At 47.5% G+C, this 139,995-nt stretch overlaps 4 protein-coding genes across 6 annotated transcripts; 3 read left to right on the top strand and 1 right to left on the bottom strand.

The window, feature by feature from the left end:
- The first annotated feature begins 19,419 nt into the window (after positions 1-19,419).
- COX17 (cytochrome c oxidase copper chaperone COX17) lies at positions 19,420-21,855 on the top strand. Its single transcript, XM_086618100.1, has 3 exons — positions 19,420-19,553; positions 21,137-21,247; positions 21,646-21,855. Exons 1-2 carry the CDS (start codon positions 19,432-19,434, stop codon positions 21,219-21,221), a joined length of 207 nt encoding a protein of 68 aa, XP_086474226.1. The 5' UTR covers positions 19,420-19,431; the 3' UTR covers positions 21,222-21,247; positions 21,646-21,855.
- Positions 21,856-27,331: 5,476 nt separating this feature from the next.
- Positions 27,332-39,095, top strand: POPDC2 (popeye domain cAMP effector 2). Of its 3 annotated transcripts, none has more exons than XM_009984293.2 (4): positions 27,386-27,876; positions 30,254-30,362; positions 34,236-34,599; positions 38,767-39,095. In XM_009984293.2, exons 1-4 carry the CDS (start codon positions 27,386-27,388, stop codon positions 38,850-38,852), a joined length of 1,050 nt encoding a protein of 349 aa, XP_009982595.2. In that variant the 3' UTR covers positions 38,853-39,095. The 3 variants fall into 3 exon arrangements, with proteins under 3 accessions (XP_009982588.1, XP_009982595.2, XP_009982602.1); XM_009984300.2 differs by lacking the exon at positions 38,767-39,095 and adding an exon at positions 34,616-34,639 and having other exon boundaries at positions 34,236-34,442; XM_009984286.2 differs by lacking the exon at positions 38,767-39,095 and having other exon boundaries at positions 27,332-27,876; positions 34,236-34,731.
- Positions 39,096-42,519: 3,424 nt separating this feature from the next.
- Positions 42,520-61,102, bottom strand: PLA1A (phospholipase A1 member A). Its single transcript, XM_086617715.1, has 11 exons — positions 61,030-61,102; positions 55,923-56,124; positions 54,453-54,630; positions 52,851-52,959; positions 51,887-51,988; positions 50,920-51,009; positions 49,866-50,033; positions 48,763-48,852; positions 48,199-48,307; positions 44,547-44,711; positions 42,520-42,604 (listed from the first exon to the last, which is right to left on the bottom strand). The coding sequence occupies exons 1-11, from the start codon at positions 61,100-61,102 to the stop codon at positions 42,520-42,522; spliced, it is 1,371 nt and encodes a 456-aa protein (XP_086473841.1).
- A 32,089-nt stretch (positions 61,103-93,191) lies between these two features.
- Positions 93,192-124,848, top strand: LOC104371602 (uncharacterized). Its single transcript, XM_086616940.1, has 8 exons — positions 93,192-93,227; positions 95,308-95,593; positions 99,004-99,109; positions 101,595-101,647; positions 101,861-101,917; positions 119,221-119,289; positions 119,863-119,931; positions 124,682-124,848. Exons 2-8 carry the CDS (start codon positions 95,326-95,328, stop codon positions 124,711-124,713), a joined length of 654 nt encoding a protein of 217 aa, XP_086473066.1. The 5' UTR covers positions 93,192-93,227; positions 95,308-95,325; the 3' UTR covers positions 124,714-124,848.
- The last annotated feature ends 15,147 nt before the right edge of the window (positions 124,849-139,995 follow it).

Below are 139,995 nucleotides of genomic sequence, written 5' to 3'. Positions count from 1 at the left end.
ATTACCCCATCTAACTCCCTCCTATTTTGTGTGCTCTAGAAATGAAGTAACATATTCCACTTACAGAGCAAAGTTACATTATTTTATACTGTAACAGTTTTAGCATGTGCTAAAAATATCTCGATGGGAGTTAGCACACAAAAATGATCACATTAAAAGTCCACACCCTTCCTTCTAAGCACTGATTTCCCTGGGCAGATATGCCTTAAATCTCTAAATCTATGGTTGCCAATACAATTTTGCAATTGTGACTCAAATATAAGTGATGTAGCTGTATTGGCTTGAGCTTCTGTAAAGCCTGAAATCAGATTTGAATTCTGACTCCCCCCTTTCATTTCAGTGGCCGCTAACTCAGATGCACGTAGTGTAGTGGTGACATTTCAAGTACACTAACTTACCAGGGTGTAAGAGTGCCAGGCAATGGAGATTTAGGCAACCTACTATGAAAAGCTGCTTGCTGTGCAGTAAACTGTGTTTTTGTTTCATTTTTCTTCAAAGGGAATTTAACTTACAAGAGTTTGGAAAACGCTATCAACTAATATTATCGCAACCCCTGTCCACCCCATTTTGTGGTGCTACAGACTAAGAATTCAAAGTCATCTTGTTTTGCATTGCACGTTATGCACTTGCTGATTCATACGCTTAAAACATGTTTTATTCAAGTCAGAGTCTGTCACCATACCCATCTGGGACATCACCCCTGTGACGTGACAGTAGTGACAGCGTGCCTGCTTACTTCCTCTGGCCTGAACCGTTAACACAGTTTTTTTGTTGTAAGGATCTCTGTGAAGACAGGCAATGTTTCCAGCTCCATGTGTATGTCTCTCTACAGAAAGGCAGACAAACACATGTGTTTTTTTGTTCATGTGGATATAAGAAAGAGACTGAGATAATGGCGTGAGAGACATGCAGAAACATTCTTCAGAAAAACGTTTCTGGATTCCGTTGCTGGAAAGCTGCTCAGGGATCTTCTCCTCGCTGTACAGCAATTGAGTTTCAGAGTTCAGAACAGCTGCCTTGCAGGCTCAGTCAAGTGCACAGCTTCAGCAGGACACTTTGTTTAAAATCCGATTCACTGTGCAGTTGTACCATGCCTGTCTTCCTTTGGCACTCTACCTGTATGCAGCCTGTCCAGCCATCAATCACTGCTGTCCAAAAGTGTGACTGCAACTCCCACAGACATGCCCTAGCTGGTTTTAAACCAGGTGAATACTGATAGCAGGGGAGCAAATGCAGTAGGGAGCTAAGCATGAGCTAACTGTCTAAGGGCTTACCTAGAAAGTTAAATTGTGCTAACCTGGCATGAAGAATGAGGATGGGCTGCAATCTTTACAGGCTGCTTAGCTGTTGCTACCTAGTTCATTTTAAACTGTCTAAATACACTACCTTGAGCTGTAGTGTAAGGATATCCCAAGGTAAGCGAGGAAACACTGTGTGAAATAACACATTTTAACAGCTCTGCTTGAACAATAACCCAACAACTGCTCAGTTCTTTTATTAGATCTTAATAACATATACAGTGCTTGTATATGTATATGTATACAAGCAGTTGTTGGGTTGATGTTCAAGCAGAGCTGTCAACAGCATTTGGAGACATTCTATTAAAAATACTGACACACAATTGAGGAAATTACTTAGGACACGGGCATTTCTAGGCTGCTACTACAGAGTCACCCTAGGCCAGCAATCACGGTTACTCCCAGTGTTAGGTCTTGTTTTAGATAAAACTGCTTCCTTTGCTTTGTATTTTGCGGATTTAAGGAAGCAGCTTAAAACCAAGACAGTTTCTACTCACCTGTATGCATACGCACAGAAATAAAAGGTGCACGTATCTTTAGCCAACACCTACCACTTTATCACCAACAAGCTGAACATGGACATTTGATTTCGAATGGTCCTTCTCACTTGATAGTGTGTACTGAGGGTCTGAAAGATAAGTGAACAAATGGAACTAGTTACATATTTGAGGAATCAGCATGAATCATCCGTCAGGGTCTACTTCCTCTTTAAAAGTGTGCCCATAAGAGAGTACAAAACAAACTAGGAGAGAAAAAAACCTGAAACCATATTAAAGAAACTCCATCGCCACACAAAGGAGCCTCAGAGCCGAGATACTACTGTTCTGTGGAAAATGCACTATGACTGAAGGAAAACCTACTTTCTTTGGAAGCACTGCCAACTTAAATAGAAGATGAAGAAAGGAAACAGAAAAAAGAAAGCACAGTGCAATGGTAATCAGTGGAAATATCGTACTGTACGTGATGCTTCCCTCTGGGACACGGAGCTAGTGCCAGCCTTCCTCCAGCTTGCAAATGCCTCGTATTCCCAAGCCTCTCCTCCCTGCGAATGGCTCCGTTACAACTGCCAACCTTAGCGCTTTACTACGTGGCTCGGCCCTGCTCCTGGGCACCCATCTTCCCAGCTCCAAACCTGTCTTCCCGGCCTAGCTAGCTGTCGGTCGCCCGGTGACAGCCCCTCGGCCCGCTATGGCCGCGCACCTCTCTTCCGCGGCGGCACGGGAGCCCCGCCTGTGCCTTCCGGCCGGCGGGGGGCCCGGGGTCGGCCCGCTCGGGCAGCCCAACCGCTTCCCGACCCGCACACAGACCGCCCTCAGCGCCTAATTCTCGGCCCCGGGCGGCCCCGCCGCACGCAGCCTCCCGCCCCGCACAGCGCCAGGCCTGGCTGCACCGGTCCCCCGCCCCGGTGGCTGCAGGGGCCGCGGGCCGGGCCCGGTACCGTAAAGGCAGTAGAAGGTCCGGCCGGGAGTCATTTGGCCGCGACCGCCGCCCCCGACAAGCGGGGCGCGCACCGCGCCGCTCATGGCGGGCCCGCGCGCCGCCGGCTGCCGTTCCCATGGCGACCGCCGGGGGCGGGGCCGGAAGAAAGCCACGCCCCCTGCGGCGGGCCGTTCGCGCGGCGGGGCGGGGCCCTTCGCGCTGAGATGGCGGAGGTTTCGCGAGCGCGACGCCGAGCGCGCCCCCGAGCCGCGGGTCTTCCCCCGCTGGCTCCTCCCTGTCTGCGGTTGGGAGGACCGGGAGTGATCGACTGGGAGCAGGGCGAAGGTGTTTTGACTTTCCAACAGAATCACGGAATGTCAGAATGTCAGGGATTGGAAGGGACCTCAAAGGATCATCTAGTCCAATCCCCCTGCCGGAGCAGGACCACCCAGATCAGATCACACAAGAACGCGTCCAGGCGGGTTTGGAACATCTCCAGAGAAGGAGACTCCACAACCTCTCTGGGCAGCCCATTCCAGAGTTCTGTTAGCCTTACTGGGAAGAAGTTCTTCCTCATGTTTAAGTGGAACCTCCTATGTTCCAGCTTATATCCATCTCCCCTTGTCCTAACATTGGATGGCACTGAGAAGAGCCTGGCTCCATCCTCATGACAGTCACCCTTTCCATATTTATAAACATTAATGAGGTCACCCCTCAGTCTCCTCTTCTCCAAGCTAAAGAGACCCAGCTCCCTCAGCCTTTCCTCACAAGGGAGATGCTCCACTCCCTTAATCATCTTTGTGGCCCTGCACTGGACTATCTCAAGCAACAACTCTTGTGCAAGTTGTTTTATGGGATGCTCTCCAGCTGCCCTGGACCCTTGCTTAGCGGTGAAGAGAACTGGTGTAGCAATGACAGCTGGGGACTGGATTCAAGCCTGGATGTTCTTATTCCTGGCTCTGCTTGTTGCTGCTTCAGACTTCTGCTGCCATAAAGCTATGAAAGTAGGCTTGGTGTGGACCTCCCAGAGAGGCTGCAGGTGTTTTCACATTTGTAAAGCACCTGGGGAGACCTGTGCAAAGCAGCGCAAATAAACATTATACCATTAGTAAGATGCATTAATGGTTTTGCAAGGAGGAGGCCATCTGTGATAGTTCGATGTTGGGGAGGGAGTTCTGGTGGTAGGAGAGGGGATTTGCTCCCTGTGCCACCAGATCAGACTCCCATCCCCCTCAGGGTTGAGCCAATCATTGGCGCCTCTGCGAATTGCCCTATTTAAGTTGGGACAAAGGAACAGAAAAGGGGTTTTGCCCAGGAGCAAGGAGAAGGGAGGAGGGCGCTGCCCTTGCTCCTTGGTCCAGGCCAGGCGGCTGCCCACACTGGGCCAGTGCCACGTGCTCAAGATGGCGGCGGCGGAGCTGCTTGGGGAACTCGGGAAGCGCCCCGTTCCCAGGGTGCCCACTGGGCCGAGTTCACCCAGAGAGGACTGAGATCTGAGAGAAACGGCCACACAGACACCGGGTCAGTGAAGATGGTGTGGGAGGAGGTGTGCTGGAACTGTTTCCTTTGCAACTGGTGGCGAGACGACAGGTGGCCCCCCTGCAGCCAAGATGGGCTTGGCGGAGCAGAGACCTACTCGCGGCCCGTGGAGAAACCCACGTCGGGGAAGAGATGCCTGAGCCTTAGAGAGGTCGTGGAGCATGGGATGCATGACGAGATTGTGAGGCATCTAGAGTCCGTGGGACAATCCATGCCGAAGCAAGTGGCCACAACTCCCTAAGAATCCGAGACTGTGGTAAAGCCTGTACTGGAGTGATCTGATGGGGAAGGATTGCGTCCTGCGGGCAGGACTCACGCTGGAGAAGTCTGTGGCGTTTTCCTCGTGAGTAGGGGATCCATTGGAGCAAGGGAAAATGTTGTAAGGACTCCTCCTCCCTTAAGAAGGGAGCGGCAGTAACAACATGGATGAACTGACCTGCACTCCCCCATTCCCTGTCCCCCTGCGCCGCTGGGGGGAGGTAGAGCCGGGAAGAAAAGGAAAGGGGGGTGGGGAGATGTTGTTTTTAAGATCTGGTCTTGTTTTCTCTCTATCCTCTCAAGTAACCAGTTTTGTTTCCCTTTGTCCTCTTTAAGCAACTGTTAATAAATTTTTTTGTTTTGAGAAAATTGAGTCTGTTTTGCCCGGGACCATGGTTGGTGGGTGCTCCCTCTGTTCTTGTCTCGACCCTCAGTCCTTTTATTATAAAACCACGACACCATCGTCTTCTGTGAGGACCAAAGTTGGAAACTTCTCCGTGCTGTTAAACAGGAAGGGCCAATGCTTTTGTCAGCCAAAGGGGATTTGGAAGCAATGCTGTAGAGACCTTTGGAATAGGATATAAAAAGCAGTGGAATTGCAAATGGGCCCTCTCCTCTGCTTATAATCTTGAAGCAAATCCCTCATGTTAGTTGTTTTGTGTATAAAACCATGTAATGAAAGAATCATTCACAGCTTGCTGTGTCTGACATAAAATTTTGGCCCCACAGTGCTTCTTCACAGGACAGTAATGTTAGGACCGTGGTTCCAAATTTCTTGGCTCTTACAATTTACACAGACATTTAATTCAACTTTGAATGATGGTTTACTTTCTTAAAGGCCTGTCACTTGTTTGAAGCAACAGCTTCTTAGGGTAGTTGATCAAGATGGGTCAGTTGAAGACTTGGATATGGGTCTGGACTAAGAAATGCTGTCACAGCTTTGTTGCTGACTGACATCTCTAGGATACTACTTTCCACAAAGGATTGATCCATGCCCTAAAGATACCCATCAGGGTGTAAAGGCCCTCATTTACTAAAGAGCTTTTCAAAGTGATACCTTGTAATTATTGACAAGGGCAGCCAAGGTCACTTGTTAATAGAGTTGCGAACATTTCTCATGATAGAGTTCAGTTTTCCTTTTTTGTATCTCACTTCATTAGAACTTCATCATTTCCATGGTGAAATTTTCCATGCTGGACACCTGCCTTGAGGTAACGAGGTGTGTAAACTGTACGTTGGCCAAAGAAATTTTTCTTTTTCAGCTCCACCCTCTCGCATTTTTCCACTTTAAGGTTTTCAGAGATGACTGAAAAGTCCAGGTGTCCTGGACTTCTATTTTTCTGATGAGGCAAGGAACCAGATGGAAACCAGGTAAAGAAGGAGCAATGGAACAGTTATATGACTTCTTGACAGAGTACAACAAAATGCCAGGGCATAGCCTAATAGATGAGTACTCTCTGGAGTTGTGGAAGATCAAAAAGGTATAGTCCTACTGTTAACTTTAACTGCATTAGATTGGACTAAAGGTAAGATGTTGCCACCACCTTCTTTGTTCACCATGAGCTGCCTGGCTCCACTGCCTGTGATCTGTTGGTGCTGGCAGCTGAAAGACTATGGGAGGAACCATCTAAAGAGACTGATGTGGCTGAAAACTAAACTGTCAGAAAATAAAAGAGAAAAGCTTTCATGTTACTGCATAGCTGCCTGAAGACTAGTACTTGCTCATGGGAGGTGACAGGTATAACTAGCTAGGCTAAAAACCTCAAAGTTCAGGTTCATGGAGCTTACTTAGATTAGATTTGGAGGGGGTGTGTGTGAAAAACTTTTTTTTTTAAACTAACATTTCTGAGAAATCTCTGTGAGTTACAGACGTGGACAGTGAACAGCCTTACAAGTGTTGAAAGATGTGTTGATTGTTATATCTTGAATGTTCTTTGCCTGAAGTCTTCATATTCCTGTGGATCTGCAGCTGGAGTGAAACCTGGCCAGGGCCCTTGGCGCACTGGTGTGTGCTGTGGAATACACTGAAATGGCAAAGTGGTGAGGTTTGGTCTGAATCAGTCTTGTTTGGTTGGTTTTTTTTTAATGCAGAGCAGCCATTTCCAAAGAAAAAGATCCCCAAACACGAAAGGCTCTGAGAAAATGTTTGATTTCAGGCAGTAAACTCTGGCAATCTTGTCTCTGACCAGCACTTTGGGAAAGGGACTCAACGCTTCTCTGGCAAGTCTCTCTGTCTCAACGATGCATCCTGTCTCTGGTGAAAGTGAGCTGAAGGCAACTAAACTGTAAGCAATCAAAAAAGATTCCTGTTTCTTAGCTACAGTTTTCAAAGATCTTGACTGATCGGCTTTCTCTTCAGAGCTGTGAGCCATAGCATGATTTTTTTGGGTTGGGTGGTTCTTTTTATTTTTTCAGTAATAGCTTTTCCAGAACAAGAGTGTGTAGCTGAGCTGAGGTGCTGTTTATCTGATGAGGGTTGGTTTTTTTTTATAGCCACTTGGCTCTGATGGGACACCAGGTGCTCAAATGTATGAGTAAACTGTCCACACCTTTGTGAGTTACTGTGCAGTCATCGAGAGGTCTAACTCTGTGCTGGTGCTTAGCGTGTTGCAAAATTGTGGTAAAGTGCACTAGTTTAGCTGTCTGAAAGAGCCTGAGTCAAATGTATTTTACCTCACATTAACCTTGAGATAATATGGTGTAATTTGCGGCAAGACGAATTACTGCTATTCTCTTGATGGACTTATTACACTGTGATGACTTGCTGGTGTGTTTGAACTGTAAAACCAGACAAAGAGAAGTGGAAAATTTAGACAAGGAGGGTAGGATTAGGCATTAGTTGAGAGCAGAATAGTAGCTGGGCAAAGAGAAGATGGATTGGACATGGAAGTATGGTTTTAAAGGAGAAACTTGCCCGGCTGAGCAAAGAAAAAATAGCAGGAGAGTGGGGTGGTAGGGAACCAGTGTGCAGAGGGAGGAGGGAGAGACAGGGTGAGCAGCCAGGAGAGAGAACTGAAGTGATCTGGACAAGAAAATGGGAGACCTAGATGAGGAGCTGAAACAGTGGGGAAGAGTGTGGAAAGGCAGGACTAAGGCAAAGAAGTTGAGCTAAACGGATGATGAATCTCTCTACTGTCTTCCTTCTGTCCTCCGAAGGCGGGGAGGGAACTGAGTTTCTTGAATGTGACTTTCCCCTGAAATCCACAAGGATCTATGAAACTCCTGGCAAGATGTCATCCATCTGGCTTTAAGCTTAATCATGTAGATGTTCCTCTTCTGCTCTCTGTTAGCAGTCGTCAAATGACAGCACTGTTGTGGTGCTGGATGCATGCGATGCTTCGTGGGGCCTTTTTTCTAGTTATTAGGAAAAAAAATCTAAGTTATGGGCAACAAAGTTACAGCATTAAAAGCACTGTAGAGGCTTTGATGGCAGGAAATGCCAAAATTAGTGTCATCTATCCAAAATTAGTAACAGCTAGCATGCCATTTCCCATTCCTGCCACGTGATGTCACAATTTCTCCATGTATGGTCCATCAGTCGCTAACTTGGGTGATGCCAGTCCAGCACTTCTATTAGATGTGAAATGATATAAAATGACTTCGGCCCTTGAACCCATCCAAAGTAAGCCCTAATTTCCATTCCTTGTCCGATCTCTAACTGTGTATAATGAACACCTCTTTCCAGATATGTGATTCAGAAGGAGAAGGAAAGCAGTGGCACAAGGCTGCAGTCAATGTGGCTGCTAAATTTTTAATCCAGAAGAAGGGAGCCTTTCTCCCAGCCCATAAGAAGAGGTGGTGAAGGAGAGTGAGGAGAAGAGGAGGAGGAGGAAGGTCACCATTGCTGGCAGGAAGCAGAGGTAAGTCTCAAAGAGATGTGAGAAGATGGATGCTGTGAAATCTAATGTTTTGTGAATCGAGGCCTCGTCTCTGTGCTGGCTTTTGGCTACAGTAAGGCATTACATCCATTGTGGAATATCTCACTTGTAACTTGTGACACCTTTTGTAAAAATGGTGTTGGAGGATTGTGGTAAATGCTGCTCTGCCAAGGTGAAGTTTTTGGTATCTTTGTGCTATTTTTACTAAGACCTCTGCTAAGAGAGGCAGCTTGAGATACTGCTACTGAAACGGAAAAGCAGATTAAAGTCTTTATAGAAGACCTGTTCTCTCTTGCTTTTCTTTTCTCATTATGACTGTTGGTCTATTTCCTGTACTAAAAGCAATCTAGAGATGAGAACAGCCAAAAAAGCCAAAGTTCAAAGAAAATTAAGTAGTAGTACTTCGTGATCACAGTTAAAGATTCACTTCAAAGCCTGCTGAAAGACTTCTGTAATAGTTTTGATAAGCACTTAAAAAAATCAAAAGGAAGGTGGAATTAAGGACGTTTTCAGCCCATGGTTCAGAGAAGTCCAATTTGTGACAAACCTCCAAGTTTACCAATACTTCAGGCATCCTCCGAAGGACGTTCATATACTTAATTTCACTTGGATTGGATGACCTTTGGGTGAGATTCTTAGTGAATGGAGATGACATTGGATGATTTCCCGGGCTGAAGTCAAGAATGTTGTTGTCTCACCTCAGTAGGAAAAGGATCTTGGATTGAACTCCTTAGGGAACTAGTGAATTCCTAGTGTTCTCGCTCCTCCCATGCAACACTCAGAGGAATAAATGGCAATGCCAACATGTTAGCTTGCAGCTTTCAAGTTCCAATGTGTTAAGACATTTCTTTCAAAATTAAACTTTAGATTCCCTCTGTTCCTTGCTGCACCAATCAGTGCTTGAATCAGCAGAGGAGCTACCACATCCTAGTCAGAGCACAAGAGGCAAGAGAACAACTAGAGGAACAATTTGACGGAAGGGGAACATTACATTGCCTTAACAGATAGGATTTCATCCCACATTTCTGGCTTAGAAGTTGGGATGAGCTTGTATCAAAGCAATCCAACTACTTCTTGCTTCTGGAGACCTTGATGAGAAATGTGCTTATAGCTGGGTTGTGACCGGATTCCATACCTACTTGTCATTAGGGTTTGGCTACAGCCTTATAATCTGTTTGTCTATTTAAAAAGTAAATAAATTAACGGCTGTATTTTCTGGTAGCTGCCTGTTGAGCTGGGGGGACGATAGAAAACCCACTGACTGGGAGAAGATAGCCCAAGTGCAGGGAGGGAGGGAAGGAAGGCAAGAGACAGATCAGGCTTCCCGGCTCTGCTCTCCCCCAGACTGGGCAGGAGGCTGCCTTGACTGAGAGGGGTTGTGACTCCGTAAGAATGTCAAGGGCTGTAGAGAGAAAGTTGTCTCCTTGAGCCAAGGAGATCTCTTTACCCAGAATGTCAGGAGTTCAGTAGCTAGGTTTTTACTGGCTGCTTGATGGATGGTTTGTACTCAAGCTCACAGGAGTGCACGGTGGCTGAACAGTTCAGCAGACAGGGAGACATGTAGTATGTATTTATCTGGTGTGTCAGAAACTCTGAATTGGAGTACCTTGCTGACTGCTGCAGCATTTCTGCTCTCCCCGCCCTTCCTCCTATTGTTTGCCAAGGTGCATGGTCAAGTCTGGCTTCCAACTAGTTGGAAGATTTTTCCTGAGAGTGAACGTTTGTGCTTGTCTGATCTAAAGGGAGCATCAGGGACTCTTGATTTTATGTGACCATTTTAGCCACTCTCTTCATGGAAATTAAATAGCTGGACAGAAGTGCTATTGAGACTCATTTCAGCTTGTTATTATAATACAGTGTAACTCTTCCATACACTATATTCTTATTTCCTCTTAGTCAATTAGTGCAACATGATCTTAGTCCTATCTATTAAATCTTTGCAAAAAATATTTATTTATCGTCCTTTAATTGCAATCCACTGGACAGAGGTCAGCTGAGGGCTAGCACATATCCAAGGGCCCGGGGGACGCCTACCAGAAATAAAAGGGTGTGACACCAATGATAGGACACTCAGGTCCTGGGAAGGAAAATGGAATCGGATGGGGGCTGGACAGAGCCCTTTCAAGGACCAGTGAAGGATGCGTAAGTATCGCTTCCCTTGTGCAAGAAAACAAAGCCTGTGCTGTCTTCAGTCTTCAAAGTTCCCCTGTCTTTCCCCTCTGTCTTTGCCTGCGCCCACATAGCCCTTCCCACATTGCTTCCCAGGCTCAAATGGTGGAGGCTGCACAGAACACAGTGCAGGATCTAGAGCACATCACTGGTGTCTTGACATAGCAACTGTGAGAGCACGATAGGAAATCAGCATGTAGCATGTTGATCTGGAAACATCCCCTCTTTGATTCTGAGTAAGTCTTTGGATGGACACTTGGGAGAATCAGACCTGGAAGAATCTGTTCTGGGTTTTAAATAAGGGACTGGAGCAGCTGAAGATAATGATGTGCCATCCCAGACAGGATGCATTGTGTAAAATTTAGTGTTTGTTACACAAAGTACTAACCTAAGACACTCAGTACTTGGAGAAAATACTGCACCTCCTACTGTACAGCACATTGAAAACCAGGGCAAAATAGTCAGGATATGGGCTTCAGCTGAAGGTTTAGATGAAATATTCTGCCATGTAGATGGCTGTGTTCCCATATCACTTTTTCAAAAATAATTGTCCTCAGCTACATTATGTGTTTAGGAAGATGTCAGTGTAAATAGGCTCTCTTGAGAATCCCTCCACCTGCACACGGAGATGCCCTAATGATTCTTAAAATCTAACCCTTAAGCACTTGATAGTCGAGTCCAATTGATTTTTGGTGGGAATAAGGATTCTAAAGATCTCCTTGAAGAAGTGCCAGTAATGCTCATTAGACTTAGTTAAAAATTCTTCTCCTGGATCAATGAGAAGAAAAGCAGAAGAAAACAAGTGAAAATAAATTAGGTGTTCAAGGTTGAAATGCAGCTTGATGTGAAAGAAATGGCTTAAGAGTGACTGAATTTTCTACGTTATTTTGTAACTTTGCGAGTAACAGCTGTGGGGATTCTAAATGGATTCAGAAGATACCTAATGTTGCAGGCTTTTTGCAAGCAGCTTGCAGCACCGTACAGCATATGTGTTGATGCAATATTTAAAAGGATTGGGATGCTGGATGTGAGTACGTGGAGTATGCCGCTGCAGTCAGTGACATCTCAAAAATGGAATGACTCATGCATTTGTAAACACTAACGATTCCTTCCAGGCTTCCAGTTAGTTCCCACAGTTTGTTGTGAATGTTAAACTATTTTCTAAAGTGGAGCTTCACATTTCATAAAACATGACCAAGAGAGACATGAATAGATTCAAACAAGCCAGACTTACTACCAACCAGACATCAGAGTGGAAGGCCACTAAGCAGAAGAAAATTGTTAATAGCAGCAACACTTCAGGGGAAAAAAAGGATGACTGGAATGTGTGCATTGGAAAAGAAATGGACCTACTGTAACGCTGCCTCTCAGCTGATTGACAGCTTAATGCCATTCATCGGAGTTGCAGATACACTGCCTGGTTTGCAGCAGAACTGATCAAGGTTAGAAATTTGTATTATGGAGGATTTTATGGAATACAGTGGGGCACTTTTCTTCAATACACAGGCAAGTGGTCTTGGGTTCTGAACGAAATTTCCTGTAATGCATTAAGAACAGACCTTGGGCAGCGTTTGATTTTCATGGGGTGACTAATTGGAGATCACCCATGCCTGCATGTGGTGCTGCGTATTAGCAGTGGCCCAGCTGCCTGATTGCTTGGGGTCACATTCTGACCAGTTCTGACAATTCATATAGGGGCTATGCAAAAATTTGAAAGTCTTACTCTTTCAAGTGATAAGAAGTGAGAATGAAAGGGGTTTCCTGTTTGGAAAGAACTATATATACCTTAGTTAACTCTGCAGTGGAGTAAAAAGAAGTATCTGAGGACGGCAAAACTTCCCCCAGGGTGACTAGTGTGTATCCTCTTCATGCCTGAATGCTTTTAAACCTGGGCTATTTTTTCCGATTTTCAACTTAAAACGGAGAGTCTGACTGCAGTGGAGGGACAGATCTTTGCAGATTCCTGTCTTTTGGAGGATTAGTGATGTTATTTTCCAAATACAGGTTAGGATTTTCTGAGTTACTAAGCATAGAGGCTGTCAGACGATACACACTTGTCTTCTTCAGCCACGCTCTTTTGTTGTGTCGGTAGCACATGCAGCCATTTGAGTGCAAACACCTGGCCTTTCCTTCCCACCAGTCTTTGCAAAGGGATCTATTCCAGAACACTTGGATTTTCATGGGTATTGCCTCCACAAAAGGAAGCAGCTGATCAGTCATCTCAGCAAGCAGTGAAGTAAGCCTGACCGGGCTTTAAATACACATCCAACATCAGCGGCTGCATATCTGCGTTGTGGAAAAGCGGCCACGTGTCCAAAGGCTCTGTTGTTCTTGCCTCCTGTGCATGTGGAAGAGGCAGGTTGCTTTGTGGCCCGGTACAAAATGCCAGCTTCCTCCTTTTGCCACGTTACCAGGGAGATGGCATACTAAATTTGCTGATCTGGCTTTTACAGTGTTGCAAATGCATCATCTTTACTAGTATGTTTGGAGATGCTTTCAGCAGACAGTGGAAAGAAGAGGCATAACATGAAAGTGATGATAGTTGTAATCTTAGCACAAACTGGGGAGAGATGCGCAGAAAAAAAATGTGAGACAGGCATTAAGATCCTTTAAGTTTATACCAAAACCAAGCACCAATGTCTGTCTGGTTTTTTTTTTTTTTTTTCCCATGCACAAACATCCAGATTTCACTGGAAAAGTCATTCATCACTGGAAACAATGTCTCAACTGTCCTATGAAAACGTTTGTTTCTTAGCAAAAGCAAGCAGTGGTGGCAATTCTTGAAATTAGTTTTGCTGCAAATTTTGATTGGGACAAGAGTTTCTTCTCTGCCTGTTGTTGTAGGAGGATCGCTATCTTCCTTACTGTGGCAGGTTAGGCTTCGGAGTCCTGGTCCCAGCATGAGACCCTAGAATTTCTGGGATGCTGTGGGCCAAGTCCTGCAATGTCAAAGACAGCAGTTCTGGTTCTAAAGTGGAAAGTGACTGCAAACTTGCAAACGACCTTCCACCTCCAGCCTCTGATGCTCTCACCAAATTTCTGGCAAGAGGCGATCTGTTGCAGTGCCAGCTTGTAGGGCATTCAAAGAGACAGAAATGCCTTAAAAGTAATCTTGATTCTGCTCGTTTCTTTAAGGGCTCGCCTGCCAGTATGGAAGGAGACTCTCTCCATCCAGCCTTCCGTGGGGATCTCCCATGAGGGGATGGTTCAGTCCTGTGGTAAAGCATCCCTGCACACAGAATTCCTGCCGTAGTCCTGAAACATGGGGATTTGCCTCTTCAGCCTGGGAAGGGACTGGCGCATCACTTCTTGAGGTGATTTCAGCCCTGTGAATCACTTGCCTTCATCTAAAGATGGGGTCTGAAGCTTAGAGGGGATGTAATTAATCACCTTACAGTCTCTTCCATTGTACTAGACCAGAGCAAAGGTCCTTTCATGCTAGCATTCATCCTCCTCACGACACGCTGCCGAGTTGATAGTGTTTGTACGAGTTGATAGGTCTGCAACTGATCAAAAAGAGAAACTCTATCCTGTACTTGAACAGTTGATATAACAGGCAACAGGGGCCTTACAAGCCATCTTGCTCAAAGGTTTAAAGTCCTGTTTTTCCCGTGTGTATCTAAGTGTTGACCAAGACCACAGACAACTTCTTTGACAATCAAACACAGCGTATGGTTGACGGGGCTGCTGGAGTAATGGCTGTCTCCTGTTTACACTAAGTCAAAGACAAAAATGTTTCTCTAGACCAGTATTAAACAGGTTTATTTTTTCAAGATGGTAAAAGGTTAGTGGTTCCCAGAATACGCACCACATGAAAAATATCAAAATACTTCAGCTCTGTTTTACCACACAGATTTTCCACAGCTAAATTTATCTTCTATAATGTATATCAGAAGTGTGAGAAATCTGGAAAACCCCAGCAGTCTGCCCCAGACTGCTACTTTCAACTGACGTTGACAGGGGCTTACCCTACCTAACAGTAACAATGAACGTAAATATATTTTTGAGGTTCCTTGAAAAGTCTGTCCGTTCGAGTCTCTCTAACAGACAAGTACTTCTTTTTTTGGACAGCTATTCTTTTAGTGGGCTGAAACTGAAGGTACAAGGAGCCAACGGCAATGACTGCAGTGCTGCCATGATGATTACACATCACGAGTCACCACTGTATGTTCTTTAATTCTGGTAAAGGGCTGGATAGGGAAAATAATTTGGAACCTCATGGCAACTGGGCAGTCTGCCCGTTTCACCCATTACTCCTCTAAACTCAGAGCTATACATGTCCAGTGCTATCTGTAATCCTTGTACTCTCACATGTGGCCCCAGGCTGCCAAGTGACATGGTAGATTGAGGGAGGGTCCTTTTTCATTACCTCTTCCAGACACTCTGAGGCTTTCACTGAATCTCCTTTCCCGAGTACTGGATCCAACTGTTTTCCAGCAGTCCCAGCTCAGTAGCCTGCCCTTAGCTATTCCTCTTTGACTGGTGGATAAATCCGTTCATCCTGACAGATACTCTTTAATGTGTATGTCCCGTTGGCAGGCAGGGACAAATGGAAAACAGAAAGCACCAAGTTAACGATTGGTCTTTACACACAATGTAATGTCAGAAGAGAAAAGGCTATGATCTCTCTGCACTGTACTCCAAACTGGTGCAATCGGTATGAAAACATGTTAACTGTGCTTTAACGGCAATTCCCTTCCTTCTCCTCCCTCCCAGCCCCTGCCCTTCATCCCACCAAGAAGCAATTCTTTCTTCCAGAGCGATCCTGTTACAAACTATTCCCGTGCAGGCAGCATGGCTGAAATAGCAGTGCTCCTCCTTAATTTGTTTGGAAAGCTGCTAGAGTTAAAATGGAGTGCTGCTTGCAGAGATGTTTAGTCTCCACAGGCCATACCTTTGTGCAGATCCCTTTGAAGTCTTCTCCCAAGATGACTAAATTTTAACCTCCCTCTGCCCTTGGTATTCTGTAACTCCGGCAAGAGAAAAAATGTGTTTTGTTTGGTCTTTTCTTGGTTTCTACAGGCCAAATCAATGTAATTCAAAGTCTTTTTCTTTTTTTTTTAATAGAAGATGCTGTTAAATAAAAGATACTGTTCACTTGCAGACTTGGGAAACCCCATTTGAGTTTTTTTTACCACAGGCTTTCCCTCAGAGTTTGTGTTGCTATCCCCAGCTCTATCTAGGCCTTTGGATAGTGGCCGGCTGTGATAGTTTGATGTGGGGGGGGGTGTTCTGGTGGCAGGGGAGGGGATTTGCTCCCTGTGCCACCAGATCTGAGTCCCATCCCCCCCGGGGGAGGTTGAGCCAAATTGGTGCCTCTGCGAATTGCCCTATTTAAGTTGAGACAAAGGGGTGGGAAAGGGGCTCTTTGCTCAGGAGCCAGGAGAGAGCAGGAGGGCGCGGCCCTCGCTCCCGGCTCCCGGCCGAGCGGCCGCTCGGGCCGGGCCGGCGCCATGTGCTCAAGATGGCGCCGGGGGAGCCGCATGGGGGACTCGGGAAGCGCCCCGCTCCCGGGGTGCCCGCCGGGCCGAGCTCCCCCAGAGAGGATTAATATCTAAGAGAAGACAACCACAACGACCGGGTCAGCCAAGATGGAGCAGGAGGAGGTGTACTGGAGCTGAGGCTTCCCTTGCAAATCGGTGTGAGATGGCAGGCGGCCCCCCTGCAGCCAGGGTGCACTCGGCGGAGCAGAGACCCACTCGTGGCCCGTGGAGAAACCCACGTCGGGAAGGAGATGTCTGAGCCCAGGAGAGGTCGTGGAGCAGGGGATGCGCGACCAGGTACTGTTGATAATGGGGCATGGAATGCACGACGAGGTCGTGGAGGCATCTGGAGTCCATGGGATGACCCACGCCGACGCGAGTGGCAGCAGCTCCCTAAGAGGCCGAGACTGGTAAAGCCCGAACTGGTGCGATCCATGGGGAAGGATTGCAATCATGCGGGCAGGACTTACTTTGGAAAAGTTTGGGGACTTTTTCTTTGTGAGTAGGGGATCCACCGAAGCAAGGGAAAAATGGTGTAAAGACTCCTCCTCCTTTAAGAAAGGAGCGGCAGTGAACAACATGGATGAACTGACCTGTGCTCCCCCATTCCCTGTCTCCCTGCGCTGCCGGGTGGAAGGCAGAGCCAGGAACGAAAGGAAAATAGGGGGTGGGGAGGTGTTGTTTTAAGATCGGGCCTTGTTTTCTCTTTTCTCCTCTCAAGTAACCGGTTTCGTTCCCTTGTCTCCTGTTAAGTAACTGTTAATAAATTGTTTTGTTTTTATGGAGAAAGCCTGAGTCATGTTTTGCCCGAGACCATGGTTGGTGGGTGCTCCCGCTCGGTTCTTGTCTCGACTCTCAGTCCAAAAACCACGACACCGGCAGATAGAGTTTCAGGAACAAAAGGCAAAGCTAGTTAATTTGAAAGGAAAAACATGCTTAATATGTTAAAAAAAAAGCTAATGACAAGGCACCGCTTTGGAGAGCTGATGCATGCTTTTGATAGGCGTTTCAATCTCAGCTTCATCTTGCAGCATGGATTTGGGAAAAGCATATTCTGGTCAACACAAGCAACCTGTCCAGTTCATCACACCTGGCTGCATGGCCTCACAACATGTGTGCTGAACCAGAAGGCTGCATGGGTGCAGGTCAGCCTGAACAACCTTCCAGCCAAATAGGATAGCTGGGGACAGGCTACAGAGCTGAGATTCATGGATGATTAAGTAGGTGGCTGATTAGGTGAGCAAGGGTTACGTGACACCATTTCAGAGGTAGGATGGCGATGCATAGGCAATCTCCTAAGGAGCCTGCATTTCAAGGAGTAGCATTGTCAGGGTGCCACAGAGGTGCCTCGATGGTGAATATAGGAGAGCCTCATCTACCCATGCAATGAAAATGTGGAGCTTTGAACTTCTGGAAAAGAGCTAGGTTCTACTTCTCATCTCTGGTCGTGAGAATGACGGGATCAAAAAAGAATCCTCTCCTATCATTACTCATCCAGGTAGGACAAGTCAGTGGTGTTGGTATTCAGCTTGGTGATCCAGAGAAACAGAAGAGCAAAATCTCTCCGTGGAGAATGATCTCACTTCTGGCCTGGCTTACTGAAAGGGTAAAGACTGAAAATAATGAAATAATTCTCTCTGTCTTGCCCAGGGCTCTTGAAAACAATGAGGTTCCTTGATATGCCTTGTATAAAGCAAGACCCTTTTCAGCCTTTTACCTGACTGGAGTGTTCAGATCCCTAGTAGATATTTTGAGCTCTTCTAAGTTTTGCTGAGGCTGAGAGCATGTAACCTGCTTTATAGAAGCTACTGCTATTTACTCTTCATCACAGACCAAAATAAATACCTCCGTGATTGACAAGTATGGGATAATCTGCCCTAAGTGTAAAAAACTCAACCTAAAACTCAGAAATTAATTAAATACCTAAAATACAGGCTTTCTGTCCCTCCAAACGTTGTCAGTGTCCCTACAGTTTTGTATCCCCTTAGTACCTGACATAAGCTGCCAGTTCTTCCTTGACTCTTGCTACACCTCATTAAAAGGCACAGCAGCTGCATCCCAGTGAGTGTAATCTTATTTTCCCCTTCCAAGCTCTCAGCAGTGTCACATCCACTGATGTACAGCCCTTCCCATGTCACCTGCATAGGGTGACCCTTTGCTCTGCAAGGTGCCTGCCAGTCTATACCAGTGCAAGTATATCCCTGTCCTCGTCAGGGCTGGTTGCAAGCACGCGGTTGCCTTACAGAGCTGACAAACTGTGGCAAAATAGCCAAGCTGTTCCATACACATCAGAGACCTGGGAGGCAAGAGTGGCCGCTGATGCCTGGTTTGGGGCAGATCACAGAGGAAAAGCAGCTTTGTTCCTTTCCCTTATTGCCCATGGTGAGGACCAGCCAGGCTGGCCCCTCGCCATGCAAGAGCAACATTTCATGTTGCCAGTGATGGTGGCTACGCTCGTGTGCACAGTACCTGCACAGCCACGTGTTCTTTACTCCCACAGATCTCCAGTTTTCTAGGCACAGCTGTCATGAAGAACCAAGCCTCCATTTCCCCACTGCTTGAGGAGAAGAAAAGGTAGCTGGCTATGCTTTCTGATCACGGAGCCTGGCTCTGGCTGAACTGAAATCGGCTCTCAGTTACCATAGAACGGTTTGGGTTAGAAGGGACCTCAAAGATCATCCAGTTCCAACCCCCCTGCCATGGGCAGGGACACCCTCCACTACATCAGGTTGCTCAAAGCCTCATCCAACCTGGCCTTGAGCACTTCCAGAGATGGGGCAGCCACAGCTCCTCTGGGCAACCTGTGCCAGTGCCTCACCACCCTCAGAGTGCAAAATTTCTTCCTTATCTCTACCCTAACCTCTTTCAGTTTAAAGCCACTGCCCCTTGTCCTGTCCCCACACGCCGGTGTAAAACACGCCCAGCTGCCGCTCCTGCTCGGGCCGCGGCGGTGGGCAGGTCCCCTCAGCCGCTGACGCCATTTTCCACCCTCCTGCCTGCTCCCTCCCTCCCTTTTGTTCCCGCCTCGGTAAGTGTCGCGCGCTCCCGGAAACGTCTCTTCTCCACGCTGATGGGTTGTCACAGAGTAGGGATCCGTCCCGCGTTATCCCCGCCCGCCCGAGCGCTGGGATAACGCCCAACGCCCTCCGGTGGCGGACCGAGGGAGCGCGGCCGGCGGCAGCACACCCGCACGGGCGGCGGGGAGGAGCCCGCGGCGCGGGAAGAGGCGCGGCCGCCGGCGGCAGGGGGTTCCGCACTACACCTCCCGGCACGCCGCGGGGCTGAGGCGGGGAAGGTTACCGGGCAGCGGCGGAGCAGCGCAGTGGTGTCTTTCCGCTCCCGCCTCGTTCTCCCCCGCAGGCCGTGGCTGCCGCGGAGCCGCCCGCCATGTCGGCCGTCGCTGCCGCCAGCTGCGACACCAAGGGCGCGGGGGAGGCGCGGGAGGAGACGAAGAAGCCGCTGAAGCCCTGCTGCGCCTGCCCCGAGACCAAGAAAGCGCGGGACGCCTGGTGAGGGCCGCGGCCGCCGGCGGCGGCTCCCGCCTCGGGGCCGGGGTGGGCTCCGGTGGCCCCGAGCGCCCTGCGGCGGTGGCAGCTCCTGCGCGGGTGTCCCCCCCTCCCCACCCCACCCCGCCCCGGGCGGAGGGTGCTGGAGCATCCGAGGGGGGTGGGAGAGGGAGGAGGGAGCGCACGGAGGAGGAGAAAATGTCCTAAAAGGATAAATTAGAAATAAAGAGGTTAATATCTCGTAGCCCGAGTTTAAAACAGGTTTCAGAGATTAGCTTTAATGCTGCTTACAAATCTGCGCTGTTGTTGACTGATTGGAGCAACGAGCACGAGCGGGTGATAACGTTTTTACTGTTTAATCGACTATAAAAGCTGTCCTCTACTAAATGGAACAAAATTCTTTGTTTTTCAAGTCCCGGAGGATAACGTTTCTCTCAGAGGTGCAAAATGATGTTTATCCATAACTATAGGCTTAGTGACAATCATAGGACCTATCAAATAGCATGAAGTGCACCCCCAAAACAGAGTTCCTTTGTCTGTGACAGTAACTTTAATCTGGTGACCAAACTGCCTCTTTTTTTTTTTTACCTGCCAGGTGGTACGGATGTTGTTCAGTAGATGATGTAATACTGGACGCTGTGTTTTTGCTAATTAGGGGTGTGCGTCTAGTAATGTGGTAGAGTGATGGTGAGTCCAGGGCCGCAGAAGAAAACGGTGGTAGGATGCAAGTCCTGGGTCAGATAGAGTGGCCCTGGGTGGCCAGCAGACCTCTCCATACTTACTGTAATGAAATTTAAATGATTAAGAAAGTAAGATATTTTATTCGTTCACAATTTTGTAGTTTCTTCCTTTGGCAGCAAGAATAGCATAACGTGGCAGATGAAGGCTTACCAGAGCTGACCTGCGCTCTGCAGAGCAGTGAAATCCGCACCTCTGGGAACAGGAGGTGCTCTACCAGGCAATCAAAGAGCGAGTCTGAACTGCTTTTGTGGTGTACGTGACATACCAATGCTGGGAGGCTCTTACTACTATTTGAATATATATTAGATGCTTGGATGGATGAGTAACATCAAAAGTCACCATATGTGGTAAATCATTTTTTTAAGAGTAGCTGGACAAGTTTTTTTTTTGCTTGAGATTCCCTAACCACCAACTGAAGCTGGACTAAAACGTCATTTACTGGTCAGCCTATTCTGTGTTGGTCTCTTACTGGAGAAATTTTGTTGCTTCTGTACTGAATGATTTGAAACTGGTTGCTGACAAGATCAGCGTACTTGATGAGCTGATGTGACAGCCTTGTGTTGGATAAGACGACCCCATCTAGACTTGCCCAGAATAGACGCTGGCCTGTTAATAGGAAATTCTGTTACACATTTCGTCAGAGTGTTTAAGTGTGCAGCTCCAGACTTGGGCACCTTTTTGAGACAATGTTATACTTTCCAAAGCATTGCTACCATGGACAACACAGGCAAAAAGAGCTTAATGGGGATTTTTGATTGTCCCCAACAGCTTCTCAGTTCTTTGGCTTTGACTAATAGCAAGCAACTGTTTTGTTGTTGAACCTTGGAAATCTTTTTATTTTGCAGCATCATTGAGAAGGGGGAAGAAAATTGTGGTCACCTAATTGAAGCTCACAAGGAGTGTATGAGAGCTCTGGGCTTCAAGATATGAGTGAGATGAGCAGGACTGAGAACGTGGTGAGTATAGCCTCCAGGACCTCTGCCTCTAAAGTGCCCAGGCACCTCAGCTGGTGCCACTGGAAGGCCCAGAGTACTGTTGTGATGGCAAAGGTTGTCTTCCTTATGAGAGGGAAGACAAAATAATCCTCACTGACATTAGAGTAAGTACTGCTGACGTTGTGAGGGTAGTGAAGCCTTCTGACAATGTACAGCCTTTGTGAGTAGCTCTTCAGCAGTGGAGTATGGTTCTGCCTCTGTTGTCTTCTAATAGATCTGAACTTCAACTTAGATTTCTAATGCTAGGGCAGTGTGGGAGTTGGTTTTGGTGGGCTTGTTGCTGGGGTTTTTTTTGAACCGTTCCTCAGTATCCAGTGGAAATCCATGTTTTGTGAAGCTGTCTTTCCTCTCTCTTCTAGATGATGTCTGTGGGGTGACTGTGTTCTGGAAAGCTGCAAAAGAAATTATTTCTGCAAGTTACTTCAAAGAACAAATATATAACAAAGAATCTATTTATAAAGAGCCTTTAGTGATAGACTGTGTATCATGTCTGTGTCTTTTCCACTGTTAGCTCTTGACCACTGCTATAGAAAATATATTTTTTCCTCTTAATAAAAGTCTGAAAATGACCAGTGTTCCTGACTTCTGTTTATTTTCAAGTAAAGACATGATGGTGCCCTCCTTTTTGAAAACTGCTGTAGGAATGGAGAGAATGAGAAGAGCCTGCTTACTTGTTGACATGAGAACACTGATTACTCTGGCTTTGTGGTTGAACAGATGGGCCTTCGATGGGTTTTCCTGCTGATGCAAATTGAGAAATTGTGCGAGTAGCACTGCCCTGTTGCTGCTTTCAGCAAAGTCCTGCTGAAGCTTGTGGCACCATTTGTGATGGTAGGGGTAACTACATTTGTACAAAGACAACCACAACCTTATGAATTGAACTTTATCCTTAGAGTCAAAACTGGATTTGCTTTCCCCTGATAGAATTCTTCCAAAGTTTTTTTTAATAGCTTTGCCCTAGGATTCAAGCTTAGTTCTTTATAATGAAGAATTAAGTACTTTCTATATCAAACTCAAATTTGTGAGCTAGTAGTTCTTCAAGGGAAAGGGAGCAGAGGACTGCAGATGTATGTACATGTCATTTGCCTGAAAGAAAAGCTTTTTTTTTATGCCCAGTTTTTGTTGTGTTGGTCTTGTGCTACACGTGCATGTGCTTTTCTGGCTTTTTTTCTCACGTGTGACATGACAGCGGGAAGGTGGTTGTGGCCTTTGATTCCTTTTTAAAATCTAGAGGAGAAAAAAAAGTGCAGTTGGTAGTTTGTTACACATGTTGGGCTTTTTTGTTTCATACTACGTCGCTGTGCAGCCCTAACATTATTCTTCCTTTGAGTTGACTTTGTGTAAGGTGAAGTCACTGATTGCTTCCTCTCCTCCTCCAGAGTTTTCTTTTCAGAAATTGAAGATAGGAAATATGTGTTTTGTTTTGATTCTTCTCTTGGCTTTGATCCTGTTGGAGGGATGGGTGCAGTCATGATGATTTCTCTGCTTGCTGGGCCCTGCGTATTCTGAGCTAACAACGAACAGGCTGTGAAGGTTTAGTATGTGACACTTGGTACTCTCTGCCGAGACTTACAAATTGTGTGAGGAGAGTTCAGAGTCTACTTCTGGAAATGTTTCATGAAGTTCATGAAACTGGAGTTCCTGGAGTCTGAGGAAATGTACTCTAAAATGTTTGTGGAGGACAAGTTGGACTGTTGGACTTAGCTCTGTGCTGCTCGTCTGCTCTCTAGTCCTGCAGTAAGAGTTGTTCCCATGTTGGCTTCCAGCCTAAGAGAAGAAACACAGGTGTAGCTCTGAAAAAAAGCTTTCAAAGCCACATGTGGTGCTGTAGCTGACTGGGGAGCAGGACTTGGTGCTCCTCTTGGCATTTTCTGTTGTCTTGAGATAAGAAACTTGAATAAGGTCATTTATTGTTGAACCAATGCGTGTCAGAGCTTGGACTGAAGAGAACGTTAAAAGGTGGATGAGCACGAGGTTTGTGGTAGCATGTCCAGTCTGAGTAAACTGTGGAAAATGGTGCCAGTGAGCATAGGGCAGGGCAGGGGTTGGCAGTGGTCAAGTGAGAATGGAGTGCTATTTAAATCGAGTCAAGAAAAGGAAAAATGGGTCCCTGTGCAACTTTACACAAATTCTATAAATTTAAGAAATGGGACATCTAGACCTGCATGAAGATAAAAGCATGGTAGATATTTCAGAAAGTTTTTGGAAGGAAGATGATGCGTAGGATGCTGTGATACCTGTGTGCAACAGGTACAGAAAGGATACTGGACAACTCAAAAGCAACAGCGGAAAAACCTTGTAGTCAAATCACGTTTCCTGCTGAGAAGCTTCATTTGTTACTTCAGGATTCCTATGGAGCGGATTCAAGGCTTGATTTGGAGTGCAGGGGTTATTGGCACTGTGTTACTGCTTAGTGGTGGAGCTGGTGTGAACACAGGGTGTTGGGTGCAGCTGTGAGGGCGTGAAACATAGCAGTAGCTGGCAACCTGACTGAGCTATATAGCAGCAGTTCAGCTAAATACAGCATGTGTGGTCTTCGTCCCTTTGTGATTCACCATGAGCTCCTCTGGAGCAGGCTTTAAACCTCTCCTAACAGTTGTAAATTGAATGTAACTTCAAACACCAGGTGGATATTCTGAGGCTGTGGGGTTTATTAGTACGTAAGTTAACCATTTTGTGGACTAATGTCAGTGATGCACTAGATAAATCAAAAAGGAGATGTCTGATTATGTCCTCTCTGACTTTAAGCCATCAAGGTCTTAGTGTTGTCTACACAGGTGATTGGACTAGGCTTCAGCTTATGGGATCAGCAGTGAACCTGTGGACTTGCTGGTGCAGCTGCTGTGAGATCCGTGACTAATAATCTCGCGGTGTGGTGTGGCTCTCGAGGACAGAAGATTTATTTGCCAAACATAGCGCAGGCTGCACCTGTGTTGCATCATCACATGGGACTGAATGTTGCTGAGTTCATTGTAAGTGGGGAAATCAGTGGAGTACCTGTTTACATGCTGCTGGTTTCAGTGCTGAAAAGCTTGACGTCTATTTTTCTTCATCGCAGACACGTTTTATTATAATGCCTGTGTACCTTCTTCCAGGGAAGCGTTTTAAAGCTGCTCAGGTGTTTTCTATGCACTTGCTCTCTTGATTCCGAATTGATTTGGGCCTTGGTATCTCCCTTTTAATATTTGTGTGGCTTTCCCCTTGAATCAGTATTGGCTTTTGAACACTCATCTCGGAGGAACCCTGGCATCCCTGGATGGAAGGCATGCATTCTAATTCAAGGCAAGGCAGGAAAAGAAAATTTCTCTTTGGAAAATTGAGAGCTTTTTGAACTCTTGCTGAGTGGAAAACTGAAAGTGCTGTGAAGACGGTCTGTATGGCCACGGCACTCTCAAGGGAGAAGGGAAGATTTGAGCCTTGGCGGTTCAACCATTTTACAAATCTTCTTTTTAAAAAAACGACCCTGAAAACACCTAAATTAATCTCTAGCCTGTACTGAGAGATCCACCTTTTAAAAAGCCATATAATTCTCTCTACAGTGTCACTTTCAGCCCCAGCAGAAAAGTTGTAGAGTTTCTAATGAGAGCTTTGCTTTTAGTGCTGCGGATTTAAAGCTTCCTGTCTGCCTTCCGCAGGGAAGTCACAACGGGCTGTCCTCGCCCGTGACACTGGCCTTGGCAGCGCTGTGGCCCCAGCACACGCCTCTGGGCTTACCGTGTTCTGGAAGGTGCCAGAGGAAGCACATTCCTTGTCTAATGAGTCACTAACATTGTGTTCCAGAGTATCTTCTAGGTCAGGAGTTAGTACCTAACTGAGGAGGGAAATTAATAACTTTTTTTGTCACTTTCTTTGATGCTGCTGCAGAAGTGTTTTTGGGAGTATGGAAAGGCAGGAGAAACTGCAATGTTGCTTCTCAGAACGCTTCCTCTAATGTAGTTCAACATTGCTATTCCTAGCAGTTCAGTTTTGTCTCACAGGTCTCATGTAAAGTATCTTTCTCGTAAGTGTTCCCAATCTTGATATCCCAACTCCCCATTATATCAAGTGTCAGCCTGTCTTGGAAAGAGATCCCCTGATAATTTTTTTTTTTTTTTTGCGAAGATCTAAAGGTAGACAATTTGTTGTTGGGATCATCTAGCAAGTACATAGCAATGGTATGAAAAACAGAACTTGGCTCCCAAGATTTTTATTGTAGTGCTTTGGCTATAAGATCATCCTTCCCTCTTTGCAGAGAAGGTCAAGAGAAACACGGTTCTCCGTTTCCCCATACCCCCTGCAGCTGAGCCTTGTTCTGCAGTCTGTAGGATTTATTTCTTCGCTTAAGTAAGGACCACCAGAGAAAAGGTTCCCTGTTTCACTTCTCCCTTAACAGAAAGCATCTTTCTGAGTGGATCGCACTCACCCCCTGTGCAAAGCTTAATTCCTCTTGTTTCCTTCCCACATGGCAACCTGCTCTTAGGAGTCGTACTGCTCCACGTTGCACGTGGGCTAATAGTAGAGCTAGATTGTACTGTCCGAGACCATGACGAATTCTTTAAGGTCGCCGTAAAGTGTTGCTTCAGCCTCGCCCAGCAGACTGCGTTATTCCAGAGTGCTATTAGTAGAAGAAGTGAATAGCACGTCTTTAACTGGCCGGTGCCGATGAGAATGGCATGTTAGGCAGGGCAGCTGCAAGCACGGCCTGAAACACGACCACCCTTGAAACCCTATCTCTACTCCACTGACCCATGCGGGCTGACTTCATACTGTTGAGTGACCGTGCGGTTGTGCCAATGCCTGAAATGTAACTGCCTCCTGGCAGCGGGGCAGATCCTGCCTGTGTGGCTGATGACGTGTTACCTGAAGCAGGGGAGAAGCTGCGTTTATGCGTCGTTTCTGTAGTTGACCATGGAGGACTGAACTTGGCGGGTCCCTCTTGTGCCTGTGGCCCAGGTTACCCAAGTGGAAAGTGTCTGCTTTCCTCTTCGTGCTAAAGGAAGGTCTACGGGGTTCCAAATAGCTATAAAAAATGAAAATGTGAGATGACGTTTCTCAAGGCTGCTTCCAAAGAGAGCCTGTTCTCTGTGGGGTGCGAGAGTCCTCCCTCAACTAGGATTTTCCTGCAAAACACGCTTCTGCAGGTTACACTCCCAAACTTTTATGCAGGATAGTCTCCATGATAGATGAAGCTGAGTCCCAACAGCTCGTTTACTTCAGCTTGATCCCTCGCAACCACAAGTGCCTGCCCGTGCAGAGCTTTCCCTCGTGCCCCTCAGTCTGGAAGGCCCCATGAGATGGAGAGGCTGCGCTGCAGCACCTGGAAAGCATTTCCCAGGAACCAACCTCTTCTCTTAGCAATTGCTAAGTCCCTGCCACTGCTACGAGCCTCAGTGGGAGAAGGAGGTGACCTTTCTTCTTTTTTGTGCTGGTGAAAGTCACTCTCCTGCAGACCCCACATGTGGCTGGAGCTCGGTGCGATAAGCTGGTTGTTTTCCCCTCTTCTTTCCCCTCCCGGTGCTGCGTCCGGCTTATCTGGGCGCCTGAGTTATGTTAAGTAGCGGGTGCGTGCCTGCTGTCTATTCTCCTCGCTGCTTTTGCTCCTTGGATTTCAATTCCAAACATGGTTATCCATTTGGGGTCTCTCTCCTTTCCACTGCCAAGTGATACACATTCCACATTCAACACCAGCTCCGACCGCTGCTCTCTCGCAGTCGCTATTTCCAGAGCCGGAGGGCTGGCGAGCGGCAGTGCAACGAGATCTGTGTCCTGTCCGCAAGTTTTCCAGCTAATGGCCTCTACTTTTTCCTTGAGCTCTTTCGGCCTCATATTTTCCAGCTCCTTTTCTCACTGGTGTGGCTAAGGAGGGTCCAGCCGCCGCTTTGTGAGCCACGAAGAGGAGAAACGAGCCCTTTGGGGATTTCTTTTCGGGTGCAAAAACCTTGGGCGGCGTTTTAACATGTCGCTCTGAAGCGCACTGCTGTGGGACCAGCCGGCACTCAAGAGGAGGAGGAGGAGGAACAGCTACCCAACAGATCTGGTTTCAGACTTCTGCAACACCCTTTGTGTATGACAATTCGTTTTGAGCGCAGGACGGCCGGGGAGGGTGGGGAGTGGGGAAGGATGAGTGGAAGCAGCCTGTCTTGGGACCAAGCTGTTCTCCAGCCTCCGGTGTGCGATGCCTGGAAGGAGATTATGGAGGGAGCAGCCTACCACCTGGCCAGCTGCATCGTCCTCCTGGGTTACATGGGGGGAAGCGGCATCTTTGGGTCCTTCTATATCTTTGGCCTCCTGGCCCCAGGATACTTCTGTTACGCTCTGTGGGGCTGGCTGAGCGCCTGCGGGCTGGATATCTTCGTCTGGAACATGCTGCTTGTCCTCATCTGCTTGCTTCAGCTGGCTCACCTGGCTTACCGGCTCCGCAGAGACACCATCCCACAAGAGTTTGACATCCTCTACAAGACCATGTACCTGCCCTTGCAGGTGCCCTTGGAAGTCTACAAAGAGATTGTGAAGTGCTGCGAAGAGCAAGTGCAGTCGCTTGTCAGAGACCAGAACTACGCGGTGGAGGGCAAGACGCCCATTGACCGCCTCTCGTTGCTGCTGTCTGGCAGGTAAAGCCTCTCCTGCTTCTGAACAAATTCTGACAGCGAAGCCCTGTGGCTCGTATTTTCACCCTCTGTAGAAATTGGGGTGGTGATTGTTTCTTTCCCCTGAAAGGGCTTCGAGATATGCATCTCTTTGTTGGGGGAGGGTGTTGGTGGTAATTTGCTTTTGGGGTTTGTTTTTGTTTCCATCTGTTTTTCTAGATTAGAATATTTCAGGGAATGTTTTGCAGAATCAAGCCATGTGCAGTGAAGTGGCCAGCTCAGCCTTGCCTGTGATACTGTTGAGGAATCCTTACCTCTACCTCTCTCTCTGTCATTTTAGAGTGAGCTTATTTCCGATGGGAGCAGACGGGCTGGGAGAGCGTGTTTCTCAAGGCAGGAAGGCAGTGGGTCTGGACCTGGGGTCTCTGGGGGTGCCCAGCACACCTCTGTGATGTGAATGGCCGTGCACTGAGTACGCCGAGTCCTCAGTTCACCTGCTCCCCCTGGCCAGCAGGGAGATGTTCCACCCCTGTTCCCAACACCTCAACTTCAGGGCTCAGAAATTTTTCATTTTGAGGGTCGTTTCGTCAAACAGAGAGAGCTCTCCTGGGGTGGATCCTGCCTCATTAGGCCTCTTTATTTCCCTGTGCTCTCGTGCATTCGTGATGTTACTTCTGGACCACCAAGGAGGACCTCAGGGACCTCTAGACAGTCGCAGCTGATGGCCTGGCAAGCCATGCACATTTGCTATTCGTTGACTGGAGATTTGATTATTGAGTGAACGCTGCTGATGAAGTACTGGCGTTTGTGCACCTGAGATCCTGTGGCGTGCCTCTAGGAATGTGTCTCCTAAAGATTCGCAAAATCCAAATGCGGGACAAATAGTAATGATATTGGCTTCCCAGCTGCTGCCAGACACTTGGCACTAACGTCAAGTGAGAGTGGGAAAGGAAAGGGATCCGTAAATGGGAGCACTGCTGAGCTGTCGAAGGTGTCTCACAAGGATTTTCCTTTGGGAAGACAAACCCAGCATCACCTGGGACTCGTGTTTTACTGTGGTGGTCTGTCTTCTCCGGTGAGGGTGAAGGAGTGTGTAAAGAAGGGCTGTCCTTCCTTTTTTTGGTGTTTGTCCTTTTCTAGGATGTGTTAAGAGCACCCTGGGACCACTGACCAGTGCTGAATGGCAAAGCACTGGGAGGAAGTTGGGTACATGTGTCTCCATTAGATATCTTCCCTCTTCCCAAGCACCTATGCTGAGCAGGTTGCTCTGAAGTTTACCGTATCTGCAAATAAGGTTAATGGGGAAGAGTCTGTGCCATCTTGCCCTGCACTGGATAACCTGATGCTGCTCTGTGGGCATGAAAATGCTGTGATGGACAGTAAGGCAGTGCCGGTGGGGTGTATCTGCTCTCTTTTGCAGTGAGAAGTATGCTTCTCGACTGGTATAGGATGGTCTATGGAGATGAGATTGGATTTGTGTTTTCTGGTACCCACTCCATCGCCTTGTGAGGTCGTGGCTGACCCAGCAAACCATTGCTCCTCTTAAACGGAACAATAGCAAGGCAAGGGGGGCTTGGACATGCAGAACCTGCCTGGATCAGCAAACCTGCCTTGCGATGCCCGACCCTTCCAGGTAGCACTCCCAGCTAACTGGGAGCCAACAGTGAACTGAGCCTTGTAACTCCTGACAGCAAGAGTTGCCTTTGTGCATTGTACAACATGATGGCAGGGAGGCAGGAGGCCCCAAATCTGGTGGTGCAGAGGTACCAGCAGAGCTTCAGAGTGTCCTGCCGTTGCCCCAGACCTGTGCAGCTCTCCTTCTCTGCTCCCACAGCCGAGCTGGGTGCAAGTCCACCTTGGCATTGATAGTTGTAGCAAAAGTAGGGGAAAGGGGTGCTTGGGAGGCCAAGAGAAATTGAATGGTAACTTGCAGCAAACTGTGAGGTCGCAGCGTGATGTGTCAGGAACGATGGCCAATGTAATTTTTCGGGGTTCTGGATGTTAACAGCTTCCCAGCATCAAGGCAAGGAATGCCCTCCTGCAACGCTGGGAACAGGAAGAATACGCAAGTACAAAGAGCCACAGGCTGGCTTAGAAGTACCTGAAAAGCAGCGGTTTTGGGGGCTGAGAAGTGCTGGTTTAGGACCAAGAATTGCACCTGTGAGGGCTGGCTTTTGTAGCAGGAATATAGGGAAGTGGCAGCAAATACCATTTCCCAAAGAGAAAGGAGGGACAGAGCATCTGCAGGTGTCCTGGAGAGGGTGTGAGACACATATGAGATGAGGAGAAGCCCTTTCCTCCCTGGTGGGACCAGCTGCCTGCACGTTGTGTGAGCTGATGGGGTTCGTTTGACACCTGTTTTGTGCCCTAAGCCTGTGCGCCTCACCTGTCCTCTCCGCAGGGTCCGAGTGAGCCAGGACGGACAATTCCTTCACTACGTCTTTCCGTACCAGTTCCTGGACTCTCCAGAATGGGAGTCGCTGCGACCCTCCGAGGAAGGGACTTTCCAGGTAAGCTGGCATGGCCCCACAGCATCCCAGCTTCGCGCCTTGCCGCTTCCTTGCGTGTCCAAGAAGGGGACGGAGGGGGCTTGTTTGGCCATTCGGAGCTCACTGGGAATACTTTCCTCCCCTTCCTCGTGGTTCAGCCAGCACCAGATGGTGTGATGAGCTGTGTTATCTTTTTTTGTACCTTCCTCTGAAGAACTCAGTGCGTGCTCCTACCGCCCGCTGATAGCAGGGAGGGTGGAGTGTGCTGCTCCTTCCAGTTTAGCAGGCAGATGAGGTATTGGATTGCTGGATCTCTTCCACTACAGCATTCCCTGGTACCTGGATGGATGCATTTGCACTGCACGCTCTAGCAGGCTGCGCCGTTCCGGCATCAGGGTGACAGCCACGGCAATATCCAGCAGCGATGCAGGTCCATAAATATCCTCTTCCTTACAGTAGTTTCTGATGGTGATGTGTTTAGGGTGGCGAAGCAGAAAGGATGATTCACACCCGAATATGGTTCTTTCTGAGCAGAAGAATCCCTTGCTGAGAGGCCAGAGCAATTCTTATTTGCAGCGACTGAAAGGATTTTACTCTTGCTGTCAACACCCCCTGGTATTTGTTTGGCTTTCCTTCTGGAGGAGATTGCTTAAGCCCACATCTCTCTGCCTCTAACTCACGTCCCAGGACAGGCTGATCCCTGTCAGGATGTCAGTCTAGAATACGTCAGTTGGGGCATATAAGGAGGGGTTTTGCTAATCCCTTGGGAGCGTGGGACAGTCATGAGGGAATGATGATTTCTCATGAGGGCAGCCACCTTCAGATTTGGTTAAACCAGGGCAGCTCTCCAAATCTGCTTTCCTTTGGTATGACTTTGGCCCTTTTGAAAGGGTCATGGTGGCCGCTCCTGAAAGCTGTGCCAGCGCCAGAGGTTATGGTCTTGCAAGAGGAACAGTTGCAGGAGATGGCCAACCGTGTGACTGTGGCACGGGACTACGGCTCGTGAGCAGATGTAGGGATGTCAGGCCAAGGTGATGGGTTAGAGAGGGCTATGATAGGAGTATCTCATGTTTTGCACAGGATTTCAGTGTGGCAGCAGATAGCTGCAAGCTCCTAGATTGAGTTCGTGTAAGAGTCTAGGAGAGGATGATGGCTGCCCGGTGCTTCTGGTGGGGAAACGGCTGTCTGGGTGGCATGCAACCTACAGAGACATCTTCAGTGTTTTCTGAGCTAATTTCTGTGGAACTGAATGTTCCCAGACTGCCTGATTGTCTTTATCTGTGGTGCGTGAGACAGCTCAGGAACAAGCTGGTGCCAGGCTGCACCAGCCCTGCCAGCACCACACTCTTGGCCCTCTCTGGCTCTGCGAGACAGGGCTGGTCAGGGATGTCAGCCGTGCCTGGCACTGGGATGGGGAGGTAGAGTCCTGGGTGAGGAAAGGCTGCAGCCGTGTGCTGGGAATGCCTAAAACCTGTGTCTGCTTACTGAGGAGCATGGAGAAGTAGCAGCCTGTCTGAGACCAGCATTCAGCAGGTGAGACTTGACCACTCCATGTTCTTGGCAGGACGTTGCTCTTGATGGCCATGTTTAGCCATGGTGATGTGCTGCTTTTGGCAGCTGTTTAATCCACAGTCCCTCTTGAGTAGTTAATAAAATTCTGTGGCATGTCTCAACCTTATTCCTAGCATCACAGTAATTTGGTTAAAAAAGTGCGTGTTTGACTCTGGGACTTTGCTGGAGGAGGGCATGGAAGGTTTTTCTTGGCCAAGTTTTCCCCACAGCTCTCTGGATTGAGTGGTTTCAATCCTGAGCCCACCAAAAAATGGCAGAAGCACGACTGTCTACAAATAGAGCTGGTTTCCTTGAGCTTTCTGCTTTGGCTGTGTCTTCTTCCTGCAGGACTGCTGGCTCCCAGTGCGTGAAGAAAGTGGGTTTCAGAGCTGGCACTTTCCCCCAGAAGCTCCATTATGGGCTCTGCTGGCACTCTGGGGCACTCGTATCGAGGGGATTCATGAGTAAAATCTGTCCTGCTGTCCCGGTTGGGAGGCAGATTTTCTTATTACACCTCACTTAGTCCCTCACGAGAAGCAGAAGCTTTCGATTGCTGTGCCAGAAGTTGGTTAGGAAAACGAGATTCTGGTCATTTAAATTTCCACGTGACCCTTCTTCTCGCTCGCCTCGGCCTGGGAAAGTTCTCAGGTTTTATCTCCTATATTTCTTTCATAAGGCAGCTGCTTGCATGGCAGTGGTATTAAATATCAAACCCAAGGACACACACAGGCAGCTAAGCCGTGTTCAGCTCCCCAGTGGCCCTCTGCCATGGTGGCTGGCCAAGGAGACCCCTGGATACAGCGTGAAAGGGAGCCCCGGGATATTTTGGCTTGGCACTTGTTCACATGCTGATGTCTCCATTGCACTCGGATGTTCTTCTTTGGCCCGAGGCAGTTTGACCCTTCCTGTGTTTCTTATGTTTTATTATTATTATAATATTTATATATTACAATATACACTCATGTATTGTATAATGGTTTCTATTATTAATAGTCTGGTTTTAAAGCTGGGGGAAAAATGGCTCTGTTTGCATTGGCAAAACCCAAAGCAAATGTTCTCTAAAATCAACCCAATAAAACCTCAGGCGAGTTTCCTACCCACACACAAACACGGTAGAACCCTTTTATTTCCTCCCTTGCTGAGCTGTGCCGCGTGTCCTTCAAGGCCATTGTCGAGGCTTAACCCCAGCCAGCAACTGAGCCCCACACCGCCACTCGCCCACTCCCCTCACAGTGGGATGGGGAAGAGAATCGGAAGAGTAAAAGTGAGAAAACTCGTGGGTTGAGATAAAGACAGTTTAATAAGTAAAGCAAAAGCTGCACGTGCAAGCAAAGTGAAACAAGGAATTCATTCACTATTTGCCACCAGCAGGCAGGTGCTCAGCCATCTCCAGGAGAGCAGGGCTCCATCACGCAGAACGGTGACGTGGGAAGACAAACGCCATCACTCCAAGTGTCCTCCCCTTCCTTCTTCTTCCCCCAGCTTTCTATGCTGAGCATGACATCATATGGTGTGGAACATCCCTGTGGTCAGCTGGGGTCAGCTGTCCCAGCTGTGTCCCCTCCCACCTTCTTGTGCCCCCCCAGCCTGCTCGCTGCTGGGGTGGGGTGAGAAGCAGCAAAGGCCTTGACTCTGTGTGAGCGCTGCTCAGCAGCAACAAAAACATCCCTGTGTTATCAACACTGCTTTCAGCACAAATCCAAACCATAGCCCCATTCCAGCTCCTGTGAAGAAAATTAACTCTATTCCAGCTAAAACCAGTGCACCCATTCAATCCTGCAGAGCTCATGAGACAGGATGTCCCTGTGGCACAAGGCGACCAGGAAAGCCTTTCAGGCAGGCAGCCCTTTACATACCCAGGGCCTTCTCAGAGCAAGGGTTGGGCAACCCAGCAGCAGGACGGGCCAGCAGCTTGCCCCAGGGCTACCCGCTGGCGACGTGGACTGGGCATGCAGAAACGCTCCCCTCTAACGTTCCTGTAGAGGGACAAGGACATCTGTGCTGCGCTGCTCATTTTGGCCTCACTGCTCAGGTGTCAATGGGGAGCATCATCTGAAAGTGAGAGGGTGAAAAGTAGCCAGCCACGTGGCTAGGTTAAGCAAGGGCATTCCACTAATTGCATAGGGAAAACTGGTCTCTGGCTCCCTGGGGAGAGGAAACAGAGTTGGGTAAGGATTTATCTGATTGTTCAGCTTGGACGATGTGGCTCTCCAGCCCTGCCATCTCCAAGGAAAGCAGGTGTCAAAGGGGCTGGAGGCCTTCACTGGAGAGAAGCATGCAGCCCCAAGGTGGGTGACCTCCACCGAGGCGGTGGGGCTTACTCCACTCCCTCCTGCCCCACAGGTCACACTGACAGCCGAGACCGACTGCAGCTTCATCACCTGGCCGAGGAAGAAGCTGTATCTCCTCCTGAGGAAGGACCGCTACGTTGCCCGGCTCTTCTCCTCCCACCTGGGCTACGACATCTCGGAGAAGCTCTACTCCCTCAATGAGAAGCTCTTCGCCAAGTTCGGCCTTCGCTTCGACATCCGCTTGCCCAGCCTCTACCACGTCCTCGGGCCAGCCTCCTCCGAGGGGGACTTGGAGGATTGCGAGGAGCCGCCGCCTGCCTCCGGCCAGCCTGGTGCCTCCGAGCCTCCTCCACAGCCACCGCCGCCACCACCAGCTCCACGTCCCCGGGCATCCCGACCTGACAGTGACCTGCTGGGTGAGGACTCCACCAGTCTTGTCTTGGAAGATTTTGCTGAGTTGCCGGGGTCTTTTATGGACTATGTGAGCGAAGGGGAGTATATGAAGTGAGGGCACTCCTGGCACGGGCACGCCTCACCCTGTGTGGGACCCCCGCGTAAGTACCCGCTTGCGGAAGCAAGTCCTTCCCGCAGTGCAACTGCCCGGGCAGAGCGGTGGCCCACAACCTCTCGCCCTCGTTTGCCGTGGGTTTGCTTCTCCGCAGTGTTTTTTTTTTGCCTGCTGCCCCAGGGAATCCCAGGAGGTGGGCTCGAGCTGGGTGGTTTTCTTAAGGAATAGCAGCAGGAGAGAGGCTTGACTCCAGGCACCAGCCACACTGTGGGGTGGAAGGGCTGGTGACCTGGCCATAGGAAGCTCTTCCCTGCCCTGTCCTCTCTCCATCTATCAAGAGAGGCAGAGAAACTGAAACAGTGTCCAGGCTGGTACACGAGTGCCCACAGAGACCCCATGGGGCTCCACCTGGCTCACCATGAGGTAGAGCTGTGCCTGGAGATACTCCAGTACTGAGCTGAGGAACACGTATGCAGGGGAGAGAGCAGACAGCCCGGGAGATGCTGACATTTTCCGGGCGGAAACAGCTCCAGAGTTTACAGCAGGTTGGTAGCGAGGAGTTGCTGTACCCCCTGCAAGTGCTCAGTCTGGGCAGGGGGAGAAAGCTCAGAGTCCTTCCTCCCCCTGCCCACCACAGCTCATCCCAGAATTTGCTCTGACTTCCCTGTTTCTGCCAAGCTTCATCTCAGCCAGATCAGTATGATGTGGAGAAGACTCTTGTCTCCAGTCACCCCGGCTGGACTGACATTGTTTTAACATGCCCCAAACTCTGCTTACTGGTGAGTGGGAATTAGATGCTGTCTTCCAAAATGCCGACTTCTCGCTCTGCGAGGGAAAAATTCCTGGCCCTGGCAGATGTTGGGGCAGAAGAGCGATGCAGGCGATCAGAAACAGAAAGGAGGGTGGCTCGTGCTTGAAATTCAGATCCAAGTGGCCAAGAGAGAAATTCCACCCTGAGCTCCTTTTAGCCAGCTGCTGCACGCCAGCTGCAGACCCCAAAATGCACGTTCCTTCCACCGCCTCCATAATAGCTGCTTTCTGGCATCCAGCTGCCAGACACTAAGCCTGGGACTGGGATTTCTGTCCTACATGTGACAGCTGCCTGTGTCCCAGTTGGGTCTGCATGCCAGGGAGGAAGTTGCAGGGCTGAGCTGCAGCTGAGGAGACCGTCTTCCAGCGGGCACCCTTGAACACGTTGCACCATTACACCTTGCTCTTCCCCGCACCCGCTTGGGTTTAATTCTGGGCTGCAAATGCTTGGGCTGTGGACTCACTGGCAGGGAGCATGAAGCAGGACACACTGACTCCTGGCATGAGCCCTGACAAGGCTGCAATAATCTTCTCTGCCCTGCAGTGCTTCTGCACAAGCCTCACCACTGTGATGGTGAGGGGACCGTCCTTCCTTGGTGCTCCGCACGGAAAGGCTGTCTGGGTCAGACAGCACTTGCTGTTTGCAGTAGGCTTCTGGTGGAAGAGGCCCTTTTTGCTCCTTCATCCAATTGCTGTTCTTAGTTTTTGAAAACAGTGGAGCTGGGAGATGTTTTGTATGGTTCTACTTTGAGAAGTTCTTGGAGAAGGACTTTTTATAAAGGTGTGTAGTGACAGGAGAAGAGGCAATGGCTTTAAACTGAAAGAGGGGAGATGTAGATTAGATCTAAGGAAGAAACGTTTCACTCTGAGGGTGGTGAGGCACTGGAAAGGTTGCCCTGTTGTGGCTGCCCCATCCCTGGAAGTGTTTAAGGCCAGGTTGATGTGGCTTTGAGTAACCTGATCTAGTGGAGGGTGTCCCTGCCCATGGCAGGGGGGTTGGAACTAGATGATCTTTGAGGTCCCTTCCAAACCAAACCATTCTATGATTCTATGAGTTGAATCATGTGCCTGTTCCTGTACTGCTTCCATGCCTCCAAACTTCAAATCTGGGATATGAAGAAACTGGCCAGGGAAGGAACACGCTTATTTGGTTTTTGCTTGAATCAGATAAAAAGTCAGCAAGGGTTTTGCTTAGGGTTTGGTTGGGTTTTTTTGTTGTTGTTGTTTTTTTTTTTTTAAATCCTCATTTGTTTTCTAGCTCAGAAGTCCTAGGAATGTGAAGTTCCCAGTTTTGCTGGTAGACTGCTGGAGAGATGAATTTGCAGCTTTTTCAGTCCTTACTTGGAGAGTAAGGAACACTGATTTACTTAGGAGACAGCCATCCTCCAAACTGTCAGGCACGTCTGTTGAATACACACAATCAAAAATGAATGCAGACAGTGGTGTAAACGTGATGAAGTCACTTTGTCTATGCTCAGTTGTATTTTGTCCCCTCAACAGAAGGATATCCATTCTGAGGTCATTGGCAGAATTCTCCTAGTTGATCAAGCTCAATAACATCAGAATTTCAAATGCAATCAAAAAAAGGAGGGAGGCGAGGAACACCATAGCTTTTTTTTTTGAATCATTTCCACCCATTTTTGGTGATGAGTCAATACTGTGCTTTTAAATTGTGTCGGAAGCTGGAAGCTTTTGTCTTTCTGGACCTCGTGAATGAGGCAGTATCAAGGTGTGCTGACACTTGCAGTGGAGACCTGTGATAAAAGCCCAAATGTTTCAGAGGCCAGTATTTGGGGTGGGAGAGGAGGGTGATCTTCCTTGTCTGTCAGACTGGAGGCAGTAGCTAGTGTGGTATTTTAATGTCTAAGGTAATTAGACAGGGAAACACAAACTCTTGTTTAGTGTGTTCATGACAGTGGAATGAACGCTTCCTTGCTGCTCAACTCACCCTCGGGTATCCTAATCACATCCCATCCCAGCAGCACACCAGCAATTGTCACGTCCAGACAGTATTCACAGCGACTTGAGCACCTAACCATGAAAATTAGTGATACAGAGGGGCTGCAGTTTTCCCTTCTGGCCAGGCCCTTGGCACAGCTCAGCGGATGATGTAAGCATGGCCCAGGGAAAGCACTTGCTTAACTTTTCCCTTGGAAGTGGTGAAAACATCCATAATAAACAGAGATATTCCCTGCAGTGTCATTGTTTGAAATAAGCAATAGCTTCGATCCCAGAGGTCAGAGCTCCCCTGGGGCTTTCCCCTGGTCTGTGCTCTCATTTCCTTCCCCAGCAACTTCCAACCTGGGCAATCACCTTCCAGCTCTCTAAATTCCCTGTGCTGAAGTGCTTCTGTGGATCACCTTCCTTTTCATTTTACGACGGCCACCTTGCAATACCACGGTGCAGGAGGGCAATTCGTGAATGCCCAAAGTGCCGCAAAGATGACACAGAAGAAAATATTCCTGGGAGATCTGTTGGCCTACTATTCTTATCATCTAGTTCCTTGAAAGAGTTTCTAGTCTGTCTGGTGATATCTCAGTGATGACCACGTTCTTTTTTTTTTTTTTTGAGAAGGAGAGAGATTTCAATAACTTAGAGGCTGCCTGTTTAAAAGAGGCAGGTTCAAAAGTTCTGTTCAAATCTTTCTTTGACTGCTGTACAGCTCAATGCTCCACAACGAACTAAGCTTTATTCCTGGCATGGAAATTCAAGCAACCAAAAGCCACCTGCTTTTTCCCCTTTTCATATCGCGTTTGTTCTAGTTCGTTGCTATCGAGTGCTTGCAAGATGTGGAGCTGTTGCTACCTCGTTTTGTACAATTCCATCTTGGGGCTGGGGTTTTGGTGGGTGAGGTGGATGGATGGATGATGTTTGATGGCCTGTAGCTTGGTATCTGAGTAGGAATTGTTTTACACCTGCTTTGAGAGCAAAATCAAAGGAACTGTGAGCTTTTTTTCCACCGATATCAGTGAAGGTTCTTTGAAGAGGTTTGTGTTTGCTGTCTCAGGATGGGTGCGTAACCCTGTTTTCTGGTTTATCTCACATTGAAGAATTACACAGTTTCATGTGCTAATTTGGGAGGGGAGGCGAGAATGACAGGTAAACAGTGGGCTCCATAAGGTTTATGTCTTGGAAAACTTTGGAAGTAAGATCTATTCCTGTGATAATAATGGTGCTCTCTTTCTTTCTTTCTTTGTTTCTTTCTTTCTCTCTCCCCACCTCCTGCTCTCCTTTTCTTCCCTCCTCCACTGCTTTCCCTCTGCAGCCTCTGGAAACCCTCTCCGGAGTTCTCCCCATCCTCTCTGCAAAGGACGAGCCCCTCTGGCTCCCACTCAGACCCCCGAGCTCTAGGGAACAACAGGCTGTTTTGATCCCGAAGCCCCTCCAAGGGAGCGTATGCTCACCCGAGTTTCTGACCGGAGAGACACTCTTTAGCCCACACGGAGATGTCTGCCTGCAGACACGTTCACTCAGGAGCACGTGAAGCGCACGCGTGAGACTGCGGTGTGACACTCCAGCACCTCCCACCCCATGGTTGTTCACCAGAGCCGCCTGCCCCAGCGTGCTCTCATGCTTTGTTTTCTAGTCCTGCCTCTCCGGGGTGCATTGGCAGCTTCGGCACCAAGGTACACCTGGTGTCGCTGTGAGCGATGCCAGCCTCCTCCAACAATCTGTGTTCCCTTTGATTTAACGATTCCCATTAAAGTCAGAGATTAAACTGCTGGTGTTTGAGGATTTAGAGAGTGAGATAACACCGTTTGAAAGGCTGGAGGTGATCTCAAGGTATGGAGGGGAAAGGACAGGGGGAAACGGGCTGCCTGGTGGCTTTGGTAATGGGCTGGCAATGGAGAGCATGATATGGAGATTTGATGCCATGCATCTCACTGGGTATCCACTCTAGTAGGACCAAAAATTACTTTTCCAGGGGTTAGGATTTCTTATTTATGACAAGCACCACTTCTCAAAGAAGTCACCAACTTCTGGTGGAAGGTCAGTTGTTTGAGTTCATTCATTTGGAATAAGAAAGGGGAGGAAATGGGCCTGGGGACAGGTATATGCAAAAAGCCTGAACCTTTTGTTGTTTCTTTTTGTGTTCAACGGGGTGGTGGGGGGGGGGGGGGCCTTAGGGTGCACACACCAGGTGAAGAAATGAGTGGATTCGAAACATCTCTAGGGAGAGCAGCCACTGATAGGAAGAAGTGTGATATCTTAGATGAAAATAGTGTGGAGATGGAAAGCCTCGTCCAAGTCCAGCTGCAAGAGACTTTGGCTGACGAGCTTCCCCAGCCATTGCCTCTGTCAGGGAACTGGAGATGGTGGTACTGGTGGAGGAATCCTCTGTCCCAGAGAGCCTGGTGCAACCAAGCTGGATGGTGAGGGTAGGAGCCTCTCCAGGGCAGATATCCAGGCGAGGAGCGAGGAGTGTCAGTCCCTCCATCAGCACGCAGAGGGCAGGGTGTTCTTCAGTGCCTCGTGGCACAGACACACAGGGACATGGCCACTCTGCGTGTGGGGCTGGCTGTTGTCAGCCCTGGGCTGGTGGAGGCAGCCCTGCCTGCCTTCCGCTGCTCACATGGGGGCTGTGGCCCAGAAACCAGTTTGGCCCATCTCGCAAGTCTCAGCTGGATGAGATCTGCGCCCTCGGGGTCTGGCACTCTTGCTGAGGTCTGGAGAACCCTCTGAAGAGGTGGGTATGCGAGATCCACGACGTATGCAGCTCCTCGCACTGCTCGCCTTTGCTGTCACCCTAGGGCAGGAGGACAGGGCTGCCCCTGGTCTGGGGATCATCCTGCTGATGGTTGTCACCATGCTCTGTTGCTGCATTCTTGCTCCAGCCTGACCCCATTGCCCTTCACAGCTAGGAAATGTCCCCAGCAAATTAACACGAGAGCTGCTGGGGTCCCTTCTGCAAAGGAACCGAAACGCACGATGAAACTGCGTTCATCTGTCATGGTGCTTTATACACCTGCCCAAAGTAGAGGACCAGGCTGTTCTGAGTGACACACTGGCCTTCACAGGTGCCTGCTGAGGTTATATTCCAGTCTTCAACAAGAAGAGTTTCTCTGGAAACTCTTCAATCATGGCACGAACTAACCTGGATCTCTGCCAGGTTGTCAGAGCCCAGCTCTAACCCCCTCCTGAGCGGATGCTGGGGATGGTGTTTGTTAGCTGGCCTTCCAAACAGCCACATGGCAGGGCTCAAAAGCTTGGATGTGAGCTGAAAGCAGGAGCTAACTGCAGTGACACTGTCTAGTGGAGCAGTAGTGACAGCTCATGCCAAATGACTGGGGCTTCTTCATGGCAGAAATGCCTTTAGCATGTCCCTCTCTCCTGACTATGGTGCTCCTGGTGCACTTCTCTATCACCCACTGAAGCCAGTTCAAGGAACCAGAGAAAATGCTCTATAGAAAGTGTGATTTGTGGGCAGAAGTGATGAAAGACTTGTCTCCTCTTTAATTTGTGTATGCATCAAGGTGGTGGAAAAGGTGTGGCTGGGTGAGGGCTGTTTCTATGTACGTGTGTCTCATTGTAATCTGTCACCAGTTCTTTTGAGACCTCGGCTACCTTTCCAGGTCTGAAAGGCTCTGCTGAGTTCCTGGGGCTAATTCGTGTTAGGTGGCCCTGTAGCTACGATGAGCCGGCAATGTGCTCTTGTGGCCCAGAAGGCCAACCACATCCTGGGCTGCATCAAGAGGAGCGTGGCCAGCAGGTCGAGGGAGGTGATTCTCCCCCTCTACTCTGCCCTCGTGAGACCTCACTTGAAGTATTGCATCCAGTTCTGGAGCCCCCAACATAAGAAGGACATGGACCAGTTGGAGAGGGTCCAGAGGAGGGCCACGAAGATGATAAGAGGGCAGGAGCACCTTTCCTATGAGGACAGGCTGAAATAGTTGGGGCTGTTCAGCCTGGAGAAGAGGAGGCTCTGGGGTGACCTTATAGTGGTCTTCCAGTACCTCAAGGGGGCCTACAAGAAAGATGGGGAGAGGCTGTTCAGGAGGGCCTGTTGTGATAGGACAAGGGGTAATGGTTTTAAAATAGAGGGAGGTAGATTCAGGTTGGATATTAGGAAAAATTTTTACCGTGAGAGTTGTAGAACACTGGAACAGGTTGCCCAGAGAGGTGGTGGATGCTCCATCCCTGGAGGCGTTCAGGGCCAGGTTGGACGAGGCCCTGAGCAACCTGATCTAGTGGAGATATCCCTGTTCCTTGCAGGGGGTTTGGACTAGATGACCTTTGAAGGTCCCTTCCAGCCCTAACCATTCTATGATTCTATGATGCTCCGTTCCCCTCCTACTACCTTCTATTCTGGGCAGTTGGTCAGAGCAGTGCAAAACTGGATGCAAGAGCACTGCCATGCTCCTGGTGTCCATTTCACTTCATGTGAGCTTCACAGAGAAGAAGGCAACAGCCAGAAGAGCTGCTCGAGGCCTGTCGGGGAAAGAGATCCATTCTGATTACTTAGCAGGAGCACCAACACGAAATCAATAGGGTCTCACGCTGAAAGTGTCTTGTAGATGGGACTAGTGAGTTTCCCATCGGAGTGTTGGGTAAGAATGACTCCTTCTTATGCCAAACCTGAACCACACCGTTTCCCCTTGCTGAGGAAAAATAATACCTTTCACCTTTAATACAAAGATCTCAGGACACTTTAATATTGAACACAAATGAATCATCTCCATACTCCTGTTGTAGGAAGAGTGGTGTTATCTCCTTCTTTCATACTGATCAAAACCTTGTGATTACATGACTTGCCTTTCTCATTTTCAGAGCTGGGTACAGAACCCGTGAGATGAAAGTCCCAATCCAGTCTTTTATCTCAGAGGTCTTGCTGTAACCAGTCAACCTTATACTCACGGATCTGCCGCCCACTTCTTTTCCTTGACATCCTGTCCCTAATGCAGGAAGTCAATAACGTATCCAGTTTTTATGGTGAAAGTATAATCCGTGAGCAGAGAGCAGCAATAGGTTTAGGGCTCCTTTCCGGTGGAGGGTACACCCGCACGCTCCAAAAGCAGCTCTAGGCACAAGCAGCGGGCAGCTCATAGGAGATGTCTGTGTTGCCGGGGAGGGTGACGTTCCAGGGCAGGCATGACATAGTCCTGCTGCAGGAAGAACACAGGGAAGACAGGGTGAGTCTTAGCAGGTGGAGGTTACTATCCTAGCAGAGAGGCAAACAAGCTGCTGATGGATCTTGTGCTGCTTTGGAAGGGCAGGATGAACAGGGTGCTGTGCCCTGGCTGGGATGAATCGGCTGGAGGGGTGTGTATGGGGTTGTGCCTTTCACCTTTCCACCGCCCCCTCCGAGCAGTACCATTGTTGCTCTGAGTGCTCCCAGTTTAGTGACAAGAGCACGGTTATGAACCTGTGCAACTCTACAGCTTTCTATTTCCATTGCAGCCAAGTCCAGCACTTCCAGGCATGCAGGTTAGCACACCTTTAAGGCAATGGGCCATGCTGTCCCATTCATAAATGATAAAAAGCCATGCATCTGCACATCCATCCCAACTTTGGAGTGCTTTGCTCTGCAAAGCACCCTAGTGAGGAATAGTCCTTATGCTCAGGGGATTGCCTGTCATTCACAGACGAATGCCTCTTTTTTTCCCTATCTGGGCCTACTGGATATATTTTTACTGCCTTGTGCTTGAGTCTCCTTACTGCCCATCAGAACAGAATTTGAATGTGAGCCCAGTTTGCCTTCTGCTTCTGGTTTTCCTTGTTTTGGAGTACCCACTACTTTGCTTCAGCCTGGAGCCAGAATAAGAGTCAACTCAGAAACAACGCAGACAGAGCTTAATGTGTCAGTATAGTATGGCAACCAATCATTATTACCCAGCTGGATTGAGTTGAGATAATGAACTAATTAACTAATCAACTCAAGGTACCTATCCTGCCTACAAGAGGCAGGCCATTTCCTCCTGGCTGCAGAGGATGCAACAGCGTTCTTGGTGCCGCAGCCCAGGCTGGTGAGCGACAACTGGTGACCCCGATGTGATACATCCATGAGACCCTGGGAAGCCCCGACTCCCTCGCCGGAGCCGAGAGCCCAAGCCAAGCCAAAAGAGCCGGAGCCGGGAGCCTGAGTGAGAGTCCTTCGGAGAAGAAGGTAAAGCTGCAAGCCCCGACGCGGTATTCGTGGGAGAGAAGTGTGCTGGAGTTGGATGAATGGACCAGGTCTCTGCTCACCTTAAAGCCTTTGTGAAAACAAAAATGGTAAAACAAAAAGGGGGAATTATGGCATCCAGTTGTTATAGCCAGCTGGATTGAGTTGAACATAATGAACTACTAATTACTAATCAACTCAAGGTACCGACCCTGCCTACAAGAGGCAGGCCATTTCCTCCTGGCTGTGGAAGATGCAACAGTATCCTTGGTGCTGCAGCCCAGGCTGGTGAGCAACAGTATAGACCCAGCTATTTTGCCTTTGACTGCAAGAACTTTGGAGCTGCAAAACTCCTGGCAAGAATATTGTATTATGGAGAAGACCATTATATCTCTCAGGATGAGAAGGACTTGGCTACTTCTATTCTGGATAAGGTAATTATGGCTGAAGGCATATACTCTACAATGCCTGGCCTAGAAAAATGCCAAAATGGTTGTCTTTAGCTTTATAAACCTGTACAGTATAAGAAGCAGAAACGTATTACTGGTCTTCTATTGTCTCATCCTGAAAAATGTTTGTCTGCCATGTTGGGGGTCATTGTAGACAGGGGAAGATGACAGAGCAAGCAAGGGCAAAGGGAATGGATTCTAGTTAGTACAAGCTTTTGCTGCCATTTGCGAGTTAGGCATCTTCAAGATGATGTAAGTCCCAGTCGTTTTCCTTCCATGGCACAACACTTTTATCCTGGGGGAAGAATTGTAAAAAATTCCTAGTGAACTACCTTGGTAGTTTTTCTCTCTCACCAGTAGAAAATGATTTACATAGAGGTGATGGGAGAGACCTCTTTACGTGTCTTTCTAAACGGGAGAGAGAACGCATTGTTTCAAACCACAGGCTGCATCCACAGGCTCAGTGGATCCCTGCAAGATATTCCTGTGACTTACTTGCCATCCAGAGGCAGCGAGGCTGCACAGAACTTGCCAACAACAGATGACTCATCCTTCCTCCAAAACTGATTCTTGGGGATGTACTTCAGTGTCACGCTGTTTATCTGGCAGAGGGGAACTCTGTGGGCCAGCAGCCGTTTGCCTGTCTCCTGGTGCTTAGGTCTGCAAGGCAGGGTGACAGATGTGAGGGAGAACGTTCAATCAATCTGCAGATGCAGGCCATATGCAGGTGTGTTGGAACACTGGAGGAACCTGGGGTATTTTCATGAAGCCCTCACATAATAAAATGGAGTGAGAAGACTCATCTGTCAAAACAAGGCATTGCATGAGAGTCTTACTGGCTGTCTCTCCATGTTTTATCTCTGTAGTCAGGAATATTTCTGTATAAACATCCTTCCTTTCATCACACAATTACAACCACTCTTCTTGCTATTGCATATAGATTGAAACACTGCCCAGATTACTACAGAGAGGTAAGTGGTAGGTAAGGTCAACATCTATGAAATCATGAATGGCACGGATAGGGATCGGTTGTTCACCATTTCTTCCAGGGGTAATCAAAAAAAGCTAAGAGGTGGCAGACCCAAAAAGATTGCACACTGCACAGCATACCATTCCTTTTAATCTGTTAAAATCCTTACGGTGGGATGTTGTGGATGCTAGGAAGTTTACATGACAGTACAAGTCATGAGAGGGGGACTGGATAGGTTCATGGAAGACAAAAGCTAATAAGGACAAAGATCTCACCTTTGGCTCTGAAAGTCCATGAAATGTAATGAGTCAGACACTGGGAAACTATTTGGGGAAGTATTGCTATATGCTTACACTGTCTTTTTTTATACTCTTCTCCAGGTATTTGCTTTTGAACATGTTGAAGGTGGGTGGGATGCTTGGATAGAGGGACGTTTTCTATCCCTATGCTCTTACCTAGGTAACATGAACTGAGAAATGCCAGAAGTTTGGTAAACAGGCATTAAACAGAGCTCAGTCAATCGTGAGCTTCGAAGGAGTGCTGCCCAGCCATTTTAGGTAAGTGGGCCACCTCCCTTCTGTGGAGTCCCTCCAATGGTCTTTCTTTTTCTTGATATACTCAACACCTCTAAGAGCCTGGAGATCATGAATTTCCTTGTGCTCATGAAGAATATGTGTGTAGCTGACTCAGCACAATCCCAGAAGAACCTGGGTAACTGTCTGATCAGAAATGTGAAGGTAGGGAAAGGGGAGAGGTGACAGAAGGGTCAGGAAGAGCCTACAGTCCTGCTAACCAAAGTTGATCCCGGGAGCGGGCTGACAGCTGCGCTCAGTGTCCTCCTGCGCTACAGTGGCCAACCCAAACCAGTACATCCAGTCCCTCCCTTAGACCGCAGTGGTAGATGCCGGAGGTTTTGTGTGTCTGACTGTGTCTAGCTTGAAGCTGCCAAAAATAGGAAGCATCTTGAAATCGTGGTTATAAAGGTGAATAATGGATAGCAAGTGGAAAACAAGCAGAGGGGAGGCCTCTCTCTACTGCATATGTCCATGAGCTGGATCCAGCCCTGCCCTAGGACAGTGGAACACAGCAAGGTTAAGCAGGTTGAAGAAAGTCACTCCTGGGACTGACATTTGGTCCAACCCCACACAACCTTTGGATGGATGTAGGACTCTTGGCTTGCTTCAAAAGTATGTTTTCTTGGATATGGGGGATGACCTTGTGTGATGTGTAAGCAATGGCAATACAGCTGGTAAGTGTGCTGTGTAACAAGCTCCTTACTCTCTCAGCCCCATGGCAGCTATGAGGCTTGGGGACATGTCTCTTGGGGCACTTGGACCAACATGTGGGGTGACGGCATCCTGAGGATTGAGATTGGAATTGGTGGTTGGGAGAGGAGGAGGGCCATGTGAGGTGAGACACAACCATGTGAGTCACTTGCTGAAGATATGAGACTGGCTGAACACGTCCAAGTCCCTGTGCACTTCTGGGGAACTGCAGGATGACATGCATGTCAGGTCACCTGAAATAAATCAGTGATTGATCAGTGTCTGAATTTTGGTGTGAGAATCTGTGTTTAGATGCCCGTTTGATGCTCTGAGCTTGACTGCACAGGAGGGCTGAGCCTAGAGCAGGGAAGTTTCTTTGCTCTTTGCTACCCTTAAATCTGTAGGTTTATTTACTGGAAGTAAATTTCTCAGTTTAGCCTTGTGTTTCTTAGGAAGGCACTTAAAAGAAACACAGCTGCTGTTCTCCCAGGGTAAGGGTATCTCTGGATAGGTTACCTGGCTAGACCTCTAGTGTGTCATTAAAACTTGAGGGTACAGCAAAGCCTCAGGATCGCCTGCCTGTCTCACTTCCCAGGCAGCCTTTCTCCCCAGTGCCCGCATGCCTCCTCCCGGTCACCCATCAATCCCTGTGCCCGACAACTGCAAAAGGAAGCGCTGCGTGTCCTTCAGAGCAGATCGAGGGTCCTGACTTGACCTGGGTGTTACTATTTCCTCCCTTCTGCATCTTTGGAAGAGGCAGATTTGGCTCCCAAGCCGGGGAGGGGTTGAACAGACTGGGCTCCACAGGCTGGAGTACAAACTCCAAATTGCAGAGCCTGGCTGGAAATCTGTGACCAAGCAGCTATGTCAGGCTGGAGAGCACCCTAGAGCATGGCTTCCCCTTCCCAGGTTCTCACCCCTACCTCCTGGTGCCCAGGACTGAAGCAGCAACACAATTAGCTTCAGGTCACAATGGTTTGGCTTAGCAGTTACAGACTGTGTGGGAGCCAGCTTGGAACCCCTCTGATCCCAGGAGAGCTGGCTGGGGCTTCTTGGAAGACTATTTTCCTGCTTCCTGAGGCAGCCAGTGGCGTGTGCTAGCTGTATGTCTACATTGCAGTTCCCAGCCCACAGCAGTGGGCAGGAAGGTGAAGGAAGAAGTGAGGAAGACTTCTTCTGGGGAACTTCTCTGTGGTAGGGAGATGCCCCTGTGGCAAGGGCTGTGGGAGTATGAGTCTGGTCCTTTAATTCAGATACAGTTTGGAGAAGGGTGGTGCTTTCAAGAGACATCTGTCTGTCTACACATGTGGTCTTTGTCTCCAGTCCCCTGGACTTTTCCCTACAATGGGATCCTGGGTGCTTTGCTGCGTTACTGCAGAGGCAAGAAGCTACTGAACACATTTCTGACTGTGCAGAGATGCACTCGTCTTCTCTTTGCGACAGCTTCCCATTGGGCACCAAAAGAAATGTCTAAGCCACCAAGTCCATCAGACCGGAATCTCTGGTGGATGAGGTCTTGCTGTAGCCATCTCTGTCTGTCAGAATAGAGCTGATAACTATCTGACAGCGACTGCGGTTTGAATTTTCACCAGGCAAAGGTAGGGCGTAGAAAAGGAACCAACGTAGCAACACAAAAGTATGCAAATTTGGGGATTCTGGAGTATACCTACTGCTTTGTGCACTCAGGGAAGAGGTGGACGTAGCCAGGGTTGCCAAGTTATGGTAGCACATACCTGATTCCTGAGAGCATTTAAGGTAAATGCGGAGGCACTCAAGAAGAAAGGTTGTGGTTCATCACATGGTGACTGCACTCAGGGAGATGTGCTATTGTTGTGCCTTTCCTGGGCTGGTGTAAACATTCTTACACATGGAGCTGGGATAAAACAGGCCAGAAGCATGCACTGTCACTCACATGGTAATCTTCACTGTGTCCATGGTGCTGTTGCTGCAGAACGTGATTTCAATGCTGGTGACTATATTTCTTTTCTTCTGCAAGTGGAACTCAACCAGGCTGTGATGGACTGAGCAAAAGGTGACGTACGTGAGAGTCAGGTACTATGAGTTGGACCTACCCCTGCCAAAAGAAGGCCTATGGCACTTATTCCCTGGCCCCACCAACAGAAAGAAGATTAAACAGACACAAGAAAGAAACTTAACCTCTGTGGTACGAGAGGCACAGTGGGCAGGTCTGCATAGTCCAGTGTGAACAGATTGTAATTTTCTCTACCCTTTACTTCAGTCCTGAAGCCATGTGGCATCTTAATCCAGGGCTCTGCCCACACTAATAAACATGTTGGAAAGGGCTTTATGGGGGAGATGAGCAGGGTTATTGCTCTTCAGCTGTGCGTCTCAGACCATCTGGGCCACAGCAGCTGGTTCCGATGGGGACGGTGGGTTGTAACTCCCTGATCTCCCCAGGGAATCTGCCTCATTTGGTCAACACCCTTCTGACTCATTTTTTCTCATTGATACTTACCACAGAATGGGGCTGAGGGACTGGTCATTAGATAAACTTTCACTTCCTTGGGCAGGTTCCTCAAGTTGATACCTGCCTGCTCCAGCAGGCCTGCAGGAGGAAGTAGAGCCAGTGCAGGGAAGGCCATGAATGACCCAGAACAGAAATATAGCTGGTCCCAATTCACCCCCTCTCACCCCACCCAACTCCACGCCTCGGAGAACAGACCCTTTATACCAGCACAAATCAGAGGAAACACAGGTTTGTGGTGTCTGTCTGACAGGTTAACATCCACTCACAAAACCTATTGTGGCTACTCCAGGTAGGTATCATCAGAGTACCTCTTGGTGGCTTTGTTTCATTCCTCTGCTAACAAACTGTGTCATCAGTTGCACCTGTGCAAAATGAGCAGAACTAAAGACTACCAAGTTAGGAAACTTAGTGCAAACGTAGACAACAATGCAAACACAAGGTGCTGGGAAACTGGATTTTTGGATCGAGCGAGAGGACCACCATAACTTGAGGCACCTGCACCTCTGACTAGCTGACAATGCCGCTTGGTGAGATGGGGAAGGGTAGCTGATCTGAGAGCACCTATATCAGAAGAGGCCTCTCCTTATGTTCTTCCTGTTTGCACATAGCACCACAGGACATGTGCTAAACAGCCCAGTTTCAGAAGCCTACAAGAGGCAACCAACTATTACCTTCTCCTGGTCCAGGGAGTTCATCTTTGAGGTGGCCATGGCAGGAATTCATGAGAAGGAGGTGACACAGCAACAGTGAGTGGTTTATAGAAGAACAGAACTTCAGACTTGGGCTAAACTTTCCAGCTGCTTCTCTAAACAAGACACTTTTTGAGCTAACTGCCCACTTGGTGATTCTGAAGACTCTCTTTCAACTCATTTGTGGGCCCGATGAAATGTTTAAAGATCAGAAATATTCAAGATGTTGGTGTTCTACCTTGGGCAATATATGAGCTTTTAGAATGTATCCATAGAAGCTTGAAAACTAAACAGCTTCTCATTATGCTCGGAGAAATCTGAACTGCCTACTGTGCTCTACACCAACACTCATCAGGAATGTCATGTCATCTACTCCAGGAAGGTCTCATGCTGGTACTGTACCTATTCTGGGACAGGAGAACCGAAAGGGGTCAACACAGTCCAGGCAATGACCATTTAAAAAATCTTGATGACTTGCACAGGGGAACGCCAGGATGGGACAGGAATGTTTCAAGGCACTGACATAGAGATGTACTGCCCTCATGTGATCACAGATCAGATACTTATAGCCTGCAAGACAAAATGCACCCAGAGAAAAGCAGCCATGAGCCTTTTTTTTCACTTGGCTTCAGTCTTTTTGCATGTTCCCAAGGAACTGAGAGTCAAGAAACAGTCTTGCTGATTCTGCAGCCATCCCCTTCCAATTAATAACATTTCACAGAGCATCTCTGCGGCTACAAGCCTGGATCCCACTGCAGGAAGTTAGAAGTGTATTTCCCAGACTAACAGAGTCCTCCAGAAGTGGGGGACCACAGGGCTGCCATGTCTCCATCAGCGTACCATTGATGAAGGCCCCAAGCTCTCTGCAAGGGGGTACAGCAGTGCAGTGACTCCCACCTGCACTGGGACTCCATCTGTGGGAAGTGAGGTACCATAGGTGTCCCCTATAACCTGACCCTCAATGCAGCTGGCTCATCCAGAATATTTGCATATTTATCCAGACTATTTACTGTGCAAATTTTTATTCTCTAGAGGGAAAACGCAGTGATCGTACAAGCTGTCTCTCTTAGCATAGGCACAGCTTGCAGCATGAAAACAAAAAGAAGCTTTTGCTAGTAGTACGTAAGAGCCTTTCTAGCAAAAATGTTTTCTTTGTTGATACAAGCTCCACTGACGTTAGGGTTTTGGCTCATACAGAAGTGACACCAAAATCGTGTCTCTTGACAGCGGTGCTGCCGAGACACTTGACCCATGTGTGATTTTAATTTCAGCTGCTTGTTGTGCTGCTGAGAGGAGACGTGGGCCATGAGTCTCTGCTGCCACGTGTCTTTACAAACACATGCTGTCTCACTTTGATGTCTGCCCTGACTGTAGCAGGAGCTGGTTGCCAAACAGCATTTTCACAGGCTGCTGAGTGGCCATGAAAGCTCTTTTCGTGACCAGAGAGTGTTCTCACCTGCAGAGATGAATTTGGGGCATCCTGGCTGATCTTTGCCTCCGTTGACGAAATAATCGATGTGACCTACAGGAATTCGGATCCCGAAATCTGAAAGGAGGTGAAATACCACTTCATTCTTACGCTTGGCTCTTCCATAGGCTTTACCCTACATGGTGATTGACAGGCCCCAATAACTGGTTGAACATTAGTGGCGCTGGAGCCAGCTCCAGTGCTGGAGACAGCAAAGACATATTTCCTATTCCTACATGCCTGCACTGTGCAGGTTTTGCTGCGCGGAGCTGGGAGTTCTCCAGGCCCTGTCATCAAAATGACTGGGAACTGCAGCTTAATCACCACCTCTGTGACTCAGGTTCTTCACTCCGCATAAAGGAGAACAAAACTGACCACAACCTTGATGGGGGACTATGAGGCATGACTGACAGTTATGTCGGTAGAGGTTTTCATGATCTCCAGGCAACAGGCGTGACTCAAAGGCACCATATTATTCTTTAGCACATGGTCTGCCTACATAGACCTTAACTGCTTTAGGAAAGTTACTCGGTTCTTGCACCAGCTTTTGAGTTGACTCTGTTACTGTCCACTGGCGCTCTAAGTGTCACCCTTTTTATGTCAGGTGGGAAAGAGCAAAGTAAGACCAGACATGTAAATTCCTTGCAGGTGGTAAAGCCACACTGATCTGATTCTGCATAAACTACCTCTGCTGTAGTAGGGTTAAGGAAGCAATATTTGCTGGAAGATTGCCCTCTGTCTAATCTCCACCTGTATGTTGCTGTGAAGTGCTCTGGGATACGGATACCTGCCAGTGAATTCATTGTTTAAGCATGTCTGATCAAGAAGCATCCTCAGAGTGAACCTAAACTCATGGTAATCTCATATAAAAGGCACAATGACCTACACACTCCTTAGCAATAATGACGGCAGGAGGAACAGAAGCGTGGGCCAAAGAAGATGGAGGCCAGCTTACTGTCAGTGTCAGTATGAATGGCTTCCACGAAGAGGGCATCCCTAGGATCCAGGCGTTCCTCAGGGCTGGCTCTGGTGTACTTCGGGCCTGCAGGATCCAGGCCTGTAACAAAATCAAACGTCTCAACAACAAGTGCTCTTCAGACCCTCTCTTTCTTATTTCTGGACTAGTTACTTTATCCAAAATTTTGAAAGTGTTGCTAGGCAGAAGTGAATTATTCCTAGGATGCACTGCTTATGGTCCGGAACGGTTTCTGCCCCCACTAACTTCCACTACAGCTTCCTCAATTTGTCCTCCACTGTTCCACTCCCCTTCAGCAGTTTTGTACCTCAAGTTTCCAGGCTGCCCTTATCTTGCTGGCTTGACTTCCTGGCTCAACCTTGGACTTCCCTCATCACTACAGACTTGCCTGGTGATCACTGGACTGTGGATGATCTTGGTTCCTGTCTCTGGACCTGCTCTGGTCTTCTTGCCCGGATACCGTAGGACTTGTGTCCCTTGTCAGTGAAGCCACTAGCCCTGTCTGCCTTGCTGTCACTCTCGGCTCACTTTTTCCTGCAGAGCAGCTCACTCTTGCTGCTCCCCCACAATGACATGCATTGTGGGCTTTAATTTTAAGAACCGCGTAGGTATACGTGCTATAAAGTGGAAGTAAAGCATGTGATTATTCTGGGGTTTCATTAGTCATGAGGCCTCGTATTCTTTTAAGCTGGCACCAATTTGAAGAGCGGAGCAGAGGTGGAAGGACCCTTTTGCAAATACATGCATTCTTTTGGCAGTGTGGAGGGGACCGATGGCTGGAAAGACATTGTCAGGCTCTGCTGAAGCTAGGAAGAAGGCCATAAGCTTGGATCTAATGAGTCCTTACGCAATTAAAAGATCACTGTGGATGACTCCCCTCCCTTCGCTTTTCATTCTCTCCCGTGAAGAGCAGGTGAGAACCCAAGGCTCAGTTTTATGATACCTGTTATCCGTCCCAGCTGACCGCCATGGAAGTGCCCCACCAGGCCCCCGACATGCGCACCAAGGCTTACCCCAATGATGTGGATGGATGTCCCTGAGACTCCCAAAGCCTGCAGGTTGATGATAACACAAAGTAATGTTGCTGCAGCAGAAAAGTGAAATACCCTGTGCCAGCCCACGCAGCAGCTCCGTAACTGTTGTAATACAGGATTGCTCTTGAGGTGTGTGGTGGAGAACCAAACAGATGTGGGAATGATGCGTATTGCCCTTTCTGTTTTTCAGAGGGTTTCCTCAGGTCCACAGATGCAAACCCAACCCTAACCAGGTCGGTCAGATGCTCCTGTTCATAACTACATAGCCTGTAGCTTCTCTTTCCACAGCTTGCTTCTGACTGAATTTCCCCCTTTCAACTGAGTAACCCATTTCTCCATGTAAGTAATCTTTTTCTCAGTAAAGCAGAGGAATGTTTTTTATTCACTTTTATACCACCATTGTACCAATACCCTGATTAGTATTTTAAGATTATATTTTCAGAGATTAAGGATTTATCCATGTGCTGAACTGCCAGGTAAAGCACAGCCACTTAGATGTGATGTGAGATGACCTCATTCAAACGAATTCAGCTGCCTGCAGGCTGGGCTGTATGACGCAGAACCATACAATGGAAGAGCACACGATGCATGAGAGCGTGGGGGCAAGACAAAAGATCCTGACTTTGAAAGGTATGAGGCCATATCCTGGAGGCTTATGAGAAGCACAATACATTTTTTTTGTGGTGTATCGTTGCAGGACAGGCTGGACAGAGAAAGTCCTTACGTAGCCGGACTAGAGCTTAGCACCTACACAGAATGGGTGGTGGGGAGACTGTTCAGCTCCATCTTTTGTTCACTGTGTGACCTACTCAGCAATGAGGGGTGACAGTCCTCTCTCCACCACCCCAGCCCCCACCACCATCCTCCTAATGACACAGCGGCTCCAAGGGTTGCCATATTTCTGGGTGGAAACATGGGACTGTGCACACTGTGGTGCATACCCAGGAACTCCCATGCTGTGCACCTTGGGTCTGAAGTCCAAATGTTATACGGAGAATTTGCACATAGCTGGCTAACACAAAGATGTATCACCCTCATTGCGTTAAGTGTTGTTTAGCTGTGCTGTGCATGAACAAACTGGATCATGGATGGGCATTTCCAGCTACTGGGAAGTATACCTGAAGCCCAAAGCAAATATTAAATCCCATCCCCTCCAGCTCCCTGAACAAAATTTCCAGGCAGAAGAAGACCGTCTGGTGAAACGTAGACCTGAGAAAACCCAAGGCATCCTTCAAGTTTGTCCCGGGATGGAGAAGCAGCTAACAACTGGGATGTTTTTCCACAAAATGTCAAAACTCAAGAGAAAGAATAAAAACAGTGGCATGCTTAAGCCTGGACTTACAGAGAGGAAAGAAGAAATCTCTTTAGTGCTACATAGCACTCGCTCTGGAATAAAAAGCCTGCTGTTCCAGCTCCTGGAGACAGCAGGTTGGGAGCAGCTCTCTGGATTTTTTACATGAATGATGTTCTCTGGCCATGCTCCCCCTGCCCAGAAACGCACCGTAGCTTACCAGGAGCTTGCTGATGAATTGTGAGATGAAGAGGGCCAGCTGTGTGACATTTTCCACCGCAGAGGGATAGGCTCCTGTAGACCCATAAACCCAGTCTACTGCAATCACGTTCACCTGGCTTGTGTGCAGTATGGCATGCACAAGCCCTTCAATCCAGGAAGGTTTGGTACCCAAAGCCCTGCAGAATCACAAAAAACAAGTATATTAGGTGCCTTCTAAAGTAAGGCATGTGTCAATATGTTGTTCACTGGTGCTGGAGCTTCATATGTCTCAGAGGAGGCTACCAGACAGTTGCTGAAAGTTTTTGCTGGTGCCAGACACCCACACCTGGCGTTTCTTTGTGGTAGTGTAATTATACTTTCCAGAACGGGCTTATTCAGAAAGGAACCAGATACTTTAATGAATGAGATAATATTTGAAGGGCTCAGGCTGAGATGTCAGTCTTGCTGTGCTGTTTCAGTTGGCCACCACAGAGCCCACCGGGAGTAAGTGAGGTGACTAGGAACACCTGGATCTTGCTCTGCTACCTATTGGCAGGAAGTCCTTGGTCACATCACCTAGTCTTTCACTCTTACATTTTGTCATCTGCAGACAATTGAAAAAGAAATTCTATACCCAAGAACTGAAGGAAAATTGAGGGGGCTGTGTCCTACCCACTTCCCCTAATACCACCTGGTGGAGAGTGTGCTATGTCACATGAGGGAAACAGCTGGTTTGCTGATAAGACCCTGCAACATCTGTGGTTTCATCCTGGTCTTCTGTGCACTTTCCATTCAGGCTTTTGCACTTCAAAACAAATGATGTTATTTGGTCACACCTGGCTGAAAAATGGCACAGTAAAGTAAGCTTGTAGAAGGGTGACAATTTAAAAAAAACTGGCTCAAAACCCTACAATTTCAAGAACAGAAGTATAATTTGTCTGGCAGGGCTCCAAAATGGCTGACTAATGCATGCTGTTGATAAACTGGGACATGAACTCCAAGGAGACAATTTAAAGGGACAAGAGTCTTGCAGAAAAGGCTTCTTAAGTAAAGAGGTTGAACAAAGGAACGAAAAATAAAGAGGTAAAGGAGGAGAGAGCAAGAGAATGAGCGAGATAAAGATAGAAGGAAAGATGATAATTCCCTAACTTTTTTTAGGCTCCAGAAAATGCGAAACACATACAAAATAGGCAGCTGGTCACAAACTAAAGGACTGCAAGTTGTGTTGTAATACGGGTTGTCAGCAGCATTTTCCATGCGTCTGGCCCTGGCCCACCAACAGCCTCCCAGACAATTCCCAGGTCCGGTTTGGGGCTGAGCACTCCAGGCTTTGTTCTCAGCAGGCATTTTGCATGCAGCCACTCTGCTGGGGACACTAAGAAAGTCACACGAGCCAGTTTCTGTGCCAGCCCCACCTAGTGTTTGGGAATGCCCCAGCAGTGTTTCATTTCCCAGTATAAACTTAGTCACAGTGCTCTTTCTCCCTCACCTGAAGCCATGGATTACGATCTTGGTTTCCAGGCTGCTGTTGAAGCTGGAGTTCTGGATGCCATCACCAGCTAAAATCAGCTCCCCACAGCTGGGGCTTGAGGAGGTGAACAGGAGAAACTGGACCTTAAGTTTGCTGCCCTGTAGGAAATTTGCTGTCTGGAAGTCAGTGCAGTGATGCTCTGGGAGTCTGTCTATGTTTTCTGCAACGAGAGGGAGTGAACAGCATATTTAGCCTTCGTCCATGCAATCGGGAAAAAACCCAGCTCATTCTAGTTCATTAGGAAAATGCAGGTAGCAATCTCACTTCTATTGATAAAGGTTAAAAAGACAGAACATAAATTAAAACCAGCTTATTCTGGAAACTTTATCAGTCTGATAAAGTTGTTTTGGTCCTTTGATGGATTTCCAGCACTGGCTGGGGAAGACAACTGTGGATGTCATGGTAGCGTTGACTTCTGATAGTTGTTTTACTGAGACGTGAATGACATTCTGTTGGTTTTTGTTTTCCAGATCGGCCACACATGCCAGCTACTAAGTACATTTATGAGCTGGCTGTTAGATCTTTAAAAGAATGGATACCAACAGGTAGTCACCACTGAATGGGGATATTTCTATTCGAATTCCAGTAGGCTTAGTAGAAGGTACAAGTCTAATCGACAATTGCATCAAAAATCCAGAAATAAACATGAGAATGCTGATGACAGAATATGAGAATGCTGATGACAAAATGTGTCAATGTGTCGTGGTTTTAGGCTGATCCAGCAACTAAAACTCACACAGTCTCTCCTTCTCCAGTAAAGTAGAGAGGAGAAAGAAAAAAAAAATAAAAAATAAAGGGACTGAGGGTTGAGACAAGAACAGAGGGAGCACCCACCAACCATGGTCCCGGGCAAAACAGGCTGGGCTTTCTTAAAGCAAAACAGTTTATTAATGATTACTTAGAAGGACAAAGGGAAACAAAACCGGTTACTTGAGAGGATAGAAAGAAATAAAGCCAGATCTTAAAACTGACATCTTCCCCACCCCCCTTTCCTTTTCCTCCCGGCTCTACCTCCTCCCCCCAGCAGCACAGGGAGCAGGGACTGGGGGAGTGCAGGTCAGTTCATTCCGTGCTGTTACTGCTGCTTCTTTCTTAAAGGAGAAGGAGTCCTTACACCCTTTTCCCCTGCTCCGGTGGATCCCCTACCCACGAGGAAAAATCCACAAACTTCTCCAGCGTGAGTCCAGCCCACAGGAAACAATCCTTCCCCACAGATTGCCCCAGTGTGGGCTTTATCACAGTCTCGGATACTTAGGGACTTGTAGCCACTCGCTCCGGCGTGGGTCGTCACGCAGACTCCAGATGCCTCTCTGCCTTGTCGTGAGTCCCAACACAACCATCCTCAGGCTCAGGCATCTTCTCCCCACGGGCTGCGAGTGGGTCTCTGCTCCACCGAGGCCGTCCTGGCTGCAGGGAGGCCGCCTGCTGTCTCACCACCAGCTGCAGGGGAAACTTGGCTCCGGCACACCTCCTCCCGCTCCATCCTCACTGACCTGCTGTCGATGCAGCTGTTTCTCTCAGATCTCAGTCCTCTCCGGGTGAACTCAGCCCAGTGGGCACCCCAGGAGCAGGGTGCTCCCTGAGTTCCCCAGCTGGCTCCACCGCCACCATCCTCAGTGGGTGGTGCCGGCCTGACGCAGGCAGCTGCCCGGCCGGGAGCCAGGGAGCGGGGGCAGTGCCCTCCTCCCTTCTCTGCTCGATCCTGGGCAAAGCACCTTTTCCGGTTCCTTTGTCCCGACTTAAATAGGGCAATTCGCAGAGGCGCTGATTGGCTCAATCCCGAGGGGGATGGGAGTCTGATCTGGTGGCCAGAACCAGGTCTAACCTGGTTCCAAAACCAGGGAGGTCACAGGGAGCAAAGCCCCTCTCCTGCCACCAGAACCCCCACCCCCTCCACATCAAACCATGACACAATGATAATTTCCTGATTGATTCATTTACTGGATGAAAATGCTTTGTGAGAAGGAAGAGGCAGCTACTGGAAGGCACTTTGATCTAGAGAGCCAAAAAAAAGTCTCAAACCTGGAGCTAGTTAAAAACTGAGCAAATTTAGGCTAGAAAGCAAGCATAGAAGTTTAGCAGTATGTATGGCCAGCTGTATGTACAGAAAAGCTGGATTTTCCATCTGCTGTCATTTCAGGGGACTCGCTGCTATTTTGGGAGGCTTGTTGAAGGTGAGATGTTGGACTTACTGAAGGACTAAAGAGGTGAAATTTATTGACCTGTGATGAGCAGGAAGCCAAATAATTGATTAAACAATCCCTTCTGATCTAAAAAGTGTTGCTTTATTAACTAGCATAGTTGCTTACTGTTGCAGTAACAACGCATGCACCTTCCCTTTTCTGGACTGGAGAAAGCAAAACAGCCTTGAATCTGCACATGCAACAAAATAAAGAAAATAGTAATTAAAAAAAAATGAAGCAACCAGCTTCCTAACTGCTGGCTGTTCCCATAGAAGATACTTTTCACTAGCTAGGCAGAACATGGCAGCACAAAAGAGTGAGATTCAACGTTCAGATTCCCACCTGTGGGATGTGGCTATCCCTTATGTTTGGTTTGGTCTTCCTGCATACTGAAGGCAAGAGAGAAAGAATCCTAGAATGGTCTGGGTTGAAAGGGACCTTAAAGATCATCTAGTTCCACCCCCACCCCCCACCCCCCCCCCGCCGCCATGGGCAGGGACACCTTCTGCAAGATCAGGCTGCTCAAAGCCTCATCCAACCTGGCCTTGAAATGTCCAGGGATGGGGCATCCACAACATCTCTGGGCAACGTGTGCCAGTGCCTCACCAGCCTCATTGTAAAAGATTTCTTTCTTAGGTCTAATCCAAATCCCTCCTCTTTCAATTAAAGCCAGAGATGTTCTCTGAGGTCAATTTGGAAAACACGCAGCTCACGAGCCAGCTGAACTAGTGAGGGCAGGCAAGGTGCAAGCACGGTGCATCTCAGAAATGGTGTAAGACAGGAATCGTGAGTAAAGGTAAGGCCAGAGGTGCACTGCTATGAGGCTGCAGGTGATGTGGGACTGTAGAGATGACCACAAAAGCAGCTTCATTGACAGTACAATTAAAGAAAGAAATGGAACTGTGGTGTCTGTTTATTTTTTTCTCAGGTACTGCAAACTACGCTTGTTAAGCTTTCAAAGCAGGAGACGCCAGTGCCAGAGGTCAAGCGGTACCTTTTCCGCTTCCTTACGCTTCAGGGTAAACCCAGATCATTCTATTAAATCAGGTTAGTGGAATTCAATCACTGAGATTGATTCAGTCAAAGCATGGGAGAAGAAAGGATCATTTCATAGATTTCATAGATTTCATAGATTTCTAGGTTGGAAAAGACCTTAGAGATCATCGAGTCCAACCGTCCCTAATCCCCATTAAACCATATCCCTAAGTAGTTCATCCACCCTATTCTTAAACACATCCAGGGATGGGGACTCAACCACCTCCCTGGGCAGCCTATTCCAGTGGCTGACAACCCTTTCAGAGAAGAAATACTTTCTAACATCCAACCTGAATCTCCCCTGACTAAGCTTATGCCCATTTCCTCTTGTTCTATCACCCAACACTAATGTAAAGAGCCCTTCCCCTACCCTCCCCACCATCCCTTCTCAAGTATTTGTAGGCTGTAATCAGGTCTCCCCTCAGCCTCCTCTTCTCCAGGCTAAACAGCCCCAACTCCCTCAGCCGCTCCTCATAAGTTTTATTTTCCAGCCCCTTGACCAGTTTAGTCGCCCTTCTCTGGACTCGCTCCAGGAGCTCAATCTCTCTCTTAAAGCGAGGGGCCCAAAACTGGGCACAATATTCCAGGTGCGGCCTCACCAGTGCCGAGTACAGGGGCAGGATCACTTCCCTGCTCCTGCTGGTCATGCTATTCTTGATACACGCCAGTATCCCATTGGCCTTTTTGGCCACCTGGTCACACTGCTGGCTCATATCAAGCCGGTAGTCAACCAACACCCCCAGGTCCTTCTCCGCCAGGCAGCTCTCCAGCCACTCTTCCCCGAGCCTATAGTGATGCTTGGGGTTTTTATACCCCAAGTGAAGGACTCTGCACTTGGCCTTATTCAAGCTCATGCCATTGGCCTCAGCCCAACAATCCAGTCTGTTCAAATCCCTCTGAAGGGCCTCCCTACCCTCGAGCAGATCGACACAGCCTCCCAGCTTGGTGTCATCCGCAAATTTACCGAGGGTGCATTCAATCCCCTCATCCAGGTCATTGATAAAGATGTTAAACAGAACTGGACCCAGCACTGAGCCCTGGGGAACCCCACTGGTGATCGGCCGCCAGTTGGATTTAGCCCCATTTACCACCACCCTTTGGGTCCGGCCATCCAGCCAGTTTTTAACCCAAAGGAGGGTGTGCCTATCCAGGCCAGCAGTTATCAGTTTCTCAACCAGAACACTATGAGAAACTGTATCAAAGGCTTTACTGAGGTCAAGGAAAACTACATCCACAGCCCTTCCCTCGTCAACCAGGCGGGTCACCCCATCATAGAAGGTGATCAGGTTTGATTGGCAAGACCTGCCTTTCATAAACCCATGTTGACTGGGCCTGATCACCTGGTTAACCTGTATGTGCTCATTAATAGCACTCAAGATAACCTGTTCCATGACTTTGCCCGTCACCAAGGTCAGACTGACAGGCCTGTAGTTCCCCGGATTCTCCTTCCGCCCTTTTTTGTAAATGGGGGTAACGTCCGCCAGCCTCCAGTCCAGCGGAACTTCCCCAGTGAGCCAAGACTGCCCAAAGATAATGGACAGGGGTTTGGCAATGACATCCGCCAGCTCTCTCAGGACTCTCGGGTGGATACCATCAGGCCCCATAGACTTGTGGGCATCCAGCCGAAGGAGCAGATCCTTGACCCGTTCCTCTTGGATCACAGGAGCTTCGATTTGCTCTCCCTCCCTGCTCTCAGACACCAATCGTTCTTGCACTACTGTTTCTCCTGGCACCTAACTAGATTTTAGCAACTACCTCTCAACACGCAGGTTGTTGAGGGAGAATTGAATTCAGATCCTTCTATGTAAAGCCTTCAGTCCCTTGCCAGGCACTCATGTTTTTCTTACCTGCTTGTGCTGAGCTGAGCAGCAAGAGTACAGCAAGAACAATGAATGGCTTCTTCTTTGGATCCTCAACCATCTTCCTGTTAGTCCACCACAAGTACAAGGATTGTACAGGGAAAAACAGCCGTGGCGGATCACTTGATCAGCTTGACTGTTAATGATCAACCAGCCTGTGCTCTTTTGGGGAAAAAAAGGGTAGGGGCAACTACCTCTGCTCTTATTTGTCCATTAAACAAAGTCTGTGTCAGCAGAAGGCTTCATGGGCTTTTGGTTAAAAAAGATACCGACACTCTTTTCCTCCCCACCTCTCTTTCCTCAAGGCAAACTTCTTACTTCAGAAATGCGCTACTGAAACCAGTCCCAGCAAGTGACAGAGTTACAGTGCTGTATCCTGGCCACCTAGACTTTGCCAAATTCTGAGTAGGGACACTGATTTGTCACAAGGCTTCACGGTAAGTCCGTGCCAGGAAGAGTCATACCAGCCTTGCTTCTGTGTATTTTCCTACTGCATTGCTGTCTCTTTCCTGTATTTCTACTTTCGGTCAGATTCCCGTAACTGCCAAAAGAAGGCAAAGCAAGGGATTCCTTCTGAAAAGTGACGGGAAAGACAGGCTAAGACGTAACAGATGGCCAAATTGCTGTAACACGCTCAGACTGTACATTTCTTAGAGCAGGGACACTCTTCGTTTTTCCTTTGGAGGCTGCATTTCAGATAACACAAGAAATGAAAGAATGATCTCAGTATTGCACCAATATCGTAAGCGTGGAAATACTTCAAACAGATCTTTAAATGAAAAAATGTATTGCTTTGGTGTAAAGAAATTGTGATAGTTTGATGTGGGGGAGGGAGTTCTGGTGGCAGGAGAGGGGATTTGTTCCCTGTGCCACCAGATGGGACTCCCATCCCCCTCGGGGTTGAGCCAATCATTGGCACCTCTGCGAATTGCCCTATTTAAGTTGGGACAAAGGAACTGGAAAAGGTGCTTTGCCCAGGAGCAAGGAGAGGGGAGGGGGGCGCTACCCCTCGCTCCCTGGTCCCGGCCGGGCGGCTGCCCGTGCCGGGCTGGCGCCATGCGCTGAGGATGGCGGCAATGGAGCCGCTTGGGGAACTCGGGGAAAGCCCCGCTCATGGGGTGCCCGCTGGGCCAAGTTCACCCAGAGAGGACTGAGATCTGAGAGAAACGGCCACACCGACACCAGGTCAGTGAAGATGGAATGGGATGAGGTGCCGGAGCTGAGTTTCCCCTGCAACCGGTGGCGAAACAGCAGGCGGCCCCCTGCAGCCAAGATGGGCTCAGCGGAGCAGACAGCCACTCGTGGCCCGTGGAGGAGCCCACGTCGGGGAAGAGATGCGTAAGCCTGAGAGAGGTTGTGGAGGATGGGATGCACGACGAGTAACTATTAATAATGGAGCATGGGATGCACGACAAGGTCATGAGGCATCTGGAGTCCGTGGGACGACCCACACCAAAGCAAATGGCCACAACTCCCTAAGAATCCGAGACTGCAGTAAAGCCCACACTGGAGCAATCCGATGGGGAAGGATTGTGTCCTGTGGGCAGGACTCACGCTGGAGAAGTTTGTGGATTTTCCTCGTGAGTAGGGGATCCACTGGAGCAAGGGAAAATGGTGTAAGGACTCCTCCTCCTTTAAGAAAGGAGTGGCAGTAACAACATGGATGAACTGACCTGCACTCCCCCATTCCCTGTCCCCCTGCACTGCTGGGGGGAATGTAGAGCCAGGAAGAAAAAGAAAGGGGGGTGGGGAGGTGTTGTTTTTAAGATCTGGCTTTGTTTTCTCTTTATCGTCTCAAGTAACCGGTCTTGTTTCCCTTTGTCCTTTATAAGCAACTGTTAATAAATTGTTTTGCTTTAAGAAAGCCAAGTCTGTTTTGCCAGGGACCATGGTTGGTGGGTGCTCCCTCTGTTCTTGTCTCAACCCTCAGTCCTTTTAATATAAAACCACTACAGAAATGGAGAAGCATAAGTGCACAACCAAATGTGTAACCAGGAATCTGTCACATGACATTGATGAGATGGTGGTACCTTCTCCCTGGTTGTGTCAGACTTTCAGGTAAGGGCACTCCTGTTTCCTGAGTCGCATTGGCACGTGTTGGTCCTTCTTGCAGAAGAACAAGGTAGCTTTGCCCTTGCCCTACCACGCTGCCGCTCGCTCAACTCCTCCCTTCGGCGGGATGGGAGGAGAAAATCAGAACGAGAAGGGCGAGACCAGCAGGTTGAGATAAGGCTAATTTAATAGAACAGTATCAGGAAAAGGAAAGAACAGGGTAAACAACTATGAACGTACAAATGCGAAAAAATACGAACCGACCGCACACACACGAAACGCGATGCACCGCCCGCTCCTGATCACCAAAGCGAACCCCTCCCCCGGCTGCTCCACCAGTATATACCCTGAGCATGACGCCACATGGTATAAAATAGCCATTGGCCAGGCTGGGTCAGCTCCCCAAACCATGACCCTTTCAGCTTCCCTCGAAAAAGAAAAAAAAATTAACCCTTTCCCAGCCCAACCCAGGACAGCCCTTGACTGTGTTAAATGGCAAGAAGGGTAATGCGCGAAGCGGTGTTCCTTGTCCAGGCACTATTCTACTGCTGCTTTACTTGAACGACAAAATGAAGAAATTGATTCAGTCTGATCAGAAAGATGACCAAAGACCTTTCTAAAAGATCACACATTACTCTCCTTTTTTCCGTTACTTTCCCTGAAGTGTGGCCAGCAGGTCAAGGGAGGTGATTCTGCCCCTCTCCTCTGGTGAGACCCCCCCCTGCAGTGCTGCATTCAGCTCTGGGGCCCCCAACACAAGAAGGACATGGAGCTGTTGGAGCAGGTCCTGAGGAGGGCCACAAAGATGGTCCAATGGCTGGAGCACCTCTCCTGTGAAGAGACACTGAGAGAGTTGGAATTGTTCAGCCTGGAGAAGAGAAGGCTCCAGGGTGATCTTACAGCAGCCTTCCAGTTCCTGAAGGGGCTACAAGAAAGCTGGAGAGGGACTTTTTACAGGGGCATATAGTGATAGGACACGGGCAATGGCTTTAACCTGAAAGAGGGGAGATTTAGATTAGATATAAGGAAGAAATTTTTTACCTTGAGTGTGGTGAGGCACTGGAACATGTTGCCCAAAGGAGCTGTGGCTGCCCCATCCTTGGAAGTGTTCAAGGCGAGGCTGGATGAGGCTTTGAGCAATCTGGTGTAGTGGAGGGTGTCCCTGCCCATAGCAGGGGGGTTGGATCTAGATGATCTTTGAGGTCCCTTCCAACCCAAACTATTCTATGATTCTATGATTCCTTTACAGTTATTGGCAATAGCAGTCATTTTCCTACCCCAGTTTGCTCCAGCCAAAAGCTTTGGGACTGTTTTTGGCAGAAGATCTTTTTTATTTCCAAGTTGCTCCGGAGAGAAATTTCTCCAGTTCTCACAGGGAAGTTAAGCAGCATCAGCTACCTGGCTTGAAGGACTGCTGAAGCCCTGCCTCATCTGCATCATAGAATCATAGAACGGTTTGCATTGGAAGGGACCTCAAGGATCATCTAGTTCCAGCCCCCCTGCCATGGGCAGGGACACCCTCCACTACACCAGGTTGCTCAAAGCCTCATCCAGCCTGGCCTTGAACACTTCCAGGGATGGGGCATCTACGACTTCTCTGGGCAACCTGTTCCAGTCCTTCACCACCTTCTGCATCCTCCCAGAGACACATATACAGATACATTCCGATCTGGAAATACTTGGCTCCATGATCAAGCTGGCTTATTGTCAGAGAAGTAGGTTCTTGGTGTCTCTTCAAATATGTGATTGAGTTTGTCAACCTAATCAATTTTCCAAGACTGGAAGGAAGAGGTTGAGGTCCCTTCCAACCCTAATCTATGATTTTATGATTCTGTGAAAGCTGCAACGTGAATAACCAACTCCTGGCTTCCAGCCCACTCTGCGTCTTTCCAACTAGGCTCACGTTGCTAGACAGAATGTAAAACAAAAGCCTTTAGACTGCAACGTGTACACTCCTTCTTCATTACACCCACAAATTCCACTGATCTGGATAATCTCTCAAACAAGAAAGAAGGAAATAAACTTGTGAAATCGTCCCAATAGGCAGTGACATTTTCATAAAGCCTCCAGAGCAACAGTGTAGTTGTGAAAATGAGAAATTTCTTGGAGTAAAACAAATTGGAGCAACGAAAGAAAACCAGCGAACGCTTCTTTCTGTTTTTTTTATTTAAAATTGTGGTAATAAGCACTACTCTTTGCAGCACATGCAACTGTTACTCTTTGCCAAGTTCTATGGAAATCTTGAATTGCCCTGTCAGATAAGGCAGGCACTGGTATGACAGAGTAAAGCAAACCTGTGGCCAAGATGTGCAGATCTGATTTAGTTTTGCAATGCTATATGTATTTACAGAGTTGTTAAACAACATCCTGGTATGCTAAAAAAAATACATTTTCATGAAATTGAAAATTCTGTTTCCTGAGCAGTGTTGTTTGGGGTTTTTTTCTGTAATCTCAGATTTAGTAATTCCAGGAAATTTTTTCTTATATCAGCACACTGTGGTGGTCCCTCATGCAAACAGCGAAAGCCACTCAGTTCCTCTGTGCTTAAAATGCTTTTGCCAGTAAAACTATTTTGGTAGGAAGCGTTTTCTTTTTTTTTTTTTTGTTTGTTTGTTTGTGAACCTAATTACTCAGTAACTACAGTTATATTAGTTCAGAAACTTAATGTTGGTTCCACTTATTTTGCTTCTTAATGGGAGTGATGATAATGGCAATGGGAACACTGCTGAAAAGACTTTGAAACCGCCTTAGATTTCTTTAACAGTTCCTGACGGCGTACGATCCCAAAGCACAGTGTGATTCACTTGAGAATGAGTCAGGGATAAGGAAAGCAAACAAACTTGATTTCATGCACAAAGTCTTTTCATTAAAAAAAAATAATAAAAAAAAAATCGCGCTGTCTGCACATTCGAGCACACGCTGAAAGTGCCCAACTCAGCTGAAATGTTGTCTCCCCACCCACAAAGCAACAGCTGGGAGAGACACATAAGCGCTGCAAATGCCCAGTAGTCAAGTGGGAATCTGATCACAGGAAAGTTAATTTAGACTGAAAAACTGTTCATTGACACCGGAAACAATACAGTAGGGTAGCAATGCGGGACCTTGGGGGAAACCACGTGTGAGTTAAGCAAATGATGACTATTCAAAACCACTCCCTGTGGTCTCTGCATTCGAGGGAGGGCATGCAATACAGGCAGAGCTTGGCTCACTGTACATTAAGGCCTGGATCCACCATATTGCTGGAATACTTGGTACCACAGCTCCTGTATTTTCTGTCCTTTGCCTGTGGAGTAGAAACCGTGGCTTTACGTTAAGCATCTCGGCTCCTGTGGGATTAACAGATGTACTGAGTTTAATTCTCACCTCAACAACAAGTGATTCAAACTCCTGTCTTTCAGAAGAGTGTACTAACTATGAGGTAGTAAGAAGAAAACATTAAAGATCGACTTGGCCACTGAGGAAGAGAAAACATGGGCAAGTCTGACTGGGTGCTCAGTCAGGAAAGGAGGAAAAACAGTCATTTTCTTGAGTCTTTCTTGAATACTTCGTGAACCTTCTGTGTAGTATGACTGCATAAGTATGCTCAAGAAGGGAGAATGCATCCTTGCACGTATCCCTATACTCTCCCAAAACCAGAGGAGCCAAGGTGAGGGCACCACCCACCAGACTCAAGTTTCTTTCTCACTTTCTCTGCCCTGTGAAGCTCTACAGAGCAAGAATTATCCTCTACAACATGGAGCAGCTCAGTAGGAAGAACTTAGCTCTGCTTTTAATGTGCATGGGTGACCTCCTGTGGTTATTTCCACCATAAAATAATGTGTTTCTAAGTGCAAGTGTCAGCCCCTGGTTCAGATTTCTTTCCACTAACCCCAAAGATTTCATAACCTACAGGAAAGTTGTGGTGTGCAAGGTGGGAGGTGGCATTCACCCCGCAACAAGGTTCAATCCAAAGCCTCTTCCTCCAAAGTCATCCTGGGAGGACATTTTACCTGACGGGGAATAGACAGGAGCAGAAAACAGCTGCTCCTGCCACGATGATACAGCAGGAAGACACATTTCTTGTGTAAACACTGCAACTTGGAGGATGTACACAGTAGGGAGTTCCCTTTGACACTTGCCAGAGCTTGAGAACAGAGGGGAAAAGGGAACAGAGGACAGGAAGGCTCCTTGTGGGTTTTTGTCACTGAGCAAAAGGAATTTATGGGATGGGCCTGACTCCATTTGGAAGCCAGTTACGTGCCATGTCATTACAACACAGCTAAGGAGAAGGGATTGGTATTATTCTGAGCTCGTAAGAACTAAATGAAACAGCATTACTCAGCCCAAGGTGCAGTGTCATTCTAGCTCATGCTGCAGCCATGAGATAAGGGAGCTTTCAGTGACTCCTAGAAGGAGGGGAAAAACCCACTCAGCATTAGAACATCCTCAGTGCCAATTTTGCGAGGTCCTCTGGTTAGAGATCTCCATGGTTGCCAATCATTATTTTTTTTTTCTGAACCACTATGGGAACTGTTGCGTGAAGAAAAGAGCTGACGTCGCTCCAAGTGGTGGTGAATGGCCCGACACAGTGGCTTGGCAGTGAGCATGTGGGCCAAGCACACTGGAAGAGAGCCAGCCAAGGGATAAACCTACAGCCAGAGCCTCCCTGCCCAGCACTGGTGCTGTGCTGGTGTTCTCTGGGACAGGCAGTCAAGCTCCTGGGAACTAAGCAGGCTTTGGGGCTGTAAGGTTTGCAGCTGGACCTCTGGGCAGCTGGATTCTTCTCAGCCAGGATAGCACACCGCAAGCGGGATGCAGGTGAAGAAGGCTGACGTGTCCGCTCACCGCAGCTCACCGCCGTGGGAGGAACGCTAGCTCATGGCTGCCATGGCAGTATTTGGCAGAGCAGCAATTTTCAATAGCTGCTGAGTTATTTCCCGAACTGTGGTGGCATTTGCCCTTTCTTCCTCAAAAACACTGTGTAGTGCCAAGAGGCCAGTTGACATTTCTCATCCACGGAAGGGAATGTAACTTTGTTTCATTCTTCTGAATGGGTTTCTGAGCAGGTGGTGTCGAAGGAAACCCCCAGAAATCAGGGCTGGTTTCTGTTTTAATGTATTTTTTTCCTTCCCTCAGGAAGAAGGGTCATCCCCACAGTGGCTGACCCAGCCAAACGAGTGAGTGTGGCCAGGCGTAGCCTCAAGCCACCCTTCAAACAGAGAGCAACTGACATCGTCTACCTGGACTTGTCCAAAGCATTTCATACAGTCCCACACAGCATCCTTGTCTCTAAACTGGAAAGACATGGTTTTGATGGATGGACCACTCAGTGGATAAGAAATTGGCTGGATGGTCGCACTCAAAGAGTTGTGGTCAACGGTTCAATGTCCACGTGGAGGCCAGTGACGAGTGGTATTCCTCAGGGGTCAGTACTGGGACCAGTGCTATTTAACATCTTTGTTGGTGACATGGACAGCGGGATTGAGTGCATCCTCAGCAAGTTTGCAGATGACACCAAGTTGTGTGGTGTTGTGGACACGCTGGAGGAAAGGAATGCCATCCAGAGGGACCTTGACAGGCTGGAGAGGTGGGCCTGTGAGAACCTCATGAAGTTCCACAAGGCCAAGTGCAAGGTCCTGCACGTGAGTTGGGGCAATCCCATGCACAAGTACAGGCTGGACGGAGAATGGATTGAGAGCAGCTCTGAGGAAAAGGACTTGGGAGTGCTGGTGGATGAAAAGCTCAACATGAGATGGCAATGTGCACCGGCAGCCCAGCAAGCCAACCGTGTCCTGGGCTGCATCGAAAGGACTGTGGCCAGCAGGTCGAGGGAGGTGATTCTGTCCCTCTGCTCTGCTCTCGTGAGACCCCACCTAGAATACTGTGTTCAGCTCTGGAGTCTCCAGCACAAGAAGGACATGGAGCTGTTGGAGCGGGTCCAGAGGAGGCCACGAAGATGATTTGAGGGCTGGAGCACCTCTGCTATGGAGACAGGCTGAGAGAGTTGGGGCTGTTCAGCCTGGAGAAGAGAAGGCTCTGGGGTGATCTTATAGCAGCTTTCTAGTACCTAAAGGGGGCCTACAGGAAAGCTGGAGAGGGACTTTTTACAAGGACGTGTAGTGATAGGACAAGAGCCAATGGCTTTAAACTGAAAGAGGTGAGATTTAGATTGGCTATAAGGAAGAAATGTTTCACTCAGAGGGTGGTGAGGCACTGGAGCAGGTTGCCCAGAGAAGCTGTGGCTGCCCCATCCCTGGAAGTGTTCAAGGCCAGGTTGGATGAGGCTTTGGGCAACCTGGTGTAGTGGAAGGTGTCTCTGCCCATGGCAGGGGGGTTGGAACTAGATGATCTTTGAGGTCCCTTCCAACTCTAACCATTCCATGATTCTATGATACTGCCAGGCGTCCCCCAAGAGACCAGCGGGCACGTCGGGGAGCACGGGTGCCAACCACCAGCTTACAGGAAGCACTCGCTTTAGACGACCGTCATTTTCTGAGGCAGTGAGCTGCATGTTACCCGCTGAAATCTGTTCTCCCCCTAACCCACGGGGCTCCCACCCCACATTAAACTGGTTTAATTCCAGCTTTCCAATTAGCGGAGCTGAAACTTCCCTGCCTCGAGAGCAACGCGGCGGCTCCTGCCGCCGGTGCTCGCTGCCGCCGCGCCCCGTGAGCCAGAAACGCCCTTCGCAGCATCGCCTCGCACCGCGGCTCCTCTCCGGCAGCCGCAGCCCGCCCAGACGCGCCGGAGGTGGCCGCGGAGTCTTAAGTCCCCTCTCCTAACGGAAGCGCGGAGTTTCCAAAGGAACCGCGGTTCCTCAGCGCCCCGGAGGGACCTCCCACCTCCGGCGGGAAGAGGTCGGGCCAGTTTGATTTGAGCGTGTGTCGTGCGAGCCGCTCGGGGGGGCAGCGATGAGGCTGCCGGTTTCACCGGAGCGGCTCCTGTTGCTTCTGTCCTTCCCGGGTAAGTCGTGACGGGGGGTGACGCGACCCCTCCCCTCGCCGGTATCGCGGCGGAGCCGAGCGGGCGTTCAGGGCGGCGCGGCGGGCAGCGGGGCACCCCTGACCGCCCCTCTCCGGGCGGGTGTGTGCCGCCCCGGGCGGCGGAGCGGCGATGGGCGGTGGCGTTCGGCAGCCGCGGTGCCCTCCGGCCCGGCGAGCCGCGGAGGGGCCGCGGGGAGCCAGGCAGGGCTGCCGTGCCCGCGGCTCTCCGCGCCGTGCTGCGGGGCTGCCCTCCGCCGGTCGTTTTTTTGGCGCCCGTACTGTTTGGCAGAACCAAACTGCCGCCTGCCCCCCGCCTTTAACGCTCGGATTTCGTGATAGCACCGATCAGCACGTTTAGGAGCCACCCGCGATGTTGGCACGGGCGGTGCGTGTGCCCCGTGTGCCTCGAGCTCGTGTAAACGGGAAAGTGGCGGTGGGAGATGGGTGTGATTTTTATGGTAATTTCCTGCCCAAGTAAACTTTGCGCTACGGAGGAAGAACTCCCACAAAGCGAGCCTCCTGCTCCCAAAGCGTGTTTGCCCCCGGTTCCCGAGGTGTTAAGGAGTTTTGGAATCTGGATTTTGTTGTCAAAATACTCCTGTCGTCCCTGTATGTGAATATGCTGTTTATTTTGTGTTCTCTGTTACTTCTTGCTCAAGGAAAAATCAGCAAAGTGCTCAATAGTTTTGTGCTTGTTTGTTTTTTAAAGGGGTGGGGCTCTTTTTGGAGTCTTAAAATATTAATCTTCACTTCTGGTGAAATGCTAAACAAAGGCCTTCTTAATCCAAATTCTGCAAGCATAGCTCTTATGTCCATAGCCCTTGCGTAAGGCTATGAATATGAGAAGTGCAAACAAAACTCACTCATTTTTGAAATTGAGGACAGATTACAAGCTTTCTCATTGTCTCCAGAAGTAGCTGCTGTTGCTGGATGAGCCAAGCAGCGTGGCTCCCTGTGTGTAGATTCCTCTAGCCTAGCCTAAGGGATTTCTCAGTGGCATTTCCGTTGCTTTGGGAATTTCCTGGATGTGCCTAAAACAGGACCTATTGCATCCCTTTTTTAAAAAAAAAGAACAGTTTCCTTTTGCTTTTCCTGAAGGCTTTAAGCAGTGAGTTCTGCTACTGACTGTTAAGAACAACGCCCTGAAATTTCATCCCGTACTATTCCGGAAGTCTTCAGCTTTTTTCATTTAATTTAAGATTGTGGGAACCTGTTCTGCAGCCAAGACTGTAAGAGAGCTTTGGGTCCAGGTGTGTGCAGAGGTCCAGCGGAGAAGCTAGGACTCTGCGTACCTGCGTGAGTCCGTCAGCCCCTGTTCAGCCTTAGATGCAATTTCTTCATCTCACCTGCAGTGCTTTTGCAGATAGTTCTAAATGAGTGTTAGTACTGCATGATTGAGTATCCTCTTGTAACTTTGTGTGTGTGTGAAGGCACTTTGTTGTCTCACATGCTGCTGCTACTCTGAGCATCTGAGTCCAGGTGGTGTTGACTTATTGAGGAAATGAGATTCCAGGTTCCAAACAACATACAGTTGAAAGGGAGAGATGATGGAGATGGTAATTGTGACTGCAAGTATCATAATATCCTCCTTCAATGAAAAGATTAACTAGTTCTGTTGTCTTTTCCTCTCTATAAAACTTTGATTCTGCAGTGCTTGATTTGGGTAGATCAGGAATACAAACACAAACTCTTTACTGTGGTTCACTAAACTAAATCAGCAAGATTTCACACCCTCTTTTTGTTTGTATGCTTGCATTATTGTTATTATGTGTGTTGCCTATGTGTAAATGTTATTATGTTAATTTTATCCATGTCCATATGAGAAAATCAAGACTCTCAAAGTCAGACTGATTTGCCCAAGTGCAAAAAGTAAATCAATAGCAGTTTGACTTGGCGTGCAAGTTTCTAGCCTCACAAACACCTGCTGTAAGCACCAGGATGCTGCTGGTAGATCCTCATCCTCTGTCAGCCTTCCCCTCCCGAATCCCTGCCTTCCTAGCCTCCCTGCTTCTCCATGCAAATTCAAAGCACTGCACCTATCCCAGTCTTGTGTCATGAACATCTGGAAATGGGTGGGAGAGAGAAGCACATAGCATAATCCGTTCTGAAGAGGTGCTTCATTTTCCTGTGGGAACCTGGGACACACAGAAGCTGCACTGTAGCTTTGGAATCTTCAGAATCCCCACTTACCACGTAGGGATGGCTGCTTTTCATAATGCCCTGTCAGGTCAAGTTTTTGTCTGATAAAACCTCAGACTTGTAAATACAATGCTTAAAATGCAAACGTCATGTAGAGGCTATGAAGGACTTTGATTTTTGGACCTACCAAGATCACGCGCCTTCAGTCATTGGAAATTCAAACCAAAACTGTGTTCAGTTTGGGGGTCGTGGAGATTGCATGTGGGTGGAAAAAGCCAGTGTAGTATCTGTGGCCCAGTTTGTTGAAGGAACCCACAGACAGATGTCTGCACCCTCCCTGTATGAGGTGAATAAGTTGTTGGCTACCACAGCAGCAGGAGGACGGCAGTGCCAGCCACACTGGTGGGGACCTTCTGCTGCACTGCACATGGCAGCCAGACTCCCAGTGACTTAAGCAGAGTTGGGATTCCTCCTCGAAAGCAGAGAGGATAAGGGAGGTAAGCCGGATGAGTGAACTGGAACACCTCCAAGCATTCTGTGTCTGTGAAAGCTGGGGAACTCTTCCAGTGGTCTGAGCATCAACTCATTTTTAAGCCGTATTACTGCCTTCCAGTTCTTACATATTTTGCTAGGTTCCTTAGAGCTTCATTTCCCCATTCAATTTCTTTTATAAAAACTGAGTTAAAGGGAGGCAACCTGGTTCACCTAAGAGCAGAAGTTACCGTATACAATATTGAGCATGGGCTGACAGGAAGGTATTTGTCTTTCTGACTTCTGGAAGTGACCGACACCTTAAACATGGCTTTTTGTTTCCTTCCTTTTAGACAGTTTGACAGGTTTGGGCTGATTTTTGTTTTAAAATTTCCTCATTTCTTTCTCTACACACACAAATATATATTCCTGTCTATTTTTTCAAGGATTGTAAAAATATCAGGATTGTTCTGTGTTTTTTCCTGTGTCTTTCCACTTCATGAGAGATGTCAAGGGAACTATGTCACAAAGTGTTGGGATGAATGGGTGGAAATCTGGACTCCTAACAAATTCAGGCCAATTGTAGAATGTGTTTAGTTCTGCAGATTACTAATAGAAATGTTAAATTCAGTTTTAAATGGAATGCATGGAAAGAATTTTTCTAGTCATCAGCTGTACAAAACTGACACCTGATTTTGTTGTCCTGTTGCCTTACTCTTGAATCTTCCCAATACACAAAGGAAGCTCTAAATTTCTCACAAAGTGAAAAAAAAAAAAAAATCCTCTGCCCTTTGCTTAAAAACTCTTGATAAATCTTTGCCTCCAGAGCTGTGGCTGTTATATTGTATTAAAGGCAAAAAGGGAAAAAACCACATTTTTTTGCCTTTGATATTTAACACTACAGGATGCACACAGAGTGAAAAATATTACTGATAGTTTCCTGGCTTAATGTGGTCAATGGTCTTAGTCCTTAGAAAGCCAGGAGCATCTCTGGATTACATGGACAGACTTCTTTGATCTTGAGAGTTGACAGTGTGGTTAAAAGTGTTTGTGGAAAAAAATATTTGATTGCTTATATGAATTTGTCCTTTTCTTTTTTAAAGTCCTCCTGTGAGTTTACATATTGGCCACGTTCAGCATGGTGTGGCTGTAAGCTGTCTGGTGATACAGGGGTTGGAAGAGCCGTAGGTTGTAGTCTGGAGTACATTTAAGCTGGTGTTGAACAAGAACAGTTCTTCTCTCTGTGCCATCCGTTTGTGCCATTCTTTACAAACAGAACTGCAAAGATGATCTGTTTGAAAATGAACTTGGTGGAAGGAAAAAAGTTACTGAGACAGATTATTTTCTCAGTCCTGATTGTACAGCTACATAAAGACTGTGCTAGTATGGCATAGATGTGTTATCTGCATGTTGGGAGTAGGCAGCCAGAGGATTTGAACTGCTTTTTTTTTTTTTTTCTGGCAGTTCAGGGTAGGCTTAAATGCAAGTCAGCAAAGCCCAGAGGTGGAAGATAATCGGTATCTTACAGGATACAGTGATCCTCCCTAATAGCTCACCATTGCCAAAAGTGGGGATTCCCAGTTCCCCCTCTCTCTCTCTTGCCTCATGCTGCCACTGTTGCCGAAAATCCGGAATAAGAAACTTATCAACACCAATGGGATGGAGATAAGCAGACACTTCTTTATTGCGGCGCTGGGTGCACGGGGGATATCTCCTCCTAGCGTGCGCACCTTGCACCAAAATTAAACTTCTTATATAGAGCTTACACATGCATAAACAAATTATTTCCTGAAAATCATTAGCATATTCTTCCCCTATTTCCGATTCATTTCATAGATTTCATAGATTTCATAGATTTCTAGGTTGGAAAAGACCTTAGAGATCATCGAGTCCAACCATCCCTAATCCCCATTAAACCATATCCTCAAGTAGCTCATCCACCCTATTCTTAAACACATCCAGGGATGGGGACTCAACCACCTCCCTGGGCAGCCTATTCCAGTGGCTGACAACCCTTTCAGAGAAGAAATACTTCCTAACATCCAACCTGAATCTCCCCTGACTAAGCTTATACCCATTTCCTCTTGTTCTATCACCCATCACTAATGTAAAGAGCCCTTCCCCTACCTCCCCACCATCTTTTCTCAAGTATTTATAGGCCGTAATCAGGTCTCCCCTCAGCCTCCTCTTCTCCAGGCTAAACAGCCCCAACTCCCTCAGCCGCTCCTCATAAGTTTTATTTTCCAGCCCCTTGACCAGTTTAGTCGCCCTTCTTTGGACTCGCTCCAGGAGCTCAATCTCTCTCTTAAAGCGAGGGGCCTGTCCCAGTTTTAGCTGGGACAGAGTTTTTTTTTAACAGCCAGAAGAGCTCCCTGTTTTGGTTTCACTCAGAGGCTCACTCTGAGAAGAATGTTGATAGCAAGCTGATGTTTGTGGTTGGAAGTGAAACTCCAAGGACTTTTCAGTGTGCGGAGTACAGAAACACGGCAGGATAAGGGGGGAGCATAGCTGGGACAAGGGGGACACGATTCCCCTTGTCATTTGTGTGGAACTTAAGACTGAGGGCCAAACTGGCCAATTAGTATTCCATATCATGCAGCGTCATGCCCAGTATAAAAGCGAGGGTCAGCCGGGAGGAGGGGCTTTTGCGCTTTTGCTCTTTTTGCACTTTTGCTCTTTTGCGCTTGCTGCGCTGCTGCTCTGCTGTTTTTTTTTTCTTTCTCTCTCTCTCTCTTTCTCTCCCTCTCTGCCCCTCTCTATTTCGGGGCCTCGCGTTCGTCCGGGATTTGCAGTTTTCGGGACGAGACGGGCTTCGCATACGAGGGGTGGTGAGCACCTACATTGTATTAAATCATCTGTATTAAATCACTCTTATCTCAACCCACGGGTTTCACGTTTATCCTTTAATTCTCTCCCTCATTCCTGGGGGTGGGGGAGGGGGAGTGACCGGCTGTGTGTGGGGCGGTTCAACATAACCCACGACAGTCCTAATTGGCGCCCAACGTGGGGCCCGAAGGGGTTGAGATAACGATGTGGCTGGCCGGAATGCTGTTTGTTATGCTTGCGTACATGTTACCGGACATTCATAATTTATTGTCTTATCTACCCTATATGATGTTAGGCGGAATGTTTATGCGGTTTTCTGGCTCTGGGTGTTGGACCGGCATGAAAAGTATGTTATCGGTAATTAAGGGTTTTGCTATACTGTACGGTGTAACTCTGATAAGATCATCGGTGCTGGGTCCGGCTCAGTCTTTGTATTCGGCGGTGCAGAGGGGGATGGTGATGTGGAACTCGTTTATTAATTTTGAGCGTCACCTGGCGGATATCATCGCCAATTATACCGGTGACTTTTCATTCACAAAAGCTTACGTTGATTTTGATAATGCCGAACATCATTGGAATAATTTAACCGGTTTGATTGTCCTGCAAGGTCTCCTGAATATATGTTTAATTATCTATATATTCAAAATCAATCGGCCATTTAGGGGTGTATATCAATTTATTTCTCGGGTTATTGTGCTTGCCATCTCAACTCCCATGACAAGCACTATAGCTACTCAGACTACAACGTTATCAGTTGCCCCCGTAAGGAAAAGAAAATGTATACAAAAGTTAGACGACGAAGAAGAGGAATCAGGGCCATCACAACAACCAAATGAGGAAGAGCAACCAGGACCATCAAAGCAACCAGACAAAGAAGAACAACCGGGGCCATCACAACGATTGGAGGAAGAGAAACCAAGGAAATGTCTGCGAAAGTCAGAACGCAGAGGAGAGGATGATGATGATGATGAAGAGCGACCAGGGCCATCACGAGAAATGAAGCGGGAGCGTTCTGTTTCGCCCCAGAGGAAATCTCAATGGAGGAGGAGTGACATCATAGATGAGAGGATAACCACCAGATCTCTAAAAATGAGCGAGCTGCGAGATATTCGAAAAGATTATGGCCGCCTTAAAGGTGAGCCCATTGTCTCTTGGTTGCTCAGATGCTGGGACATGGGAGCCAATAGTCTGGAGTTAGATGGTAGTGAAGCTAGGCAGCTGGGAGCCCTTGCCATGGATGGAGGCATTGATAAAGCAATTGGAAGGCAGACACAAGTCCGCAGCCTCTGGAGACGACTCCTGGCAGCCATAAAGGAAAGGTACCCCTACAAGGACGAGGTGCCATGTAATGTAAGCAGGTGGACCAACATAGAAAAAGCTATTCAGTATCTGAGAGAACTGGCTGTGCGAGAGTTGATTTATCTTGACTCGAGAAGCGGACCAAGACTCGAAGATCCAGATGACGTCCGGTGCACACGACCAATGTGGCAGAAGATTATACGGAGTGCGCCAGCCGCATATTCCACCTCATTGGCAATAATGGACTTCGGGGACGATGAAGCACCACTATCCGTAGGTAATCTGGTCACCTACCTCCGACGATATGATGATGACACTTCTATACGAACCTGTGTTGCGGCTGTGGAAAAGCTGTCTGAAGAGGTCCGAGAATTAAGAGAAAAAGTAGATTTCCCACCACCCGAACGTTCTAGAATTTCAGCTGTCAGAACCAGGCGTTACCCTCCTCGAGAGAGACAAGAGAGACGGTACAGATCACGGGGTGAGCTATGGTTCTACCTCCGTGATCATGGAGAAGACATGAGAAGGTGGGATGGAAAACCCACCTCCGCTTTAGAGGCCAGGGTACGCCAGTTGGGAGGAAGAACCAACAGGAATAGAACTTTCTCCAATTCCTCCAGGACAGCTGTTGCCCCAGTCTACAGTGAGCAGTCCACTAGTCAAAATGGGAGGGCTGATCCTCCTAGCCATCCTGACTCCAATCCTGCTGATTCCTCTGATGAATATGATAACAGGCATTAGAGGGGCCCTGCCTCCAGCCAGGTGGAGGAGAGGGATAATCGAGTGTACTGGACTGTGTGGATTCGGTGGCCTGGCACATCATACCCTAGAAAGTATAAGGCTTTAGTGGATACTGGTGCCCAATGCACTTTGATACCATCGAACTTCAGAGGGGCAGAATCCATCTCTATTTCTGGAGTGACAGGGGGGTCTCAACAACTGACTGTGTTAGAGGCTGAAGTGAGCCTAACTGGACAGCAGTGGCAAAAACACCCTATTGTAACTGGCCCAGAAGCCCCGTGCATCCTTGGCATAGATTATCTTAAGAGAGGGTATTTCAAAGACCCAAAAGGGTATCGGTGGGCTTTTGGCATAGCTGCAGTAGAGACAGAAGAAGGCAGGCAGCTGTCTACTTTGCCTGGTCTCTCAACGGACCCTTCTGCTGTGGGGTTACTGAGGGTCGAAGAACAGCAGGTGCCAATTGCTAATACAACAGTGCACCGACGGCAATATCGTACCAACCGAGACTCTCTAATTCCTATCCATAAGTTGATTCGTCAACTGGAGAGTCAAGGAGTCATCACAAAGACCCGCTCCCCTTTTAACAGCCCTATATGGCCTGTGCGTAAGTCCAATGGCGAGTGGAGGCTGACGGTAGACTATCGTGGCTTGAATGAAGTTACACCACCATTGAGTGCTGCCGTGCCAGATATGCTGGAACTTCAGTATGAACTGGAGTCAAAGGCAGCCAGGTGGTACGCTACAATTGATATCGCTAATGCGTTTTTCTCAATTCCTTTGGCACCGGAATGCAGGCCACAGTTTGCTTTCACTTGGAGGGGCATCCAGTATACCTGGAATCGACTGCCCCAGGGGTGGAAACACAGCCCCACTATTTGCCATGGACTGATCCAGACCACACTGGAACAGGGTGATGCCCCAGAACATCTGCAATACATTGATGACATCATTGTATGGGGCAACACAGCAGAAGAAGTTTTTGAGAAAGGTGAAAAGATAATCCAAATCCTTCTGAAAGCAGGCTTTGCCATAAAACAGAGTAAAGTCAAGGGACCTGCCCAGGAGATTCAGTTTTTGGGAATAAAATGGCAAGATGGGCGTCGTCAGATTCCGATGGACGTGATTAATAAAATAACAGCTATGTCCCCACCAACCAACAAAAAGGAAGCACAAGCTTTCTTAGGCATTGTGGGTTTCTGGCGAATGCATATTCCTGACTACAGCCAGATTGTAAAACCCCTCTACCAAATAACCCGAAAGAGGAATAATTTTGAATGGGGCCCAGAGCAAAAACAAGCCTTTGAACAAATTAAACAAGAAATAGTCCATGCGGTAGCCCTGGGACCAGTCCGGACAGGACAAGATGTCAAAAACGTGCTCTACACCGCAGCCGGGGAGAATGGTCCCACCTGGAGTCTCTGGCAAAAAGCGCCAGGGGAGACGCGAGGTCGACCTCTTGGGTTTTGGAGTCGAGGATACAAAGGATCCGAAACCAACTATACTCCAACGGAAAAAGAGATATTGGCAGCATATGAAGGAGTCCGAGCTGCTTCTGAAGTGATTGGTACAGAAGCACAGTTGCTCCTGGCACCCCGATTGCCAGTGCTCGGCTGGATGTTCAAAGGGAGCGTCCCGTCTACACACCACGCAACTGATGCCACATGGAGCAAGTGGATCGCGCTGATCACACAAAGAGCTCGGATAGGAAACCTCAATCGCCCAGGAATTTTGGAAGTAATCACTAACTGGGCTGAAGGTAAAGACTTTGGAATGTCACCAGAGGAGGAGGAGGTGACACGTGCTGAGGAGGCTCCACCTTATAATGAACTATCAGACAATGAGAAGAAGTACGCTCTGTTTACCGACGGGTCCTGTCGCCTTGTAGGAAAACATCGAAAATGGAAAGCTGCTGTATGGAGTCCTACTCGACAGGTCGCAGAAGCTACCGAAGGAGAAGGTGAATCAAGCCAGTTCGCAGAGGTGAAAGCCATCCAACTGGCTTTAGACATCGCTGAACGAGAAAAGTGGCCAATGCTCTATCTCTATACCGACTCATGGATGGTAGCAAATGCCCTGTGGGGATGGCTACGGCAATGGAAGCAGAGCAGCTGGCAACGCAGAGGTAAACCCATCTGGGCTGCCCCGTTGTGGAAAGACATTGCTGCTCGAGTAGAGAAGCTGATTGTGAAAGTACGACATGTAGATGCCCATGTACCCAAGAGTCGGGCCACAGAAGAACATGAAAACAATCAACAGGTGGATCAGGCCGCCAAGATTAAAGTGGCTCAGGTGGATCTGGACTGGCAACATAAAGGTGAAAAATTTCTAGCTCGTTGGGCCCATGATGCCTCAGGCCATCAAGGAAGGGACGCCACATACAAATGGGCTCGTGATCGAGGGGTGGACCTAACTATGGACACCATTGCAGAGGTGATCCATGAATGTGAAACGTGTGCTGCAATCAAGCAAGCCAAGCGGTTGAAACCTCTTTGGTATGGAGGGCGTTGGTCGAAATATCAATATGGAGAGGCTTGGCAAATTGACTATGTCACACTTCCACAAACTCGCAGTGGCAAGCGTTATGTGCTTACAATGGTGGAAGCGACCACTGGATGGCTGGAAACCTATGCTGTGCCCCATGCCACCGCCCGGAACACGATCTTGGGCCTTGAAAAGCAAGTCTTGTGGCGGCATGGCACCCCAGAAAGAATTGAGTCGGACAACGGGACTCATTTCCGTAACAATCTTATAGACACCTGGGCCAAAGAGCATGGCATCGAGTGGGTATATCACATCCCTTATCATGCACCAGCTTCTGGAAAGATTGAACGATATAATGGATTGCTAAAAACCACACTGAAAGCAATGGGTGGTGGAACCTTCAAACATTGGGATACGCATTTAGCAAAAGCCACCTGGTTAGTTAACACTAGAGGATCTGCCAATCGAGTTGGTCCTGCGCAATCAGAACTTCTACGTACTGTAGAAGGAGACAAAGTCCCTGTAGTGCACATGAGGAATATACTCGGGAAGACAGTTTGGGTTATTCCTGCCTCGGGTAAAGGTAAACCCATTCGTGGGATTGCTTTTGCTCAGGGACCTGGGTGTACTTGGTGGGTGATGCAGAAGGACGGGGAAGTCCGATGTGTACCTCAAGGGGATTTGATGTTGGGTGAAAATAGATGATAAAATGAATTGAATTGTGTGATATTAATTGCTGAATAACCCTGTCCCTGCATACCATCATCACTATGGTTGTCACATTGTACTAATGTCATTATATTAAGAATCATCCAGGTTAATGAAGAATGAACTTCGTCAGAATCAGAACTGATTCCAAACAACCAGCAACTTCTTCAAGATCAACATCTTCAACCTGCAGACAGCGGCCGGATACACCAACTACGAGCTCCAGGCGCCACACGCAACAAAGACTACATGTCATCCGTTCTACCGACTGAGCGAATTCCACGTCGTCTTTCCTGCCCTGAGAGACTGCTGTAACAGATGAAGACACATTTTGGAGGGATGACCCATGGCTAAGGGAATAGTATATATGTAAGGTTTGAGCATGACATGCATGGTATGGAATAAGGGGTGGATACTGTCCCAGTTTTAGCTGGGACAGAGTTTTTTTTTAACAGCCAGAAGAGCTCCCTGTTTTGGTTTCACTCAGAGGCTCACTCTGAGAAGAATGTTGATAGCAAGCTGATGTTTGTGGTTGGAAGTGAAACTCCAAGGACTTTTCAGTGTGCGGAGTACAGAAACACGGCAGGATAAGGGGGGGAGCATAGCTGGGACAAGGGGACACGATTCCCCTTGTCATTTGTGTGGAACTTAAGACTGAGGGCCAAACTGGCCAATTAGTATTCCATATCATGCAGCGTCATGCCCAGTATAAAAGCGAGGGTCAGCCGGGAGGAGGGGCTTTTGCGCTTTTGCTCTTTTTGCACTTTTGCTCTTTTGCGCTTGCTGCGCTGTTGCTCTGCTGTTTTTTTTTTCTTTCTCTCTCTCTCTCTTTCTCTCCCTCTCTGCCCCTCTCTATTTCGGGGCCTCGCGTTCGTCCGGGATTTGCAGTTTTCGGGACGAGACGGGCTTCGCATACGAGGGGTGGTGAGCACCTACATTGTATTAAATCATCTGTATTAAATCACTCTTATCTCAACCCACGGGTTTCACGTTTATCCTTTAATTCTCTCCCTCATTCCTGGGGGTGGGGGAGGGGGAGTGACCGGCTGTGTGTGGGGCGGTTCAACATAACCCACGACAGGGCCCAAAACTGGACACAATATTCCAGGTGCGGCCTCACCAGTGCCGAGTACAGGGGCAGGATCACTTCCCTGTTCCTGCTGGTTACACTATTCTTGATACACGCCAGTATCCCATTGGCCTTTTTGGCCACCTGGTCACACTGCTGGCTCATATCAAGCCGGTAGTCAACCAACACCCCCAGGTCCTTCTCCGCCAGGCAGCTCTCCAGCCACTCCTCCCCGAGCCTATAGCGATGCTTGGGGTTTTTATACCCCAAGTGAAGGACTCTGCACTTGGCCTTATTAAAGCTCATGCCATTGGCCTCAGCCCAACGATCCAGTCTGTTCAAATCCCTCTGAAGAGCCTCCCTACCCTCGAGCAGATCGACACAGCCTCCCAGCTTGGTGTTGTCCGCAAATTTACTGAGGGTACATTCAATCCCCTCATCCAGGTCATTAATAAAGATGTTAAACAGAACTGGACCCAGCACTGAGCCCTGGGGAACCCCACTGGTGACCGGCCTCCAGCCGGATTTAGCCCCATTTACCACCACTCTTTGGGCCCGGCCATCCAGCCAGTTTTTAACCCAAAGGAGGGTGTACCTATCCAGGCCAGCAGTTATCAGTTTCTCAACCAGAACACTATGAGAAACTGTATCAAAGGCTTTACTGAGGTCCAGGAAAACTACATCCACAGCCCTTCCCTCGTCAACCAGGCGGGTCACCCTGTCATAGAAGGTGATCAGGTTTGATTGGCAAGACCTGCCTTTCATAAACCCATGTTGACCGGGCCTGATCACCCGGTTAACCTGTATGTGCTCATTAATAGCACTCAAGATAACCTGTTCCATGACTTTGCCCGTCACCGAGGTCAGACTGACAGGCCTGTAGTTCCCCGGATCCTCCTTCCGCCCTTTTTTGTAAATGGGGGTAACATCCGCCAGCCTCCAGTCCAGCGGAACTTCCCCAGTGAGCCAAGGCTGCCCAAAGATAATGGACAGGGGTTTGGCAATGACATCCGCCAGCTCTCTCAGGACTCTCGGGTGGATACCATCAGGCCCCATAGACTTGTGGGCATCCAGCCGAAGGAGCAGATCCTTGACCCGTTCCTCTTGGATCACAGGAGCTTCGATCTGCTCTCCCTCCCTGCACTCAGACACCGAAGGCCAGCTCACCTGGGAACTGCTGACCTTATTATTAAAGACTGAGGCAAAGAAGGCATTAAGGACCTCAGCCTTGTCTTCATCCCTAGTGACTAACGTACCCCCTGAGTCCAGTAGGGGCTGGAGGTGATCTTTAGCCCTCCTTTTGTTATTAATATATTTATAGAAAGACTTTTTGTTGTCCCTTACGGAGCAGGCTAGTCTAAGTTCCAATTGGGCTTTTGCCTCCCTGATTATCTCCCTACATGCCCTAACTTCCTCCCTGTATTGATTCCTGGATGCCTGCCCATTCTTCCAAGACTTGTAGACATCCCTTTTTCTTTTGAGATGTTCCCAAATCTCCTTTGTTATCCAAGCTGGTTTTCTACCCCGGCGGCTCAATTTCCGGCACACAGGGACAGCTCGCTCCTGTGCCTCCAGAATTTCCTTTTTGAATAGTAACCATCCCTCCTGCGCCCCCTTACCCTTGAGAGCTGTCTCCCATTGGACTTTGTTAACCAGACTTCTAAACAGCCCAAAGTCAGCTCTCCCAAAGTCCAGCTTGGCCGTTTTAGTGTTCCCCCTCCTAACTTCCCCTAGAATTGAGAATTCTATTATCTCGTGGTCACTAAGCCCCAGGCGTCCTCCAACCTTCACATCTCCCACAAGACCTTCTCTGTTCACAAACAGCAGGTCTAGGGGAGCTCCTTCTCTAGTCGGTTCACTAACCAGTTGTGAGAGGAAGTTGTCCTCCACACTCTGCAGGAACCGCCTAGACTGTTTCCTGACTGCCATGTTATACTTCCAACAGACATCAGGCAGGTTAAAGTCACCCACAAGGACAAGGGCTAGTGAGCGCGAGACTTCCCCCAGTTGTTTAAAGAATAGCTCATCAGTCTCACTGTCCTGATAGGGTGGCCTGTAGCAGATACCCACTACAATATCCGCCTTCATAGGCCCCTCTTTGATTTTCACCCACAGACATTCTACGAGGTCATCCCCAACATTTAACTCTAAACAGTTTAGATCTTCCCTTACATACAGGGCAACCCCACCACCCCTTCTACCTCTCCTATCCCTCCTGAAGAGTTTGTAGCCATCCATGGTAGCACTCCAGTTATACGAGTCATCCCACCATGTTTCAGTGATGGCAACTATGTCGTAGTTTCCCCGGATAGCAAGAGCTTCCAGTTCCTCTTGTTTATTGCCCATACTGCGTGCGTTCGTATAGAAGCACGTAAGTTGGGCTTTCGACCCCACTGCACCCCTAGGGGGGGAAGTTTTATTACCTGAGCTGTTATTTTTGGGATTCTCTTTAACCTCTAGGCAACTTGTGTGTTGCTCCTGACTACACATATCACCCCCTACTATCACTGAGGCAGCAGGCCGAAGGCACCTGCCTACACTCCTTTCATCAGACAATGGAGGGCCGTCCTCGGCTGTTAATCCTCTAAGTCTGACAATACCCCCCACCCCCTTCACATCTAGTTTAAAGCCCTGTTGATGATCCCAGCTAGTTCTGTAGCGAGCAGCCTTTTCCCCCGTGGAGACAAACCCGCCCCGTCCCTAGATAGAAGATCTGGCATTAAGGTCAGCCCGTGGTTAAAGAAGCCTAGGTTGTTTTCCTCACACCACTTTTGTAGCCAATTATTTAAATCCTCGATCTTTGTTTTCCATCCTGTGTCATGTCCTAGAGTCGGTATGATAGAAGAGAATATTACTTGGGCCCCTGATCCCTTCAACATTCTTCCCAAAACCCTGAGATCTTTCTTAATAGTCCGGATGTTTCTTTTCCTAATGTCATCCATACCAACTTGGAAAAGAAGAAGAGGGTAGTAATCAGTGGGCCTGACTATAGATTCTGCGCAATAAAAGTTAGAATCATCTGGAAATGAGTCTGGGGTGTAATATGGGTAGGTGGTCTATGAGTCGGTGGTCGCGATCTCCCCCTGCCGGAATTACATTTTGCTTAAGTTCACGGTTTCTGGTAGTTACCTCATGGTTTCTTGGCAGGTACCCATAAATCGTTACAGCTGGCCTTCTTCATTCTCATTAATCCAAACCTTGATAGCTACATGCATTCTTCTAGTTCTATGTAAATATCATAAATCAATTGGTAGGTCAACTTGTACTTGTTATCTAATTTCTACATGATTCTAACTTATCCCTTCGGTCTTTGTACAGGATTATACAAGGAATTTCATAGCAGCATCTGGTTACTGTATGAGCATACTTTTCATTGAAATATTTCTTATAGCTTTATATTATTAAAATCAATTGCAAACTATATTAATTACCAACTATTGATTAAATTCTAATTACTAAAATTCTAAGTATCAGTAACACCACGTGTTGGCCTGGACATTCACTGTACTTAGCTCATTGCATTAATAGCAATGTAATTTGTCAAAAACTCTATAAAGTTCATGAATGGTGTTGGTCCAGGCAGGACCCTGAGACTGCTAAAAGGAGGACAAAAGCAGGTGGAGGGGAGGGAGAGCGGGATGTCCACGCACACCCAACCCCCATGGGTGAGCTCATATTGCAGCCTGCTCCTATGCATGACCTGAAGAAAGACCTCATGGGTTATGTTCTGGGTAGGAGAACTAGCTGAATCTAGGTTGCCTCAAAGTACAGGCAGTGATATTCCACTGTATAAAGCTGAAGTTAAGTGATGAGGTTATCCTAAGTTTGTATATGCAGAGCGTGTCACGCTCTAACTGCAGAACATCCAAGTAGGATTTTATGTGCTCTCTTCCCACCGATGCCCCATATAGTGCCTCGCACAGCAAAAGGAGATTTGGAAACAACAGTCCTGCAGTAACCTCTTGTCTGTATGGTGAATTTGCTGGAGTACTACACTGTTAGTGCACTTTGACTTCCACGGAACAGAGGAAGTTTCCTTGCTCTAGAGCAGCACATAAGAATCACAGAATCACAGAATGTTAGGGATTGGAAGGGACCTCAAAGGATCATCTAGTCCAATCCCCCTGCCGGAGCAGGACCACCCAGATCATATCACACAAGAACGTGTCCAGGCGGGTTTGGAACATCTCCAGAGAAGGAGACTCCACAACCTCTCTGGGCAGCCTGTTCCAGTGTTCTGTTAGCCTTACTGGGAAGAAGTTCTTCATCATGTTTAAGCGGAACCTCCTATGTTCCAGCTTATATCCATTTCCCCTTGTCCTATCATTGGATGGCACTGAGAAGAGCCTGGCTCCATCCTCATGACAGTCACCCTTTCCATATTTATAAACATTAATGAGGTCCCCCCTCAGTCTCCTCTTCACCAAGCTAAAGAGACCCAGCTCCCTCAGCCTTTCCTCACAAGGGAGATGCTCCACTGCCTTAATCATCTTTGTGGCCCTGCGCTGGACTCTCTCCAGCAGTTCCTTGTCCTTACAAGAAAGGCCCTTGTAAGGCAGGGATCACTCTGTCTTTGCCTCCGAGAGAATGTCTTGCACTTCCATAGTCTTTTGTAATAAGATGGGTTAAATCAATGATCGGAATGATTGTGACCGAATAATTATTAATAAAGTCATAATGCTGCTCAGAGGTAGTTTCTGAGGAGGACTGTACGAAGCTAAAACCTTTCGGTTGTAAGGCTGCGTTACTATCCGAGGGATGGAGGTGAATTCAGTTTGTGCTAGACGAGTAGGAAGAAGCAGCATGACAAACGGCCTGTGGTTTGCTTAGCAGAAGTGGTAACTCTCTACTTAACCCAGGGTGATGATGAGAGCTGCGAGTAGGTGAAGTTTGCTGATGATGTTGTGTGCATCTCAGCCGTTACATCAGAAATGTCCCCTTGCTGTTACGGTGTGCAACATAACCCAGGTATGAGAGGGGTGTGAGTGTTGACCGATGTGTTAGCCACTGTGCCACGGTACTTAAAAAGTAGAGAGATGCTACGTAAGCTAAAATACTTTGTGAAGTTTTTTCTTCTTGCTGCTACCTTTAGTGTGGCCCTGGTGACACTGTACACATACCTTTATCCTGGTGTGTGAACAGACAGATTTGCTAGAGAGGAAATATTGTTGTTGATGTTTGTTTAGTTTGAGATGAGTGGGTTTACCTAGAACTAATCTAAGGCAATACTTCAGCAAAAAGAAAACACCCGAATCAAGAAAGTGCCACAAAAATAAGAGCCCACACATTTACATTCAGAGAGAGGAGTATCCTTTCCAACTCGGAAGTATAGCCCAGTGGATACTTCTAATATGAAGCTCATTTAGAGGCACCTCCTCAGAGTTTCTTTTGTATCAAAAGTTTTAAAGCTTAAGAAAATTTTCCAGAGCTGCACAATCAGTATCCATGCTGAGATGTGCACCATGCTGGGCTCAGAGCTTGCGTTTTGGATCTTTGAAGAAACAGGCCTGAGTTACAAAATTTTGTATTACACAGATTCTGTCCTTAATTCAAAGGCAAACCCACCAGGATTTCAGATGCTTTCAGATCCTTCTGACTCACAGGAGGGTCAGAGGAGGGTAAAGATCTGGAAACAAGCCGTGGAGCCCAACCCAGTCACTTGCTGGATGGGGTAGAGAATCAGGAGGGCAAAAGGACAAAAACTTGTGGATGGAGATAAAGACAATTTTATTAAATGGAAGAGGGGAAAACAAAGGGAAGTGGGGAACCAAGTGATGTAAGAGCAATCACTGACCCCTTCCCACCAGCAAACTTCTTTGAGCAATGGCTACTTTGGAAAAACATTCCTCCCCCTCTTTCATTGCTGAGCCTGACATATGGTAGGGAGTATCTTTGTGATCAGTTGGTGTCAACTGTTGTGGCTGTGTCCTCTCCTAACATCTTGCCCATCTCCAGCCTACTTCTAGGAGTGAGCAGAGTGAGAAAGAGAGTTCTTGATGCTGTGCAAGCACTGTTCAGAAATAGCTAAAACATTGGTGTGTTACTAACACTATTTTTGTCACAAATCTAAACCACAGCACGGCTGCTATGAAGAAAATTAACTCCATCCCCAGCAGATGGTAGTACACAAGTGCATGGTAGCAGTGACCATGGCAAGTAGGAGGAGGAACAGGACTGGGCAAGTAATCAGAGGACAAAGGGAGTGGAAGAGGCTTGAGCAGGAAGCAGGATGGAGGGAGCTGGAGAAATCCATGAGGTTCAGCAAATGGAAGAGAGATGTAATTGGGCACAGGGCAGAGAAACCAAAAATTCTGGGCTATTGTAAAAAAAAAAAAAAGTAAAATCTTTGGAAGTAAGCTTACAAAAATTGTTGGAGATTCATACCTTTCCTTCAATTCTGGTGTCAAAGTCAAAGAGAGTCTGGTCTGGTCTCTAGTGGTCAGGACACTAGTGAGAAGTTTTTAGGCTCTTCTTCAGTTGACTGTGCATTTTCTCTCCTCAGTGTAGGAAAATGTCTTGAATGTGGTTTGACTATGGAGTTACTGGAGATAAGGGAGGCAGAGTCTCCATCTGACAGTGTTTTGGAAGGCTTTACCCCTGTCCTAGGAAGGTTGAGGGCTGTGAAGACAGAGCAGAGAAAGGCAAGTGTCCTCAGTGAAGTGGGTAAACGTGAGGACTTTGGATGTAAGATGCAGCTCAATCCTCGTAATTTCCTGGAAGCTATTTAGAGAAGTCTGCTTCAGGGCCTGGGTGTGATCACCGGACAGGAGCCAGGCCTGTGCTACTGGCCAAAGGGATTGTCTTACTCATGTTCTGCCTTGGTTTGCTTGGTTTTGCGCCATCCGGTGCACAAGCACCGGTGTTCCCACAGTGAGTCACACTGGGGGATTAAAATCCTGTGAGTTTTTTTGTTTGGTGGTTGTTTGGGTTTTTTTTTTTTTTGAGTGGGGGTGTGTGGCAAGTTAACTTTCATTGGATTGTAATCTCTGCATGACTGCTTCATTGCGGGAACAGGCAGACAAAAACAAAGGAGAGGGAGGAATGGGTAGATCATCCCCACACTTTTGGTCAGCAGCATGGTTTTCAAATGACTGGGTAACATCTGCATGGAGATGCTGCCTGTTGTTAGGCCGGTGCTGAGGGATATAACCAAAGATATGGATTTTGTGGTGGGGAGGGACCCAGCCTTATGTCTTGCCTTTGCTGGTGTGTAGAGCTCTGTAGATGCAGGCAGTCCTGTATTGTCCAGGAGTAGCAACATACACCTCTGTGAACTTGTGAAGTATGTAAGAGAAAAACTCTGCTTTTGATGTTACATGTGCTTGGCATTACAAATCTTACAAGTACAGGCTGCACAGAGAATGGATTGAGAACAGCTCTGAGGAGAAAGACTTGGGAGTGCTGGTGGATGAAAAGCTCAACATGAGCCGGCAATGTGCGCTGGCAGCCCAGAAAGCCAACCGTGTCCTGGGCTGCATCCAAAGCAGCGTGGGCAGCAGGGTGAGGGAGGTGATTCTGCCCCTCTGCTCTGCTCTCGTGAGACCCCACCTGGAATACTGTGTTCAGCTCTGGAGTCCCCAGCACAAGAAGGACATGGAGCTGCTGGAACGAGTCCAGAGGAGGCCATGAAGATGATCTGAGGGCTGGAGCACCTCTGCTATGGAGACAGGCTGAGAGAGTTGGGGCTGTTCAGCCTGGAGAAGAGAAGGCTCCGGGGTGATCTTATAGCAGCCTTGCAGTACTTAAAGGGGGCCTACAGGAAAGCTGGGGAGGGGCTTTTTACAAGGGTGTGTAGTGATAGGACACGGGGCAATGGCTTTAAACTGAAAGAGGGGAGATTTTGATTAGATGTAAGGAAGAAATTTTTTACAATGAAGGTTGTGAGGCACTGGAACATGTTGCCCAGAGGAGTTGTAGATGCCCCATCCCTGGAAGTGTTCAAGGCCAGGTTGGATGAGGCTTCGGTCAACTTGATCTAGTGGGAGGAGTCCCTGCCCATGGCAGGGGGATTGGAACTAGATGATCTTTAAGGTCCCTTCCAACTCAAACCATTCTATGATTCCTGTGCAAATCTGATTTTTTTCTTTTGCAACAGCCTGGGATGCTGCTGCAGTTTACTGTCGTCTGTGTTCTCTCTTTCCTGGCTGTAACTTTTGCCCGTGCTTTTATACTGCGGGTCCAAGTGCTCTCTTGCTGGAGTTTGAGAAGCAGGTCGTGTTTGTGGCCTGTGAGGGTATTAGGAGAATTTTGGATGAATATTCTGATCATCTTTCTGGACTGAACATTTATTTCAGGGTTCTCTCCAACTTGTGGTTTTGAGGGTTAGGAGGGAACATAACTCTCTGCTGCTTACAGTTGCTGAGGGAATTCATGATTGAAGAAAAAAACAAAACCACAAAACCCTAAAAAAGTAGTAGTTGGGAAGTTACAAAAAAACAGAACAAAATTCCACTTTTTGAAAAGCTCAGCTCCTGAGGCACACAGTTCCTTGGTGTAAGCTAATCAGTAAGGACTTTTCCACTCACCTTCAGCAGGTAGAACGTTAACATCTTAAGAGTAATATGAGAGCCTAACTGCTGCTCGTGTAGATGCAATATATACATGTATGCATTTCAAATAGGTACTTGAGACAAAAAAGATGATGATGTGATAGCATTAAAAATAAAAAGGGAATTAACTTACAGAAGTTCTCTGGAGTAACTAAGCCTTATATCAGCTCCAAGAAAAGTAGTGAGGAAAACCAAATCAGGTAGACAAATATAGTAATGAAGCATTTATTGCTGATAAATGGAATGTCAAATTCCACTTACTCAGTCTGAACAGAATATATGGATACCTTTAGCCTGCTTAAATGCTTCAAGAGTCAGAATTATTCAGGTGAATACTAAAACTTGAGTGTAGCACACTAGGTTGTATGGGTGACCTGTTACTCTGTGAGTGAAGGACTGTGCCTTGTCTTGCATAGGCTGCAATCCAAGCCCTGCATTCAGAGACGTGATTCGGTTAGCATCGCGTTCCAGGTTGCATGCATGAGCCGAGTTGTCATCAAACGTGAAAATCTGAGATGTTTTTCGTGTGCTGCAAACCAGACTAAGATTCATGGCTCGCTGTTTGCTGCAGGCCAAATCCCTGCACCCATGCTGTTGTCATGGTTCAGCTGGTGTGTGGTAGGCAGAACGCTTCACCTGAGTTCTGGGTAGGATGAGATGGCTGTGTAGGCAAAGGAATCTGGCTGCTGGAGAAGTGGGAATAGGAGATGATGTAGACGAGGTGGTAGGTTTGCAGAAGAGGCTTTGCTCGCACAGTGTTAGCTTCTCTTTATCAGTAACGCTTTCACTATGTGATTTGTTTGGAAAGATAGAACACAAAGATGTGGCATAAGAAGGAATTTGGAGTTGGTTGAAGGAGATACAGGAATAGGTAGTCTGGTTTCTGTAGAGGCTACTGGAGGCCTTGGAGCAGCACTGCTTTGTTGTATGAACTGTATCTTAGAATTATAGACTGCGGTAAGGAGAGAGGGAGAAAGCAGAGGAACATCATTCTTATTTCTAGCCTTCCAAAAGGAGTCTATGAGAAAGTGTTTTGCTGCTACTTCTCCCTCTTTGCTCACAGCAGAGAAGTTAACTGCTGTGGAGTGGGAAGTCTGTCTCTGTGTAAAATGAAGTTGAAAAGATGGGGAAGGGTTCCTTGGAAATTTAAAAAACATATGTTGACACATACTTTCTTTAGAAGCTCAAAGATATGTGGTGGACACTTGTGCAACATTTCTGTATGGTGTGTAACTTCCTTGAAAAAAGGAAGGCGACAGCATTGAGTGGGAGGTATCTTCACTAGAGCCGTGAAGCTGAGAAGTAAAAGTGTCTGATCCTTGGTTTTAGACAGGAGCAGATGATGGTTGTCCTAAAAGGATAACCTTTTCCCTGCCTTGCTCCTGGGAGCCCTGAGTGTCCTTGGGCAGGAACTCTTCAACTTCTTACTGCCCAACCTTTCTTTCACCAGCTGGCAAGAAGGGAGTGTGCTGGAGAGGGCTGTGCTCCCCCATGCCAAGCAGAAGCTCTGGAGGGAAAATCATAGAATCATAGAATGGTTAGGGCTGGAAGGGACCTTCAAAGGTCATCTAGTCCAACCCCCCTGCAAGGAACAGGGATATCTCCTACTAGATCAGGTTGCTCAGGGCCTTGTCCAACCTGGCCTTGAACGTCTCCAGGGATGGAGCATCCACCACCTCTCTGGGCAACCTGTTCCAGTGTTCTACCACTCTCATAGTAAAAAATTTTTTCCTAATATCCAACCTGAATCTACCTCCCTCTATTTTAAAACCATTACCCCTTGTCCTATCATAACTGGCCATCCTGAACAGCCTCTCCCCATCTTTCCTGTAGGCCCCCTTGAGGTACTGGAAGACCGCTATAAGGTCACCCCGGAGCCTCCTCTTCTCCAGGCTGAACAGCCCCAACTCTTTCAGCCTGTCCTCATAGGAAAGGTGCTCCAGCCCTCTTATCATCTTCGTGGCCCTCCTCTGGACCCTCTCCAACTGGTCCATGTCCTTCTTATGTTGGGGACTCCAGAACTGGACGCAGTACTCCAAGTGAGGTCTCACGAGGGCAGAGTAGAGGGGGAGAATCACCTCCCTCGACCTGCTGGCCACGCTCCTCTTGATGCAGCCCAGGACGCGGTTGGCCTTCTGGGCCGCAAGAGCACATTGCCGGCTCATATTGAGCTTCTCGTCCACCAATGTATTTTCTTTCATCTCTGCTTTCCTCCAGTGTCATTTCTGGGCCTGAAGATGAAATGATCTTACCCTTGCAACTCCAGCCTAGCTCTTGTGACTCACTGAAGGACAGCAAAAGCATGGAGAGTTTACATGCATCAACACTCAGGATGTTGACACCTAGGAAGTCATTAGTGGTTGGCTGAGCGGTGATGGTTGTCCTTGCTTGTGTTCTTAGTCCCCAGCAAATGGCTGCTTTCCTCCCAGAAGAGAGTCGTGTTATCTTGCTCTTGTCAACAGCCACTGTGGCTTGGCTTGTGCATGCTGATGTTAAGCCACCACAGCTTGGTCGTGTCCGTGAGCCGAAATTACCGAGAAGTAGAATTTCACAGTTGGTAGAGCAAGGAGTTTTTCTCCATGTGAGGAATACTATAGGTCTGTAGGCAGCGAGAGATGACGTCTTGGAGAAAACACCCTAAAAATTGTCTTTGTGAAACAAAAGTCTCTGACAAGACTCCCAAGCTTCATCAGATGAAAACAGCATTTCACCTTGCCCAGCATCCTGCCTTCTCATGATCTCCAAATGGAAGTGTTGGTGCTCCTGGGTTCTTCTATTTTCTGGAAATTGTTAATTGAAATGCGTGGAAAGAGATGCTCATACTGGAGCAGCGGGAGCAAGTGAGATGTTTAAATCTGTCTGAACAGGATAGAAGACAAAGAAGGGCAGGTGAGTTGTGTTGAAAAGATGTGGGAGTGACAGCTGAGCCATCATTACCGTTTACTTTTCCAGTTCCTGTGCCTGGAAAAGGCCACGATGTAAGTGTAGACAAGAAGTAGAAGCTGTAACAGCATGAGAAGAGTACTTTCATGGGTAAATCGCGAACAAATTGGATAGTCCATGAGAAGTAAGGCATGGAGGAGACCTGTGTGTGCAGTTGTCTATCCAAGCACTCATAAGTGTGTTTCCCATTGCTTGCTTTCAGTCGCCTGTCTGAGAAAGTCCTTTTTTTTTTCCATGGTGTGGCACTAGGCAGAAGAGCAGGACATTTAGCCTGCTGGCAAGTATTGTTCTTTGCCAATGAGAAACAATCTTCTTAATGATTGGCCTGGCTGACCTCCAGGATGCTTTCATATGGAAAGGAGATGGGATGCAGAGCAAGATATGCTGTAGTTACGGTTCTGCTTTGAGAGGTTCTTGGAGAAGGACTTTTTGCAAGGACATGTAGGGATAAGACAGGGGGCAATGGCTTTAAACTGAAAGAGGGGAGATTTTGATTAGATATAAGGAAGAAATTTTTCACTCTGAGGGTGGTGAGGCACTGGAACAGGTTGCTCAGAGAAGCTGTGACTGCCCCATCCCTGGAAGTGTTCAAGGCCAGGTTGGATGAGGCTTTGAGCAACCTGGTGTAGGGGAGGGTGTCCCTGCCTATGGCAGGGGGGTTGTAACTAGATGGTCTTTAAGGTCCCTTCCAACCTGAACCATTCTATGATTCTATGATATAGAGATGGTGGTGGATTCATGACTTGGTGACATTTAGGCTTAAAAAAAAAAAAAAAATCCAAACCAGAACAAACCCAGAATAGTAGCTGTCACTTAGGAGCTTGAGGCTTGAGGAGTAGTCTTAAATCTTTCTTTCACCAGGCACAGTTACTGTTTAAATGGAAGTTTTCCATGGTGCATGTAGTGAATCTTGCCTTAATATGAGACCTCACTTTTATCTTAATCATGCCCTTCCTTCAACTTAGTAGTAAAAATTAACCAGCTACCATGGAGCGGAACGAAGTCTTTGATGCAAATGTAACTTGAACTCAGTGTTGACATTTCTTTGTCCATGTCTACATACATGTCTGCCATGGCAGTAGTCTTGTGGGTTTTTGGTGTGGTTTTTTTTTTTCTAAAGCTGTTCAGACCCACTTGGAAGTAGGAGGTGATTGCTGAAGCTAAAGCAGGGACACAGAGATACTAATAGTTTACAATGTCCCTTCCCCACAGCAAGATTTGGTCTCATCTGTTAGATCCGTAGATTTTTTTATTTCTTTTTGCACATGTAGCTGTTTTTAATAAAAACTAAAGAAAATCTCATCCCTCCTTTTGTTGCTGTTTGTTTATTTATATTGAATGTCTGGGCCTTTTTTAGCAGAATACGATTGAACCAAAACTGATAGCAGTTAAGATTTCTGGACAGCTCCTGTTTCTTGGTGCAGCTCTGTGAGATCTCGGAGGTTGGGATGCGATTTCACATACACTGGCTGTGAAACAGACTTGCTAAAGTGACATTTCCAGAGGAGATCCCTAATATCTCCATGATTTCAGAGCACATGTTTTGAACTGAGTAGCAATTTTGTGTCAGAAGTATGATTTCTGCTAACTCTGTGAATATTCATACTGGAAAAATTGCAGTTTATCAACAGGAGCTTCAGTCTGAGTGTTCTGTAATGAGATGCTGAGATGGTGACAACAATTCTTCATTTTATCTTTTTCACAAGACCATGGGCAGGAGGCCTAATTCAAGTCAACAGAGGGAAAGTACTGAGGGTAGAGGAGCTTAGGATAAGGAAAAAGATCAAGACAATGATTCTACCTGGGACCAGAACATGGTAACTGGATCCCTTTGCGGTGCCTGTCACATGCTGGTGCAGACAGATTGGCTTTGGGTAATTCTTAACTGACACATGCCTTACTTTGCAACATTGTGATGTGTTTCTAACCTAAATTTGAATGCATCTGACAGTGCATACTGCGTTAGTCACGCAATAGTTTATAAAACAATTGTTAAAGTAACTTTTTCTTTTTTCTTCCCCTGTAGCACACATCCACTGTGAGAATGTGTTTGTATTGTGGGAGAAAATTTTACTTTTCCAGTAAAACTAGACCGAAAAATAGTAGAAATGATTTGGAAGAAAACAAGGATGAAGTGGCCAAATGGGAAGGGCAAGCCGAAACGTATTTTCCTTCTCTCAGTAATAGAGGCTTGCTTCACGAGAATGGGAGCTTGACTATATTTAACTTGGAGAATAATGATGCTGACATATATATGTTAGAATACTTCGATTATACAGAAAAAAACAAAACCTTCATACTGACTGTGTTAGGTAAGTAGTGGAAGAACTGCATGAAGAATTTGCACCACTTTATTCCCTTTAAGAAGGCTAGAAAGGGGATTGTTTGTTTGTTGGGAAAGCAAACAGAAACAGAGAGGGTCTGTTCTTTGGCTCTGTTCTTAAGTTGCTTAGGTACTTTAAACAAATTTTTAAAGGTGATATCTTCATTTGTCATTACTCACCTTGAAATGACTTCTAGAACGTGTGTAGATGGCACACTGTGTACTTTCAGGTAAATAACCAAGTTATCTGAGGCATTATGTATAGAATCATAGAATCATACAATGGTTAGGGTTGGAAGGGACCTCAAAGATCATCTAGTTCCAAACCCCCTGCCATGGTCAGGGACACCCTCCACTACACCAGGTTGCCCAAAGCCCCATCCAACCTGGCCTTGAACACTTCCAGGGATGGGGCAGCCACAGCTTCTCTGGGCAACCTGTTCCAGTGCCTCACCGCCCTCAGAGTGAAACATTTCTTCCTTATATCCAATCTAAATCTGCCCTTTTTCAGTTTAAATCCATTTCCTCTTGTCCTGTCACTACAGGCCCTTGTAAAAAGCCCCTCTCCAGCTTTCCTGCAGGCCCCCTTTATGTACTGGAAGGCTGCAATAAGATCACCCTGGAGCCTTCTCCAGGCTGAACAGCCCCAACTCTCTCAGCCTGTATCTACTAAAGATGCTCCTGTATTATACATGCTTGAATATGTGTGGCATCATCCTGTGTAGATCTGTGCAGCTTCACTTGTAGTCTGTGAGAAATGTCTTTGACCAGTGTGTCCTATTGACAATGAAGCATGAGGAGTCTCAAACTAGGCACTGAAGAACCACAAGCAGGGCCACTTTTAGAAATAATTTCTCTCCCATGCACATGCGTGTGCATGTACGCGCACACCTTGTCTATGCACTCTCCTGCTGCTTGTGTTGCTCCATCCCTCATCCCATGCTAAAATTCAAGGCGGTTTATAACCAAAGTAATACTGAATGTTTTCTCTCCTTTTAGATCCCCCTTCCAAACCTGAAATAAGTTGCAACATCAGTGGCGATGACCTTGTGTTAAAGCGTACGGCAGATTTCCCGCAGCCTCTGAATTACACTTGGAAGTTCAGTAGCATACAAATCACACATCACACCCAGGAAGTTCCCATCCCGAAGAATATTGATGCTTCTGGGAAAGCTACATGTTTCATTAAATTTTCTCAAACGGAAAAGAGCTCTGCAATCTCTTTGCCTCAATGCCCTGCATATAAAAAATGTAATGAATGGCTCAGGCTGTATATGCGAGGCTGAGAGGCAGCATGGACTTTGACTGTAAGATTTCTGCTGACTTCTCAGGAACCTGAATTGAGACAGTGAAAAGCATCAGAAGTGATTTATGTGCTAAAAGTGTGTTTAAGATTGGTGAAAGGTAGGAGGTTCACAGTTTGATTCCCCGGAAAGATACATTTTGCAGGGATCTCAACAGAATAAAACTTTCAGATGTGACTTGAAATGAGTAATAACAGAGGGAGACACACTTAGAAGACCTCTTCTGAACCTTCAGGCCTTGTGTAATTAATGCTAATGACTGTTGTGCTCTTTGTACTGCTTTTCATGAACTGGAATGAAACTATCCAGTCACTTCAAGTGAGTCATCTGGCAGCCATTAGATAAAATAAGTTTTCATCTAGCGTGTGCATGAGTCAATACTTCCTTTCCTCCTTCACAGGCAGAATTAAAAAGGAGAAAGGAGTTTTTCTACTGTTGCTTATTGCTTTGGGACAGCCTCAGCTGAGCTTCCGTTCAGCTTGAGCCTTACTTTTTTTTTTTTTTTTTTTTTAAACCTAGAATGAGAACATATTTGGAGCCATCTAGTTTGTAGGGTGTGTAAGGCAGTTCCTAACTGAAAAAATTTCCCACTTCTGTGCAAAAGTAATTTTCATGGTTTACTAGTATAGAGTTCTTCCTCCTTCACTGGAATTATGTATGAGAGACTTGGTAGAAATGAGGCATGTGGTGGGTTGACCGTGGCTGGCTGCCGGCTGCCCGTGAAGCTGCTCTATCACTCCTCCTCCTCCTCCTCCTTAACAGGACCGAGGGGAGAAAATACAACAAAAGCCTCGTGGGTGGAGATGAGGACAGGGAGATCATTTGTCAGTTACTATCATGGGCAAAACAGACTCAACTTGGGGAAAATTAATGTATTGCCAATCAAAATCAGAGTAGAATAATTAGAAATAAAACCAAATCTAAAACACCTTCTCCCTACCTCTCCCTTCTGCCAGGACTCGACTTCACTCCCAATTTCTCTACCTTCTCCCCCTGAGCAGGGCAGGAGGATAGGGAATGGAGGTTGTGGTCAGCTAATTATGTGTCATCTCTGCTGCTGCTTCCTCCTCGCACTCTTCTCCTGCTCCAGGAAGGGGTCCCACCCATGGAAGACAGTCCTCCATTAACTTCTGTAGCACGAGTCCTTCCCAGAGGCTGCAGTTCTTCACAAGCTGCTCCAGCATGGGTCCCTTCCATGAAGTACAGTCCTCCAGGAACAGAGTGCTCTAGGGTGGTCCTCCATGGGGTCACAAGTCCTGCTAGCAAACCTTCTCTAGCGTAGACTCCTCTTCCACGGGTCTCCTTTGGGCATCCACCTGCTGCAGCATGGGGTCCTCCATGGGCTGCAGGTGAATCTGCTCCACTATGGACCTCCAGGTGCTGCGAGTGGATCTCTGCTCCACCGTGGACCTCCATGGGCTGCAGGAGGACAGCCTGCCTCACCATGGCCTTCACTACAGGCTACAGGGGAATCTCTGCTCCAGTGCCTGGAGCACCTCCTCCCCATCCTTCTTCACTGACCTTGGTGTCTGCAGAGTTGTTTCTCTCACATGTTCTCACTCCTCACTCCCAGCTGCTGTTGCACAGCAGTTTTTACCTTTTCTTAAATATGTTATCACAGAGGCACCACCACCATCACTGATTGGCTCAGCTTTGGCCAGTGCTGGATCCGTCTTGGAGCCGGCTGGCATGGGCTTTGCCCAAGATGGGGGCAACTTCTGGCACCTTCTCACAGAAGCCACCCCTGCACCCTCCTCACTACCAAAACCTTGCCATGCAAACCCAGTACAAGATATTTGCTGACATTTCATTTGGCTGAGGTCTGGCTCGGCCTTTCATACCCCAAAAAATGGAATAGCCATCGCCTTTCAAGCGGTGATGTGCCTTCGCTGAACTAAGTTACTTCCCATGTAACTTTGCTGGAGCTGGCTTAGGGTTTTGCTAAGAACTGACTCTGGTGAGTTAATTTCTGAAGGTAACTTTTTAAAAAACAAATAGGTATAAAACATGCTGAGGGTTGTATTTCTACTGAAGGAGTGTATCGCACAGTTGCTTTTTAACTAACCAATCATTATTTATTTTATTTTTTTTAAAGGAGACGGCTATCACAGAAGGAACAGAGACGGTCTTATTGCAGCTTTTGTTCTCTTTATTCTAGTTGTAGGAATACTAGTACTAGTATTCCTATTCAGAAGAGGTATGTATGGCATTTCCTAATTGACCTTCCCATGCTTCAAGATTTTGCTGACCTAAGGTTCTGTAAAAAGCGTGAAAGTTTCTGACTCGAATGTCTTGTAAATGCAGTAGTAGAAACAAGTTCAACTTAGGCGAAGGCTGGTAGACTTAAAGGAAATAATATACTGAACTTTCTTGCACTCAGGCACTGGGCTCTGTGTACTGGGAAACACTGTCATTCCTATTTGTGTGTTTCTCCTTCAGACTGGGTGTTTCATTTACTGTGTGTTTCTGCTGACTAAGTATCTATGGCCCCTAGCATTCCTACCTGAGTGTGCTTTCACTGCCTTTTTGGAGACCGTTATAAAGCTGCCCTCAGGATTAGATTTATTGTTGGGACAGGCTCGTACCAGGACCTATTGAATGCCTTCTGCTGAGTCTACTCTGGCTACTCAATGTGCTCAGCTGATACATAGGGACTTCTGTGCCTCCTGTCAGCCTGTGTTGCCATCATCTTGGAGTTCTAGATTTGTTTCTTGATCCATCTCTACGCTAAATTTGAGTATCTTTTTTGTAAGTCTGACAGCTTATTTGGAAATTATAATTGTAGGCTATGACTGTGTATCTCTTGCTACCACCTTCTTAGGTTAATATGTCAGACTGTATTCTGGCTTGAAAAAAGGTGCAAACCATCTCTTCTCTTTGTGTTTGAGAGTTCCAAACAGGAATAAATTGCTCCATCCTAAGTGTACTCTGCATGGAAAGTTCCTGCTGGCTTCCAGGTGGGGTCACCACTTGGGGGCAGTTGCAGGGTGAAGAGCATGGGATGCATCTCCTATCTGGGAAGGGCTATTTTATGATATTCTGGAGGAAGGCTCTAATCAGAGCATATACAGATGTATATTGCATGTGGACCTTATGCTTTCCCGATCATTCTCCATTTATTTTCTGTTGACATGGAATCATAAAATAAACCAGATGGGAAGGAATCTCTAGAGGTTTCACCCAACTTGCTGCTCAAAGTAGGACCAACTTCAGAGCTAGATCAGGTTGCTCAGGGCTTTTCCCAGTCAAACTTTGAATAATTCCAGGGATGGAAATTCCCCAGCCTCTGTCAGCATGTGTTCAAGTGCTCAATCACCCTTGTGGGGAAGGATATTTTCCTTGTTTCTATTAGAGTTTTCCCTTCTGCAGCTTGCAGCTGTTGCCTCCTGTCTTCTTGTTCTGTACTTCTGAGAGGCGTTTCCTTTGTTTTCTGTGTAAGTTACCTGTAGACTGCAATTATGCATCCCCTTAGCCTTCTTTTTCTTCAGGCTGAACAAACCCAATTCTCTCAGGGCCTCCTTGCACAACTCCTGCCTCCTAAACGTCTTGGTGGGCATTTGCTGGAATAGCTTCAGAACATCAGTGTTTTTTCATGAATTGGGAGCCTAAAACTAGACACACTACTCCACATGTGGTGTCACAAATACTGAATAGAGAGGAAGAATTATTTTTGTCAATGAGCTGACTACAGTTCTGCTAACACAGCCCACTATCTGTTAGACTTATACTGCAAGGGCACATCTCTGACTAATGTTCAACTTGTCGTCCACCCGGGCTTCCAAGTCCTCTTCTGCAGAGCTATTTTCTAGCCAGGCAGAGCTCAGCCTGTACTGCTCTGTGGGGTGATTTCGAGAGGTGTGGGACTTCACGTTTGCTTTGAACATCATGTCTTTTCTGCTAGCACATTCTTCCAGGTTGTTGAAGTCCCTCTGAGTGGCAGCTCTGCCCTTCAGCATATCCCCTACTCTCCCTAGTTCAATGTCATCTGCGAACTTTCTGAGGGTACCTTCTGTGCCCTTGTCCATGTTGGTGGTGTTGAACAACACTATGCTTGGTATCAACATGTAGAATCACAAAATCATAGAATGGTTCGGGTGGGAAGGGACCTCAAAGATCATCTAGTTCCAACCCCCCTGCCATGGACAGGGACACCTTCTACTAGATCAGGTTACTCAGAGGCTCATCCAACTTGGCCTTGAACAATTCCAGGGATGGGGCATCCGCAAGTTCTCTGGGCAAGAAGGATGAAGAATGTTACTCGTAACTGGCCATCAATTAGACTCGACACAATTCGACTCCTTCTCTTGAAGGTTTGACCATGCTAGGAAATAAACTTGTTACACCTCAGTAGGATAAGCACTGCATGGGTACAATAAAACAGAAGATGCGATTTGCTGATTTAGGAACAAGACTCAGAGTCATGAACTGCTAAAGTCTGTTTTAGATTTGTTGTTGCAAGAGGCCCATTTTGTTGGTCTCTCACTGATTGTCTTTGCCTCAAAACAATATTTCACTGTTTTTCTTTCCCAAAGTCAAGTATTCAGTTGCATGTGCTCAGTGATTTTTTTTTTTATTTGGATTGAGGGGGTGGGGGAACAGATAGAGGCTGTCAGCTAGTTTTCAAAGGCACAAAACTTAATTTCTGAGTAGTTTCTTCAGGTATTCTATTTGTTTTGGTGCAGGTAGAACTAAGTGTGGAACAGGAACTACTCAGAGGAACAGTCCAGTGCATGACTCAGGTAAGAGAGCTGGTGTCACAAACGTGTGGAAATCAGACTATTGCTTTAATTCGATCCAGCCTTGTAAATTTTTTTCTCTGTGGCAGTATAATGCCTTATTGGAGATGTAAAGGATTAAGTTTTTTTTTCAGGCCTTAGTTGTTTTGCAGAGTGTAGTTATTTTTTTCCAGATCATTAATACATACTTTCTAAAATAAATAAATTTAATTATAGGACAACATCAGCTACTTTGCTCTGTGGACAGCCAAGAACAGCCTAACTCAGACAGAGGTAAGACAGCTGTATTGATGTATAGATGTTTTTAAAGATTTGCTGTTGGTTGGAGCAAGGAGCCTGGTCTGCTCTTTCCTTTTTTGCAGTGTCTAAGCTTTCGAGTTGATTTTCAGTGTGTGCACACACGGCTTCGAAGTCTCAGTTGAGGTCCAATATTGGATAATCGTAGGAACCTGCACTTAGTGGATGTTAGTGAGGCTGGCAGAATTACTGGCCTGAGATTTGCCTGGTCAGCTGCGCTCTTTGGAGGTGAATTCTGCTTCTGACAATGGAGAATGGGAGCTGGCCTCAGGATGAGGGCTGGAAAAGCACACACTATTGGGCAATCTATCTGTTGGAGAACTTACTCTTTAGCTGTTTGGTTTACATGAGGTTATTTCTTCCATCTCTTTTAATCTTATCTGCCTGTGCCATTTATATAAACTTCTTTCAGGGGGGTTGGAACTAAATGATCTTTGAGGTCCCTTCCAACCCAGACCATTCTATGATTCTTTCAGAAATTTGGTTGATTATTCTCCTAAACCTGTTATTCATACCAAGTGCTCAGGGCTGGGCATGAATGTAATACATTGCTCATTCCCAGTATCCTTCATGGCAATTTCTTGCTGGCCTGTCTTGGAAACTGGGCAGCTAGCCTTTTTCTCTGTGCATTAAATATGACTTGGAAAGTTGGTTCCAGTGGGTGGGGGTCGATGCTGTGCATGAAGCAGTAGATTTAATGACCATTGAAGGTGTCACATCAGACTGGCAGGAGTTTGCTGTTAGTTTACCTTGGTCATATCTTGAAAATGCACCCAAGGCTGGTTATGACAGGCATGTTGCTAGTCTGGTATGCAGAACGCTGGTCCTTGCTTTTGGTGCATGGCTCTGGTGCATGCTTACATCTTGTGGGTCAAGTCACAATTGTTTCCTTTTCTTTTTCCAACTCCTTTCAGATGTTTCGGGAAAAGATCTGTGAGCAGCCCTTTTTGATTCATTCTTACTCCATTTTGCAGGCCTGTCTTCTCCTTGTAACAGTCAAGATGAGGGTAGGAGACAGTCAGTGGAGGAACTTCTCACCGCTTTCCATTAGTTACTAGTCTGCTGCCAATCCATGATTTCTTTCCGTGATGCCCTTCTGCAGGCAGTACGGATTCTCAGGGTTGCCTGCATTCCTGTCTTCCTGTCCACATCTCCACTTGTGCTTCTGCTGTCCATTCTAATCCTGCTCCTTTTTCTTATTTTTATTTTTTTACATTCATTTGCAGCAAGATCTCTCTGTAAGGTCAGCAGCTAGGGAAAGGAACAGCTCCTGTAGTCTGAGCTCTTTTCACAAGGGAATGAGGCTAACGTGTTTCAGCTTTAACACGTGTACATCTTGTTGCCAGGACCACTGATTAGGGAGAGCAGGAGAAGACCTTTAAAAAATACTTTGTTGCGGAGGTCACCAGACCAAATCCTGTTTCAGCCAAAGCTGCTGCCAGCGAATACAAGCTCACTGCCCAGTTGGAGTGGTGTGATGTTAACAGTGGCTTCATGGGGGATACTCGATCTGGTATCTTAGACGAGCTACTGGACTTAGCACAAGGCTGGAGCGGGATGTTTCTTGGATTGCAAAATGTTGTGTCACCTTTGAAGAGTTTTTCTGTAGGTTTAATTTCTTAAGTTGTTCTTTAATTTCTAAAGTTTCCTAATGCTTTCATGGGTTTGGACGTTCAAAAAATGTGGTGAGGTCCTTGGTGATGGGCCTCAAAAAGATGCCACAGGTAGGGAGGCACAGTTTCATGGAATCAGGGTGTTGTGGTATTTGGGTTTTTTGTTGTTGTTGTTGGGTTTGTTTGGGGTTTTACCCTCTCTTTCTCCCCCTGCGCCAGTGTATCAAAGTCTTAGGAGCTTTTTAGCAGGATTTTTGGATAAAGGACTTCATTTTTCTTCTAATGTTTTCATACATTTGTTAAAGCTATGGTTCTAACTGATAGTTCAGAGATCACTGAAGTCTAGAGATCACTAATGGTTTTGCAGGTGAAAAAAGGAGAAGGATGGGGGGAAAAAAACCCACACAAAACAACAGCAGCAAAAAAAGCCAAACTCTTTTGCTACTGCACTTAAATTTTCTTTATAATCGCCCGTGTTTCTATTAGAGATTCTTTAAGGTCTGCAAATAGAAAGAGTATAAAGTCACAGTGTTAGTACAACACATAGGTGAAGTAAAGGAAGGAGATGTGGATTCTCTTCTCAGATGTCTGTCTTCTTATGGCAAATCTGTGCAGCTTTATCACCTTGAGTAAACTCACTTCAGGAAAATTTTGTAAAGCTGTAGGCATAACTAGAGATAATGCTGGTTATGGTCTGGGACCTAAGGTAGTTGCTGGAGGGAAGTTGAAATTAATTGTGAGGCCTTCAATAAAGTGGCATAACATACTAGTTCCCAGGGGTATCTGCTGAAAGTGTTATAATGAAATTGTCTCTTTAAGGCTGAGTTGCATATTTTGCAGACTGTTGTGTTACCTCCATACACATTTCTAAAAAGGATTTCTTTTTGCTTGCAGCTACATCTTCACAAGCTGTTCATCATGAGAATGAAAAGCCTGAAACAGGTAACAAGTGAGATGGTGCCTTAAAACAGGGGGATATGAAAGGCAGAATTAGTTTTGCACTTGGCCTTTTGCAGTCCCAAACATATTAGCATGTTCTCAGTGTAGAGATTACCATTCCCCTGTTGGCCTGGAAAGACCAGTTTCCTTAGGAACAGTAAGTGTTGATGGCTGGATCACTAGATGAGAAGTCAAAAAGACCTGGATTCTTGTGTTTGTTAAACAGTACTGAGCAAATGCTGTCTTGGGCCTTCAGCTTCCCTCTTGAATCATGATGAGAATGATGCTGCATGCTGTGTTTGCATATCACTTCATCTGTGGAAAGAAGAACTACGCATGTGCAAGGGAACCCCTTTTTATAGTAGATAACCAAATCACCCTTTTGTCTAGTGTTACCTTTTATTTGCATGCAAAAGAATGCAAGGGTATTTTTATAGTGTGTGATCATGGGTGGGTGATCTTTGCTTTCTGCTGGAAAGAAACCCTCAAACAGGACCTAAGATAATGAAACACTACAGCTTCAAAGCTTTATTTGTGTTGATGGTAAACAGATCTGAGCCTGAACACACCAATTTAGAGATGGGATGCTTACAAGCTTGCAAAATGCTAATTTGGGAGATATAAGAGGGAGGTGATTGGTGACAGCCAACATGGCTTCACTAAGGGCAAATCCTGCCTGACTAATTTGGTGGCCTTCTATGATGAGGTTACAGCATTGATGGATAGGGGAAGAGCAACTGACATTGTCTACCTGGACTTATCCAAAGCATTTGATACTGTCCCACACGACATCCTTATCTCTAAACTGGAAAGACATGGTTTTGATGGATGGACCATTCGGTGGATAAGGAATTGGCTGGATGGTTGCACTCAAAGAGTTGTGGTCAATGGTTCAACGTCCACGTAGAGGCCAGTGACAAGTGGTGTTCCTCAGGGGTCAGTACTGGGGTCAGTGCTATTTAACATCTTTGTTGGAGACATGGACAGCGGGATTGAGTGCACCCTCAGCAAGTTTGCAGATGACACCAAGTTGTGTGGTGTTGTGGACACACTGGAGGGAAGGGATGCCATCCAGAGGGACCTTGACAGGCTGGAGAGGTGGGCCTGTGAGAACCTCATGAAGTTCAACAAGGCCAAGTGCAAGGTCCTGCACGTGGGTCGGGGCAATCCCATGCACAAGTACAGGCTGGGCGGAGAATGGATTGGGAGCAGCCCTGAGGAAAAGGACTTGGGAGTGCAGGTGGATGAGCAGCTCAACATGAGCCGGCAACGTGCGCTGGCAGCCCAGAAAGCAAATTGTATCCTGGGCTGTATCAAAAGGAGCGTGGCCAGCAGGTTGAGGGAGGGGATTCTGCCCCTCTACTCAGCTCTTGTGAGACCCCACCTGGAATACTGTGTTCAGCTCTGGAGTCCCCAACACAAGAAGGACATGGAGCTACTGGAACGAGTCCAGAGGAGGGCCACGAAGATGATCCGAGGGCTGGAGCACCTCTGCTATGAAGACAGGCTGAGAGAGTTGGGGGTGTTCAGCCTGGAGAAGAGAAGACTCCGTGGTGATCTTACAGCAGCTTTCCAGTACCTAAAGGGGGCCTACAGGAAAGCTGGAGAGGGACTTTTTACAAGGGTGTGTAGTGATAGGACAAGGGGCAATGGATTTGAACTGAAAGAGGGGAGATTTAGGTTAGATATAAGAAAGAAATTCTTTACATTGAGGGTGGTGAGGTACTGGAACAGGTTGCCCAGAGAAGTTGTGGATGCCCCATCCCTGGAGGTGTTCAAGGCCAGGTTGGATGAGGCTTTGGGCAACCTGGTGTAGTGGAGGGTGTCCCTGCCCATGGCAGGGGGGTTGGAACTAGATGATCTTTGAGGTCCCTTCCAACCCAAACCATTCTATGATTCTATGATTCTATGATTCTTTCTGTTGAGAAGCACCATGTCTGGATCCAATATCTTCCACTTACTTTATGCTCTAGGACTGTGTTTTGCCTGCATTCGTCAGGGAGCTAAGCAAAGCCTCAGTTTTCTTTTCTTAGTACAGCCACTGTAAATTTTAAGGAAATTCTGAGACCCGTTTTTTTTTCTAGAAGTTGTTTTTACTCCAGAGGGGTAGTGAAATAGGAACATTGTAGTTTAAGCCAGCAAAAAAAAAATGTAGGGTTTTTACCTCAAGCTATTGATCATTCATTCACTAACTCGTCCATTATTTTTCGCAAGTAGCTGATAATAAGGGGGTTGGAGAAGGCAGAGATTTTTCCTGATTGAGGGAAAAATCACTAATGGTGACCATAAGGAAAAAGAAACCCATAAGCCACTGCATTTTGCTACTTGTTCTTCCTGAATGAGTTGTAATGGACATAGAACAGCTTTCCTCATCTGAAGAAATAGGGGTTGTGTAGCTGATGGCGAAGGTGTCACTGTCAGGTTAGCCTGGACTTTTCATTGTCTTAGCACTTGTGTAACTATTTCCATATACATGGACATAGATGTAGGAGAAGGAGGTTTATTTTATGCCTGTCTTATGGAAGAAAGAAGGGAAACCTATGGTTCAGGCAAAACAGAATCAAGCCCATAGATAAATGTTATCTGATTGGATACTAGAGGAACAAAATAAAATGCTTTATACTGTATAAAATAAAGTATTTTATTTTGTTGCAGTATAAAGTGGGAAGACCAGGAAGGGGAGTCAGTGCACTTTTGTGCAGTACACCCTGCAGCACCTAGATAGCATGCAATCACTGCTGTACGGACGGCAAACAGCAGGCAAGGTTGTGATGTTCTCCAAAATGTCTTTAAATATTTAATTCTAAATAGAGCTGCTGCTGGTAGCACAGCAGTACGTAAGTATTGCAGAGGAGAAGGTGTGCTGCTGAGCTCTGGACAGCACAGAGCAATGACCTGTGCTGGCGTGGGGAAGAAACTATGGAGAGTGCTCCTGAGGGACCATAGCTCTTCTCTGGTATCTTTTCAGACAAAGAACTGAAAAAGGAGGAGGATGGTGGCCTGGAAGACAAGCAGAGAGTTAACAGTGGTGTAAGTCAGGAAGTTAAGTGCGTGTTCTGTGGAGCAGTCCGTGCTAATGACCCAGTGGGCAAACTGGCCAGGGTACTTGGAGTTGAAGGCTCAGAGCCTCTTCTGTGTACTGCTCCTCAATAGACGTATTGGGGAGGATTGTGCCACAAATGCTGAATACCTGTCTTCTGTGCAGGAGTTTCAGGAGCAGAGTTAACCAGCTTTCTGGCTGTAGTTAAGGGCAGAGCAAGTCTTGTGTTTTTACCAGCCTTGGAAATAATCCCAGCAGAGCATATGGACTTGAAGCACATGTGTTTTGGAAATCATTTGGGGTAAAAAAAAAGAAAGAAAGAAAATATATAGTCCCAGTCAGAGTGAGATGAGAATACTGGTCAAGTGGCAGTCGCTGCTGAAGTGCTGGCTTTTGGTCTTCTGGTTAATGCTGCCTGTTGGGAGATCCCTGCAAGGGGGCCTCCAGTCTCCCAGTGTGTGCACATCAAGCACTTAGGTGAGGGATAGGAGCTGATATGAGCAAGAGAAGGCTTTGCCAAGAGGAAGCTCAGTTTGGAGAGATTGCTGCTCTGTGGAATGAAGTCAGACTGTCCTTCGTTGTCTCTGGTGGAAGACAATACTCTGTGTGTGTGTGTCTGTCTTCAACCTCCCCGACATCTGCTACAAAAGGCGACACAGCAGTTCAAGCAGTCAGGAATATTTCTGGGCAGCGTCAGGGACAACTTCTTCACACAGGCTACCAGATGTGCCAGCAAGGGCTGACGTGCAGCTGTACCTGGTGCTCGCTAACAGAGGAGGGCTGGATGGGGAAGTGGTCACAAATGGCTGCCTTGGCTGTAGTGACCAAGGAACAGCTCCAGATCCTGAGAAGAGTGAGGAAGGCAAACATTGGAGTACGAGCCCTGAGCTTTCAGAGAGCAGATTTCTGCTTATTCAGGAAGATGGTAGGCACGATCTCACGGGAGACAGTTCTGAGGAGCAAAGGAGCTCAAGAGAGCCATCAGGCCTTTAGGGAGGACTTTCTCCAAGCATGAGCACCGGCCATCGGGATGGTCAGGAAAACAGGCAGGCAAATCAGAAGATCCGCTTGGCTAAGCGGGGAGCTCCCATCAGAGCTGCTGTGCAAGAATTGCTTACACTGAATGTGGAGGCAGGGGTAGGCTACAACGGAGGAATTTAGGAACATGGCCTGGGCAGGTAAGGATGGTGTGAGGAAAGCCAAGGCTCAGGGAGGCTTGAAACCACTATGGGATGAACCAGGACAATGAGAGCATCTTCTGCTACTATGTTATCTGTAAAAGAATAAACAGGGAAAATGTGGGCCTGTTGCTGAGCAAGGGATTGATTTAGTGATACCTGATCCTGACAAAGCATATGCTAGATGAGTAGATAGTGAGGTGGACTGAAAACTGGCTGAATGGCTGAGATCCAGAGGGTTTTGATCACTGTTATGAATTCTAGTTGGAGGCCAGTATCTAGCAGTGTACCCCACGGGTCAATACTGGGTCCAGTCCTCTTTAATGTCTTCCTTAATGAGCTGAATGATGAGGCAGAGTAATGCCTTCAGCAAGTTTGCTGATGATACAAAACTGGGAGGAGTGGCTAACACACCGAAGGGAGTGTGTTGCCATCCAGGGGGACCTCGACAGGCTGTAGAAGCGTGCTGGCAGGAACCTCATGCAGTTCAACAAAAGGACATGCAAAATCCTGCAGCTGGGGAGGAATAACCCCAGGCACTGGTATATGCTGAGGACCAATCAACTGCAAAATCAGTTTTTCACTAAACGACCTGGATGTCCTGGAGGACCAGAAGATGAGCACAAGCTAACAACTTGACAACGTGCCCTTGCAGCTATTGTGGGTTAGGCCGCTCCAGCAACCGAACCCCACACAGCCGGTCACTCACCCTCCCCCACCCCCAGGAATGAGGGATAGAATTAAAGGAGAAACGGGAAACCCGTGGGTTGAGATAAGAACAATTTAATACAGATGATTTAATACACAGTGTTGGTGCTCACCACCCCCTCTTATCCGCAGAGAGTAGAAATAGAAAATCTCTATTTCTATCCCCGAAATAGAGAGGGGGAGAGAGAGAGAGAGAGAGAGAGAGAGAGAGAACTCCGAGAGTGGGAGTACTGGGAGAGAGAGAAAAAAAGGCAATAGAGCAAAAGCGCAGCAAGCGCAAAAGAGCAAAAGTGCAAAAGAGCCAAAGCGCAAAAGCCCTTCTGTCCGGCTGCCCCTCACTTTTGTACTGGGCATGACGCTGCATGATACGGAATTCTAATTGGCCAGTTTGGCCCTCAATCTTAAGTCCAAGTACAAATCGTAAGGAGAGTCGTGGACCCCTTGTCCCGGCCATGCTCCCCCCTTATCCTGTTGTGCTCCTGCACACTGGCAAGAACACGGCAAGCTGAAAAGTCCTTGAGACCTCAGTGCCAACTCCAAACATCAGCGTGCTATCAACATTCTTCTCAGAGCGAGCCTCTGAGTAAAACTAAAACACGGAGCTCTTCTAGCTGCTAAAAAGAAGAGCTAACTCTGTCTCAGCTAAAACCAGGACAGTATCCATGCCTTATTCCATACCATGCATGTCATGCTCAAACCTTACATATGTACTATTCCCTTAGCCATGGGTCATCCCTCCAAAATGCGTCTTCATCTGTTACAGCAGTCTCAGGGCAGGAAAGATGACGTGGAATTCGCTCAGTCGGTAGAACGGATGACATGTAGCCTTGTTGCGTGCGGCGTCTGGAGCTCGTAGTTGGTGTATCCGGCCGCTGTCTGTAGATTGAAGATGTTGATCTCGAAGAAGTTGCTGAATGTTTGGAATCAGTTCTGGTTCTGTCGAAGTTCATTCTTCATTAACCTGGATGATTCTTAATATAATGGCATTAGTACAATGTGACAACCATAGCAATGATGGTATGCAGGGACAGGGTTATTCAACAATTAATATCACACAATTCAATTCATTTTATCATCTATTTTCACCCAACATCAAATCCCCTTGAGGCACACATCGGACTTCCCCGACCCTCTGCATCACCCACCAAGTGTACCCAGGTCCTTGAGCAAAAGCAATCCCACGAATGGGTGTACCTTTACCCGAGGCAGGAATAACCCAAACTGTCTTCCCGAGTATATTCCTCATGTGCACTACAGGGACTTTATCTCCTTCTACAGTACGTAGAAGTTCTGATTGGGCAGGACCAGCTCGATTGGCAGATCCCCTAGTGCTGACTAACCAGGTGGCTTTTGCTAAATGTGTATCCCAATGTTTGAAGGTCCCACCACCCTTTGCTTTCAGTGTGGTTTTTAGCAATCCATTATATCGTTCAATCTTCCCAGAAGCTGGTGCATGATAGGGGATGTGATATACCCACTCGATGCCATGCTCTTTGGCCCAAGTGTCTATAAGATTGTTACGGAAATGAGTCCCGTTGTCTGACTCAATTCTCTCTGGGCTGCCATGCTGCCACAAGACTTGCTTTTCAAGGCCCAAGATAGTGTTCCGGGGAGTGGCATGGGGCACAGCATAGGTTTCCAGCCATCCAGTGGCTGCTTCCACCATTGTGAGCACGTAACGCTTGCCACTGCGAGTTTGTGGAAGTGTGACATAATCAATTTGCCAAGCCTCTCCATACTGATATTTAAACCAACGCCCTCCATACCAAAGAGGTTTTAACCACTTGGCTTGCTTGATTGCAGCACATGTTTCACATTCATGGATCACCTCTGCAATAGTGTCCATAGTTAGGTCCACCCCTCGATCGCGAGCCCATTTGTATGTGGCGTCGCTTCCTTGATGGCCTGACGCATCATGGGCCCAACGAGCTAGACATTTTTCACCTTTATGTTTCCAGTCCAGATCCACCTGAGCCACTTTAATCTTAGCGGCCTGATCCACCTGTTGATTGTTTTGATGTTCTTCAGTGGCCCGACTCTTGGGTACATGGGCATCTACATGACGTTCTTTTACAACCAGCTTCTCTACTCGAGCAGCAATGTCCTTTCACAATGGGGCAGCCCAGATGGGTTTACCTCTGCGTTGCCAGTTGCTCTGCTTCCATTGCTGTAGCCATCCCCACAGGGCATTTGCTACCATCCATGAGTCGGTATAGAGATAGAGCATTGGCCACTTTTCTCGTTCAGCAATGTCTAAAGCCAGTTGGATGGCTTTCACCTCTGCAAACTGACTTGATTCACCTTCTCCTTCGGTAGCTTCTGCTACCCGTCGAGTAGGACTCCATACAGCAGCTTTCCATTTTCGATGTTTTCCTACAAGGCGACAGGATCCGTCAGTAAACAGAGCATATTTCTTCTCATTGTCTGATAGTTCATTATAAGGTGGAGCCTCCTCAACACGTGTCACCTCCTCCTCCTCTGGTGACATTCCAAAGTCTTTACCTTCAGCCCAGTTAGTGATCACTTCCAAAATTCCTGGGCGATTGAGGTTTCCTATCCGAGCTCTTTGTGTGATCAGTGTGATCCACTTGCTCCATGTGGCATCAGTTGCGTGGTGTGTAGACGGGACGCTCCCTTTGAACATCCAGCCGAGCACTGGCAATCGGGGTGCCAGGAGCAACAGTGCTTCCGTACCAATCACTTCAGAAGCAGCTCGGACTCCTTCATATGCTGCCAGTATCTCTTTTTCAGTTGGAGTATAGTTGGCTTCGGATCCTTTGTATCCTCAACTCCAAAACCCAAGAGGTGACCTCGCGTCTCCCCTGGCGCTTTTTGCCAGAGACTCCAGGTAGGACCATTCTCCCCAGCTGCAGTGTAGAGCACGTTTTTGACATCTTGTCCTGTACGGACTGGTCCCAGGGCTACCGCATGGACTATTTCTTGTTTAATTTGTTCAAAGGCTTGTTTTTGCTCTGGGCCCCATTCAAAATTATTCTTCTTTCGCATTATTTGATAGAGGGGTTTTACAATCTGGCTGTAATCTGGAATATGCATTCTCCAGAAACCCACAATGCCTAAGAAAGCTTGTGCTTCCTTTTTGTTGGTTGGTGGGGACATAGCTGTTATTTTATTAATCACGTCCATTGGAATCTGACGACGCCCATCTTGCCATTTTATTCCCAAAAACTGAATCTCCTGGGCAGGTCCCTTGACCTTACTCTGTTTTATGGCAAAGCCTGCTTTCAGAAGGATTTGGATTATCTTTTCACCTTTCTCAAAAACTTCTTCTGCTGTGTTGCCCCATACAATGATGTCATCAATGTATTGCAAATGTTCTGGGGCTTCACCCTGTTCCAGTGTGGTCTGGATCAGTCCATGGCAAATAGTGGGGCTGTGTTTCCACCCCTGGGGCAGTCGATTCCAGGTATACTGGATGCCCCTCCAAGTGAAAGCAAACTGTGGCCTGCATTCCGGTGCCAAAGGAATTGAGAAAAAAGCATTAGCGATATCAATTGTAGCGTACCACCTGGCTGCCTTTGACTCCAGTTCATACTGAAGTTCTAGCATATCTGGCACGGCAGCACTCAATGGTGGTGTAACTTCATTCAAGCCACGATAGTCTACTGTCAGCCTCCACTCGTCATTGGAATTACGTACAGGCCATATAGGGCTGTTAAAAGGTGAGCGGGTCTTTGTGATGACTCCTTGACTCTCCAGTTGACGAATCAACTTATGGATAGGAATTAGAGAGTCTCGGTTGGTACGATATTGCCGTCGGTGCACTGTTGTAGTAGCAATTGGCACCTGTTGTTCTTCGACCCTCAGTAATCCCACAGCAGAAGGGTCCGTTGAGAGACCAGGCAAAGTAGACAGCTGCCTGCCTTCTTCTGTCTCTACTGCAGCTATGCCAAAAGCCTATCGATACCCTTTTGGGTCTTGGAAATACCCTCTCTTAAGATAATCTATGCCAAGGATGCACGGCGCTTCTGGGCCAGTTACAATAGGGTGTTTTTTCCACTGCTTTCCAGTTAGGCTCACTTCAGTCTCTAGCACAGTCAGTTGTTGAGACCCCCCTGTCACTCCAGAAATACAGATGGATTCTGCCCCTCTGAAGTTCGATGGTATCAAGGTGCATTGGGCACCAGTGTCCACTAGAGCCTTATACTTTTGGGGGTATGATGTGCCAGGCCAACGAATCCACACAGTCCAGTAAACTCGATTGTCCCTTTCCTCCACCTGGCTGGAGGCAGGGCCCCTCTAATGCCTGTTATCATATTCATCAGAGGAATCAGCAGGATTAGAGTCAGGGTGGCTAGGAAGATCAGCCCTCCCATTTTGACTAGTGGACTGCTCACTGTAGACTGGGGCAACAGCTGTCCTGGAGGAATTGGAGAAAGTTCTATTTCTGTTGGTTCTTCCTCCCAACTGGCGTACCCTTGACTCTAAGGCTGAGGTGGGTTTTCCATCCCACCTCCTCATGTCTTCTCCATGATCATGCAGGTAGAACCACAGCTCACCCTGTGATCTGTACCGTCTCTCTTGTCTCTGAGGAGGGTAACCTGGTTCTGACAGCTGAAATTCTAGAATGTTCAGGTGGTGGGAAATCTACTTTTTCTCTTAATTCTCGGACCTCCTCAGACAGCTTTTCCACAGCCGCAACACAGGTTCATATAGAAGTATTATCATCATATCGTCCGAGGTAGGTGACCATATCACCTACGGACAGTGGTGTATCATCGTCTCCGAAGTCCATTATTGCCAATGAGGTGGAATATGCTGATGGCGCACTCCGTAGAATCTTTTGCCACATTGGTCGTGTGCACCGGACGTCATCTGGATCTTCGAATCTTGGTCCGCTTCTCGAGTCAAGATAAATCAACTCTCGCACAGCCAGTTCTCTCAGATACTGAATAGCTTTTTCTATGTTGGTCCACTTGCTTACATTACATGGCACCTCGTCCTTGTAGGGATACCTTTCCTTTATAGCTGCCAGGAGCCATCTCCAGAGGCTGCGAACTTGTGTCTCTCTTCCAATTGCTTTATCAATGCCTCCATCCATAGCAAGGGCTCCTAGCTGCCTGGCTTTATTACCATCTAACTCCAGACTATTGGCTCCCATGTCCCAGCATCTGAGCAACCAAGTGACAATGGGCTCACCTCTAAGACGGCCATAATCTTTTCGAATATCTCGCAGCTCGCTCATTTTTAGAGATCGGGTGGTTATTGTCTCATCTATGATGTCATCTCTCCTCCATTGAGATTTTCTCTGGGGCGAAACAGAACGCTCCCGCTTCATCTCTCGTTGTCGTGATGGCCCTGGTTGCTCTTCATCATCATCATCCTCTCCTCTGCGTTCTGACTTTCGCACACATTTCCTCGGTTGCTCTTCCTCCATTCGTTGTGATGGCCCTGGTTGCTCTTCTTTGTCTGGTTGTTCTGATGGCCCTGATTGCTCTTCTTCATTTGGTTGTTGTGATGGCCCTGATTGCTCTTCTTCATCTTCTAACTTTTGTATACATTTTCTTTTCCTTACGGGGGCAACTGATACCGTTGTAGTCTGAGTAGCTATAGTGCTTGTCATGGGAGTCGAGATGGCAAGCACAATAACCCGAGAAATAAATTGATATACACCCCTAAATGGCCGATTGACTTTGAATATATAAATAATTAAACATATATTCAGGAGACCTTGCAGGACAATCAAACCCGTTAAGTTATTCCAATGATGTTCGGCATTATCAAAATCAACGTAAGTTTTTGTAAATGAAAAGTCACCAGTATAATTGGCAATGATATCCGCCAGGTGACGCTCAAAATTAATAAACGAGCTCCACATCACCATCCCCCTCTGCACCGCCGAATACAAAGACTGAGCCGGTCCCAGCACCGATGATCTTATCAGTGTTACACCGTACAGTATAGCAAAACCCTTAATTACCGATAACATGCTTTTCATGCCGGTCCAACAACCAGAGCCAGAAAACCGCATAAACATTCCACCTAATATCATGTAAGGCAGATAAGGCAGTAAATTATAGATTTCTGGTAACATATACGAAAGCATTAGAAACAACATTCTGGCTAGCAACATCCAGGAAGAAAAAAACCAATGTCTGATCACAGCAATTTACTTTCCTTATCTCAACCCCTTCGGGCCCCACGTTGGGCGCCAATTAGGACTGTTGTGGTTTTAGGCCGATCCAGCAACTAAAACTCACACAGTCGCTCCTTCTCCAGTAAAGTGGAGAGGAGAAAAATATAATAAAGGGACTGAGGGTCGAGACAAGAACAGAGGGAGCACCCACCAACCATGGTCCTGGGCAAAACAGACTTGGCTTTCTTAAAAGCAAAACAATTTATTGATGGTTACTTAAAAGGACAAAGGGAAACAAAACCGGTTACATGAGAGGATAAAAAGAAACAAAGCCAGATCTTAAAACCGACACCTTCCTTCCCCGCCCCCCCCCCCCCCTTTTCCTTTTCCTCCCGGCTCTACCTCCTCCCCCCAGCAGCACAGGGGGCAGGGACTGGGGAGTGCAGGTCAGTTCATTCCGTGCTGTTACTGCTGCTTCTTTCTTAAAGGAGGAGGAGTCCTTACACCCTTTTCCCCTGCTCCAGTGGATCCCCTACCCACGAGGAAAAATCCACAAACTTCTCCAGCGTGAGTCCAGCCCACAGGAAACAATCCTTCCCCATGGATTGCCCCAGTGTGGGCTTTACTACAGTCTCGGATACTTAGGGACTTGTAGCCACTCGCTTTGGTGTGGGTCGTCACGCAGACTCCAGATGCCTCTCTGCCTTGACGTGCGTCCCAGCGCGACCATCCTCAGGCTCAGGCATCTTCTCCCCACGGGCTGCGAGTGGGTCTCTGCTCCACCGAGGCCGTCCTGGTTGCAGGGGGGGCCGCCTGCTGTCTCACCACCAGCTGCAGGGGAAACTCGGCTCCGGCACACCTCCTCCCGCTCCATCCTCACTGACCTGCTGTCGATGTAGCTGTTTCTCTCAGATCTCAGTCCTCTCTGGGTGAACTCAGCCCAGTGGGCACCCCGGGAGTGGGGTGCCCCCAAGTTCCCCAGCTGGCTCCGCCGCTGCCATCCTCCGTGGGCAGCGCCGGCCCAACGCAGGCAGCTGCCCGGCCGGGAGCCAGGGAGCGGGGGCAGTGCCCTCCTCCCTTCTCTGCTCGATCCTGGGCAAAGCACCTTTTCCGGTTCCTTTGTCCCAGCTTAAATAGGGAAATTCGCAGAGGCGCTGATTGGCTCAACCCTGAGGGGGATGGGAGTCCGATCTGGTGGCCAGAACCAGGTCTAACCCGGTTCCAAAACCCGGGAGGTCACAGGGAGCAAAGCCCCTCTCCTGCCACCAGAACCCCCACCCCCCACATGCACATCAAACCATGACATTAGCAAAGGCGGCTAATGGTATCCCGGGCTGCAGTGGGAGGAATGTTACCAGAAGCGTGAGGGAGATGGTCCTCTCCTTTACTCAGCACTGGTGAGGCTACACCTGCAGTGCTGTTCTGGGCTCCCCAGTACAAGGGAGATACGGAGCTACTGGGGAGAATCCAGCAAAGGGCTATGAAGATGAATAAGGGACTGGACGTGGTCTTGTGCAGCCTGCTGTAGTTGAGCCTGCTTGAGCAGGGGCATAGGACAAGATGACTTTTAAGGTTCCCTTCCAACCTCAACCATTGTGTGATTCTGTGATATCATCTTCTGTATGAGGAAAGGCTGGGAGAGCTGGCGCTGTCCAGTCTGGAGAAGAGAAGGCTCAGTGGGATCTCATCAATGTGTATAAATATCTGATGGGAGCAAATGAAGAAGAAGGAGCCAGGCTCTTCTCAGTGGGTGCCCAGGAACAGGACAAGAGACAATGAGCACCATATAAAACATGAGAGGACCCAGCCAAACATCAGGAAGCACTTTTTTTTTTTCTGCAAGGATAACTGAGCACTGGAACACATTGCCCAGAGAGGCTGTGGAGTCTCCATCCTTGGAGGTATTCAAAAGCTGTCTGGACTTGGTCCTGGGCAGCCTTCTCTAGGTTTGTCTGCTTGAGTGGGGAGATTGAACAAGATGACTTCCAGAGGCTCCTTCCAACATCAACCATTCTCTGATATCAGATATAGATAAGGCAGAGATACTGAGTGTACCTTTGCCTCTGTTTGACAGTCTCTGTGGCCTTTTTGCCTAGACTCAGGTTCAGGGAAGAGGGGATCTGAGAGTAATGGAAGGGGATCTGATCAGGGATTTCTGGTAGGAACCTTAGCCCCAACCAGTCCATGGGATCTGATACAAGGGTTGCCACAAGAGCTGGCAGATGTCATTGCAAGGATGTTCCTTATCACCTTCAAAAGTCATATTGGATAACATCTGTGACAACTTGAAGCAGCTATCTTACAAAAAGGCTAACAGGTCCATCTGTGGAACTACAGATCACTTAGGCTTACTTTTGTCCCTGGGAGAGTCATGGTGCAAGTCTCCTTGGGACATGTTTCTGGTCACAGAAGAAAGATGGTGACTGGAAGTAAAAGTAAATTGCAATTGACCAACTTGACCAACTGTTTTGGATGAAATGACTAGACCTGCAGTTGAGAGGAGAACAATTGGTGTCATATACCTTGACTTTAGCAAGGCTTTTTATGCAATGTCCCTTAGCATCATTGGAGTCCTAAGTCGGGAAGGCCTAGTCTGGATGAATGCCTATCTACATGGGTGGAAAACTTGCTAGAAACTTGAAAACAAGCCTGTGAGTAGTGGTTAATGGATTGCGCTCCACATGGATAACGGTGGCAAGCAGAGTACTGCAGAGGTCTATTTTTTGGTGACCTGGACAAGGGAGAGAAAACAGTGTCATTGAGTTCATAGATGACAGTGAAATGTGGAGTGCAGTCAATCAGTATGAGGGCAGGATTGTCGTTCAGAGAGAGCTGGAGGGGAAAAGGCCTGCGTGAACATCATGTCCTGCACCTGGATGGACCAACACCCTGCACTCATGCAGACTGGGGACTCACTGGCAGGAGAGCAGCTCTGCTGAAAGGTACCTGGGAGTCCTTACGGACAGTAGACTGAGTCAACAGTGTTCCTTGGCAGCAAAGGCTGATAGCATCCCAGAATGTCCTAAGGTGTGCTTAAGCCAGTAGATTGAAGGAGGTGGTTGTTTTCCATTACTTGACACTTGCTAGATGACATGTAGAGTATCACATCCAGTTTGTGGTGCACCGAGTGCTGGAAAAATGCTGATAAATTTGAGCAAGTTCAGCAGAGTGCCACCAACGTGGTCAGGGGCTGGAGCACAATTCCTCTGAGGAGAGGCTGAAGAAACTGGGCTTGTTCAATCCCAGAGAAGAGCAGGCTTTCAGGCTACCTAACAGCAGCTGCCAATACCTATGAGCATATAGATAAGATGGCTGAGCCAGGGTGTTTACTGAGGTGTATTAGCAGGACATCAAAGTAATGGTCCTAAATTGAAGCAGGGGAGATTGTGTGGGTATGGGGAAAAAGATTTCTACCTCTAAGCATAAGTAATCACTAGGACAGGCTGCATGGAATCCTTGTGGTTCTACCCTTGGAGGTTTTTAAGACCTGACCAGAGAAAGTTCTGAGCAACCTGTCTAGAATAGAATGTTGACCTTTCATTGAGAAGAGTGTTGGGTTAGAGACCTCCTGCGCTTCCTGCTTGAGTGATTCTGTCTTACGAATTGTAGCTGGTGACTTATCTCTAAGCAATGACTGATACCACTGTGAAGATAAGCAGTGAGAGACACTCCAGAGGACTGTAGCTCTCCTGTGATCTCTCTTTCAGAACTCTCTGCCGTACACAACAGCACTCTGACATCCAAGCGTGCAGTTGACCATGATGTGACTGAGGGAGGGGAGTGGTGGGGAGCTGTCCTGGGGAAAGGTGTTGGCTTTCTGGTGTTAGCTGGTGATGTTGGCAACATGGTGAGTTGTAGCTAGTAACTCACTCTTACGCAATAGCCAGTACCTTGAAGCTCAGCAAGACAGGGGACTGTAGTTGTCTTCTGATCTCTCCTCGAACATCTTTCAGACGGAGAACGGCAGCTTGCTGGCCAAATATGCAGATGACCATTGCATAAATGAAGGAGTTAAGTGCCTGTGCTATGGAGTGTTCTTTGTTGTGACTTTTGCCTACTGCTGCGTGATGTGAAGTTATGGGTGGCACCATGGGTGCTGAGTGCCTTCTGTGCTTGGCCTTTGCAGGGTCTGGAAGGGATTGTGAGGATGATATGGAGTAGGGTGTGGAGGAGAGAGAGGAACTGCTGTATGACGGCCCCCATGGGTGCGGGGGATGTTGGTCAGGGCTATTACTGATGCCAAACAAATGGCCCAGCTTTCAGTCAGATTACTCTTGATCCATCTGGGCTGGAGAGGAGGGGTGCTGTGAGGTCCAGAATTGTCTGAGTATTGCCTGTTGTCTTTGCAGAAGTGACCCAGAATGCAGAAGGTGGAAATGGAGAGCACCTGAGCAGCTCTCCCAGCTTCAGTCTAGAAGGTACGTGAGGGCGAAGCTCCCTGTGTCTCAGGAGAGTGTGCAGACTGGCACGGTGGCTGGGAGTGGCAGTGCTGGGGCTGGCTGTGTATGACCCTGACCCCTTTTTGCTCAAGTAGAAAACAGAGTGAGAATTCCTAGCAGAGAAGGGGATGTGCGTGTGCTGGGCACGTGCATGTGTGATGTGTGCTAGGGAGCGAGATGTTTGTGATGGAAGCGTTCAGAAGACTGGCTGATTTAGCCATTTTAGAACTGTAGGATGAAGTGTTACTTAATAAGACACCTCTTGTTCATGCTTGCACTTTTACTTTATTCCATGCTTTAACAAGTGATCAAAGCCGAGGTGGCTGAGGTGTCAGTAAGGCAGTGTGGGTTTGTGTGGATAGATTCCTGAAGTGGAATTCTGCCTTGTTAATTGTGATTGCTGTTGAACATCATATCAAAGCAGAGAGATATTGTGTAACACTGAAGTGTTGGGGTTTTTTTATTGCTTAGGTGTGCAGCTGTGTTTTCTTTGGTCACAGAGAGTGCAGAATTTACTTAATTTGTGTTTTTCTTGTGGCTTGTTTTTTTAAACCTATGTGGACATGGTGGGAAGGCTCTTCTAAATAAACAGACCAGTGGGCCTGTGGGCTGACACATGGAATGAGAAAAGTGATTATTATACCTTGTATGGGAGAATAGTTGATCAACACTACATCTTGTGGATATTGATGAAATTCAGGCTGCAAAGACACAATGTTTTGCAACAGTTGTTTCATGTTCCATGAATTAGTTAATACCTTTACTCACTCATTAGTTCTGTATGGTATGCCCACATTTACTATGGGGGCATAACAGGCCTTCATTTATGTATCTCCAAAGCTGTTTTGCCCTCTCAGTATGTGTTCTGTGGTATGCGTGCAGACCAGAGCATCTGTGAGGTCACACAGCTGCTTCTTGGAGTACATCAACATGGAGAATATCAAAACTCAGATTAGTCCTGTCCCAAATCTGATAACAGAAGAATATAAGGAGTACCCTTTAATAAACTGCACAGGCAGGGGCTTACTTCAGTCTATCGTCCGTCTAGACCATAATACTCTTTCTGTAGAATTTTTCTAGAGCAGAGAAAGCCTATGGAATGCTAACTGGTTTCACTCTTGTTGCTAATTAACTTCACACTGTGATTCCCAGGAAGTGTTAGGTGTTAGGTTTGGAGCTGAGATAGTTGACCTTTAGTTTATAGTGAAAAGTCTTACTGAGACATCTAAATCTTGCCCTTGCCAAGAGAGCAATTACTTCACTCTAAGTTTGGCTTTCAAAGCACCTGGTAGTATTGCAGAAAATCCTGCTGGACGCTTATCTGTAGAAAATCCAAAGTTCTTATCCGTGGAACAGGAAGATTCCAGGCAGAATAGTTGAAGCCATAGCATAGTGCTGTATCTCAAAGTCTTTGGTCTTCGTGATAGCCAGGTAGTGGAGGTAGAAGTAATTTCCTGAACCTAGGAGATTCAATGGCAGCATGAAAAAGTGCCATCATCTGCCATCAATAATTGTGAATTTCTCAATACAAGGGATATAGTTGAAGTGCATGACTTGCATAGAAAGAATTTCACTGGAGGTGTGTAAGAGTTTTAGAAATAAAACTGTAGGTAAATATGTAATAAAATTTTCTCATTGCTGATGTGTCTGCAAAGCTTACACAGAGTAAGGTGATACTGAGAACTGTTGCTGAACTTTGAATCCATCTAATGAGGGCAATCAACTTATCTGGGTTTGAGAAACTTGCTGTAATACACTGATTCAAGCAGGCTTTACTTTGACTCTAGGGAGCATTGTCTTCCCTGTATGGCAACCAATCATTATTAGCCAGCTGGACTGAGTTAAAGATAATGAACTAATTAACTAACTCAAGGTACCGATCCTGCCTACAAGAGGCAGGCCATTTCCTCCTGGCTGTGGAAGATGCAACAGTGTCCTTAGTGCCATAGCCCAGGCTGGTGAGCAACAACTGGTAATCGTGATATGATACATCCATGAGACCCTGGGAAGCCCCAACTCCCTCGCCAGAGCCGGAGCCGGGAGCCTGAGCGAGAGTCGTTTGGAGAAGAAGGTAAAGCCGCACGCCCTGACGTGGTATTCGCGGGAGGGAAGCGTGCTGGAGTTGGATCAATGGACCGGGTCTCTGCTCACCTTAAAGCCTTTGTGAAAACAAAAAGGGGGAATTATGGTAACCAATTGTTATTAGCCAGCTGGACTGAGTTAAAGATAATGAACTAATTAACTAACTCAAGGTACCGATCCTGCCTACAAGAGGCAGGCCATTTCCCCCTGGCTGCGGAAGATGCAACAGCGTCCTTGGAGCTGCAGCCCAGGCTGGTGAGCGACATCCCTGTGGATGGGTGAAAATTGTTCTATGTAGACTATAATTTGTAGGATGACTTGAGTCAATCTGGTTACTTACTCAAAGTGGAGGTCTTGGTTATGTGGTTAGTTCAAAAGTGCTTGACAAATAAAACATCTGTGAAGAAACAAAGTTTTGGAAGGATGTGAAATCAGGTCAGCTGTAGTAAATAAACTGGGTGAGGGAAGAAAGGAATGGATGGAAAGATTTGTTTTGCTATTTGTGAAATGGAAGGGATGACTTCCTTGCAGTCTACAACTTCCTTAAGGGAGAGCAGTGGAGGAGGAGGTGCCGATCTCCTCTCTCCAGTGACAGGACATGAAGAAATGGAACGAAGCTGCATCAGAGATGGTTGCTAGGAAAAGGTTCTTCACTGAGAGGGCGGTTGGTCACTGGAACAGGCTCCCCAGGGAAGTGGCCATGGCACCAAATCTGTCAGAGTTCAAGGAGCATCTGGATGATGCTCTTGGCCATACAGTTTAGTTTTGGGTAGTCCTGTCAGGAGCAGGGAGTTGGACTTGATAATCCTTATGGGTCCCTTCCAACTTGAGATATTCTATGAAAGATTTTGTTTCCAAAGTTATTAACCGAGTCACCAGAAACTTCTTGTTTTGAATTTTTTAATCTGATTTAAATGTTCAAAAAGAAAATTTAAAAAACTTTTAGAAAATATGTACTGTAAGCCAGTGTGTATCAAAGCATTTTTGTTTGGTAAGAAGTGAAGTTTGCAGATTGATTGAAAACAATTTTCCTTTCCTCAAAAGAAAAGGAAAAATGTTGTTTTGTATGTCATATAGCCCTTACTTAAGTGGTGTAACTATTTGCATTTCATACTGGTTTCTGCATTTTGTGATGTAGATTGGTGGTCTCCAAACTTTTTTGATTGTGCACCTGATCAGCAAAATATTTTGACTATACACATCCAATATATGGATATTTATTTATAAATTATATACATGTGCTACAGTACTCAAGAATTATGTACATTATAAAACATGCACAAAAGAGAAATGTGAAAAGAATGAGATAAAAATTCAAATATTGTTTACTTCATCCTTAACTTTATTAATGGTACAAAAGTGTGTTCTTCCTGCACTGCGATGGATACCTTTGCATGTGTCATGGTTTGATGTGGAGGGGGGCTGGTTCTGGTGGCAGGAGAGGGGTTTTGCTCCCTGCGACCTCCCCGGTTTTGGAACCGGGTTAGGCTTAGTTCTGGCCACCAGATCAGACTGCCATCCCCCTCGGGGTTGAGCCAATAGGGCGCCTCTGCGAATTGCCCTATTTAAGTCAGGACAAAGGAACCGGAAAAGGTGCTTCGCCCAGGATCGAGCAGAGAAGGGAGGAGGGCACTGCCCCCGCTCCCTGGCTCCCGGCGGGGCAGCTGCCTGCGTCGGGCCGGCGCTGCCTGCGGAGAATGGCGGCGGCGGAGCCAGCTGGGGAACTTGGGGGCACCCCACTCCTGGGGTGCCCACTGGGCTGAGTTCACCCAGAGAGGACTGAGATCTGAGAGAAACAGCCGCATCGACAGCAGGTCAGTGAGGATGGAGCGGGAGGAGGTGTGCCGGAGCCGAGTTTCCCCTGCGGCTGATGGTGAGATAGCAGGCTGCCCCCCTGCAACCAGGACGGCCTCGGTGGAGCAGAGACCCACTCGCAGCCCGTGGGGAGAAGATGCCTGAGCCTGAGGATGGTCACGCTGGGACGCACGACAAGGCAGAGAGGCATCTGGAGTCTGCGTGACGACCCACGCCGGAGCGAGTGGCTACAGCTCCCTAAGTACCCGAGACTGTGGTAAAGCCCACACCGGAGCAATCTGTGGGGAAGGATTGTTTCCAGTGGGCTGGACTCACGCTGGAGAAGTTTGTGGATTTTTCCTCGTGGGTAGGGGATCCATTGGAGCAGGGGAAAAGGGTGTAAGGACTCCTCCTCCTTTAAGAAAGAAGCAGCAGTAACAGCACGGAATGAACTGACCTGCACTCCCCCAGTCCCTGCCCCCTGTGCTGCTGGGGGGAGGAGGTAGAGCCGGGAGGAAAAGGAAGGGGGGGGGGAAGGTGTCGGGTTTAAGATCTGGTTTTGTTTCTCTCTGTCCTCTCAAGTAATCGGTTTTTGTTTCCCTTTGTCCTTCTAAGTAATCATTAATAAACTGTTTTGCTTTCAGAAAAGCTCTGCCTGTTTTGCCCAGGACCATGGTTGGTGGGTGCTCCCTCTGTTCTTGTCTCAACCCTCAGTCCCTTTGTTTTTTTTTTTCTCTCCTCTCTGCTTTACTGGAGAAGGAGAGACTGTGTGAGTTTTAGTTGCTGGATCAGCCTAAAACCACGACAGCATGCCCCACTTTGGAGACCACCAGTGCAGGTAGTCCATATAAAGATTCTCAAAATGCACAGGAATGTGGAAGCTAATGGCATTTTACTGCTGCAGAGTTTTCTATTCTGCCAGGTTTGAATCACAAACTGAGAAATCCCATTCGGATACTTGCTGAAGACAATGTTGAAAAGAAAAAAAAAAAATCTCCAAATGTGACAAAATGTGGATGAGTAGAACGGTGAGAGGGAGTGAGGACCCAGTATAAGAAACCTGACTGTGGTGCAGAAGAAATTATCAATGAAGTGGCCATGAAACAAGGAAACAGACTTGAAACAGGGCTGTATAGGTTGAGAGGAAGCTGTGGTATCTTGTAATAACTGAGTCAGGTCCTGTTAGTTGCCAAGGAGTAACATTGAAGACTAAATGAAGTAAGTCAGTGTATTATGCACAGCCTACGTGACGTGCTGCTTTGCAAGGGCCATGTTGTTATGGCATGGCAAGACCTGTAGCTGTGCTTTCTCTGGTGCTGTTTGCAAGCTGTGTGGGGACAGAAGAGTTTGCATGTTTTGTGGGAAGTGTGAAAGCTGATGCTTATCACCGCAGCTGTAAAATGAGAGAACACTTAATTTCATATTCAGGCCCTCTCACTGCATAGACACAAGCAAATAGCAGCCACCACCAAGCGGGCTCCTCGATCACATTCTTTGGTCTTGTCATCAAGCTGGCATAAGTCAGCTGTAGGTAAAGCAGTAAACCTGCTTGGATTTTGAAGATAGAAATCATAAAAATACTTCAGGCCTATCCAGGAGCCTTGTGAGAACCAGACTAGGGGCATCTTTCTTTCCGTTGTCTACAGAGATGAGTGCCATGTGTCACCATATGCTGCTCTCCTAGACTGTCTCCCAGCATGTTATCCTAGGTTGGAGTGACGCTGAGCTAGGGGCTCAGAGGAAGGGAGGAGTAGTGCTATCAAAGTAGGAACGAAGACCGAATGATGTAGTGCCTTGGCACATCCGGTTGGTTCCCCTTATACTGTTACCTGTTGCTCACCAGCCTGGGCTGCGGCACCAAGGACACTGTTGCATCCTCCGCAGCCAGGAGGAAATGGCCTGCCTCTTGTAGGCAGGATAGGTACCTTGAGTTGATTAGTAATTAATTCCATTATCTCAACTCAGTCCAGCTGGGTAAGAATGATTGGTGCCATAATTCCCCCTTTTTGTTTTACCATTTTTTTTGTTTCCACAAAGGCTTTATGGGTGAGCAGAGACCCGGCCCATTCATCCAACTCCAGCACGCTTCCCTCCCGCAAATACCACGTTGGGGCTTGCGGCTTTACCTTCTTCTCCGAAGGACTCTCACTCGAGCTCCCAGCTCCAGCTCTTTTGGCTTGGGCTCCTTTAGCTCGGGCTCTCAGCTCGGCAAGGGAGTCAGGGCTTCCCAGGGTCTCACGGATGTATCACATCGCGGTCACCAATTGTTGCTCACCAGCCTGGGCTGCAGCACCAAGGATGCTGTTGCATCCTCCGCAGCCAGGAGGAAATGGCCTGCCTCTTGTAGGCAGGATAGGTACCTTGAGTTGATTAGTTAATTAGTTCATTATCTCAACTCAATCCAGCTGGGTAATAATAACTGGTTGCCATAGTTACCCTGTGTGCACCAAGACAGAAACACCAATGTAGATGGGCCTTGTGTATGCCTTGTTGGAAATCAGCCTGGTTAAAGGTGGTTGCATGTTGCATGCAGTGAGTTGGGTTGGGCATATAGTCTTGAACTTGCAGGATTCTAACCTCCTGCACTGTAACTTCCCTTTGCCTTCGGTTTCCTTACTTGTCAAACAAGAGCTCTATTTGCAATCCTCAAAAGAAAAAACTCCAAAATCACTAGGCATTACTGTGTGGAAGAAATAGCAGCAGCATCACATGCAAGTGTGGTGCACAGCTGATACTGAGATGATAGAGCTGAACCTTGGCGTAGAAGTGGTGCCTGAAGTGCCTCATTGTGTGATCCAAAGCCACGGGGTCAGAACAGCCTCACAGGCTACCAGCTGAGCAGCAGGTGGCTGCCAGGAAGTGATAAATGCTCTTAACCTGCCCCAGTTGCAGAGAAAAGTGTCTGACCATAGACAGATAATTTGGGTAAAATGGCTAGCGGCTACCAGATTCCACGGGTCACGTAGCTGCTGTAATTGGATTGGTTTTGGTCCTGTGACAATGTCCTAATTCACCTTCACAAGTTTGTTAGTATTTCAAGCCCGCAGTATTCTTGTATGACTAGTTCAGTTTCTAGAAGAGAAGACATTATTTACCTGTTTGCTTTTCTTTTGCTTTTGCTCCAGATCTTAAATCGTAAGCAAATAATTGCTTTGTGGGCCAAACAACAATGGAAAAGAAGCAGTAGAATTTCAACAGTGAAGGAGCTGCTGCCTTTTTTCTTCGAGGTTTTCCAGCAGCACTGAAGTCATCCATAAAGAAGTGCTTTGAAGACTGGCTAAGCTGTTTCCAGTTCCTGTTTTTCTTTTATCAGAAGGGACAGACTCCTTTTCTAGCGTCACCGCATGAAGATAAATAGGCCAAATCATGGACAAAATCTTTTGTATTGTTTTGTATCTGGTTTTAACAAGCAATGCTCTACTAACGCAAAATGTAAGAGCTAAGGCCTTTTTTTATAATATTTATAATAATAATAATGATATTTAGAGATTAATGGAGTTGTATCCATTTGCACGAATGTGGATAAACAGAAAACTAATCAGCTTTCCAAGCAGTTTTGGATCAGTACCTTTTTACAGGCAGAAGAAAGATGGTTTCTCCTTCAGCAGTTCCAGATGGATAGAAGTTTGCATTTGCTAGTCCCAGTTCTCCAGCAGGAACTTGATGCTCCAGACAAATATTCTCCAAGATAGCTATCTCCTGGAGTTGGCAGAAGACTGGCAAACTGATCATCTCCTGATGGTGGTTGACTTTGTGATAAAGCTACAATTTGGTTTGTTGTTGCATTGGAACAAAGCTGCTGTTATTAGCAGTTTTTTTGTGTTTTTCCTAGAACTTTTGACATTTTTTGCACTTTCAAGTGGTGTGGGGTCTTTGGCTTCTTTAGCTTCTAAGAGAATGTCAATCTACTCATTTCTAAGGAATAATAATATGTTTTTAGGTTGCTTGTGACTGGAAAGAAAACTTGAAAACTGAGGTCGTATATACACTGAAGCTTGAAAAGAAAATCATGTATTAATGTTTTCAGAACATCAGGCCGTGGACCATGTCTTGTGACTTCTGCTTGCTGGTTGTTTAGGAAAGCTGAAAGCCGTTTCAGTTGATTTTCAACTTGGTATGTGTAAAGAATCATGAAGATTTGACAATGATAACCGGAGATCAGAAAATCCCCCTTCGTCTTCCCTCTTCTTTAAACTTATGCCCATTATCTCTTGTTCCCTCATCAGGCACTGCTATGAAGAACGTGTCTCATCTTCTTGATGATCAGCTTTTAGGTACAGGAAGGCTGCTGTTAGGTACCCTCCTAAAGCCTACTCTTTGCAAGGCTTGAACAACCACAGTGCCTTCAGCTTCTCCTCACAGCACAAATGCTCTGACCATCTTGGTAGCCCTCTGCTGAACATGCTCCAATTTTATTGATGTCTGTCTTCTTGAAGGTCCCAACTGGATGTGGTATTCTAAATGCAGTCTCCTGTGTGCTGACTAGAGGGGGATAGATAATCACTACCCTCAATCTACTGGCTAAGCTTCTGTTAATACAGCCCAGGATGCTGTTGGCCACCTTTGCTGCCAGGGGTCACTGCTGGCTCGTGTTTGGCTTGCTGCTTACTGAGATCCTTCTGCATCTCTTCAGCAGATCTGCTCCCCTGCCAGCCAGACACTAGCTTGTATCATTGCAAGTGGTTCCTCTTTCCCAGAGCTTTACATTTGTCCTTTTTTAATTTTAACCTGTTGTCCTGGTTTCAGCTGGGACAGAGTTAGTTCTTCATTTTAGCCACTGGAAAATCTTTGTGTTTTGCTTTTAGTCTGGGATTAGTTATGAGAAGAATGTTGATAGTGCACTGATGTATATATAGTTGGCACTGACACCTCAAGAACTTTTCAGCTGCCGAGTTCTTCCAGTGTGCAGGAACACAACAGGATAGGGGGGAGCATGGCCGGGACGGAGGGTCCACGACTCTCCTTGTGATTTGAATGTAGATTTAGGATTGAGGGCCAAACTGGCCAATTAGTATTCCATATCATGCAGCATCATGGCCAGTATATAGATGAGGGTTGACCAGAAAGAAAAGGGCCTTTGCTCTTCTGGGGCTCTCACTCTTGGACTCTGAGTGCTATCTCTCTCTCACTCTCTTTTTGGGCCTCTCGCTCGTCCGGGATTGAGGTGTCAGGACTTACCTGTTTCGGGATTGTTAGCCGGAACAGGACAGGTCTTGGTCAAGGGGTGGTGGGCAATTACACTGTGCATCACTTGCTTGTATATATTATCATCATGCATATATATATTCATATATTAGCAGTAGTATTAAATTGTTTTTATCTCAACCCATGAGTCTCCTTCCCTTTTCCCCTTTAATTCTCTTCCCCATCCCCTGGGGGTGGGGGAGGGTGAGCAAGCGGCTGTGTGGAGCTTAGTTGCTGGCTGAGCTAAACCATGACACTGTCCTTACCTGCCCAGGCCATGTTCCTAAATTCCTCCGTTGTAGCCTACCCCTGCCTCCACATCCAGTGTAAGCAATTTTTGCACAGCAGCTCTGATGGGAGCTCCCCGCTTAGTCAAGCGGATCTTCTGATTTGCCTGCCTGCTTTCCTGACCATCCCGATGGCCGGTGCTCATGCTTGGAGAAAGTCCTCCCTAAAGGCCTGATGGCTCTCTTGAGCTCCTTTGCTCCTCAGAACTGTCTCCCGTGAGATCGTGCCTACCATCTTCCTGAATAAGCAGAAATCTGCTCTCTGAAAGCTCAGGGCTCGTACTCCAATGTTTACCTTCCTCACTCTTCTCAGGATCTGGAGCTGTTCCTTGGTCACTACAGCCAAGGCAGCCATTTGTGACCACTTCCCCATCCAGCCCTCCTCTGTTAGCGAGCACCAGGTACAGCTGCACGTCAGCCCTTGCTGGCACATCTGGTAGCCTGTGTGAAGAAGTTGTCCCTGACGCTGCCCAGAAATATTCCTGACTGCTTGAACTGCTGTGTCGCCTTTTGTAGCAGTTGTCAGAGTTTCCTCAAATGTACTGGAGCTTGTGAGTCAGTGACTTCGTCGAGCTTTTTAGAGAAGCCTTTGCCTCCTTCCTTACCCTGATCTGGTGGCCTGTAGCATGCTCCAACCATGTCATCATCCCTACTGGCCTCTCCTGGCATCCTGGCCCCCAAGCTCTGCACCAGCTTGTTACCTGCTGTGTGTCAGGGCTCCATACATTCAAGCCACTCTTCCACAGAGAGGGCAGCCTCTCTTCTCCTCCCTCCACAACTTTCCTGTAGAGCTTCCACGCATCCCCTGCAGTATTCCCATCATGCAAACTGGCTCACCATGTCTCAGTGACTCCAACAGTATTGTAGTTCAGAACTTGTGGAGAATGTCCTGCTTGCTTTGCATGCTGTATGCACTTGTGCAGGTACCTTCATGTCTCCTTCTGCCAAAGTTGTTTGGGTCTTTTTGGCTTCTGAGGTGTATTTTGTTCCTGTCACCCTGTACCCTTTACTTTGGACAACTGTGCACTACTGCTTAACTGTGAATTGTGATTTCCCTTCCCATCATTCCTGCCTCAGAGCTCTCCTCATGAGCTTGGCCAGCCTGTTGATAAAAATTTAACATTAGACAGCTGCGTAGGACACTTAAGCTCCTCCTGTGTGTTTTTCAGGTAATGGAAACCTAACTAACAGTTACTAACAGTGTGAGAAGGATCACAGGCAACTTCTGCTCATGCCCTGTCCTCTTGTGGAAAGTACAGACCCTACAGGAAACTTCAGGTCTTTCCTTATTGCTACATATACCATTTAGGTATTTCCCTTCACCCACGCAATTTCTTCTACTCTTGCAGCTGTGCTCCAGGAGTGTTTAGCTGGACCTTTTGTAGCCCATCTTACCTCTGCTGCTGTCTGTAAATATTTGCTATAATTTATTAAAAAATTCTTGTTAAAATGTAAAATCTTTGCCTTATCTTTTTGTAATATATACCTACACTTTTTATTTAAGCTTAAAAGTCAGTAGCTGACTCCCAAAATAATCTTTCACCCTTTAACTTTTTTTTTAAAGTCACAGCTCCTAAGCCAAGTGACCTTCTTCATTGCACCTTCAACAGGTTTATCAGTATGACGCTGTCTATTTCTTAGTAACTTTTAAACAAGTTTCCATGCAAAAATGTCCTTTGTCATGTGTATTGTGGTAAGAGTAAACCTGTAGCTTGTTTTCCTGCTTGGACAAAAGCTTCCTTTCTGTTACTAATATGAGAAATAACAGCCAAAAAAATGATTGTTTGGAGGAACTGGCTGAAATTGTTCCCAGAAAATATATCAGTTCATCTAATACACTGCGTTCATCCTGTGCAATGTGATGCTGAACAGCACGCAAAAGTCTCACATAGGGTCTGGTTTTGAAAATTCCTTGACACCTGATATCATCAACTTTGTTTCCAAAGCAAAAAGCAAAAGCCTTCAAAAATAGTAAGCAGTTGTGGTTAATTAACCACAGTTGCCAGAAGACTTCAGCATAATTAATGGAATTTTGGAGCTTTATCAGAAGTAGAAAGCCCCACTTACATATGAGAGGCCGACATGAGACTGAGAACTCGAGAGTCTACAATGTCTGACCGCCTGCTTCCACCCACTCACTTTGCAGAATGTCTTCTACCCACTGGTAGAAGTATAGACTTTGCAGTTTTCAAAGCAAGGTGAAGCTCAGGGCTTTTTTTTTATTGGCATCGTTGTTTCTTTAGTTTTTATGATAGGTAGATATTCTTTTCCATAGGGATGCAAAGCCAAACAATTGGAAGAATAAATTGACCTGACTTCCTGACAGTTTTGGTGATACCGTTTGCAGTGACATTCCCCATGTCCCACTCTCCAAATGTCTTCCTGTGCAATAACTACAGAAGAATAAACATTTTTTCCTGTGAAATTTGTGTCCAGTCTTATCTTGCAGCGAATGCAAAATCGGGCAGTTTTCAACAGCAAAGAGTGGAAGCTCACGCGAGATGCAAACGTTTCCTTCTTGTTCCTGTATGACCTGAGTCCAGGAAATGCTGACTGTATTCCAGGAAGCGAGCCTGCCCTCTGGCACCCCGGAGCCCGGGCTCATGCTGATGTTGAGACCTGATGGTTGCTAATAACAGAAACTCACAGTGAGTAGAAGCGAAGTACTTGTGCTCACAGGACAAACCCAGCTGATCCCTTTGTCCCAACTCCCCTTTTCTTTATGCTAGCTCTAACCTACGGAAGCAGAGCCTGCAGGAGATGTTGCTCCTCATTTATCTCAGAATAAATGAGATCAGAGCTCAAGTGCTGATTTTATGGATTTTGGGCATCAAACTCAAACCACGGTTATCAAGGCAGCTTTGTGTTGTGCTGACGTGCACAGGCTAGCTTTTAGTTTGCAAATGCCCTGTCCCTGGACCTAGCTGTGCTGGTCGAAAAGTTCACCATCCTCACTTTATCATCAGCAGCGCTGTGGTTGGGAACACTCTTTTAACAGGTTACAGTGGGAAAGCAGTCGTGTGGGTTGAAAGAGCCTTTGCTGGTGCTCAAAAGCCAACTTGATAGGGAGCTGCACAGCCAGAGGTGTGAGGACTGGCTTCCAGGAACAGGATTGCAGCAAAAGCTGGGGACAGCAGGAACACCAACAGGCAGCATGGTTGTCTTTTGAGCAGACTTGTATCTATTCCTTAAAACCAGGGGCTGATGACAGCTGGCAGACTGCAAGGAGGCGATGCATGCCCTACATGGCATGCTGCTGCTGGAACACAAGTTTGCAATGCTCTTCAAGCAGGAGCAGGTTAATTTACTAACACCCAAAGCAGCAAGGGGGAGCTGAGCGTGTGTGCTCCCACTCTCTCTGGGTGCAGCTCGAACTGTGGCATAGGTACAAGGACATGAAACATTTCTGTGGACCCCAATGAACATGTGAACAAAATTCTGAGGAGCTTTGCCTCAGGGTTGACCTCAAGGGGACTTTCCTCCTTAAAAGGTGGTGAGTGGAGTAGACCGTGGGGTGCCTTGTGGGCCACAGTGGCTTAACAAGTACAGTCATGGGAGAGATCCGTGTATCCTATGCCCAACGACGTACCGAAGTTCCTACTTTGTCAAGTTTTATATTTGACCCAAATATAAAACTTGGATCAAAACTTGGGTATAATGCATCTTCTGCTTCATTCCTGTTGGATATCTGAGGTGAGTCCCAAAACCTGTCATTTTTTTCTAGCCGTTAGAGAGACAAACTGCACCTCTCTACTTAGAAAAATTCATTCCTAGCTTGATAAATCTCACGTTTCTGTCCCATTTAGACTGTGTTTTCCTCTTCTATCATATCTGTTTGTGCTTGTTTGCATTCCTCTTCAGTGGGGGATTCAGTGCTCTCTGAGTATGCATTTTTGAGCCTTGTTTGGTTCCTGGGGGAGGCAGGTAGAAGAGAGTGGAGAGTCGGACTAGGAAGATGGAAGAGAGGGGAGCTGAGCAATGACTGGCAGGTGGAGATAAGTGCAAATAAGGTCCAGAAATCCTGTGTACAGTACTGCAAAACAGACTGGTTTTTAGGGCTCCGGGAGTAAATCAGTCCTGGAATCATCTCTTGAAATGCGTGTCTTATGCTGCAATCAGCTGTGTCTTGCACTCCTGGCAAGAGAGGAGCCATGCCTTTCCATTGATATCAGCGTTTCCCTGCTAGTTCTGGTTGAGAATTACATATTCAGAGGTTTCACTTCCAGTTGCAAGTTCTCAGTTTTAAATGAATGTTAAGCTAACCTAAATAACTAATTTAACTAAATTAGTCCTTGGTGGTGATGGTGTCTGTCACTCAAGCCAGAGGACTGTCCCAGGGAGACAACATTTGCAAAAGAGGGGAGAAGCTTTAGGTGCCAGAGTGGCAGCCTGAAGCTCTGCGTGTCCAAGTGGTGTTGCTCTGCCAGGGCAGGACTTGTCCTGGGGCAGGACCTGGCAGTGTGAGGGATTATTCCCAGGTTCCCTCTGCTGTGTGGAGAAGGGAGGGTTTCTAGGGAAGGCCGTTATCGGGGGGGGGGGGGGGGGGGGGGGGCGGAGAAAAGGGCTCTTGAAGATGAATCACCTATAGATTAGCTGTTTTGCATTAAGAGCAGCAGGTTGCTGCCCACTTACTCAGACAAAGGGCATTTGGTGAGTGTGGGGGTGGCTTACCCTGTGGGATGGTTTGTTGCAGATGTTTTCAAGGGCTAATTATTTTTTTTTTCTAGGGGAATTAGAAATTGGGTAAGACATGACATTTTTTGTTATCACTAGAACATCAGAAGGAGGGGCCTGGACCTTTGGGAGAAATGATCTCAGCAGCATAATCATAATTTAGGGTAACGCAAGGCCAGCAGGCAGGATGGGCCAAAGTTTGGATTTGAGAAGAAGAAAACAATAAGAAACTGACTGTGGGACTTTGAGGTTGAAGACCTTTATGGCTGAGGGCCAGCCCGTAGGGGTGAGGGACTTGTTCCTTGTAAGAAAATGTCATGACCCAGGGATGGAGTGGATCACATTTGTCATTACATGTAGACTGCTGGCATCCTGTGCTTATGTGCTGGGCTCTGGGGACCCTTCTACTACCCATCTCCACTGCTTCTCTTTTCCCCCTCAACAGAAGGAGGAGAAATATTTTACTAGGGCAGCAGAATTTTACCACTGTGGAGTGAAGCGGGTCCACCCAGAGTTGTGTTGCCCAACGTCCTTGCATGGTTGCTAAATTACATCTGCTCTGAAGCGTGCCAGTGTCCCGAGAAAGGTTTCGCTGACTTCCAATGGGTGTGGACCTGATTGGTTCCTGAGGCCAATCCAGCAGGGGAAAAAGGTCATTGGAAATAATATCTAATTTGGGACCACTGCTTTATGATCCCAGAATATGTCAGTGCATGGAATGCAGCCAGACTATTTACTATTCTTTGGTTCCATCATGGCTCTGAATCATGAGTTTTGCTCAACAGCACCAGCTAAATATGAAAGTCCTCTGGTTCCACTCTGCAGCCTATCAACCAGAATACACTTAATATGCTTTTTCTGATCACTGTGGTATCACAGTGGTAACAAGTATGAGGTGAACTGAAACACTGTAATCGTAAGTAGTGTGCTCCGTATTAATAATTATTCGTTATCTGGTTGCTTTTCAATTCTCTATTTCTGGAGCCAAACAAGTTATGACAGAAGATGGTCTTAGTGGCAAAATCAAACACTGAAAGATTAGAGAATGCTGAATTCAAAATTTTCTACACAGTCTTCCCTTATTCCCCCTGTACTTAATGCATTCTGAAAACAGACTTGCATTTTCAGCAGATTCCTGTCGCTGGCAGTAAACGGATCCTGTTTCAACATTTCATTTGATGTTTTTTTTACATTAACTTTGTGTAGCCCCTGGCTTTCCAATAAGGCATAATCCAAGATGTACTTTAAAGTAATTCACTTTCTTTCAGATGGTTTTGCGTTATGATGTTCACGCCATAGCATCTGATCATTTCACAAACCGGGCAAAACATGACTCAGGCTTTCTTCTTAAAACAAAACAATTTATTAACAATTACTTAACAGGAGACACAAGGGAACGAAACCAGTTGCTTGAGAGGAGAAAGAGAAAACAAGGCCAGATCTTAAAACAACACCTCCCCACCCCTATTTCCTTTCGTTCCTGGCTCTACCTCCCCCCCAGCGGCGCAGGGGGACAGGGAATGGGGGAGTGCAGGTCAGTTCATCCATGATGTTACTGCTGCTCCTTTCTTAAAGGAGGGGGAGTCCTTACACCATTTTTCCCTTGCTTCGGTGGATCCCCTACTCACGAGGAAAGAATCCCCAAATTTTTCCAGCGTAAGCCCTGCCCGCAGGATTGCAATCCTTCCCCATGGATCGCACCAGTTCGGGCTTTACCAGTCTTGGCCTCTTAGGGAGCTGCTGCCACTCGCGTCGGCGTGGGTCGTCCCACGGATTCCAGATGCCTCCACGACCTCGTCGTGCATTCCATGCCCCATTATCAACAGTACCTGGTCGTGCATCCCCTGCTCCATGACCTCTCCTGGGCTCAGGCATCTCTTCCCCGACGTGGGTTTCTCCACAGGCCACGAGTGGGTCTCTGCTCCGCCGAGTACACCCTGGCTGCAGGGGGGCCGCCTGCCATCTCACACCGATTGCAAGGGAAACCTCAGCTCCAGCACACCTCCTCCTGCTCCATCTTGACTGACCTGGTCGTTGTGGTTGTTTTCTCTTAGATCTTAATCCCCTCTGGGGGAGCTCGGCCCGGCGGGCACCCCGGGAGCAAGGCGCTTCCCGAGCCCCCCCCCATGCGGCTCCCCCGGCGCCATCTTGAGCACATGGCGCCGGCCCGGGCCCGAGCGGCCGCCCAGCGGGAGCCGGGAGCGAGGGCAGCGCCCTCCGCCCCTCTCCTCGCTCCTGGGCAAAAGGCCTTTTCCCGCCCCTTTGTCCCAACTTAAATAGGGCAATTCGCAGAGGTGCCGATTTGGCTCAACCCCCCCCTGGGGGGATGGGACTCAGATCTGGTGGCACAGGGAGCAAATCCCCTCCCCTGCCACCAGAACACCCCCCCACATCAAACTATCACAAGTCGTTACTTTCCTACTTGCAATCATCTATTTCCAAGTTGCTGCAACTTATTTTCTACAGCGAGAGCTCAAAGACCAGCATCAGCTATTTTTGTTCCTTTCTGACTCTTAGTTTTTCTCTCAGATGATATCTTCTGGGATCCACAGAAACAAATGGAAATCACGGTATTTCCACTACAGTTTGTGTTAGTATCTTCAGATCTTAGATCAGCCTCTATCAACACTATGTAATCAGAGGAGAATGGAGGAAAACAGCTGGAAATAGCTATTATACTACACATAAACATTTGAATGGTCTGACATGAGAAGGAATGTTCTTTATCTTCCAAAACTTCTCTAGAGGATCTGTTACCCTCACACATGAACTCAAGGTAGACATTTTTGACACATTGAAGTTGAACAGACTATCTTGGGTAGCAAGGGTTGGGTGTCTGCTTTCACTTCCTTGCTCTGTTACAGTCTTATTTCTTTGGTCAAGCAATGCAAGCTTGGAAATCATAGATAAAACCATTTCAATTACTTGAATTACAACAAACATACTAGAAAGGAAGTGCTTCAGGAGATATTTCTTATTCTAAAAATATATAGCCCCAAAACCGAGAATGTTGTGTTCTTTGTTAATAGTTATTGAGTTGCTCCCTCATTCTGGATGAGCTTTCCATGTCTGGAAAAGATACAGTAGCTTATAAGTGTTTTGGAAACATGATTTTATCTGTAGTCCCACCCCTTCATTTCTTGACGCAAGAGTAATTGTTGCCTGGAGATAAAAACTCTGCCACTGGAAGTTTAGCTTGAATTTGTTTAGCTTTGAATGACAGTAGTTATGAACACATCTTTGCCTTCCAGCTTTCCGCCCAGGTTTTTGGCTCTCAGCCCAAACACTTTTCCAGAATATATAGTAAGTTTGTAAAGCCCATGCAAAAGTCTCTTCTTTATCACTGTAACAGGTGACAGCTGGATTCAGTAGTTCAAGTTCACTCAGCTGTGATCATACCTTTGACTGCAGTGTAAATCTCTTTTTTGATACATTGCTGGTTTATAACTTTATGACCTAGCCATTTTACAGATCAAAATAAGGTCATGTATTTGCAGGCTAAAGCCAATCAGGGATGGGTAAACATTTGTTATCTTCAGAGGCATTGAACTTGTTTGTGTGCTGGGTCTGAAATGACAGTTTAAAATTCCTAAAAATTGTAAGCTTAAATGTTTTTGTTTTTGTTTTTGTTTTTGTTTTTGTTTTTTAAGAAATGCATTATTCGGTGAGCCCAGTACTAGATTTTTGGAAAATGCTGAGTGATAATGCTTTTAAACTTGAAATTGTTACTTAAATTTCCTAAAATAGGGCACCCAAAAATGGAACTTACCCTCTAAACTCATGATCATCCTTCGAATACACTCGTCAACACTTTTAAGCATTGAGAGGAAACTTCTTCAGTGTGTTAAAGCCGTATTTAATCAATTGTTCTCTTCACTTGCGATTTTATTCATGTGCTGATGCCTTCCTTCTTCCAAACCAGGCATCCCAATGAGCCATTCTCCAACTGATAGAATCATAGAATCATAGAATGGCATAGGCTGGAAGGGACCTCAGAGATCATCTAATCCACCCTCCCTGTCATGGGCAGGGACGCCTCTCAACTAGACCAGGCTACTCAAGGCTCCGTCCAACCTGGCCTTGAACACCTCCAGAGAGGGGGCATCCACCACTTCTCTGGGCAATTTATTCCAAAGTCTTACCACCCTCGTACTGAAGAATTTCTTCCTAAAATCTAATCTAAATCTGTTCTCCTTCAACTTAAACCCATTTCCCCTTGTCCTGTCAGTGGACACTCTTGTAAAAAGTCCGTCCCCAGCCTTCCTGTAAGTTCCCTTCAGGTATTGGAAGGCAGCTATTAGGTCCCCCTGAATGTTATAATTCATAGAATCATAGAATCATAGAATGGTTTGGGTTGGAAGGGACCTCAAAGATCATCTAGTTTCCCTGCTGCGGGCAGGGACACCCTCCACTACACCAGGTTGCTCAAAGCCTCATCCAACCTGGCCTTGAACACTTCCAGGGATGGAGCATCCACAACTTCTCTAGGCAACCTGTTCCACCTGTCTTCTGGGGCCTGGGTTTGTCCCCAGTTTCTGCTGGTTCTTGGCTTCAGGTGTGGGCAGCTGCTTTGAAGCATAGTTTTGGTTTCTTCCTTCCAAAACCCAAGAGCTGCAGCTGGTTCCCAGCAGGGCCTGCACTGGGGGGTGATCACATCCCCTGCACTGCTGGGGGCCACAGGGCTGGACCAGAACGACCGCAGCGGTTCTGCAGGTCACCCAGACAAGAAGAGCCTTTGTGCAGGAGTTTCTGATGAGACCAAGGGTGTAATTAAATGTATGTTAGTTTCCTTTTGGTTAACACAGTATTTTATCTTTATTGTATGACAGCATATTAACTTTGCTCCTCTGTACCAGTTCCCGTTCTACACCGCAACACGATGAGGTGGTGCAGTTTCGCTGGAGACGTGGCTGATGTTCACACTGAAGTTACACAAAGTGAAGGACAGCCTGGCCCTGGATGTGAGGACTTTGTGGAAGCTGTGCACTGTCCCTGAGGGGATAAAGGACACTCCCAACATCCAAGATACTGCCGGCATACCAGCCCATCTGATGTGGCTTGGAAACCCTCCTGGCATCACTGGCGTCACAGAGCAGTGACTGGTAAGATGGGCTCCAGCGAGTCCATGCGAGCACTGCAGGTGAGCCTCGATTTGGGATGCTGGGGTGGGGCTGGGACACCTCATGCACATGAACAAGGATTTCCCTCTTTTCTTTTCAGCCAGGGCAAGTGCTCTGTTTCCCTCTCCCCTGGCATGGGATGCCCCATGAGTGCCTGGCTGGAACCTGGTGCGTCTCCTGGTGGGTTTTGTCACTGAACCACTGGGGTCCCCTCTCAGGGGGGAAGCAGCCTGTGGGGCTGGGGGTCCCCAGTAGCTCTGAGTTTCATCCATGGTATCAACAAGCCCTGCTCAAACCATGAACCAGCCACGGCCATACGGGCTCTGCACGCTGCGTCTCCCACTCAGTCCTGTCCCCAACAAGAGGGGCTCCTGTCCTGCCTCCGAACCTGCCGCAGAGGGGCTGCGGGAGGAGCCCGGGCTCCTGCCCCTTGCTGCTGGCCACAGCTGTGGCTGTGGAGAAGCTGGCACATCCGCCAGCAGCCCTGGCACGCCAGCCCACATGCATATGAGCACTCCCTGTAAAAGCAGGGTTTGCGGAGGAGGCACCACAGCTACACCAGGGGTCCCTGGGCATGGGGAGCTCCCCCTGCATCTCACAGCAGGGTGTTTGGGGGTGGCTCTGGAGCCAGTTCTGGTGCCTCCAGCTCTGGGTGGTCTCTGCTGTGGAGCCGGGGCACTGGGGAGGTGGGGGCTGCCTGTAGCTGGGGTCCCTCTCTGCTGTAGCCGGGAGCTGAGGTCAAACTGGGCGGGCTTTGGTAGCGACATGTTTGTGTGTGTGTGTGAGGTGAGGGGCTGATCCTGCTGCTCTGACACGGGGGGATGCCCCCGTTTACTCCAGGTGTATTTGGCTTTTATTTTCAGTTGCTTCTTACTTGCATCTTACTGACGATTGTAATACGT

Source organism: Tauraco erythrolophus, chromosome 1 (genome assembly GCF_009769465.1).
Source record: "Tauraco erythrolophus isolate bTauEry1 chromosome 1, bTauEry1.pri, whole genome shotgun sequence".
In the NCBI taxonomy this organism is placed as follows: Eukaryota; Metazoa; Chordata; class Aves; order Musophagiformes; family Musophagidae; genus Tauraco; species Tauraco erythrolophus.
The sequence above is the reverse complement of the archived record's forward strand: the minus strand, read 5'-3'. Positions and strand labels throughout refer to the sequence as shown.

Excerpts from the sequence above, each read along its gene's own strand:
- COX17 (XM_086618100.1), top strand. The coding sequence starts at position 19,432 with ATGTCGGCCGTCGCTGCCGCCAGCTGCGACACCAAGGGCGCGGGGGAG. Across the intron at positions 19,554-21,136 it reads AAGAAAGCGCGGGACGCCTG|CATCATTGAGAAGGGGGAAG; the intron begins GTGAGGGCCGCG and ends TTTATTTTGCAG.
- POPDC2 (XM_009984286.2), top strand. The coding sequence starts at position 27,332 with ATGACAATTCGTTTTGAGCGCAGGACGGCCGGGGAGGGTGGGGAGTGG. Across the intron at positions 27,877-30,253 it reads TCGTTGCTGCTGTCTGGCAG|GGTCCGAGTGAGCCAGGACG; the intron begins GTAAAGCCTCTC and ends TCCTCTCCGCAG. Across the intron at positions 30,363-34,235 it reads CCGAGGAAGGGACTTTCCAG|GTCACACTGACAGCCGAGAC; the intron begins GTAAGCTGGCAT and ends CCTGCCCCACAG.
- PLA1A (XM_086617715.1), bottom strand. The coding sequence starts at position 61,102 with ATGGTTGAGGATCCAAAGAAGAAGCCATTCATTGTTCTTGCTGTACTC. Across the intron at positions 44,712-48,198 it reads GACACAGTGAAGATTACCAT|ACCTAAGCACCAGGAGACAG; the intron begins GTGAGTGACAGT and ends CCTGCCTTGCAG. Across the intron at positions 42,605-44,546 it reads TCGCTGCCTCTGGATGGCAA|CAGGACTATGTCATGCCTGC; the intron begins GTAAGTCACAGG and ends TTCTTCCTGCAG.
- LOC104371602 (XM_086616940.1), top strand. The coding sequence starts at position 95,326 with ATGTGTTTGTATTGTGGGAGAAAATTTTACTTTTCCAGTAAAACTAGA. Across the intron at positions 101,648-101,860 it reads CAGTCCAGTGCATGACTCAG|GACAACATCAGCTACTTTGC; the intron begins GTAAGAGAGCTG and ends ATTTAATTATAG. Across the intron at positions 101,918-119,220 it reads ACAGCCTAACTCAGACAGAG|AACTCTCTGCCGTACACAAC; the intron begins GTAAGACAGCTG and ends TCTCTCTTTCAG.